Source organism: Pipistrellus kuhlii, unplaced genomic scaffold (assembly GCF_014108245.1).
Source record: "Pipistrellus kuhlii isolate mPipKuh1 unplaced genomic scaffold, mPipKuh1.p scaffold_m20_p_19, whole genome shotgun sequence".
In the NCBI taxonomy this organism is placed as follows: Eukaryota; Metazoa; Chordata; class Mammalia; order Chiroptera; family Vespertilionidae; genus Pipistrellus; species Pipistrellus kuhlii.
In genome coordinates this window covers 8,608,530-8,752,708 of record NW_023425504.1, presented here as the reverse complement: position 1 = coordinate 8,752,708, position 144,179 = coordinate 8,608,530, and the positions used below count along the sequence as shown (strand labels likewise).

General features: G+C 45.0%; 3 protein-coding genes, 1 long non-coding RNA gene and 2 pseudogenes across 13 annotated transcripts in view; 1 reads left to right on the top strand and 5 right to left on the bottom strand.

Moving 5' to 3' along the window:
* Window positions 1-29,449: 29,449 nt before the first annotated feature.
* On the top strand, window positions 29,450-30,216 carry LOC123652578. The gene is made up of 2 exons (XR_006742002.1): window positions 29,450-29,859; window positions 30,100-30,216. It is a non-coding gene; the product is annotated as an uncharacterized LOC123652578 (long non-coding RNA).
* Window positions 30,217-58,744: 28,528 nt separating this feature from the next.
* On the bottom strand, window positions 58,745-63,049 carry LOC118722137 (small integral membrane protein 10-like protein 2A). 2 transcript variants are annotated; one of them, XM_045583500.1, is made up of 3 exons: window positions 62,281-63,049; window positions 61,327-61,483; window positions 58,745-58,754 (listed from the first exon to the last, which is right to left on the bottom strand). In XM_045583500.1, the coding sequence occupies exon 1, from the start codon at window positions 62,861-62,863 to the stop codon at window positions 62,627-62,629; it is 237 nt and encodes a 78-aa protein (XP_045439456.1). In that variant the 5' UTR covers window positions 62,864-63,049; the 3' UTR covers window positions 58,745-58,754; window positions 61,327-61,483; window positions 62,281-62,626. The 2 variants fall into 2 exon arrangements, with proteins under 2 accessions (XP_045439456.1, XP_045439455.1); XM_045583499.1 differs by lacking the exon at window positions 58,745-58,754 and adding an exon at window positions 59,481-60,714.
* A 14,094-nt stretch (window positions 63,050-77,143) lies between these two features.
* Window positions 77,144-93,589, bottom strand: ZNF449 (zinc finger protein 449). 4 transcript variants are annotated; one of them, XM_036443525.2, is made up of 5 exons: window positions 93,475-93,589; window positions 90,715-91,160; window positions 88,629-88,821; window positions 78,666-78,779; window positions 77,144-78,474 (listed from the first exon to the last, which is right to left on the bottom strand). In XM_036443525.2, exons 2-5 carry the CDS (start codon window positions 91,066-91,068, stop codon window positions 77,591-77,593), a joined length of 1,545 nt encoding a protein of 514 aa, XP_036299418.1. In that variant the 5' UTR covers window positions 91,069-91,160; window positions 93,475-93,589; the 3' UTR covers window positions 77,144-77,590. The 4 variants fall into 4 exon arrangements, with proteins under 4 accessions (XP_036299418.1, XP_036299421.1, XP_045439454.1 ...); XM_036443528.2 differs by having other exon boundaries at window positions 93,465-93,567; XM_045583498.1 differs by lacking the exon at window positions 93,475-93,589 and adding an exon at window positions 92,918-93,451.
* Window positions 93,590-96,284: 2,695 nt separating this feature from the next.
* Window positions 96,285-104,830, bottom strand: LOC118721938 (annotated as a pseudogene).
* Window positions 104,831-106,036: 1,206 nt separating this feature from the next.
* Window positions 106,037-109,205, bottom strand: LOC118721937 (annotated as a pseudogene).
* Window positions 109,206-143,773: 34,568 nt separating this feature from the next.
* Window positions 143,774-144,179, bottom strand: part of LOC118722107 (zinc finger protein 75D) — a 17,016-nt gene continuing 16,610 nt past the window's right edge. For all 6 annotated transcript variants that reach the window (XM_036443494.2, XM_036443495.2, XM_036443496.2 and 3 more), the window contains one exon: window positions 143,774-144,179. This exon is cut by the window's right edge and continues 524 nt beyond it. In XM_036443494.2, coding sequence (XP_036299387.1) covers window positions 144,015-144,179 — 165 coding nt within the window. In that variant the 3' untranslated portion in view covers window positions 143,774-144,014.

Sequence of the window (144,179 nt, the reverse complement as noted above, 5' to 3'; positions counted from 1 at the left end):
TCACCCCCTGCTGCCACAGCTTTGTCCAGAAGGACGTCCGGAATGATGTCTGGAAGGTTGTTCATAGATTATATTACTTTCCATATGAACAACTGTAAACCTACTTTTACTTCACCCTATATAATGTAATAATTATAGGAGTGGCATTCTATCACCTTATCCCTATTCTATTTGTTATAAATAAGTCATAGTCCCTATCTACACTGAAGGGCATCATTAGGAGTTTGGGATTATGAGGGCCACTTTAGTCTGTCTGCCATACCACAGTTTGATCCATTCACCCATTGAAGGGCATTTGTTATGTTTAACATTGTTGGCAAGTACAAATAAATCAGCTATAAACATTTATCTATTGTACATATTTTTGTTTGAGCATCTGTTTTCATTTTTCTAGTGTAAATGTCTAGAAGGAGGATTTCTGTGTCACATAGTTCTTTCATTTATTTTTTTAGGGGATGTTTATTAAAGCCTGGACAGAGAAACAAGGAAGGGCTTAGGATAACAGGAGAGGGGCTATTTTGGGAAATGAGCATAGGCTGTGCTGCTTTGGCTTGCTAAGAGGTCAGAGAAAGGGGGGCTTTGGAGACAGGTTCAGGGGGATAGCCCAGGACAAGCTACCACTGCCCATTGCTGCCCTGGTTGCAAACCTTGCAGGATCCCTTAGAGTAGGGGTGTCGAACTCAATCAGAGAAGGGGCCAAAATCTAAAATCCAGCCTAAATCGCGGGCCAAATGGTTTACTGAACAGTCATAAACTGTCATTGTGATGGAAACGCAGCGGAGTGCAGTGATGTCAGCGCGGTGCGGGCCACATTGCAAGGCCTGGCGGGACGGATTTGGCCCGCGGGCCTTGTGTTTGACACATGTGCCTTAGAGTTTAGAAAATGAATTCCTGTGGGGAAAGAAGTGGGGGAGGCATAGGCATGCTTCTGGAAGGCTATATCATATAGTTCTTTAAAAAAAAAACTCTCACCAAATTAGGAATAGAAGGGAACTCCTCCATCTGAAAGAGGTCATTTCCAGATACTTACAGCTAACATCATACTTAAAGGTGAAAGCCAAAATGCTTTCCATCCTAAGATCAAAAACAAGACAGACATGTACACTGTCACCACTTCAGTTTTATATTATATTGGATGTTCCATCCAGTGCAATAAGACAGAAGAAGATAAAGAAAGAAAAGACAAATAAATAAAAGGCATGCAGATTGGCCATAAAAAAAGGGCAAATTCTTGTTATTCACACACTACATGATAATACATATAGAAAACAGTTTCTCTAAGATCATCAACAAAAATAATATAACTAATTAGTGAGTTTAGCAAGGTTTCAGGACACATGGTGAATATAAAAATAATACTAGTATATCTAGTAACAAACAAGAGAACTTCAAAACTGAAAATATTTTAAAAACCATGAATACTTGAAAAGATAGGGTTAAATATGATAATGGAAAAACTTGTATGTTAAAAATTATAGTACATAAGCTAGACGAATTACAGAAATCTGAGTAATGGAGAGATATACGTTCATGTGTTGGAAGACACAATATTGTTAAGATGGCATTTCTCCCCAAATCAATCTATAGATTCAAAGGCCCAGTAAAATTTTTAATAAGTAATGGATTCTAAAAATTTATATGGAAATGCAAAGGACATACAATGTACAAAAATACTTTGAAATAAACCTAACTTATAGGACTAATACTATTTGATTTCAAGATTTATGATAGCCCTAGCCGGTTTGGCTCAGTGGCTAGAGCGTCAGCCTGTGGACTGAGGGGTCGCTGGTTGGATTCCAGTCATAGGCACATGTCCAAGCTGCAGGCTAGATCTCCAGTGGGGGGGCGTGCAGGAGGCAACCAATCAATGATTCTCATCATTGATGTTTCTATCCCTTTCTCCCTCTCTGAAATCAATAAAAAAATATTTTTTTAAATATTTATGATAAAGACAGTAATTAAAACAGTGTAGTGTTGTCATCAAGATACACATATGGACGAATGGAATAAAATATAGAAACCAGTAAAAGGCCCATGCATATATGCATAACTCAGTTTTTACAAAGGTATAAATGCAATCCAGTGAAGAAAGGATAGTCCTTTCAACAAGGAAAAATTAGCTGTCCACTTGCAAAAAAAAAATTCAATCAATAGCTACTACCATGTACAAAAATTAACTCAAAATCATTCATAGATCTACTAGTAAAACATAAAATGATAAAACTCATAGAAGAAAGCAGGAAAAAACACACCTGTTCAACCTGCCCTAGCTGGTTTGGCTTAGTGGATAGAGCATTGGCCTGCAGACCAAAGGGTCCCCTTTTTTTGTTGTTTTTTTTGTTTGTTTGTTTTTTGCAGACTTCTCCCTGGCTGGGGTCCTGATTGGGGCATGTGCAGGAGGCAACCAATTGGAAACATGTTGATATGTTTCTCTGTCTTTCCCTCTCTCTTCCACTCTCTCTAAAAATCATGGGGGAAAAAATCTTTGGGTGAGGATTTTTTTTAAAAGCCTTAAAAAACAAACAAATCACTTGTTTAACCTTTGATTGGGCAAAATTTTAACCTATGACAACAAAAGCATAATTCATAAAAGGAAAATTAAATAAATTGGACTTCAGCCGGCACCGGTTTGGCTCAGTGGAAAGAGCGTCGGCCTGTGGACTGAAAGGTTCCAGGTTCGATTCCGGTCAAGGGCATGTACCTTGGTTGCAGGCACATCCCCGGTAGGGAGTGTGCAGGAGGCAGCTGATCGATGTTTCTCTCTCATTGATGTTTCTAATTCTCTACCCTTCTCCCTTCCTCTCTGTAAAATAAATAAATAAATAGGACTTCAACAAAATAAACAGCTTGTGCTCTTCAAAAAACACTGTGCAAAGACTGAAAATAAATGGGACAAGCTGGGGGGAAATATTTGTAAATCGAATATCTGACTAAGACAAATATATGATATGTATATCAGAAGCTTGACCATGGCCTGGGCACTCACCGCAAAAGAAAAAGTACAAGACTGCCTCCTGACTGGCTGTAGTGACAAAGACCTCTCAGGGTCCCCTCCTCTTACTTCACTTTGTTACTCAGCCTCTAGGGCTCCCCACCTTTCTGTCCTACTGGGACCTGCTGCCATTCCAGGAGCTGGTTCATCAAGGCTGCAGACTCCCTACCTCTTAGTGCCTCTCCTGCAGGGTCTGTGTCCATCAAAGCCTGGCCAATGCGGGTACAGCAGGAGAGTGGGTTTCTGGGCCACTAATGGGTAGTGGCTGGGGCTGTCTTGGCTCCTCCTATCATCGAGAAGGAAACAAATATGGTGGCCAGTGGGCTGGGTTCTGGGCCCTGTGTGTGCTTCAGAGGATAGAGGGGTTTCTCTGTGATGTCCCATGAGAGGATGGGATGTGCAGTTTTTTGAGCAGGGCTGCAACACTAGAAGATGCTGGTCTAGAATTCCATTTTTTTCTGCCTGATGGACAGCATTCTTTGAATGCAAAGTACAGAGACCAGGCAAGGCCTGGTGCAAACACCCTAGAGATACATGCTATGAACAACTGGATGTGTCCCAGGAATGCAAAGTTGGTTTAAAATCTGAAAATCAATTGTTATACTCCATATTGATAGTACAAGGGGGAAGGTGGGAAATATGAGCACTGTAATGAATGGACCCTCCCCACCCCCCAAAAAAAGGGCCTGACTAAATCCAACACGCAACTTCGATAACAATTTCCAACACATTTGCAACAGAAGGGAATTTCCTAAACCCGATAGTGTCTCCATAAACTCACAGTGCACGATACCTACTGGAGGAAGAATGAATGTTCTCCTTAATATTGGCAATAATGCAAGATGTCAACTTTTGCCTATTCATTTCAAAATTGTACTGGAGTGTGTACTGTAGCCAGTGGGACAACCCCCCTCACACACACACACACACACACACACACACACACACACACACACACCATCTCAACAAAATAAAACCATCCTGAGTGGAAAGAAAGAACTAAAACTACCTTTATTTACAGATGACATGGTCCTATGTAGAGAAATTCCTAAGAAATGACAAACTTCTTTTGTTATCTATGCAGTGAAAGGTGGATACAGCCTATCAGTTTCTGTTCACACTCAGTTATATCTCCTTGAAAAGCAGCCTATGTACACCCCAATATCAGAAACACTGCAGCAGGAGGAGGAGGCACTTTGTGTCCCCAGCTTGCCCACACAGTCCCCTATTGGGAAAGCAGACCAATCCCAGCAGCATAAGTGCCCTGTGCCAGTATGGAGAAGCAAGTGTCCTGGGCTGGAGAGAGCTCCTCAAAGAGTAGGGGGCTGGGATGAGGGGAGAAAAGCATTGTGCCCACAGCAGCTCAGTATTCATTGACCCATCTATCTAGTTTTAGGCATTAGCAAAAGGAAAGATGGGGCCATCCCAGCAATCAGAAGACAGAAAAGCAGCAAACAGTGTCTAATGTAACCCCCTGGGAAGCTCAGCTGAGCAAACAAATCATAAACTGGAAGAGCCAGGGCCAGCCTTTTAGAAGAGCATACTTAAGCTCAAGGGACAGAAGTTAGGTCTCCCAGAGGTACCTGTGACACGGGAGCAAGTGGGTCTCCGCTCAGTGTGGAGGGGGCAGGGTAACTGATGCGAGGATACACAGTGACTCCCCAGGCCCCCATCCCACTGCAGCACCGCACACAGGACAGAGCAGATTTTTTGCCTCTGGTGGGACCAGCCCCTCAGAGGCCCCAGCAGGACCCACACAGCTTCTGAAAAGCAGAGCTAAGGATGCCACCTGGATACAAGAGTGACTGAACGCAAAAAGGGGAGCAAAGACAACAAGACAGGGGAGGAGTCTCCATGACTAAACACGTGGCCCCAAAACTGTGAGGGCAGCAGGGCAGCCAAGTGGATATTCAAGAGCAGAGTAGAGAGGAGGATTCCACTATCCACTCCAGAGAAGAGAACAAGGCACTGTGCTCCATATCATCAAGCAGAGAGCAGAGTGGACAGCAGTCCTCTCCAGCTCAGAGAGAAGATCAGCAGCATGAAATAGAAGATTCCAGCTGTGTCTCTTATCCTTTCACGGTACCGCTGTAACAGAGATTAATAGGATGTGCAGAAAGTAGAGCATTATTCTTCATCTTTGATCTGATATTCAGTTAGAGATCTGGATTTTTCTCAGCACCACCGCCAGACACACACCTTTCATCGGGCCAGTTGGAAGACACTGAACTCTCCTGATGGCAATTTTCTGCTGTGGATCAGGCCTTCTTCACAAATATATATACATATATATATGATTTCAGAGAGCAGGGGAGAGGGAGAGGTAGAAACATCAATGATGAGAGAGAACCATTGATCGGCTGCCTCCTGAAAGGCCCACACTGGGCATCCAGCCTGCAACCCCCTGTCCCGGAATTGAACCATGACCTCCTGATTCGTCGATTGATGCTCAACCACTGAGCCATGCCGGCCGGGCCTGACTTAAATTTTTGGTTCACCGGTTGGCCTCTTCCACAGATGGACTTCTCTCCTGGCCTTACAACCCTTGCCCCAACCCTGGGATATTGGAGATCAAAAGGTAGCCCTACCCCCACTCCATTAGTTCCAGAACAAGCCTAGGTCTCAGTTCTTTCCCACGACGCTGGATCAGACAGAGAGCAGGCACCTTTAGTGAATGGTAGGGTCATGTAGGACTGGTCTGCCACTCTCCCAGTGCCTGCTTAGGAGGAAATAGTAGTGACAGCACTCTTTAGGAAAAGAACAGGAGAGCTTTTTGCCCCCCAGCAGGCTTGTTCACGCTACCCTTGGGCTTGACTCTGAGCTCTGACCCTGGAGCCTTCTCTTAGGGTTCTGGACACATCACTGCTACCCCTATATAAATGCCTGCTCCCTCTGGACACAACCCTATACATTCCCAGCAGTCCCAGCAGGCTTCCCCCAGCTCCTCCCAGGAAGAAGGTCAGAATGGGCAAGCAGGACCAAGGCAGTGGAAAGAGAGCCCTGAGGGGACCACAGTCACTCCATGGGACATTCCAGCTACTACCTGGATGTAGAGTAGTGATAGAATCCTTCCAGCAGGGTGATCAGACCCTCAGGAAGCACTGGGTCTGGCCTCTACAGCACAGAGTCCTGCTTAAGTACAGGTTTCACCACCCCAGAGGCTGATGTTTCTGTGAGCAGAAGTGGGTGACACTGGCCTAGTCCTGTCTCCACTGGCTATACACCTAAAAGGGGCCCTTACTTTTGGTTGGCCATGATGCACCAGGCTTTTCCTGGCATCTGGGTGTTTGGCACAGTCTTAGGACCTCAGCCCTCAGGGCCTGCACACCCAAAGGATGCCTAGGTGCTGCTCTCCCTGGCTGTCTCCTGGCCCGGCCCACTTTCAGAGCAGGATCAAGGTCAGTCTCCTCAGACCTTACCACAGCATCTGCACCCATCCATCCTTCTATGAGCAGCCCCAGCCCCCAGAGCAGGCTCCCTCAGCCTCATCCTCTGGACTCAACCTGGCCTCTTCCACTGCCTAACCCCTCCTCCTACCTCCTGCTCTCCTCCCCCATTTCCACAACCCTAAGCTCTGGGCTCACTGAACATCCTAGCATCTAGACCACATGTGTCAAACACAAGGCCCGCGGGCCAAATCCGTCCAGCCAGGCCTTGCAATGTGGCCTGCACCGCGCTGTCCTCACTGCACTCCGCTGCGTTTTTATCACAATGACAGTTTATGACTGTTCAGTAAACCATTCGGCCCGCGATTTAGGCTGGATTTTAGATTTTGGCCCCTTCTCTGATTGAGTTCGACACCCCTAATCTAGACCCAGAGGCAGTCTCTTTCCTCCCATCTAGTGTTTGCGGTGCCTCTAGGCCTCCTGCTTGGCACCCACATTGGTACTGGACTTGAGCTGCTTGTGAGTCTGCGTACTGAACCCCATTCAGCTTCCTGTTGCTTGAGACCTCTTCCCCAGCCCACCATGGAGGCCCATTCAGGCCCCTTGGCCACCCTTCCCACCTGCCCACTCAGGAACAGGATGCCGAAGCAGTGTCTGCCCATAGAGGCCAGCACAACGGGTCCCTCCCTGTCTGGCCAGACAGCCCATGGAGGCCCACGACTGAGCCATTTATTCTCCCCAACAGCAGGCCGCCATGGCCCACAGCCTGCCCAAGGCAGTGAGACTACCAGTCAGAGGTCCGCAGGGCTTGCTGCCCGCCCCCAGCCCACCCCCCACACAGGCATAATGCACCAGACTGACTGCCCGGTTGACAAGGGCAGAAGCCCCTGACCTCACATCAGTCACTGTGGCCATCTCCAGGCTCTGTCCCACCAACGCCACTTGCACCTGGAGCCATGTTGGACCAGGGGGCCTCTCCCACTTCTGCAGAGCAGTCCCCAAGGCCACTCCAGTCCCCTTTCCCTTGTCCTGCCGCCAGCCCTTTCCCAGAAGCCTCCCTCTGTGACCACAAACACAGCCTTCCCTGACTCTGGTCAGCACAGAGTCCAGCTACAAACACCGCTACTGCTCTTCCACCAACAACATTCCTTCCACAGAAACCGGAGGTCCAACCCCTAAACCCCCCTTCCCTCCTCGGCTCCCGCTTCCCCCTGTAGCAGTGCATGCCACAGTCCCTGGGTGGCTCATTACAGTTTAAACGGGATCCATGCTCCCGGGAAAGGCCACCAGGACACCGTACACATAGGCTCACTGTGACAACCACAGGGCCTCAGTGGAGGCAAAGGCCCTGGGCTGTTCACTCGGTAAAATACATTTCTGGACACTTCACCATGTCCGACCCATGGTGGGCCCTGGGCACAGACCCCCCGCCCCAGTGGACCAGTTAGAGAACCCAACAGAGAATATGTGAGTGCTCAGCAGTTTTGAGGACTGTATGAGGGCTCAGCCAGGAGGGATGTATCCCCAAAACCCAGGAAGTAAGCGGGGGTGTGGGTTAACTCAGAACAGCCAAACTGCCCAAACCAACACAGTCAGAAGTGAACTTCACAGTTCCCAGAGACTGGCACTCAGAGAATGTTTTAAACATTGTGTTATTAAAAAAAAAAAAATACTGGAACCGGTTGGGCTCAGTGGATGGACTATCGGCCTGCAGACTGAAGGGTCCCGGGTTCGATTCCAGGCAAGGGCATGTACTTTGGTTGCGGGCACATCTTCAGTGGGGGGTGTGCAGGAGGCAGCTGATCCATGTTTCTCTCTCATCAATGTTTCTGACTTTCTGTCCCTCTCTCTTTATTGAAAAATCAATAAAATATGTTTTAAAAAAATGGGCGTGGGTGTGGGAAATGTGACAAGAATGCCAGTGGATGCACCTGACACAATGGGAAGGTAATCCCATTGAAATTCCTAAAGTGCATTCGGTGCAGTGTTTCTGGAAGGCCTTTGCTAAATACTCCCCAGGTGAGCCCACAGCTGATCTGAGCGCCTTGTAAAGCGCATTTTACTCCAATGTGCTACAAGATCTTGATCCAGAGCCTGAGTGGTGTTTCCATTGGTCACTTGCTACTTCCCTCTATGGCAGGTTCCTTCCCCCAGGAGCGCAGAGGGCAGAGTGCCAGTCTGAGAGGTCCGGCTCCGAGGCTCACCAGCTATGGGGACGTGGGCGTGTCACCGCCATCCTCTGCAGCCGTTTCCCCGTGTGCCCACAGACACAGTGATGCAGGCCCCAGGGCAGTAACGTCACAGTCCAGCCAATGTTTTAAGAGGAGTGGACTCATTTCTCCTCTGTTTCTAGTTTCTCACTTCCTATGACCTCACCATCACAGCAGGTCTCCATATACACATGTCACCTGTGAGTTACTGCAGTTCACACATGTGCTACTGGGCCAGCTTTTCCCCAATGTCAAATTCAATAAATAAAAAATCAGACCATATCACCCCGAGAATGAAATGAAATTGCGAAAGCAGAGGCTCTACAACCACACACTGACTTCACTCCCCCACTCTCTTCCTGAGCCCAAGGACCTTCCTTCTCTTTCCTTTACCAACACCTGCTGTGCCCAGGTGACTGGGCTCTGAGCTGTAGCCTTACCAACACCCACCTGGGCTTTCTGCTGTAGTTCAAGGAAACAGCCAGTAGGTGGCGACGCTCCACTGGCTGAGGCCAGACTGGGGCTGCAGGAAGGGGCATTTCACCCCTCTTAGACAGTCAGCTTCCTGTAATTGATCCAAGCATGAGAAGGAGAGAGACACGTTTTCAAAAGTTAGACGTGCTGCGAACTTTTGAACAAATAAGAGCCTCTGACCTGAGTATGTGTTTCTGATTTCTATGCACATTACAGCAGTGATTTGCAGATACAACCTGGGAGAAGGGCCCATCCATAAGTCAGGGTCCTTTCAGAACACCAGCGATACTGGGAGATTGTCAGTCCCATCTTTCGTCTTGGAAAATGCAGTTTCAGCAGGCTTGGGAGAGGGAAGCCTGGCTCTCCAGGTCACGAGCAGGGTGACTATGGCCAGCTCCCACAGATTGCCTGAGCTTCACTTTCTTCACGTGCAGAGCGGTCAGTACTTGAGAGGCTCTGTGAGAAATTGGTGAAACAGTGCACATCGCTCAGTGAACACTGAGCACGGTGCCTGACCCGTGGGAGGTGTCAGTGAAGGAGGACTAGTCTTTGTTAGCTATTAGCCTCATTCACCATCGGAGCTGTTCAGTCTCAGGGGCATCCAAAGACAGCACCGAGTCCGTGTCAAGGGTCAAGGGCACACACATTGTCCTCAGATACAGCAGCTCTCCCACTTGACAAGGACTGTGGGAACCCCTTGGCCTCTCTGAGCCCCAGCTTCCTGACTGATAAAATTAGCTTGTGCACCACGCACCTCAAGGGACGTCATGGCAATCAAATGCCACTCTGTGTGGAAGTGCTTGGCACTTGGAAGGGCTCCAAAGGTGGCAGCTGCTGAGGCACTCTGCCAAACAGCAACACCAACAGCCCGAGCTCCCCACCCCCTCACCCCCACGCACCCTCACCCACCCCTCACCCACCCTCACCCCATGGAAACAACTCATTCCTTCTGCCTTTGCCTTCTCTGAGCCCTAATAATCTATTTCTCACAAGCTCTCACCCTCAGTTACACTGATCAGGTGGCAGATATGGGGGGTGGGAGGGCAGTGACATAAAACTGGACATTTTTCTCAATTTGGAAAAGACCTCCATGAATCTGATGGTTGTACTACAGCTTAAAGCCACATTGAGCCTCCCCGACGCTCCAGCCTTCCTCTGCTGGCCCCAGCTTTGCTGGAAACACACAGTGTCTTCAGTGTGCCTGAGCCTTTGGCCTCCCGCAGCCACAGAGCAAGCTGCTTGGTACTCACCCTCTAGGATAGGGGTGTCGAACTCAATCAGAGAAGGGGCCAAAATCTAAAATCCAGCCTAAATCGCGGGCCAAATGGTTTACTGAACATTCATAAACTGTCATTGTGATGGAAACGCAGCGGAGTGCAGTGAGGACAGCGCGGTGCAGGCCACATTGCAAGGCCTGGCGGGACTGATTTGGCCCGCGGGCCTTGTGTTTGACACATGTGCTCTAGGAGGTGCCTCTGGGAAGAAAAGTGAAAGGCAGGAGCTGGGCCTCATTCCTGCCCCTCACTCTAGTCTGTCCTCTGCCTCTACCCACCCCTTTCTGTGCTTTACCATCACTTGTGTCTTCCAAGGAGCATAAGGATTTGCTCAGCCTCTCAAGCCACAGAGGGCTTAAACTGCAAAGTCGGCCACATTTTCTCCCCCTCTGGAACCCACGCTAATATGAGTCACCTGGGGCTCCTGAGGTCTTTGTGACTCCACCACCCTGTTAAAATACACCTCTGCTGGGATCCCTTTCCCTTAAGAATACCTTCTGCTTCCTAATCCACATTGGTGGTTTATTTTGACCACTATAGTTGTCAGTCATGAAAGTTGATTGGGACTCTAGTTTGTAGCTCAGGCTCAGGTGAGTTTTCCTCAACTCTTGATTTTGCAAGAATGAGGTTTGTTTTGTTTTGTTTTGTTTTTTGTTTTGTTTTTGTTTTTGTTTTTGTTTCTTTTTTTTATCTTGCAAGGCCAAGGGCTAGCCCTTTAACATGGTAACCAAGCATGTTTCAATCATTGATCTAACTGCCTATGGCACTCTCAGATGTTCAAACTTGAAATGTTACAAGTTGAACTTGCCTTTATTTAAAATAAAAAATACCCTTTTTTTTTCTTCCTTGGATCCCTACCTTGGGTGGAGTCCCCTGCCCTCCCAAAATCAGGAGACCTCTCTGAGACTGCTGTGTCTTCTCTCCCAGGTTGTATCCAGTTAGTAACAGTTCACTTCCTGTGCTTTCTGGAATCCATCTGCCAGCCTAGCCTTGGTTTAGCTACAAATAGTTTCCGTGGGGGATGGGAGTGGAGGGGTTGGGAAGGGGAGGGGGAAATGGAGGGGAAATGGGAGATATCAGTAATACAATAAAATATATATTTAAAAATAATACACACACACACACACACACACACACACACACACAAATGGTTTTCCCCTTGGCTCTCTACAAGATTCCTGTCACTGTCTGTTCCCAGGTTTTCAGCCCCGCCCCCAGCAATGCCAACTTCACCCTCCTCATTGGGATGCTGTGATCTATGGAAAGCATAGATATGGCCAGAACACTCACCCCCCAAACATTTTCCAACAAATCTCAAACTTTATGATTGGGCCACATCTCCAGAGCCTCTGAGCCTTTTTCTCTGAACCCAGTTTCCAAAGCACAGTGTGTACTGTGAGGCTTGTGTTTTCCTGCCCTCCTGAGGATCACAAGATTCTTGCCCTCACGAGAATCACAACGAGGACCTGAATTTGCGGTTGCTCTCCAAGGCAGATTGCATTTCACAAACATCACGGAAACGTTCCAACTCATGGAAACGAATAGATCATGCAGAGACACTACAGGCCCCATCATATATCTACATTGAATATCAACCCATAGTTCAATTGGGCTTGATTTCTGCCCCCTCATCTTTCCTCCAACCACGGAATGATTTAAAAATCAACCCCAGCTGAAACCGGTTTGGCTCAGCGGTAGAGCGTCAGTCTGCGGACTGAAAGGTCCCAGGTTCGATTCCGGTTAAGGGCATGTATAATACATTTGTTGCGGGCACATCCGGGGTGTGCAAGAGGCAGCTGGTCGATGTTTCTCTCTCATCGACGTTTCTAGTTTTCTACCTCTCTATCTCTCTCCCTTCCTCTCGGCTTGTCAAATACTTCAGGCATCCCCAAAGCCAGGACTGGGCTGCTGGGGTGGCTGATGCGGGGATAACGTTTTGCGTTTCCAGGTATGTGAAAGGTATCCAGCCCTATGGGAGAAGAAACCTTTGCAGGTGACTCCAGGTGTGAGGCAAGGGAGTGTACCAGGCAGTGCGATGCTCCACAGCCTATGGCAAGTCACAAGATGAGCCCCTTCCAGATGTATGCTAGTGTGCTAGAGGAAGCTCGTACTCTTCACCTTTTCATCACCTCCCTTGGATATTCAATGCTAGGCCCTGATACTTGGAGACTGGATGCCCCACCAGGAGATACCAGGTCCCCCAAGCTGCCCTCCCCAACTGGTGATTCCTGAGGTTTAACCCTTTGTCAAGGAAAAAAAAGGAATCAGTAAACAAAAACTCCCTATGAGAAGTGACACTTTGTGCCACTACATGAAAGCCCAGATACACCTTTGAGGGTAGGAGGTGTGTTCCTGACCCTGCTAAGGGTAAAGCAGATGTAGGGTGGCTGGTATGGTCTTACAGAAGAGGGCATAAGTCCTGGACCAAAACTGGAAACAGTGGGCACATGGCTAAATCCTGTTTAAGTCTACGTTTCTCATTATATCACTGTGCCCACTTTTATAAAATCTTTGCTGAGGCAGAATCAAAATAGGTACCTCAGCCCTGGCCATGTTGCTCTGTTGTTTGGAGCATCATTTCATATTACCATAAGTTTGTAGGTTCCATCCCCGGTAGGGCACATACCTAAGTTGCCAGGGCCTAAACCAGAGGCAACCAATCCATGTTTCTCTCCCTCCCCCCCCCCTTCTATCTCCCCCCCACCCCAACCAATACACATATCATGGGTGAGGGTAAAAACCAAATAGGTAAGTCACAGGGCTGCTTCCGACACGACAATGAGCAGAGCTTCACAGACCCACTCCTACTCCCCAGTGAAACTGATGAAAATTATTTCAAAATCAGCCATTTAAATCTCTGTAATGACGCTAAGGGAACAAATACAGTAAGTAATCAAAGAAACATTGATTTAAAAAACCCTACTCTGAGGAGCAATTTAAAAAATTTATCGAAATAAAACTCAGCCTTTGTATAACCCCACCCCCACCCCCAAGAAAAAAATGGGGGGGGGGGGGAAGAAAGTCTACTAAAACTCCAGGTCTCCATGGATTTGACCTGATTTGCCTTTGGAGGGCTGTGACTTCGGGTTTGTCTTTGCCTTTTGGTTGTTTTCCTCGTTTACAATGTGTGCATTTGTGCTTACACAAAGGTCTTGGAAACTTACGTGCAGAAAGGTATGAAAACATATATGTCCTGTACTTGTATCCTTCAGGGTGAAGGCAGTAGTCACAGGCTGACTGGTTTGTCCAGCAGGCACCTTTTCTCTGAGAATTTCCCACTGCACTGACACCCATCTCTTGCTTGTGTGACTGAGTCCCCTGCTGTAGCTACTTGGTTTGATACTTGTGGCTTCACCCTACTAGAGCCAATGTTAGTCTTTGTTCTATTAATGTTTGAGTATTGAACTAGACCCCAAGACTGATTGGTTTCCTGCTAAATCTCTTTAAAGCTATTGCTTTTGATAATTTTACTTGAGAGACCTGCTGTTGATTTCACCGTTGTTCCTGCCCTGTGACACATTTGTTGCTTTGGTTTTTAGGATTTTGGAAAGTACTCGTGATCTTCTAATCAAATTTGCTTGTGGGAGAAGCTCCCACTTGTAGATTTTTATTATTTGCCTGTATACAAGTGTAATCAAGGAAGCTGCTGGTTCTGCCATCAAGGGTGAACCAGGGCGGGGCTCTGAACTCTGACATCTGGGGCATTGATGCCAGGTGCATGGTGGCAGGGTGAGTGACCGCCAGGCCTGGATTGAAGATCTTCCCTTGCCAAGGTAAGAAAGGTAGGGGATAGTCTACTACTTTCCTATGTGAAGTGACACTTTTGACCACTACATGAAGATGGCAAATACATACCTGGATATTGTGGTGGGGCATCTTCTGTTCCTGCTGGAGCAAGACCAGCATGATTCTGCAGAACATCGTTCCACACGTCATGAGGAGCAAAACTGAAAGCAGTGAGCATGCAGCTCATTCCTAGTCAAGCCTGCATTAGGATCTTGGTCCCTTCAGTCTGAAGTGTTTCTCATTGTATAATACTTCCTGGTCTTATAAAGCATTAATAAGGGCAGAATCCAGAAAGGCAGGCCAGTGAACAATTATTTGTTGCATTGTCTCTTAAACGTATCAATACAGTAGCCCCCCCCCCCAAAAGAAAAAGATTCTATAAAAACAAAATACAGTAGATCTTATCCACAGGGCACATGTTCCAAGACCCCCAGTGGATGCCTAAAATTATGGATAGTACTGAGATTATATATATATGAATATATATATATATATATATATATATATATATATACACACACACACACACACACACACACACACACACACATATATATATATCTCCACCCACAAACATACATGCACTTTATAACTTCTCTTTGGCATATCCGAATTGCCAGAATCTTGCTCTTTGGGGCCATTATTAGGTAAAACTAAAGTTTCTTGAACACAAGCACTGTGACACCCTGATAACTGAGAGGGCAACTCAGTGACTAATGGTGTGGGGAAGTGTAGCATTTCCAGCATAGATTGGCTGGACAAAGGGATGATTCATATCCTAGGAGGGATGGAGTGGGACATGAATTATTTATTTCTGGAATTTAACATGTTCCATTGAACATGTTCAGACGACAGTTGACCCTGGATAATTGGAATGGCAGAAAGGGAAACCAAAGATAAAGGTGGACTACTGTACATTTTCCACTACTTGTATAAAATTCCCAATTAACTGAAATTGTAGTCCTCTGTACAGCTTAGCATGGTTTGAACACACATCAAATTAGCTTACCATGGTGGTAATGAAAATTCCCCCCAGGAGAAATGAGAAAAATATTGTGATGGTCTGTCCTGCCTGAAGGCGGGCCACGCTGGGTGGTTGGGCATGCGTCTCTGCCTGGGATTTCATGAAGATCCTGGGCTGCGGGTGTCAGCAGCTCTGTGTTGCCATCCAGTTTAGAGGGGCCCAAGTTGAGAGGGTTTCCTCAGTATGCAGAGTTCAAGGAACGTCCTATGGCCCCCCATAGCAGTAGGAACTTTATATATATTTCTATTATTAAGCTCTGTGTGTTAAGCATTAGTCGCCGTTAGGCCACGAGCTACTTCCACCCAGCCATATAGCTCACCCTACCACCCAACCAGTATGCTGTCCCCTCAGCGTGTGTCCCTCTCTCCAGTGATTGTCAGAAATGCTGTTTGGGTGGTGAGCGGTTTGCAAGGGACTGGAGAGTTAGAAGAGCAGACAGTCAGTGACATTTAGAGTATCATTACTAACAGACTGTATTTCAGCACTGGCACAGTCACAGGTGTCAACAGATGGCCTTGCCAAGCTTGTGATTAGAATCCAGTAATGTATCTTTGTCACAACTCAGATGTGACTTGGCTGCCTGGCTCTGTTGGCTGCCCAGCCAAGTGTATGGTGTCTTCCCTCAGCTGTTGTAGATTCTCTGGGCTGTCGCCATCCACAAGCCAGGGAGTACTTGGGGCTGCTTTACCTGCCACCCTAAGGCCCCCAGAGAGATTTTGAGTAGCGGCTTGCATAGAGGGGTCAGGGGAAAGAGACATTACGAGGTTGTGTGTATGTGCGTGGGGGCGGAGGTGAGGGTGGGAAGGGGTCTTAAACACCCTCAAAGGAAAGTAGGACCTGCAGGGCAAGAACTGAGAGAAGTCCTTGGGAGCCTCAGGGGACTCCCATCTGTTTTCTGATTTGGGATCAGCAAGTACAAACAAACCAACACACATATATGTGAGCATACAAACAAGCAAATAAAACAGGGAGGTTAGATGTTGGCTTGTGACAGTAAGCTGAGACAGTCATAGGGGTCACCTCATGTGTGTTTGTTTTCCTTCACTCTTAAGGAAAACTGCCCTGACTGCTTGGTGCCCAATGTGAGAAAACTCTTGTTCCATTTATGTTGAATGTTTTGTTTAACTTGTGAATAATTCATGTAGGTGCACAAGAGCTCTTTTGCACTTGAAAGGTCATGGGAACACCAGGCACTGTTGCAACTCAAGGAAGTGGAGGCAAATTTGCTGTCACCCTATTGGTGTGGGGCAGAAGCTGACTCTGTAGCTCATCTAGCTCTAGCTGCATCTCCTCCATCAGCTTCTCAGATTCTGGAAGAAGCATGTGCACCCCCTGAGGCAGCACCTCCATCCATACCTCCTTTGTGTACCCACAGAGGGGAAATAAGCTTCTTTAAGATGTGGTGTCATTCTATCTCGGACCTGTGTATGCATTTCTGTTTGCAGGAGTCTTCTTTACATTGATAATGTTTTTTTAAAGTGGCTTTACAGTTTCTCAAATATTTATATTTACTTGAATTTCTGAGTTGAGTCATGAACACCATTATCTTACCTAATAATAGAGAAACATATAAATTGAACATACCTCTGCTATGCCCACAGCCAATGAGAGTGAGTAAGCAAATTAACCCAAGAAAGATGTCGGTTAATTTATACACATACCTGGGTCTCAGGAACCTCCTGGCACCCTGGTCACTCCCAGCTGGCCATCGGAGGGACAGGGGGACCCCTTCCCAAGCCTAAAGCCTTGGGAAGGGCTGGAGCCTGCAATCAGAGGGAAGGGGGGAAAATCAAGGGAAACATATCCTCAGTTGAGGATAAAAAGAAAAATAGAAAGAAATGTCATATCCAGTGAAAGATACATCTTGAAAATGCTTAAAGAAAGTTGTTTTTTCATGGTGAAGGGACTGGAATTTGTGTTGATGAAAACACCTTGGCGGCTCTGATGACTGGCAGTGGCAGCAGGAGCAGGGTGATGGGGCTGGTGCCTTCCCCTGATCAGTCTGATCGCCTCTCACAAAGGAAGGCCAGACTGGGGCTTAGGCCCGCTACCAATAGGGAGCAGGCCTAAACCATCAGTAGGACATACCCTGTGGGCTCCCAGGATGTGAGAGGTGGTAGGCTGGGCTGAGGGACCCCTGCCCAGTGATCAAATTTCATGCCCCAGGCCCCTAGTCCATTACAACGGGTTATTTTCTGCATAGGTTAAAGCTTCTGAAGGATATGTATTAATTTTGTACTCAGCCAACAAGTGAATTGAGATATAACCTTTACTAGTTAGATTCCTCTCCTTCAATTGGTCAGTTCCCTAGTTGAACCTTTCCTTTATTCCTCAATATGGAAATGAATACCTATTTTCAGACGTATAAGACGACTCCCTAATTTTACAGTTAAAACATAGGTTTAGGCCTATATTCGCTGTATAAGACTACCCCCTACCTCCAAGGCAACACCAGTTCATTTTTTAATAGCCCGCCTAACTGACTCTGGCTAATCTGAGCAGGCTTTTTACTAGAACAGAGTGTCATCATATACGCCAGAAAATACGGTAGTTGTCAACAAAAATCTGAAAAACTGAGAATCCTGTAGAATCAAGAATTTACTCATTTATTCAATGACAATCATGTCAACATCTTTTGAACATGATCATAACAATCCAATTCCTGAATTTCCTGGTGAATTTCTTGAGACTCCATTTTTTTCAGAATCCGTGGACCAAAACTCTCATGTTTGGCCTAGGGGATTGGGGGGGGAGGGGGAGCTTATTTTCGGGGGAAGCCTCATATTTCACTCAGAAGGAAACCTGCAAGTAGTTCTTATTTTCGGAGGATGTCTTATATTCAGAGAAACGCAGTACTTGCTGATCACTGGGCCCTGAGGGCCAGCTTTCTGCCGCATTCTCCGGGAAAGCCCTTCCTTGAGGACAAGGGACCTTCTTGCTGGCATCCAGTCTGGACCAGGGGAAGATGGGGCTTTTGTGCCCACTGGGGACCCCCGTCCTCATTCACAGGGCCCCATGGCCTTATCCACTGAACCACTTCCGGGTGTTGCCTCTGGCCCCAATCCATTCTTGGCTTGGCCGCTTCTGGCTGATCATTGAGCCAGACCCCCCAAACCCCAGCATCCTTGTTTAGGTCGCTGCTGCCTGGCAGCAGGCCTCAAGGCCAGCAGGCCTTCTCCCCATCCCTGACCCCCTCCCCACCTCCCAGTATCCCTGGCAACCAGCCTTTCTCCTGCTTAGGTCACAATTGCCTGCCCTTCTCCTGGCCCCGCCCCCTTGCTGACATGACTGCCTTCAGCTGTTCACCTGGCCCCGCCCCCTCACTGACTTGACCATCTTCAGGACTAGACCTGGCCTCGCCCCCTTGTTCCAGAAACCCCGCCCCATCATTCATTGGACCAATGAGCGAGCAGCACTGGCCAGGCTGCCCTGCTCCTCAAACCCCATGGGTGGGGGCGGGGGGGAGGGAGAGCTACCCCCCCACCTCTGGAAGTGTTGTTCGCTGCCTAAAAGCAGGCCTCACCACCAGCAGGACTTCCCCCCACCCAAACACCCCTCCCCACCTCTTCGTATCCCAGGCGACCAGCTTTTCTCCTGCTTAGGTCACAATTGCTTACCCTTCATCTGGACCAATGAGCAAGCAGCACTGGCCAGGCTGCCCTGCTCCTCACATGAGCAGGGGGGGAGGCAGGAGTGCTACCACCCCACCTCTGGAAGTGTTGTTCGCTGCATAAAAGCCCCAAGGGCAGATGGCCTTCTGCTCACAGGTTGCCTGCCACCCAGGGCCCAGGTCCACAAGCATAGGGAGGCCAGCCCCCCCGTTTGGACAGCCATGGGCCTCCGTGAGCCTCGGAGGCCCCCACCGCCCACACCCCAGGGCATCTCACAACGCAGTGTCCTGCGACCCCCACGGCCCTGTCTATGGGCTTTGACATCAGAGAGAGAGCCCTGTCAAGTCTCCCAAAATCACTTTCTACACTGGGGGCACTGACCCGCCCCTACTGAGGTACCCTGTTTGCCCGAAAATAAGATATTGTCTCATATTAATTTTTGCTCCAAAAGGTGCGCTAGGTCTTATTTTCAGGGGTTGTCTTATTTTTCCATGAAGAAGAATACGGTACACATTTATTGTTAAATGAAAATTAAGGAAATATATTACATGTGTAGGGTATGGTGGTATGGTACCATATTTTCCGGCGTATAAGACGACCCCCTAATTTTACAGTTAAAACATAGGTTCAGGCCTATATTCGCTGTATAAGACTACCCCCCCACTTCCAAGGCAATACCAGTTCTTTTTTTAATAGACCGCCTCTCTGACTCTGTCCAATCTGAGCAGGCTTTATACTAGAACACAGTGTCGTCTTATACGCCGGAAAATACAGTAGTTGTCAACACAAATCCGAAAATCAGAGTCCTACAGTATCAAGAATTTACTCATTTATTCAATGACCATCATGTCAACATCTTTTGAACATGATCATAAACAATCCAATTCCTGAATTTCCTGGTGAATTTCTTGTGACTCCATTTCTTTCAGAATCAGTGGACCAAAACTCTCATGTTTGGCCTAGAGGGTAGGGGGAGGGCTTATTTTCAGGGTACGCCTCATATTTCACTCAGAAGGAAACCTGCAAGTAGTTCTTATTTTCGGAGGATGTCTTATTTTCAGGGAAACACAGTACTTACTGATCACTGGGCCCTGAGGGCCAGCTTTCTGCCGCATTCTCCGGGAAAGCCCTTCCTTGAGGACAAGGGACCTTCTTGCTGGCATCCAGTCTGGACCAGGGGAAGATGGGGCTTTTGTGCCCACTGGGGACCCCCATCCTCATTCACAGGGCCCCATGGCCTTATCCACTGGACCACTTCCGGGTGTTGCCTCTGGCCCCAATCCATTCTTGGCTTGGCCGCTTCTGGCTGATCATTGAGCCAGCCCCCCAAAACCCCAGCCTCCTTGTTTAGGTCGCTGCTGCCTGGCAGCAGGCCTCAAGGCCAGCAGGCCTTCTCCCCATCCCTGACCCCCTCCCCACCTCCCAGTATCCCTGGCAACCAGCCTTTCTCCTGCTTAGGTCACAATTGCCTGCCCTTCTCCTGGCCCCGCCCCCTTGCTGACATGACCATCTTCAGCACTAGACCTGGCCTCGGCCCCTTGTTCCAGAAACCCCGCCCTCTCATTCATTGGACCAATGAGCGAGCAGCACTGGCCTGGCTGCCCTGTTCCTCACACTGTGGGGGTCGGTGGGGGGGTCGGGGTGGGGGGGAGAGCGCTACCGCCCCACTTCTGGAAGTGTTGTTCAGTGCCTAAAAGCCCCAAGGGCAGATGGCCTTCTGCTCACAGGTTGCCTGCCACCCAGGACCGAAGTCCAAAAGCATGGGGAGGCCAGCCCACCCATTTTGGACAGCCATGGGCCTCCATGAGCCTCAGAGGCCCCCACTGCCCCCACCACGGGGCATCTCACAACGGAGTGTCCTGCGACCCACATGGCCCTGACTATGGGCTTTGACATCGGGGAGAGAGCTGTGTCAAGTCCCCCAAAATCACTTTCCACTCTGGGGGCACTGACCTGCCCCTACTGAGGTACCCTCTTTCCCCGAAAATAAGATATTGTCTTATATTAATTTTTGCTCCAAAAGGTCCGCTAGGTCTTATTTTCAGGGGTTGTCTTATTTTTCCATGAAGAAGAATACGGTACACAATTATTGTTAAATGAAAATTAAGGAAATTTATTACATGTGTGGGATATGGTGGTACTGTACCGTATTTTCCGTCGTATAAGGCGACCCCCTAATTTTACAGTTAAAACATAGGTTTAGGCCTATATTTGCTGTATAAGACTACAGCAATACCAGTTCCAAGGCAACACCAGTTCTTTTTTTAATGGACCGCCTCTCTGACTCTGGTCAATCTGAGCAGGCTTTTTACTAGAACACAGTGTCGTCTTATACGCCGGAAAATACGGTAGTTGTCAACACAAATCTGAAAAACTGAGAATCCTGTACAATCAAGAATTTACTCATTTATTCAATGACAATCATGTCAACATCTTTTGAACATGATCATAACAATCCAATTCCTGAATTTCCTGGTGAATTTCTTGAGACTCCATTTTTTTCAGAATCAGTGGACCAAAACTCTCATGTTTGGCCTATGGGATTGGGGGGGGAGCTTATTTTCGGGGGACGCCTCATATTTCACTCAGAAGGAAACCTGCAAGTAGTTCTTATTTTCGGAGGATGTCTTATTTTCAGGGAAACGCAGTACTTACTGATCGCTGGGCCCTGAGGGCCAGCTTTCTGCCACATTCTGCGGGAAAGCCCTTCCTTGAGGACAAGGGACCTTCTTTCTGGCATCCAGTCTGGACCAGGGGAAGATGGGGCTTTTGTGCCCACTGGGGTCCTCATTCACAGGGCCCCATGGCCTTATCCACTGGACCACTTCCAGGTGTTGCCTCTGGCCCCAATCCATTCTTGGCTTGGCCGCTTCTGGCTGATCATTGAGCCAGACCCCCCAAACCCCAGCATCCTTGTTTAGGTCGCTGCTGCCTGGCAGCAGGCCTCAAGGCCAGCAGGCCTTCCCCCCATCCCTGACCCCCTCCCCACCTCCCAGTATCCCTGGCAACCAGCCTTTCTCCTGCTTAGGTCACAATTGCCTGCCCTTCTCCTGGCCCCGCCCCCTTGCTGACATGACTGCCTTCAGCTGTTCACCTGGCCCCGCCCCCTCACTGACTTGACCATCTTCAGGACTAGACCTGGCCTCGCCCCCTTGTTCCAGAAACCCCGCCCCATCATTCATTGGACCAATGAGCGAGCAGCACTGGCCAGGCTGCCCTGCTCCTCAAACCCCATGGGTGGGGGCGGGGGGGAGGGAGAGCTACCCCCCCACCTCTGGAAGTGTTGTTCGCTGCCTAAAAGCAGGCCTCACCACCAGCAGGACTTCCCCCCACCCAAACACCCCTCCCCACCTCTTCGTATCCCAGGCGACCAGCTTTTCTCCTGCTTAGGTCACAATTGCTTACCCTTCATCTGGACCAATGAGCAAGCAGCACTGGCCAGGCTGCCCTGCTCCTTACATGAGCAGGGGGGGAGGCAGGAGTGCTACCACCCCACCTCTGGAAGTGTTGTTCGCTGCATAAAAGCCCCAAGGGCAGATGGCCTTCTGCTCACAGGTTGCCTGCCACCCAGGGCCCAGGTCCACAAGCATAGGGAGGCCAGCCCCCCCGTTTGGACAGCCATGGGCCTCCGTGAGCCTCGGAGGCCCCCACCGCCCACACCCCAGGGCATCTCACAACGCAGTGTCCTGCGACCCCCACGGCCCTGTCTATGGGCTTTGACATCAGAGAGAGAGCCCTGTCAAGTCTCCCAAAATCACTTTCTACACTGGGGGCACTGACCCGCCCCTACTGAGGTACCCTGTTTGCCCGAAAATAAGATATTGTCTCATATTAATTTTTGCTCCAAAAGGTGCGCTAGGTCTTATTTTCAGGGGTTGTCTTATTTTTCCATGAAGAAGAATACGGTACACATTTATTGTTAAATGAAAATTAAGGAAATATATTACATGTGTAGGGTATGGTGGTATGGTACCATATTTTCCGGCGTATAAGACGACCCCCTAATTTTACAGTTAAAACATAGGTTCAGGCCTATATTCGCTGTATAAGACTACCCCCCACTTCCAAGGCAATACCAGTTCTTTTTTTAATAGACCGCCTCTCTGACTCTGTCCAATCTGAGCAGGCTTTATACTAGAACACAGTGTCGTCTTATACGCCGGAAAATACAGTAGTTGTCAACACAAATCCGAAAAACTGAGACTCCTACAGTATCAAGAATTTACTCATTTATTCAATGACCATCATGTCAACATCTTTTGAACATGATCATAAACAATCCAATTCCTGAATTTCCTGGTGAATTTCTTGTGACTCCATTTCTTTCAGAATCAGTGGACCAAAACTCTCATGTTTGGCCTAGAGGGTAGGGGGAGGGCTTATTTTCAGGGTACGCCTCATATTTCACTCAGAAGGAAACCTGCAAGTAGTTCTTATTTTCGGAGGATGTCTTATTTTCAGGGAAACGCAGTACTTACTGATCACTGGGCCCTGAGGGCCAGCTTTCTGCCGCATTCTGCGGGAAAGCCCTTCCTTGAGGACAAGGGACCTTCTTGCTGGCATCCAGTCTGGACCAGGGGAAGATGGGGCTTTTGTGCCCACTGGGGACCCCCATCCTCATTCACAGGGCCCCATGGCCTTATCCACTGGACCACTTCCGGGTGTTGCCTCTGGCCCCAATCCATTCTTGGCTTGGCCGCTTCTGGCTGATCATTGAGCCAGCCCCCCAAAACCCCAGCCTCCTTGTTTAGGTCGCTGCTGCCTGGCAGCAGGCCTCAAGGCCAGCAGGCCTTCTCCCCATCCCTGACCCCCTCCCCACCTCCCAGTATCCCTGGCAACCAGCCTTTCTCCTGCTTAGGTCACAATTGCCTGCCCTTCTCCTGGCCCCGCCCCCTTGCTGACATGACCATCTTCAGCACTAGACCTGGCCTCGGCCCCTTGTTCCAGAAACCCCGCCCTCTCATTCATTGGACCAATGAGCGAGCAGCACTGGCCTGGCTGCCCTGTTCCTCACACTGTGGGGGTCGGTGTGGGGGTCGGGGTGGGGGGGAGAGCGCTACCGGCCCACCTCTGGAGGTGTTGTTCGCTGCATAAAAGCCCCAAGGGCAGATGGCCTTCTGCTCACAGGTTGCCTGCCACCCAGGGCCTAGGTCCACAAGCATAGGGAGGCCAGCCCCCCCTTTTGGACAGCCATGGGCCTCCGTGAGCCTCGGAGGCCCCCACCGCCCACACCCCAGGGCATCTCACAACGGAGTGTCCTGCGACCCCCACGGCCCTGTCTATGGGCTTTGACATCGGGGAGAGAGCTGTGTCAAGTCCCCCAAAATCACTTTCCACACTGGGGGCACTAACCCGCCCCTACTGAGGTACCCTCTTTCCCCGAAAATAAGATATTGTCTCATATTAATTTTTGCTCCAAAAGGTGCGCTAGGTCTTATTTTCAGGGGTTGTCTTATTTTTCCATGAAGAAGAATACGGTACACATTTATTGTTAAATGAAAATTAAGGAAATATATTACATGTGTAGGGTATGGTGGTATGGTACCATATTTTCCGGCGTATAAGACGACCCCCTAATTTTACAGTTAAAACATAGGTTCAGGCCTATATTCGCTGTATAAGACTACCCCCCACTTCCAAGGCAATACCAGTTCTTTTTTTAATAGACCGCCTCTCTGACTCTGTCCAATCTGAGCAGGCTTTATACTAGAACACAGTGTCGTCTTATACGCCGGAAAATACAGTAGTTGTCAACACAAATCCGAAAAACTGAGACTCCTACAGTATCAAGAATTTACTCATTTATTCAATGACCATCATGTCAACATCTTTTGAACATGATCATAAACAATCCAATTCCTGAATTTCCTGGTGAATTTCTTGTGACTACATTTCTTTCAGAATCAGTGGACCAAAACTCTCATATTTGGCCTAGAGGGTAGGGGGAGGGCTTATTTTCGGGGGACGCCTCATATTTCACTCAGAAGGAAACCTGCAAGTAGTTCTTATTTTCGGAGGATGTCTTATTTTCAGGGAAACGCAGTACTTACTGATCACTGGGCCCTGAGGGCCAGCTTTCTGCCGCATTCTCGGGGAAAGCCCTTCCTTGAGGACAAGGGACCTTCTTGCTGGCATCCAGTCTGGACCAGGGGAAGGTGGGGCTTTTGCGGTCACTGGGGACCCCCATCCTCATTCACAGGGCCCCATGGCCTTATCCACTGGACTACTTCCGGTATTGCCTCTGGCCCCAATCCATTCTTGGCTTGGCCGCATCTGGCTGATCATTGAGCCAGCCTCCCCAAACCCCATCCTCCTTGTTAAGGTCTCTGCTGCCTAGCAGCAGGCCTCACTGCCAGCAGGCCTTCACCCCATCCCTGACCCCCTCCCCACCTCCCAGTATCCCTGGCAACCAGCCTTTCTCCTGCTTAGGTCACAATTGCCTGCCCTTCTCCTGGCCCCGCCCCCTTGCTGACATGACCATCTTCAGCACTAGACCTGGCCTCGGCCCCTTGTTCCAGAAACCCCGCCCTCTCATTCATTGGACCAATGAGCGAGCAGCACTGGCCTGGCTGCCCTGTTCCTCACACTGTGGGGGTCGGTGTGGGGGTCGGGGTGGGGGGGAGAGCGCTACCGGCCCACCTCTGGAGGTGTTGTTCGCTGCATAAAAGCCCCAAGGGCAGATGGCCTTCTGCTCACAGGTTGCCTGCCACCCAGGGCCTAGGTCCACAAGCATAGGGAGGCCAGCCCCCCCTTTTGGACAGCCATGGGCCTCCGTGAGCCTCGGAGGCCCCCACCGCCCACACCCCAGGGCATCTCACAACGGAGTGTCCTGCGACCCCCACGGCCCTGTCTATGGGCTTTGACATCGGGGAGAGAGCTGTGTCAAGTCCCCCAAAATCACTTTCCACACTGGGGGCACTAACCCGCCCCTACTGAGGTACCCTCTTTCCCCGAAAATAAGATATTGTCTCATATTAATTTTTGCTCCAAAAGGTGTGCTAGGTCTTATTTTCAGAGGTTGTCTTATTTTTCCATGAAGAAGAATACGGTACACATTTATTGTTAAATGAAAATTAAGGAAATATATTACATGTGTAGGGTATGGTGGTATGGTACCATATTTTCCGGCGTATAAGACGACCCCCTAATTTTACAGTTAAAACATAGGTTCAGGCCTATATTCGCTGTATAAGACTACCCCCCACTTCCAAGGCAATACCAGTTCTTTTTTTAATAGACCGCCTCTCTGACTCTGTCCAATCTGAGCAGGCTTTATACTAGAACACAGTGTCGTCTTATACGCCGGAAAATACAGTAGTTGTCAACACAAATCCGAAAAACTGAGACTCCTACAGTATCAAGAATTTACTCATTTATTCAATGACCATCATGTCAACATCTTTTGAACATGATCATAAACAATCCAATTCCTGAATTTCCTGGTGAATTTCTTGTGACTCCATTTCTTTCAGAATCAGTGGACCAAAACTCTCATGTTTGGCCTAGAGGGTAGGGGGAGGGCTTATTTTCAGGGTACGCCTCATATTTCACTCAGAAGGAAACCTGCAAGTAGTTCTTATTTTCGGAGGATGTCTTATTTTCAGGGAAACGCAGTACTTACTGATCACTGGGCCCTGAGGGCCAGCTTTCTGCCGCATTCTGCGGGAAAGCCCTTCCTTGAGGACAAGGGACCTTCTTGCTGGCATCCAGTCTGGACCAGGGGAAGATGGGGCTTTTGTGCCCACTGGGGACCCCCATCCTCATTCACAGGGCCCCATGGCCTTATCCACTGGACCACTTCCGGGTGTTGCCTCTGGCCCCAATCCATTCTTGGCTTGGCCGCTTCTGGCTGATCATTGAGCCAGCCCCCCAAAACCCCAGCCTCCTTGTTTAGGTCGCTGCTGCCTGGCAGCAGGCCTTCTCCCCATCCCTGACCCCCTCCCCACCTCCCAGTATCCCTGGCAACCAGCCTTTCTCCTGCTTAGGTCACAATTGCCTGCCCTTCTCCTGGCCCCGCCCCCTTGCTGACATGACCATCTTCAGCACTAGACCTGGCCTCGGCCCCTTGTTCCAGAAACCCCGCCCCCTCATTCATTGGACCAATGAGCGAGCAGCACTGGCCTGGCTGCCCTGTTCCTCACACTGTGGGGGTCGGTGTGGGGGTCGGGGTGGGGGGGAGAGCGCTACCGGCCCACCTCTGGAGGTGTTGTTCGCTGCATAAAAGCCCCAAGGGCAGATGGCCTTCTGCTCACAGGTTGCCTGCCACCCAGGGCCTAGGTCCACAAGCATAGGGAGGCCAGCCCCCCCTTTTGGACAGCCATGGGCCTCCGTGAGCCTCGGAGGCCCCCACCGCCCACACCCCAGGGCATCTCACAACGGAGTGTCCTGCGACCCCCACGGCCCTGTCTATGGGCTTTGACATCGGGGAGAGAGCTGTGTCAAGTCCCCCAAAATCACTTTCCACACTGGGGGCACTAACCCGCCCCTACTGAGGTACCCTCTTTCCCCGAAAATAAGATATTGTCTTATATTAATTTTTGCTCCAAAAGGTCCGCTAGGTCTTATTTTCAGGGGTTGTCTTATTTTTCCATGAAGAAGAATACGGTACACAATTATTGTTAAATGAAAATTAAGGAAATTTATTACATGTGTGGGATATGGTGGTACTGTACCGTATTTTCCGTCGTATAAGGCGACCCCCTAATTTTACAGTTAAAACATAGGTTTAGGCCTATATTTGCTGTATAAGACTACAGCAATACCAGTTCCAAGGCAACACCAGTTCTTTTTTTAATGGACCGCCTCTCTGACTCTGGCCAATCTGAGCAGGCTTTTTACTAGAACACAGTGTCGTCTTATATGCCGGAAAATATGGTAATGTCATGATTGGACAGCATCCAACAACTCTTACTTTTGACTCTTTGTTTCTATACTGATAATCCTGTTGACTCCAAGAAAGAAGATACCACTAAGAAGGGCGCCTGGTGGCTAACTGGGCTCAAAAACAAAAACAAAAACAAAACCAGAGACCACAGCCATTTCTACACAGGGGCTTGTCAGGAAAACTGCACTTCAGGAAGAAACCTACACTGAACTGCCAGCTTGCACTGTGTTCCTGCCATCTTAGCCAACTCGTTTAAAGTAGTTCTGCAATTGTATTTCAACTAATAGGACTGAGACTTTCCCCAGCTAATCCCCAGCTGCCACAGCTATATCCCTCATCAGCATCTTCACCAACCAATCAGTGTTTCCATTAGGACCCATCAGGACAGTGCTTTCTGGACCAATCAAACCGGGAGGACTTGGCATCCTCATGTGCCCAAGGACAGAGTAATCTGGGACCAGGGCTGGGGACTTCTGTCTATATAAGTCAGCTCCCCTCTGCCTGGGAGAGCAAACTTTCCTTTTTGACTGAGCATTTGATGTTTCCCTGGCTGCAGGTGACACACCAAAGAAGGAACACAAAAGACAGAGCAGGGCAGGGCAGAGCAGAGCAGAGCAGTTTAGCTGGAGAGGGGCTTTGCCCCAGGGCCTCCTCATAGCCCTGCAGTTTCCTAATTGAGCTGTAATACTACTGAGCTATTCCACAGCCCTGGTGTTGTCACAGCCATGTTGTATCACAGTTGAGCTGTTTGCACTGAATACATTTTCCTTCTTCCGTGCACCCCAGATTGGGATTCCTGTTGGTGTTGGATTGGTGCCAAGGACCATTGGTTGACAACCCTCTTTTGGCCTCTTAAAAAGTACATTAGGAGATTTCTTATCATTTAACCCTCTTTACATTAATTGTTCGTGGTGCATTATTGTAATATCCTGCTCTGGATTATGTTGGCCAACATTTGGGACTTTTTAATTTTGGTGCAATGCAATACTTCTCTGGCTGAAGGAGACATCCATAGGCAGGGAAATGTGTTCACAGACTGCAAGGTCAGCAAAGGATATGCTGGGGCCCAGGGACTGAAGGGGTGAAAAGGCAGGAAGCCATCCCTCTCCTCCCTTCCCCTGGCCCTGACCAGGCTCACAGCCCAGTTTCTCTGGCCTCCTTGTAGGCGGAGCCCGCGCATGCGCCTCCTGTGACCCGTGCCCGCCCTCCTCGGGCCTGGGCCCGCCTCTGCACAGTGGCGCTGCCCTCCCCTCCTCCCCGCCCACCTCCGCTCAGCCCCGCCTACGTCCGCTCAGGCCCGCCCACGCCCGCTCAGCTCCGCCCACCTCCGCCCAGCCCAACCCACCTCCGCCCAGCCCAGCCCAAACCTGGCGCCAGAGGGAGCCAGCGCGGTGCGATGGAGGGCCGAATGCAGCTGATCAAGGCCCTCCTGGCCTTACCCCTCAGGCACCGGAGGCCTCGCTGGAGGAACCCCATCCCCTTCCCCGAGACGTTTGACGGCGACACCGACCGGCTCCCGGAGTTCATCGTGCAGACGGGCGCCTACATGCTGGTGGACGACACGCTGTTCTGCAGCGATGCCCTGAAGGTGACGTTCCTCATCACCCGCCTCAAGGGGCCGGCCCTGCAGTGGGTGATCCCCTACATCAGGAAGGACAGCCCCCTGCTCAAGGATTACCGGGGCTTCCTGGCCGAGATGAAGCGGGTCTTTGGCTGGGTGGAGGACGAGGACTTCTAGGCCAGGAGACCCTCGCTCGGGCCCGCCCTGGGACAGGTGCTCTCCGGGGAGGCTGGCGGCTGCCGCCCAGATCAGCATGGGCGTCGTCCTCCCACAGCACCTCCCCATCCCTGTGTTCCAGTGGCGGTGATCTCCCCGTGCTCCTGTTCCCTCCCACCTAGTGCTTGCCTTTGTTCCAGGAATAGCGCCCCAGGTTCCTGCTGCAGTTGGGTGGCTCTGGAGTGCGCCACCGCTGGCCGCCCCCTGCTGCGAGCCCGGCCCCTCCCCTGCGGACTTGGACTCTGTCCTGGGCTCCAGCTGCGAGCTGGGCTCCCGCTGCACACTGGACAGACCCCCGCAGACCAGCCTTTGCCAACTTCTCCCTGCCAGGCCAGCGGGCCTGCATAGGTGTGCCCAGGGACCAGCGCTGAGGCTTCCAGCACCATCCACCACCTCCCACCTACAGACTGCAGCCGCCAGTGATCTCTTCTCACCCAGGAGGTATCTGAGCTGGCCACAGCCCTTGGACAGTCATTCCAGCAGCTCGCCAAGCCCTTGGAGGGGCCGGCCAGCCTTTCTCCTTCAGCGGGGCCCATTCCCTCCCTGCTCCCAGAGACACCTTCTATTCCTGCCAGGTGGCTGCCAGGTCCCAGGGGTGCCCAGCAGCCAAGTCGAGCCACTCGTTTACTCCCGTGGACCTGTTCGTTTTGCCCAGCACCCAGTTCTCTTCTGAGTTTGCAGCTGTCTCTCTGGTGTGTGCCTTTTGTTCAACACAGTGACCCCTGCACTCTGCCCTGCTCTTCTACACTACCTAGACAACAGTCTTTTCCTTATTTTCAATAAATGTCAGATGCTATTGAAAAAGAAATTGAGTCTCAATTCATGTGGGGCCTCTCCCTCCCTGGTCCAATACATGGGGTCTGTGTCTTGTTCAGCAGGTATGCCCCTGCCATTCTGTGGCTGGCATTGAGTCTAGCCTTATAACATAGCAATGGCAGTCCCCTGGTGGTCCTGCAGGTGCAGACCCTCTGCTGATCATGCAGTCCCAGAGGCTGACTCTTCCAAACCAGTCAGTCCCGTGCCCCTTAGGAAGTGGGCCTTGATCTTTTTTTGGCCAAGGTGATGTAAGGAGAACTCAGCTAGGAGGCTTTTCAGAGGTCTCTTTCCAAAAGCTGCCTGAAAGCACAACACCTGATTGTTATAAACTGAGAGTCTCACACATTTGTTGGTGAACACCCACCCAGGTGTTATTTGACCCATTTTTCAGGGAACCAAAGGAATGACAGAGGAGCTTAGAAAATGCATTGAGATTTTTGAAGCCATGATCTACTAAGTAAAATTTTATTTAGTATTTCTAATTGTGTTTAGATTTGTTTGGATTTTGTAGGTACACAATCAATATCTTCAAATAATGATTTTTATTTCTTTTCCAATCTTAATATATTTTATTTCATTTTATTTGCTAATTGTGCTAAGACATCTACAACATTGTGAATTAAAATGATGATTGTGGCCCTAGCCAGTTTGTCTCAGTGGAAAGAGCATCGTCCTGTGGACTGAAGTGTCCTGGGTTCAAGTCCAGACAAGGGCACACACCTCAGTTGCAGGCTACTCCCTGGCCCAGGCCCTGGTCAGGGCGCATGCAGGAGACAAATTGATGTGTTTCTTTCACATGGATGTTTCTCTCTGTCTTTCCCTCTCTCTTCCACTCTTTCTAAAAATCAATGGAAAAATATCGTGGGTGAGGATTAAAATATGAATGAATGAATGGATTAATGAATAAATGAATGAATGAAATCGTGATGGTGGACAATTCTGTCTAGTTCATGACCTCAAAGGAAAGCATTTGATATTCAACTACTAAATATTATCATAGTTCTAGTTTTTTTCTAGAAATACTTTATCATTCTCAAGAGCTTAGTGTCAAATTATTCATAAAAATTATATTTACATAGTAATATATGTGTATAAATGTTTATATCTCTCTATATAAAAACCTAAGGGACCAAAAAACGAACCAGTGGACTTGTCGCTATGACACACACTGACCACCAGGGAGCAGATGCTGCGTACAGAAGGTTCCCCCTGGTGGTCAGTGCACTCCCACAGCCAACCCCCTGGGCCAGCCATCATCCTACAGTCCCTCCCCCCATCCGCACGCCTGCCAGCCAATCTCCTGTGGCCCCGATTGCCCTGATTGCTGGCCAAGCTGACGGACCCTACCTGTGCACGAATTCATGCTCTGGGCCGCTAGTGTGTATATAATGATGGATATGACTCAGAAAATATACCTATGAGTAACTTATCAGTAAATAAATAAATAGATAGGAAGAGAAATAGAAAATGTAGTAAAGTATGATGGGAGTTGCATGAGCTATTTTTGTAACTTTTCTGAAATTTAAAATTATTTCTTACATTTTCAAAGGTAGACAAAAACACCCTGGCTGGTATACCTTAATTGGTTGAGCATTGTCCCATGCATTGAAAGATCACCAGTCTGATTACAGGTCAGGGAGTGAACCCTGATTTTGGGTTCGGTTCTGGGTTGGGGTGCATGGATGAGGCAACCAATTGATGTTTCTCTCTCCCTCCCTCTCTCTATCAAATCAATTTAACAAAAGAGGACAAAACAAATGTATATACCCATGTGTATGCATTTTTCTACCGATAATACATAGGTTGTTTCTAATTTTTATTTACTACAAACAGGACTGCTGCTCATGTTCTTCTAGAATCTAGGTTATTCACTTCTGAAGTCGCCCTTTCTAAGCAATTACCCAGGATACAATCCACCCCACCCAGCCCACCAAGCCAAACAATGGAACTGTTTCCATACTTACTGAGGGTTGTTTTTTTTGTTGTTTTTGTTTTGTTTTGTTTTGTTTTGTTTGCATAAAAATACTATCTGCTGCCTGGCTATGCACAGATGAGGCTGCTTTCAAAGGTGTCATACAGTTCAGAGGTTCTAATCAAACACACATTTTTTTTAAATGCTGTAGTTAACTTCCTTATTGAATTTGCTCATTTGTAGGATATGCATGTCATATTGAGGCATTGTCACATTTATTTTTTGTACAATTTCAGTTTTGCTATACACTATCATAAGTAGCATATGAAAGGATAAGGATTTCTCCATATCCATTCTACATTTGATATTGTCATTATTTTTACATTTGCCAATCTAATAGTTTTGAAATAGGATCCCGTTTTTTGTTGTTCTATTTAAAATCCTCTCTGATTACTCATGTGATTATGCATCTCTTCAAAATTTCCTCACTTGAAATTGATTGTTCATATTTCTTTTCTATATCTTTCATGCCCTTTTTAACTACTATCCACTCTCTTCCACCCTGTTCTGTGCCCAGGAGGCTGACCTTTATGGATTGCATAAATGGTGCTCTTGCTCTCTGGCTTCTGGTTGAGTTTGGCAAACCACATCTACCAGATTGAGAAGTGACTGTGACTGAGTTCTTCTAGCAAAGGTTGCAAATCCCGCCGGGACCAGTTTGGCTCAGTGGATAGAGCATCGGCCTGCGGATTGAAAGGTCCCGGGTTCGATTCCGGTCAAGGGCATGTACCTTGGTTGCCGGCACATCCCCAGTAGGGAGTGTGTAAGAGGCAGCTGATCGATGATTCTCTCTCATCGATGTTTCTAACTCTCTGTCCCTCTCTCTTCCTCTCTGTGAAAAATCAATAAAATATATTAAAAAACAAACAAAAACAAACAAAAAAAAAACAAAGGTTGCAAATCCTGTCCAGGTTTCTCTCCTATAGTTCTTATGTTCTAGTAACCATTCCCTTCCCTTACCACTTAAAGTTGTGGTTGGAGTTAACAGATCCCCCCTATTGCCAGCCAAGGATATAAAAAAATCATTTGTTGGTTTCAGTATTATTCCGCTATTGATATCGTAATGCTTCATAAGAAATTTCCCCAAAACTTATAACAGTAATTTTTTTTTCTCCATGCTCACATGCTCTGGGCCATCTGGGTTATTCTGCTTCAGGATACAGTTAGGGTAGGCTTGTCTCTAGGATACAGATTGTGTTTAAATCTGCTCCAGGTAAGTCACTGGGTATTTTAATATGAAGGCTCAACAACTATGTGGGGCATGCTCTTCTCATGACAATCACGGGAGACAAAAGAGACTATCAAAAGCACCCAAGCATATTGACATCTTTTATGCACTTCATGTCTGCTCATATATTCAATTAAACAAAAGTAAGTATATGACCAAGCCTAGATTCAGAGGAACAGGTATGTACACTCCACTCAAAGAGTCAGAGAAATGGGGAGTGAATGACCTTCAATTGCTGAAGAATGAAGCAAAAGTGCTATATCTACACAATGGAATACTATTCAACCATAAAAAGTAATGAAGGATTGACACATGCTACCCCATGATGAACATAGAAAACATAATAGGAAGTGAAAGAAGCCAGGCATAAAGACCACATATTGTATGCTTCTATATGAAGTGTTCAAAATAAGCAAAAATATCAATGCAGAGACTCAATTTGTGGTTGGCAGAGCTTGGGGAAGGGGAGGAAAGGGAGGCACATGTTTTCCTTTGGGAGTAATAAAAATTTTTGTAACGGTATCTTAATTATAGCTTTCAAGTCACTCTGGGTCCCCAGCACACACACAAAAGAAGGTTAATTGGATTTTTATATGTCCCTCTTACATCCATGTTCCTTTTTGTCAGTCTTTATATTTCTTCCTTCTTCTGAGCTAAGGCTTCTTGATTGGGTATTGAGTAGACTGCCAGAATAAGGTGAGGGAAACAAGCCAAACATGACAATCAGAAGGGGTGAGCTTGCAAAATGATGAGAAAGAAACTCCCTTCTCGCTAGCAAATGTCATTCTTTTGTCCCTGTAAGGAGTCTTGATTTCTTTTCCTTTTCTGCCTGAGAAAGTAATAATTGTATGGTCCTGATGTCATCAAACAAGTTTGTACCTCACTTAACCACAGTTCTGTATTCCTTACCCCACTACTTACACAAGCAAGTCTCCAAAGATATTTTCAGCATGAAAGATGAGTTGGTGTGATACAATCAGTGTAGTCCAAGGAACAATCCCTAAGAGAGCCATTCTGGCAGGAGGAAGAAACTCTCAGGGGTATTTTTGTTGAGCCAGGTAGGGTGTTTCCGACATTTTCCAAAGGATACCCATTGTACCAACCTCTAGAGCCACGTGGACAAGGGTCATAGGGAATATTCTGGACCTACTCACTAAGCAAACTTGAAACCACTTTAACAGAATCTATGTTTAAAACCAAACAGTGATCATGCTTAACACGACCATCCCTCCACCTCATCCAGGAAGGCAGACTGCCAGCACGTTCACCTAGAGCAGTGTTTCCCAAACTTTTGACATATGTGTACCCTTTCTATAATTTTCGTAACGCTGAGTACCCCCTGTACTCATGAGAACGTAGAATTAGGCGCAGCTAAGCACGGTGCAGTGCATATCCCCACCAAACTCCGGTGTAGCGTGTACCCCACCAAACTCTTCCCATACCCTCCACACTTTGGGAAACACTGACCTAGAGCAATATACTTAACTGCTTTCAATTGTCTTAAGAAACCTGTGAACCATAATCACCACATTGTATTAACTCAAATGTTTCCTCTGATTTCAAGAAGAGTTTGATCTATTGCATGCCAAATTGTAAGTTAATGTTTTCACTATTTCTGGAAACAAAGCACTGTCAGATACATAACAAAGATAATGCACATCTAGATCCACGTACAGACTTATGAACAACTAAACATGAAGGGCAAAGGTTTACCTGTTCATAAGGAGAGAGGAAAGTCAGTAAAAATCACTGCTGTGGTTGATTTTTCTTTCATATGTTCTGGAAAAATCACCTAAATTAGAAACGAGGCAGAGTTAATTGAGTGTTGTCTTACAAGCCCACCTTTAACTGACTACTGGGATACAAGTTTTCCCAGCCACACATGAGGTAGCAGAGGCTTTTTATCAGCAAGCACTGTGGACATAAGAAGTTAGCATGCAGAGGGTAATGCAGCTTTTTATTTTAAATTTTCTGCCTGTTGGAGAAAGTTATAATATTATGGTCCTGCAGATCATCAACAAGGTTTGTACCTAAATGAAGGGCAGTTCTGCGTTCCTTTCCCCAGTCCTTAGAATAGGGGTGTCGAACTCAATCAGAGAAGGGGCCAAAATCTAAAATCCAGCCTAAATCGCGGGCCGAATGGTTTACTGAACAGTCATAAACTGTCATTGTGATGGAAACGCAGCGGAGTGCAGTGATGACAGCGTGGTGCGGGCCACATTGCAAGGCCTGGCGGGACGGATTTGGCCCGCGGGCCTTGTGTTTGACACATGTGCCTTAGAAGATGAAGGCTCCAAAAATGCCAATGCATTTTCTAAGCACCTCTGTCATTCCTTTGGTTCCCTGAAAAATGGGTCAAATAACACCTGGGTGGGTGTTCACCAACAAATGTGTGGGACTCTCAGTTTATAACAATCAGGTGTTGTGCTTTCAGGCAGCTTTTGGAAAGAGACCTCTGAAAAGCCTCCTAGCTGAGTTCTCCTTACATCACCTTGGCCAAAAAAAGATCAAGGCCCACTTCCTAAGGGGCACGGGACTGACTGGTTTGGAAGAGTCAGCCTCTGGGACTGCATGATCAGCAGAGGGTCTGCACCTGCAGGACCACCAGGGGACTGCCATTGCTATGTTATAAGGCTAGACTCAATGCCAGCCACAGAATGGCAGGGGCATACCTGCTGAACAAGACATAGACCCCATGTATTGGACCAGGGAGGGAGAGGCCCCACATGAATTGAGACTCAATTTCTTTTTCAATAGCATCTGACATTTATTGAAAATAAGGAAAAGACTGTTGTCTAGGTAGTGTAGAAGAGCAGGGCAGAGTGCAGGGGTCACTGTGTTGAACAAAAGGCACACACCAGAGAGACAGCTGCAAACTCAGAAGAGAACTGGGTGCTGGGCAAAACGAACAGGTCCACAGGAGTAAACGAGTGGCTCGACTTGGCTGCTGGGCACCCCTGGGACCTGGCAGCCACCTGGCAGGAATAGAAGGTGTCTCTGGGAGCAGGGAGGGAATGGGCCCCGCTGAAGGAGAAAGGCTGGCCGGCCCCTCCAAGGGCTTGGCGAGCTGCTGGAATGACTGTCCAAGGGCTGTGGCCAGCTCAGATACCTCCTGGGTGAGAAGAGATCACTGGCGGCTGCAGTCTGTAGGTGGGAGGTGGTGGATGGTGCTGGAAGCCTCAGCGCTGGTCCCTGGGCACACCTATGCAGGCCCGCTGGCCTGGCAGGGAGAAGTTGGCAAAGGCTGGTCTGCGGGGGTCTGTCCAGTGTGCAGCGGGAGCCCAGCTCGCAGCTGGAGCCCAGGACAGAGTCCAAGTCCGCAGGGGAGGGGCCGGGCTCGCAGCAGGGGGCGGCCAGCGGTGGCGCACTCCAGAGCCACCCAACTGCAGCAGGAACCTGGGGCGCTATTCCTGGAACAAAGGCAAGCACTAGGTGGGAGGGAACAGGAGCACGGGGAGATCACCGCCACTGGAACACAGGGATGGGGAGGTGCTGTGGGAGGACGACGCCCATGCTGATCTGGGCGGCAGCCGCCAGCCTCCCCGGAGAGCACCTGTCCCAGGGCGGGCCCGAGCGAGGGTCTCCTGGCCTAGAAGTCCTCGTCCTCCACCCAGCCAAAGACCCGCTTCATCTCGGCCAGGAAGCCCCGGTAATCCTTGAGCAGGGGGCTGTCCTTCCTGATGTAGGGGATCACCCACTGCAGGGCCGGCCCCTTGAGGCGGGTGATGAGGAACGTCACCTTCAGGGCATCGCTGCAGAACAGCGTGTCGTCCACCAGCATGTAGGCGCCCGTCTGCACGATGAACTCCGGGAGCCGGTCGGTGTCGCCGTCAAATGTCTCCGGGAAGGGGATGGGGTTCCTCCAGCGAGGCCTCCGGTGCCTGAGGGGTAAGGCCAGGAGGGCCTTGATCAGCTGCATTCGGCCCTCCATCGCACCGCGCTGGCTCCCTCTGGCGCCAGGTTTGGGCTGGGCTGGGCGGAGGTGGGTTGGGCTGGGCGGAGGTGGGCGGAGCTGAGCGGGCGTGGGCGGGGCTGAGCGGACGTAGGCGGGGCTGAGCGGAGGTGGGCGGGGAGGAGGGGAGGGCAGCGCCACTGTGCAGAGGCGGGCCCAGGCCCGAGGAGGGCGGGCACGGGTCACAGGAGGCGCATGCGCGGGCTCCGCCTACAAGGAGGCCAGAGAAACTGGGCTGTGAGCCTGGTCAGGGCCAGGGGAAGGGAGGAGAGGGGATGGCTTCCTGCCTTTTCACCCCTTCAGTCCCTGGGCCCCAGCATATCCTTTGCTGACCTTGCAGTCTGTGAACACATTTCCCTGCCTATGGATGTCTCCTTCAGCCAGAGAAGTATTGCACTGCACCAAAATTAAAAAGTCCCAAATGTTGGCCAACATAATCCAGAGCAGGATATTACAATAATGCACCACGAACAATTAATGTAAAGAGGGTTAAATGATAAGAAATCTCCTAATGTACTTTTTAAGAGGCCAAAAGAGGGTTGTCAACCAATGGTCCTTGGCACCAATCCAACACCAACAGGAATCCCAATCTGGGGTGCACGGAAGAAGGAAAATGTATTCAGTGCAAACAGCTCAACTGTGATACAACATGGCTGTGACAACACCAGGGCTGTGGAATAGCTCAGTAGTATTACAGCTCAATTAGGAAACTGCAGGGCTATGAGGAGGCCCTGGGGCAAAGCCCCTCTCCAGCTAAACTGCTCTGCTCTGCTCTGCCCTGCCCTGCTCTGTCTTTTGTGTTCCTTCTTTGGTGTTTCACCTGCAGCCAGGGAAACATCAAATGCTCAGTCAAAAAGGAAAGTTTGCTCTCCCAGGCAGAGGGGAGCTGACTTATATAGACAGAAGTCCCCAGCCCTGGTCCCAGATTACTCTGTCCTTGGGCACATGAGGATGCCAAGTCCTCCCGGTTTGATTGGTCCAAAAAGCACTGTCCTGATGGGTCCTAATGGAAACACTGATTGGTTGGTGAAGATGCTGATGAGGGATATAGCTGTGGCAGCTGGGGATTAGCTGGGGAAAGTCTCAGTCCTATTAGTTGAAATACAATTGCAGAACTACTTTAAACGAGTTGGCTAAGATGGCAGGAACACAGTGCAAGCTGGCAGTTCAGTGTAGGTTTCTTCCTGAAGTGCAGTTTTCCTGACAGGCCCCTGTGTAGAAATGGCTGTGGTCTCTGGTTTTGTTTTTGTTTTTGTTTTTGAGCCCAGTTAGCCACCAGGCGCCCTTCTTAGTGGTATCTTCTTTCTTGGAGTCAACAGGATTATCAGTATAGAAACAAAGAGTCAAAAGTAAGAGTTGTTGGATGCTGTCCAATCATGACATTACCATATTTTCCGGCATATAAGACGACACTGTGTTCTAGTAAAAAGCCTGCTCAGATTGGCCAGAGTCAGAGAGGCGGTCCATTAAAAAAAGAACTGGTGTTGCCTTGGAACTGGTATTGCTGTAGTCTTATACAGCAAATATAGGCCTAAACCTATGTTTTAACTGTAAAATTAGGGGGTCGCCTTATACGACGGAAAATACGGTACAGTACCACCATATCCCACACATGTAATAAATTTCCTTAATTTTCATTTAACAATAATTGTGTACCGTATTCTTCTTCATGGAAAAATAAGACAACCCCTGAAAATAAGACCTAGCGGACCTTTTGGAGCAAAAATTAATATAAGACAATATCTTATTTTCGGGGAAAGAGGGTACCTCAGTAGGGGCGGGTTAGTGCCCCCAGTGTGGAAAGTGATTTTGGGGGACTTGACACAGCTCTCTCCCCGATGTCAAAGCCCATAGACAGGGCCGTGGGGGTCGCAGGACACTCCGTTGTGAGATGCCCCGTGGTGGGGGTGGTGGGGGCCTCCCAGTCTCATGGAGGCCCATGGCTGTCCAAAAGGGGGGGCTGGCCTCCCTATGCTTGTGGACCTGGGCCCTGGGTGGCAGGCAACCTGTGAGCAGAAGGCCATCTGCCCTTGGGGCTTTTATGCAGCGAACAACACCTCCAGAGGTGGGCCGGTAGCGCTCTCCCCCCCACCCCGACCCCCACACCGACCCCCACAGTGTGAGGAACAGGGCAGCCAGGCCAGTGCTGCTCGCTCATTGGTCCAATGAATGAGAGGGCGGGGTTTCTGGAACAAGGGGCCGAGGCCAGGTCTAGTGCTGAAGATGGTCATGTCAGCAAGGGGGCGGGGCCAGGAGAAGGGCAGGCAATTGTGACCTAAGCAGGAGAAAGGCTGGTTGCCAGGGATACTGGGAGGTGGGGAGGGGGTCAGGGATGGGGAGAAGGCCTGCTGGCCTTGAGGCCTGCTGCCAGGCAGCAGCGACCTAAACAAGGAGGCTGGGGTTTTGGGGGGCTGGCTCAATGATCAGCCAGAAGCGGCCAAGCCAAGAATGGATTGGGGCCAGAGGCAACACCCGGAAGTGGTCCAGTGGATAAGGCCATGGGGCCCTGTGAATGAGGACGGGGGTCCCCAGTGGGCACAAAAGCCCCATCTTCCCCTGGTCCAGACTGGATGCCAGCAAGAAGGTCCCTTGTCCTCAAGGAAGGGCTTTCCCGGAGAATGCGGCAGAAAGCTGGCCCTCAGGGCCCAGTGATCAGCAAGTACTGCGTTTCTCTGAATATAAGACATCCTCCGAAAATAAGAACTACTTGCAGGTTTCCTTCTGAGTGAAATATGAGGCGTCCCCTGAAAATAAGCCCTCCCCTTACCCTCTAGGCCAAACATGAGAGTTTTGGTCCACTGATTCTGAAAGAAATGGAGTCACAAGAAATTCACCAGGAAATTCAGGAATTGGATTGTTATGATCATGTTCAAAAGATGTTGACATGATTGTCATTGAATAAATGAGTAAATTCTTGATTGTACAGGATTCTCAGTTTTTCGGATTTGTGTTGACAACTACCGTATTTTCCGGCGTATAAGACGACACTGTGTTCTAGTAAAAAGCCTGCTCAGATTGGCCAGAGTCAGAGAGGCGGTCTATTAAAAAAAGAACTGGTGTTGCCTTGGAAGTGGGGGGTAGTCTTATACAGCGAATATAGGCCTAAACCTATGTTTTAACTGTAAAATTAGGGGGTCGTCTTATACGCCGGAAAATTCGGTCCCATACAACTGTACCCTACATGTAATAAATTTCCTTAATTTTCATTTAACAATAAATGTGTACCGTATTCTTCTTCATGGAAAAATAAGACAACCCCTGAAAATAAGACCTAGCGCCCCATTTGGAGCAAAAATTAATATAAGACAATATCTTATTTTCGGGGAAAGTGGGTACCTCAGTAGGGGAGGGTCAGTGCCCCCAGTGTGGAAAGTGATTTTGGGAGACTTGCCACGGCTCTCTCTGTGATGTCAAAGCCCATAGACAGGGCCGTGGGGGTCGCAGGACACTGCGTTGTGAGATGCCCTGGGGTGTGGGCGGTGGGGGCCTCCCCGGCTCACGGAGGCCCATGGCTGTCCAAAAGGGGGGGCTGGCCTCCCCATGCTTGTGGACCTGGGCCCTGGGTGGCAGGAAACCTGTGAGGAGAAGGCCATCTGCCCTTGGGGCTTTTAGGCAGCGAACAATACTTCCAGAGGTGGGGTGGTAGCACTCCCGCCCCCCCACCCCCCATGTGAGGAGCAGGGCAGCCTGGCCATTGCTGCTTGCTCATTGGTCCAGGTGAAGGGTAAGCAATTGTGACCTAAGCAGGAGAAAAGCTGGTCGCCTGGGACACGAAGAGGTGGGTAGGGGTGTTTGGGTGGGAGGAAGGCCTGCTGGTGGTGAGGCCTGCTTTTAGGCAGCGAACAACACTTCCAGAGGTGGGGGGGTAGCTCTCCCTCCCCCCACCCACCCATGGGGTTTGAGGAGCAGGGCAGCCTGGCCAGTGCTGCTCGCTCATTGGTCCAATGAATGATGGGGCGGGGTTTCTGGAACAAGGGGGCGAGGCCAGGTCTAGTGCTGAAGATGGTCAAGTCAGTGAGGGGGCGGGGCCAGGTGAACAGCTGAAGGCAGTCATGTCAGCAAGGGGGCGGGGCCAGGAGAAGGGCAGGCAATTGTGACCTAAGCAGGAGAAAGGCTGGTTGCCAGGGATACTGGGAGGTGAGGAGGGGGTCAGGGATGGGGGGAAGGCCTGCTGGCCTTGAGGCCTGCTGCCAGGCAGCAGCGACCTAAACAAGGATGCTGGGGTTTGGGGGGGCTGGCTCAATGATCAGCCAGAAGCGGCGAAGCCAAGAATGGAATGGGGCCAGAGGCAACACCTGGAAGTGGTCCAGTGGATAAGGCCATGGGGCCCTGTGAATGAGAATGGGGGTCCCCAGTGGGCACAAAAGCCCCATCTTCCCCTGGTCCAGACTGGATGCCAGCAAGAAGGTCCCTTGTCCTCAAGGAAGGGCTTTCCCGGAGAATGCGGCAGAAAGCTGGCCCTCAGGGCCCAGCGATCAGTAAGTACTGCGTTTCTCTGAAAATAAGACATCCTCCGAAAATAAGAACTACTTGCAGGTTTCCTTCTGAGTGAAATATGAGGCGTCCCCCGAAAATAAGCCCCCCCCCCCCCCAATCCCATAGGCCAAACATGAGAGTTTTGGTCCACTGATTCTGAAAAAAATGGAGTCTCAAGAAATTCACCAGGAAATTCAGGAATTGGATTGTTATGATCATGTTCAAAAGATGTTGACATGATTGTCATTGAATAAATGAGTAAATTCTTGATTGTACAGGATTCTCAGTTTTTCAGATTTGTGTTGACAACTACCTTATTTTCCGGCGTATAAGACGACACTGTGTTCTAGTAAAAAGCCTGCTCAGATTAGCCAGAGTCAGTGAGGCGGGCTATTAAAAAATGAACTGGTGTTGCCTCGAAAGTGGGGGGTAGTCTTATACAGCGAATATAGGCCTAAACCTATGTTTTAACTGTAAAACTAGGGAGTCGTCTTATACGTCTGAAAATAGGTATTCATTTCCATATTGAGGAATAAAAAAAAGGTTCAACTAGGGAACTGACCAATTGAAGGAGAGGAATCTAACTAGTAAAGGTTATATCTGAATTCACTTGTTGGCTGAGTACAAAATTAATACAAATCCTTCAGAAGCTTTAACCTATGCAGAAAATAACCCGTTGTAATGGACTAGGGGCCTGGGGCATGAAATTTGATCACTGGGCAGGGGTTCCTCAGCCCAGCCTACCACCTCTCACATCCTGGGAGCACACAGGGTATGTCCTACTGATGGTTTAGGCCTGCTCCCTATTGGTAGCGGATCTAAGCCCCAGTCTGGCCTTCCTTTGTGAGAGGCGATCAGACTGATCAGGGGAAGGCACCAGCCCCATCACCCTGCTCCTGCTGCCACTGCCAGTCATCAGAGCCGCCAAGGTGTTTTCATCAACACAAATTCCAGTCCCTTCACCATGAAAAAACAACTTTCTTTAAGCATTTTCAAGATGTATCTTTCACTGGATATGACATTTCTTTCTATTTTTCTTTTTATCCTCAACTGAGGATATGTTTCCCTTGATTTTCCCCCCTTCCCTCTGATTGCAGGCTCCGGCCCTTCCCAAGGCTTTAGGCTTGGGAAGGGGTCCCCCTGTCCCTCCAATGGCCAGCTGGGAGTGACCAGGGTGCCAGGAGGTTCCTGAGACCCAGGTATGTGTATAAATTAACCGACATCTTTCTTGGGTTAATTTGCTTACTCACTCTCATTGGCTGTGGGCATAGCAGAGGTATGTTCAATTTATATGTTTCTCTATTATTAGGTAAGATAATGGTGTTCATGACTCAACTCAGAAATTCAAGTAAATATAAATATTTGAGAAACTGTAAAGCCACTTTAAAAAAACATTATCAATGTAAAGAAGACTCCTGCAAACAGAAATGCATACACAGGTCCGAGATAGAATGACACCACATCTTAAAGAAGCTTATTTCCCCTCTGTGGGTACACAAAGGAGGTATGGATGGAGGTGCTGCCCCAGGGGGTGCACATGCTTCTTCCAGAATCTGAGAAGCTGATGGAGGAGATGCAGCTAGAGCTAGATGAGCTACAGAGTCAGCTTCTGCCCCACACCAATAGGGTGACAGCAAATTTGCCTCCACTTCCTTGAGTTGCAACAGTGCCTGGTGTTTCCATGACCTTTCAAGTGCAAAAGAGCTCTTGTGCACCTACATGAATTATTCACAAGTTAAACAAAACATTCAACATAAATGGAACAAGAGTTTTCTCACATTGGGCACCAAGCAGTCAGGGCAGTTTTCCTTAAGAGTGAAGGAAAACAAACACACATGCGGTGACCCCTATGACTGTCTCAGCTTACTGTCACAAGCCAACATCCAACCTCCCTGTTTTATTTGCTTGTTTGTATGCTCACATATGTGTGTGTTGGTTTGTTTGTACTTGCTGATCCCAAATCAGAAAACAGATGGGAGTCCCCTGAGGCTCCCAAGGACTTCTCTCAGTTCTTGCCCTGCAGGTCCTACTTTCCTTTGAGGGTGTTTAACACCCCTTCCCACCCTCACCCCCGCCCCCACGCACATACACACAACCTCGTAATTTCTCTTTCCCCTGACCCCTCTATGCAAGCCGCTACTCAAAATCTCTCTGGGGGCCTTAGGGTGGCAGGTAAAGCAGCCCCAAGTACTCCCTGGCTTGTGGATGGCGACAGCCCAGAGAATCTACAACAGCTGAGGGAAGACACCATACACTTGGCTGGGCAGCCAACAGAGCCAGGCAGCCAAGTCACATCTGAGTTGTGACAAAGATACATTACTGGATTCTAATCACAAGCTTGGCAAGGCCATCTGTTGACACCTGTGACTGTGCCAGTGCTGAAATACAGTCTGTTAGTAATGATACTCTAAATGTCACTGACTGTCTGCTCTTCTAACTCTCCAGTCCCTTACAAACCGCTCACCACCCAAACAGCATTTCTGACAATCACTGGAGAGAGGGACACACGCTGAGGGGACAGCATACTGGTTGGGTGGTAGGGTGAGCTATATGGCTGGGTGGAAGTAGCTCGTGGCCTAACGGCGACTAATGCTTAACACACAGAGCTTAATAATAGAAATATATATAAAGTTCCTACTGCTATGGGGGGCCATAGGACGTTCCTTGAACTCTGCATACTGAGGAAACCCTCTCAACTTGGGCCCCTCTAAACTGGATGGCAACACAGAGCTGCTGACACCCGCAGCCCAGGATCTTCATGAAATCCCAGGCAGAGACGCATGCCCAACCACCCAGCGTGGCCCGCCTTCAGGCAGGACAGACCATCACAATATTTTTCTCATTTCTCCTGGGGGGGAATTTTCATTACCACCATGGTAAGCTAATTTGATGTGTGTTCAAACCATGCTAAGCTGTACAGAGGACTACAATTTCAGTTAATTGGGAATTTTATACAAGTAGTAGAAAATGTACAATAGTCCACCTTTGTCTTTGGTTTCCCTTTCTGTCATTCCAATTATCCAGGGTCAACTGTCGTCTGAACATGTTCAATGGAACATGTTAAATTCCAGAAATAAATAATTCATGTCCCACTCCATCCCTCCTAGGATATGAATCATCCCTTTGTCCAGCCAATCTATGCTGGAAATGCTACACTTCCCCACACCATTAGTCACTGAGTTGCCCTCTCAGTTATCAGGGTGTCACAGTGCTTGTGTTCAAGAAACTTTAGTTTTACCTAATAATGGCCCCAAAGAGCAAGATTCTGGCAATTCGGATATGCCAAAGAGAAGTTATAAAGTGCATGTATGTTTGTGGGTGGAGATATATATATATATATAATCTCAGTACTATCCATAATTTTAGGCATCCACTGGGGGTCTTGGAACATGTGCCCTGTGGATAAGATCTACTGTATTTTGTTTTTATAGAATCTTTTTTTTTTGGGGGGGGGGCCTACTGTATTGATACGTTTAAGGGACAATGCAACAAATAATTGTTCACTGGCCTGCCTTTCTGGATTCTGCCCTTATTAATGCTTTATAAGACCAGGAAGTGTTATACAATGAGAAACACTTCAGACTGAAGGGACCAAGATCCTAATGCAGGCTTGACTAGGAATGAGCTGCATGCTCACTGCTTTCAGTTTTGCTCCTCATGACGTGTGGAACGATGTTCTGCAGAATCATGCTGGTCTTGCTCCAGGAGGAACAGAAGATGCCCCACCACAATATCCAGGTATGTATTTGCCATCTTCATGTAGTGGTCAAAAGTGTCACTTCACATAGGAAAGTAGTAGACTATCCCCTACCTTTCTTACCTTGGCAAGGGAAGATCTTCAATCCAGGCCTGGCGGTCACTCACCCTGCCTCCAAGCCCCTGGCATCAATGCCCCAGATGTCAGAGTTCAGAGCCCCGCCCTGGTTCACCCTTGATGGCAGAACCAGCAGCTTCCTTGATTACACTTGTATACAGGCAAATAATAAAAATCTACAAGTGGGAGCTTCTCCCACAAGCAAATTTGATTAGAAGATCACGAGTACTTTCCAAAATCCTAAAAACCAAAGCAACAAACGTGTCACAGGGCAGGAACAACGGTGAAATCAACAGCAGGTCTCTCAAGTAAAATTATCAAAAGCAATAGCTTTAAAGAGATTTAGCAGGAAACCAATCAGTCTTGGGGTCTAGTTCAATACTCAAACATTAATAGAACAAAGACTAACATTGGCTCTATTAGGATGAAGCCACAAGTATCAAACCAAGTAGCTACAGCAGGGGACTCAGTCACACAAGCAAGAGATGGGTGTCAGTGCAGTGGGAAATTCTCAGAGAAAAGGTGCCTGCCGGACAAACCTGTCAGCCTGTGACTACTGCCTTCACCCTGAAGGATACAAGTACAGGACATATATGTTTTCATACCTTTCCGCACGTAAGTTTCCAAGACCTTTGTGTAAGCACAAATGCACACATTGTAAACGAGGAAAACAACCAAAAGGCAAAGACAAACCCGAAGTCACAGCCCTCCAAAGGCAAATCAGGTCAAATCCATGGAGACCTGGAGTTTTAGTAGACTTTCTTTCCCCCCCCATTTTTTTCTTGGGGTTTGGGGGGGGGGGGGTTTATACAAAGGCTGAGTTTTATTTCGATAAATTTTTTAAATTGCTCCTCAGAGTAGGGTTTTTTAAATCAATGTTTCTTTGATTACTTACTGTATTTGTTCCCTTAGCGTCATTACAGAGATTTTAAATGGCTGATTTTGAAATAATTTTCATCAGTTTCACTGGGGAGTAGGAGTGGGTCTGTGAAGCTCTGCTCATTGTCGTGTCGGAAGCAGCCCTGTGACTTACCTATTTGGTTTTTACCCTCACCCATGATATGTGTATTGGTTGGGGTGGGGGGGAGAAAGAGGGGGGGGAGGGAGAGAAACATGGATTGGTTGCCTCTGGTTTAGGCCCTGGCAACTTAGGTATGTGCCCTACCGGGGATGGAACCTACAAACTTATGGTAATATGAAATGATGCTACAAACAAACAGAGCAACATGGCCAGGGCTGAGGTACCTATTTTGATTCTGCCTCAGCAAAGATTTTATAAAAGTAGGCACAGTGATATAATGAGAAACGTAGACTTAAACAGGATTTAGCCATGTGCCCACTGTTTCCAGTTTTGGTCCAGGACTTATGCCGTCTTCTGTAAGACCATACCAGCCACCCTACGTCTGCTTTACCCTTAGCAGGGTCAGGAGGTTGCCCTGAACACACTTCCAACCCTCAAAGGTGTATCTGGGCTTTCATGTAGTGGCACAAAGTGTCACTTCTCATAGGGAGTTTTTGTTTACTGATTCCCTTTTTTTCCTTGACAAAGGGTTAAACCTCAGGAATCACCAGTTGGGGAGGGCAGCTTGGGGGACCTGGTATCTCCTGGTGGGGCATCCAGTCTCCAAGTATCAGGGCCTAGCATTGAATATCCAAGGGAGGTGAAGAAAAGGTGAAGAGTACGAGCTTCCTCTAGCACACTAGCATACATCTGGAAGGGGCTCATCTTGTGACTTGCCATAGGCTGTGGAGCATCGCACTGCCTGGTACACTCCCTTGCCTCACACCTGGAATCACCTGCAAAGGTTTCTTCTCCCATAGGGCTGGGTACCTTTCACATACCTGGAAACGCAAAACGTTATCCCCGCATCAGCCACCCCAGCAGCCCAGTCCTGGCTTTGGGGATGCCTGAAGTATTTGACAAGCCGAGAGGAAGGGAGAGAGATAGGGAGGTAGAAAACTAGAAACGTCGATGAGAGAGAAACATCGACCAGCTGCCTCTTGCACACCCCGGATGTGCCCGCAACAAATGTATTATACATGCCCTTAACCGGAATCGAACCTGGGACCTTTCAGTCCGCAGACTGACGCTCTACCGCTGAGCCAAACCGGTTTCAGCTGGGGTTGATTTTTAAATCATTCCGTGGTTGGAGGAAAGATGAGGGGGCAGAAATCAAGCCCAATTGAACTATGGGTTGATATTCAATGTAGATATATGATGGGGCCTGTAGTGTCTCTGCATGATCTATTCATTTCCATGAGTTGGAACGTTTCCGTGATGTTTGTGAAATGCAGTCTGCCTTGGAGAGCAACCGCAAATTCAGGTCCTCGTTGTGATTCTCGTGAGGGCAAGAATCTTGTGATCCTCAGGAGGGCAGGAAAACACAAGCCTCACAGTACACACTGTGCTTTAGAAACTGGGTTCAGAGAAAAAGGCTCAGAGGCTCTGGAGATGTGGCCCAATCATAAAGTTTGAGATTTGTTGGAAAATGTTTGGGGGGTGAGTGTTCTGGCCATATCTATGCTTTCCATAGATCACAGCATCCCAATGAGGAGGGTGAAGTTGGCATTGCTGGGGGCGGGGCTGAAAACCTGGGAACAGACAGTGACAGGAATCTTGTAGAGAGCCAAGGGAAAAACCATTTGTGTGTGTGTGTGTGTGTGTGTGTGTGTGTGTGTATTATTTTTAAATATATATTTTATTGTATTACTGATATCTCCCATTTCCCCTCCATTTCCCCCTCCCCTTCCCAACCCCTCCACTCCCATCCCCCACGGAAACTATTTGTAGCTAAACCAAGGCTAGGCTGGCAGATGGATTCCAGAAAGCACAGGAAGTGAACTGTTACTAACTGGATACAACCTGGGAGAGAAGACACAGCAGTCTCAGAGAGGTCTCCTGATTTTGGGAGGGCAGGGGACTCCACCCAAGGTAGGGATCCAAGGAAGAAAAAAAAAGGGTATTTTTTATTTTAAATAAAGGCAAGTTCAACTTGTAACATTTCAAGTTTAAACATCTGAGAGTGCCATAGGCAGTTAGATCAATGATTGAAACATGCTTGGTTACCATGTTGAAGGGCTAGCCTTCGGCCTTGCAAGATAAAAACAAAAACAAAAACAAAAAAACAAAACTAAAAAACCAAAAACAAAAACAAAAAGAAAAAAACCTCATTCTTGCAAAATCAAGAGTTGAGGAAAACTCACCTGAGCCTGAGCTACAAACTAGAGTGCCAATCACCTTTCATGACTGAGAACTATAGTGGTCAAAATAAACCACCAATGTGGATTAGGAAGCAGAAGGTATTCTTAAGGGAAAGGGATCCCAGCAGAGGTGTATTTTAACAGGGTGGTGGAGTCACAAAGACCTCAGGAGCCCCAGGTGACTCATATTAGCGTGGGTTCCAGAGGGGGAGAAAATGTGGCCGACTTTGCAGTTTAAGCCCTCTGTGGCTTGAGAGGCTGAGCAAATCCTTATGCTCCTTGGAAGACACAAGTGATGGTAAAGCACAGAAAGGGGTGGGTAGAGGCAGAGGACAGACTAGAGTGAGGGGCAGGAATGAGGCCCAGCTCCTGCCTTTCACTTTTCTTCCCAGAGGCACCTCCTAGAGCACATGTGTCAAACACAAGGCCCGCGGGCCAAATCCGTCCCGCCAGGCCTTGCAATGTGGCCTGCACCGCGCTGTCCTCACTGCACTCCGCTGCGTTTCCATCACAATGACAGTTTATGACTGTTCAGTAAACCATTTGGCCCGCGATTTAGGCTGGATTTTAGATTTTGGCCCCTTCTCTGATTGAGTTCGACACCCCTATCCTAGAGGGTGAGTACCAAGCAGCTTGCTCTGTGGCTGCGGGAGGCCAAAGGCTCAGGCACACTGAAGACACTGTGTGTTTCCAGCAAAGCTGGGGCCAGCAGAGGAAGGCTGGAGCGTCGGGGAGGCTCAATGTGGCTTTAAGCTGTAGTACAACCATCAGAGTCATGGAGGTCTTTTCCAAATTGAGAAAAATGTCCTGTTTTATGACACTGCCCTCCCACCCCCCATATCTGCCACCTGATCAGTGTAACTGAGGGTGAGAGCTTGTGAGAAATAGATTATTAGAGCTCAGAGAAGGCAAAGGCAGAAGGAATGAGTTGTTTCCATGGGGTGAGGGTGGGTGAGGGGTGGGTGGGGGTGGGTGGTGGTGAGGGGGTGGGGAGCTCGGGCTGTTGGTGTTGCTGTTTGGCAGAGTGCCTCAGCAGCTGTCACCTTTGGAGCCCTTCCAAGTGCCAAGCACTTCCACACAGAGTGGCATTTGATTGCCATGACGTCCCTTGAGGTGCGTGGTGCACAAGCTAATTTTATCAGTCAGGAAGCTGGGGCTCAGAGAGGCCAAGGGGTTCCCACAGTCCTTGTCAAGTGGGAGAGCTGCTGTATCTGAGGACAATGTGTGTGCCCTTGACCCTTGACACGGACTCGGTGCTGTCTTTGGATGCCCCTGAGACTGAACAGCTCCGATGGTGAATGAGGCTAATAGCTAACAAAGACTAGTCCTCCTTCACTGACACCTCCCACGGGTCAGGCACCGTGCTCAGTGTTCACTGAGCGATGTGCACTGTTTCACCAATTCCTCACAGAGCCTCTCAAGTACTGACCGCTCTGCACGTGAAGAAAGTGAAGCTCAGGCAATCTGTGGGAGCTGGCCATAGTCACCCTGCTCGTGACCTGGAGAGCCAGGCTTCCCTCTCCCAAGCCTGCTGAAACTGCATTTTCCAAGACGAAAGATGGGACTGACAATCTCCCAGTATCGCTGGTGTTCTGAAAGGACCCTGACTTATGGATGGGCCCTTCTCCCAGGTTGTATCTGCAAATCACTGCTGTAATGTGCATAGAAATCAGAAACACATACTCAGGTCAGAGGCTCTTATTTGTTCAAAAGTTCGCAGCACGTCTAACTTTTGAAAACGTGTCTCTCTCCTTCTCATGCTTGGATCAATTACAGGAAGCTGACTGTCTAAGAGGGGTGAAATGCCCCTTCCTGCAGCCCCAGTCTGGCCTCAGCCAGTGGAGCGTCGCCACCTACTGGCTGTTTCCTTGAACTACAGCAGAAAGCCCAGGTGGGTGTTGGTAAGGCTACAGCTCAGAGCCCAGTCACCTGGGCACAGCAGGTGTTGGTAAAGGAAAGAGAAGGAAGGTCCTTGGGCTCAGGAAGAGAGTGGGGGAGTGAAGTCAGTGTGTGGTTGTAGAGCCTCTGCTTTCGCAATTTCATTTCATTCTCGGGGTGATATGGTCTGATTTTTTATTTATTGAATTTGACATTGGGGAAAAGCTGGCCCAGTAGCACATGTGTGAACTGCAGTAACTCACAGGTGACATGTGTATATGGAGACCTGCTGTGATGGTGAGGTCATAGGAAGTGAGAAACTAGAAACAGAGGAGAAATGAGTCCACTCCTCTTAAAACATTGGCTGGACTGTGACGTTACTGCCCTGGGGCCTGCATCACTGTGTCTGTGGGCACACGGGGAAACGGGTGCAGAGGATGGCGGTGACACGCCCACGTCCCCATAGCTGGTGAGCCTCGGAGCTGGACCTCTCAGACTGGCACTCTGCCCTCTGCGCTCCTGGGGGAAGGAACCTGCCATAGAGGGAAGTAGCAAGTGACCAATGGAAACACCACTCAGGCTCTGGATCAAGATCTTGTAGCACATTGGAGTAAAATGTGCTTTACAAGGCGCTTACATCAGCTGTGGGCTCACCTGAGGAGTATTTAGCAAAGGCCTTCCAGAAACACTGCACCGAATGCACTTTAGGAATTTCAATGGGATTACCTTCCCATTGTGTCAGGTGCATCCGCTGGCATTCTTGTCACATTTCCCACACCCACGCCCATTTTTTAAAAACATATTTTATTGATTTTTCAGTAAAGAGAGAGGGACAGAAAGTCAGAAACATTGATGAGAGAGAAACATTGATCAGCTGCCTCCTGCACACCCCCCACTGAAGATGTGCCCGCAACCAAAGTACATGCCCTTGCCTAGAATCGAACCCGGGACCCTTCAGTCTGCAGGCTGATAGTCCATCCACTGAGCCCAACCGGTTCCACTATTTTTTTTTTTTTTTTAATAACACAATGTTTAAAACATTCTCTGAGTGCCAGTCTCTGGGAACTGTGAAGTTCACTTCTGACTGTGTTGGTTTGGGCAGTTTGGCTGTTCTGAGTTAACCCACACCCCCGCTTACTTCCTGGGTTTTGGGGATACATCCCTCCTGGCTGAGCCCTCATACAATCCTCAAAACTGCTGAGCACTCACATATTCTCTGTTGGGTTCCACTGGGGCGGGGGTCTGTGCCCAGGGCCCACCATGGGTCGGACATGGTGAAGTGTCCAGAAATGTATTTTACCGAGTGAACAGCCCAGGGCCTTTGCCTCCACTGAGGCCCTGTGGTTGTCACAGTGAGCCTATGTGTAGGGTGTCCTGGTGGCCTTTCCCGGGAGCATGGATCCCGTTTAAACTGTAATGAGCCACCCAGGGACTGTGGCATGCACTGGTACAGGGGGAAGCGGGAGCCGAGGAGGGAAGGGGGGTTTAGGGGTTGGACCTCCGGTTTCTGTGGAAGGGAGTGTTGTTGGTGGAAGAGCAGTAGCGGTGTTTGTAGCTGGACTCTGTGCCGACCAGGGTCAGGGAAGGCTGTGTTTGTGGTCACAGAGGGAGGCTTCTGGGAAAGGGCTGGCGGCAGGACAAGGGAAAGGGGACTGGAGTGGCCTGGGGACTGCTCTGCAGAAGTGGGAGAGGGCCCCTGGTCCAACATGGCTCCAGGTGCAAGTGGCGTTGGTGGGACAGAGCCTGGAGATGGCCACAGTGACCGGTGTGAGGTCAGGGGCTTCTGCCCTTGTCAACCGGGCAGTCAGTCTGGTGCATTATGCCTGTGTAGGGGGTGGGCTGGGGGCGGGCAGCAAGCCCTGGGGACCTCTGACTGGTAGTCTCACGGCCTTGGGCAGGCTGTGGGCCATGGCGGCCTGCTGTTGGGGAGAATAAATGGCTCAGTAATGGGCCTCCATGGGCTGTCTGGCCAGACAGGGAGGGACCTGTTGTGCTGGCCTCTATGGGCAGACACTGCTTCGGCATCCTGTTCCTGAGTGGGCAGGTGGGAAGGGTGGCCAAGGGGCCTGAATGGGCCTCCATGGTGGGCTGGGGAAGAGGTCTCAGGCAACAGGAAGCTGAATGGGGTTCAGTACGCAGACTCACAAGCAGCTCAAGTCCAGTACCAATGTGGGTGCCAAGCAGGAGGCCTAGAGGCACCGCAAACACTAGATGGGAGGAAAGAGACTGCCTCTGGGTCCAGATGCTAGGATGTTCCGTGAGCCCAGAGCTTAGGGTTGTGGAAATGGGGGAGCAGAGCAGGAGGCAGGAGGAGGGGTTAGGCAGTGGAAGAGGCCAGGTTGAGTCCAGAGGATGAGGCTGAGGGAGGGACAGCAGATGGCAGCCTGCACTGGGGGCTGAGGCTGCTCATAGAAGGATGGATGGGTGCAGATGCTGGGGTAAAGTCTGAGGAGACAGACCTTGATCCTGCTCTGAAGGTGGGCCGGGCCAGGAGACAGCCAGGGAGAGCAGCACCTAGGCATCCTTTGGGTGTGCAGGCCCTGAGGGCTGAGGTCCTAAGACTGTGCCAAACACCCAGATGCCAGGAAAAGCCTGGTGCATCATGGCCAACCAAAAGTAAGGGCCCCTTTTAGGTGTATAGCCAGTGGAGACAGGACTAGGCCAGTATCACCCACTTCTGCTCACAGAAACATCAGCCTCTGGGGTGGTGAAACCTGTACTTAAGCAGGACTCTGTGCTGTAGAGGCCAGACCCAGTGCTTCCTGAGGGTCTGATCACCCTGCTGGAAGGACTCTATCACTACTCTACATCCAGGTAGTAGCTGGAATGTCCCATGGAGTGACTGCGGTCCCCTCAGGGCTCTCTTTCCACTGCCTTGGTCCTGCTTGCCCATTCTGACCTTCTTCCTGGGAGGAGATGGGGGAAGCCTGCTGGGACTGCTGGGAATGTATAGGGTTGTGTCCAGAGGGAGCAGGCATTTATATAGGGGTAGCAGTGATGTGTCCAGAACCCTAGGAGAAGGCTCCAGGGTCAGAGCTCAGAGTCAAGCCCAAGGGTAGCGTGAACAAGCCTGCTGGGGGGCAAAAAGCTCTCCTGTTCTTTTCCTAAAGAGTGCTGTCACTACTATTTCCTCCTAAGCAGGCACTGGGAGAGTGGCAGACCAGTCCTACATGACCCTACCACTCACTAAAGGTGCCTGCTCTCTGTCTGATCCAGCGTCGTGGGAAAGAACTGAGACCTAGGCTTGTTCTGGAACTAATGGAGTGGGGGTAGGCTACTTTTTGATCTCCAATATTCCAGAATTGGGGCAAGGGTTGTAAGGCCAGGAGAGAAGTCCATCTGTGGAAGAGGCCCACCGGTGAACGAAAAATTTAAGTCAGGCCCGGCCGGCATGGCTCAGTGGTTGAGCATCAATCAACGAATCAGGAGGTCATGGTTCAATTCCGGGACAGGGGGTTGCAGGCTGGATGCCCAGTGTGGGCCTTTCAGGAGGCAGCCGTTCAATGGTTCTCTCTCATCATTGATGTTTCTACCTCTCCCTCTCCCCTGCTCTCTGAAATATATATATATATATATATATATATATATATATATATATATATATATATATATATATATATATATATATTTATTTATTTTTTTTTGTGTGAAGAAGGCCTGATCCACAGCAGAAAATTGCCATCAGGAGAGTTCAGTGTCTTCCAACTGGCCCGATGAAAGGTGTGTGTCGGGCGGTGGTGCTGAGAAAAATCCAGATGCAGAGATGAGCACTTGCCCCTGATCTCCAACTGAATATCAGATCAAAGATGAAGAATAATGCTCTACTTTCTGCACATCCTATTAATCTCTGTTACAGCGGTACCGTGAAAGGATAAGAGACACAGCTGGAATCTTCTATTTCATGCTGCTGATCTTCTCTCTGAGCTGGAGAGGACTGCTGTCCACTCTGCTCTCTGCTTGATGATATGGAGCACAGTGCCTTGTTCTCTTCTCTGGAGTGGATAGTGGAATCCTCCTCTCTACTCTGCTCTTGAATATCCACTTGGCTGCCCTGCTGCCCTCACAGTTTTGGGGCCACGTGTTTAGTCATGGAGACTCCTCCCCTGTCTTGTTGTCTTTGCTCCCCTTTTTGTGTTCAGTCACTCTTGTATCCAGGGGGCATCCTTAGCTCTGCTTTTCAGAAGCTGTGTGGGTCCTGCTGGGGCCTCTGAGGGGCTGGTCCCTCCAGAGGGAAAAAATCTGCTCTGTCCTGTGTGTGGTGCTGCAGTGGGATGGGGGCCTGGGGAGTCACTGTGTATCCTCGCATCAGTTATCCTGCCCCCTCCGCACTGAGCGGAGGCCCACTTGCTCCCCTGTCACAGGTACCTCTGGGAGACCTAACTTCTGTCCCTTGAGCTTAAGTATGCACTTCTAAAAGGCTGGCCCTGGCTCTTCCAGTTTATGATTTGTTTGTTCAGCTGGGCTTCCCAGGGGGTTACGTTAGACACTGTTTGCTGCTTTTCTGTCTTCTGATTGCTGGGATGGCCCCATCTTTCCTTTTGCTAATGCCTAAAACTAGATAGATGGGTCAATGAATACTGAGCTGCTGTGGGCACAATGCTTTTCTCCCCTCATCCCAGCCCCCTACTCTTTGAGGAGCTCTCTCCAGCCCAGGACACTTGCTTCTCCATACTGGCACAGGGCACTTATGCTGCTGGGATTGGTCTGCTTTCCCAATAGGGGACTGTGTGGGCAAGCTGGGGACACAAAGTGCCTCCTCCTCCTGCTGCAGTGTTTCTGATATTGGGGAGGACACAGGCTGCTTTCCAAGGAGATATAACAGTCTGAACAGACACTGAGAGGCTGTATCCACCTTTCACTGCATAGATAACAAAAGAAGTTTGTCATTTCTTAGGAATTTCTCCACATAGGACCATGTCATCTGTAAATACAGATAGTTTTAGTTCTTTCTTTCCACTCAGGATGGTTTTATTTTGTTGGGATGGGGTGTGTGTATGTGTGTGTGTGTGAGGGGGGGGGGTTTGACCCTCCAGTACAATTTTGAAATGAATAGGCAAAAGTTGACATCTTGCATTATTGCCAATATTAAAGAAAACATTCATTCTTTCACCAGTAAGTATTATGTGCACTGTGAGTTTATGGAGACACTATCGGGTTTAGGAAATTCCCTTCTGTTCCAAATGTGTTGGAAATTGTTATCATGGACGGGTGTTGGATTTGGAAGGGTTTCTGACAGATACAGAAATAAGGTTTTTGCTTCTAAACAGGATGTTCTCCAACAAGAAAGACCAGGAATCCTTGGAGAAATGGCTGAGTATGATAAATAGCATTTGCAATTTCCAACAAAACAAATCAAATAATCATGCATTAAGCATGCCCATGAGGGGCTGTTTATACTGATAAAATATATCTATTAGAAAGATATATCATCAAAATTTTATGCATCCTCCAACCTCGATGAATATTGAGGACAAGGGGAGAGTGAATAGAGACAGACCAGTCAGATTGGTAGGGGACAGGTTAAATAAGCTAGGGAACGAACATTTGAGGCTTGTTGAGTGATTGTGAGAATCTTAAAGTTTGTATAGATTCCCTAACTCAGTGGTTGGCAAACCATGGCTCACGAGCCACGTGCAACTCTGTGGCCCCTTGAGTGTGGCTCTTCCACAAAATACCACGTGTGGGCACTCACATACAGTGCGATTGAAACTTCGTGGCCCATGGGCAGAAGTCGATTTTCAGCTCTCAAAATAAAGTTCAATCATTGTACAGTGGATATATGGCTCTGTTGATTAATGCGTTTGCTGACCACTGCCCTAACTGGTTCAGTCATTCTGTTGTCCAGATGGTCTCAATACCTTACTCTCTCAAGACTCTGTCTTTGAAACAGCTCTGCCTATGGGAATGGTGGGCAGAATGTCCAATCCAAAGACAAGGATGAGGGTAAAGGGCCTAATTGTCCAGGCCCAGCTCAAGAGTCAACTGGTGGTCACAGCCTCTCAATGACCTCCTCCAGCAGATGGCTATGGAATTCTAATAAAACTAGAGACCTGGTCATGCACCAGTGGGGTTGCTTGGCCTGGCCTGTGGGGATCAGTGGATCTCCACGATGCCATAGCCTAGGGGTGTCGAACTCAATCAGAGAAGGGGCCAAAATCTAAAATCCAGCCTAAATCACGGGCCGAATGGTTTACTGAACAGTCATAAACTGTCATTGTGATGGAAACGCAGCAGAGTGCAGTGATGACAGCGTGGTGCGGACCACATTGCAAGGCCTGGCTGGACGGATTTGGCCCGCGGGCCTTGTGTTTGACACATGTGCCATAGCCTGACACCACAGCCTGGCCTTACCAACTCATCAGGTTCCAGCCAACTGTCTGCATTGATCTTGCACAGCACAAAGTAGTGCATGAAGTGGTAGGTGGCCTGGGAGGAGCCCAAGCCCGGGCTGGGTGCCCCACTGCTCCTGCTCATCCTAGCCCCACTGCACCTGCCATAGAAGCTCAGGCACACAGGGGGAGTGTCCCTGGGAGAGGATCACCAGCAAGTCTGCCCTGTGTCTGGCACCTTTCTGTCAGATGAGTAGCATTCGTGCTGTGTTAGCCCACTGACCACCCTGGGCAGCTCCTGCATTGACCATCTGCCCCCTGGTGTTCAGTATGCATCATAGCTTCCAGCCACTTACCCAGTCACTTAGGCTTTTATATATATAGTCTAGAAGCCTAGTGCACGAAATTCATGCACTCGGGGGCAGTGGTCCTTCAGCCTGGATGCCGCCCTCTGGCAGTCCGGGAGTCCTTGGGGGATGTCCAACTGATGACTTAGGCCCACTCCCTGGGGAGCTAGCCAGCAGTTGGACATCCTTAGTGCTACTGTGGAGGTGGGAAAGGCTCCCAGTATTGCTGCTGCACTTGCCAGCTGTGAGCTCAGCTTCTGACTGAGCAGCACTCCCCCTGAGAGAGTGCACTGACCACCAGGGGGCAGCTCCTACATTGAGCATCTGCCTCCTGGTGGTCAGTGTGTGTCATAGTGATCAGTCATTCCACCTTTTAGTTGATTTGCATATTAGCCTTTTATTATATAAGATGATGGCAGCAAACCACCCATCACAGTGCCAGGGGTTCAGTAGATTCTCATTACATGCCAGTTCCCTTCATCTGTTTTTCTCTCCTCATAGTGGTGATAAGGCCTGAGGACAAATGTTGACTAGACAACATCCCCTTGAATGCCTACACAGGAGGAACTGGGCTCAGATCACAGGTCTCTAAAAAAAAAAAAAAAATATATATATATATATATATATATATATTTTAATCAATTTCAGAGAGGGAGAGGGAGAGGGAGAAATAGTAATGATGAAAGAAAATCATTAATCAGCTGTGTCCTGCACTCCCTCCACTGGGGATTGAGCCTGCAACCTGGGCATGTGTCCTGACTGGGAATCGAACTGTGACCTCCTGGTTCATAGATAGCCATGCCAGCTGGGCCAGGGCACAGGTCTTAACCAGAACAGGGTGTGTCTGGGGAACGGTGGTCCTCCCTCTTCAGAGGGCCTTGGGGCTCTGTTCTGATCCTCTCCCATCTTGGTGTGCCAGGACACATGGTCCTTGGAGTGGGTGTGACACCATCAGCGACTGTACTGGACCATCTGGACAAAGGGTGGGAAGCTCAGGGCACTTGGGTCCTTCCTTCCTGTGGTGGCAGATGTTGAAAGGGTCTGTCCTGTCAGGATGCTTTGACCCCTGGGGAGATCTTGGCGACAGATTTGGAATGCACCCAGGGCCCTTCCCCAGGCTGTGCTCCTCGTCACCACAATCCTGCGTCCTCAAGACAGCTTCCTTCTGCGGCCGGCGGACTTGCTTTTCTCTCTCCTGGCTGCTGTGTTCCTCCCCGGGCCTCCTGCACTCAGCCCTCTGCCCACCTGCCACCTTCTCCCCTGTAGCAGCCTCAGAAGGCAGTACCCTGGCCTGCCTCCTCTGGGGAGGCACTGGGAGCAGAGCTCCAATGGGAGTTGGGATCTAAGGTGGGGGGATGGGAAGCTTCTTTTTCTCTGATTTATCTCCGCCAAAACTCTGCACCCAAAGGGTCGGCAGGGAGGCGATGGGGACCTTGCCACCTGCTGCTGCAGAGGGGCTTCTGGTGAAACTCCACGATTAGCAGAAGGACAATCTCACCTCACTTCCCTCTGCCCACCCTTGGGTTCAATTTATTTATTATTATTATTTTTTTAAAATATATTTTATTGATTTTGTACAGAGAGGAAGGGAGAAAGTTAGAGAGTTAGAAACATCGATGAGAGAGAGTCATCGATCAGCTGCCTCTTGCACACCCCCTACTGGGGATATGCCCGCAACCAAGGCACATGCCCTTGACCGGAATCGAACCCGGGACCCTTCAGTCCCCAAGCCAACGCTCTATCCACTGAGCCAAACCGGTCTTGACCCTTGGGTTCAATTTAATGAAGCGCCTGTAACACCAGGCTCTGAAATGAAGCTGAGACTTAGCTATTAGTGTCTTCACACAAGGCTGTGAGTGGGACAATTGCCACCCGCGGGGCCAGACCCATGCTGCCGCCTTCCCCTGGCAGGGCATTGGTCCAGGGCCAGTGGGGGTCTCAGCGTCTCCTGAGGAGGCCCTCCCACCTGCAGCTCTCCTTCTGGCGGAGATCTCACCACTGGCCCCTCTGTCCTCCCAGGCTATTGCCCCACACCAGACACAGGCGCCCTCCAGTTTTATTTACTTTATTGAACTTGAGAACCTTTTAATAACTTAGACAACAAGTTGTGAACAACACCAGAAACAAGAACATTTCTGACCAGAACAGAGTGAACACACACGGAAAACTGAGACATCTTATTCAAGTTGGTGTCTCTAATTGGCAGAATTTCCGCTGCCTGGAACACAGACGGCTAACAAGTAAAGTGCACTGAGAGCCAGTCAAGCAGCCAGGGCCCAGGAGGGCTGGGGGAGGTGGGAAAGCAGAAACAGCTCACACTACTCAAGGCCAAAATGGTAAGAAAAGCAGCGCAGGAACAGGCTAAGGACTGGCTGGCGGCTGGCCCCTTCCCCAGCCTTTCCCTCTGAGCAGACAGCCAGAGCCAGAGCTGGAGGGCTTCCTGGGTCCCCCCGGATGGGGAGGAGCTTCCTGGCAGGGGAGTGGGTGTATGAGGCCGGGGGACCCTGAGGTCAGAGACATATTTCCCCTGTGGGACACCAGCCCACAGTCAGTGAGGGGCCTCCCTCATGCCAGTCTCAGGTCTGCTTCCTCCCTGGCCAGCCCAGGAAGAGGCTGGAGCTGTGGATCGAGTCGCCCAGAGGGGAGACCTGGGCTTGAAAGGAAGGGGCACATCTGTGCACCATCCCCAAGGAGGCCCCGGGCCCTCCTCCCACCTTACACAGCCCGTGTTGCTCTCCTTTTCCTGAGGCCGTCCCCGGAGATCGGCGGGTGGAGTTGGCAGGCCGGCTGGCAGGCTCCCAGAAGTGGTCCTGGGTGGACAGCGTGGGGGCGGAGGGGCCACCAGGACCAGGGGCTCCCAGGTGACTTGGCACAAGGAAGGGAGCCATCAGGCTCTGTTGGTGGGAAACTGCAGGGGCACGTGGCAGCCGGGGTCCCCAGTCCTGTGGTGAGGCAGGAGGAGCACTTCACCCAGGCCCCAGGCTCCAGCCGGGCAGCTGAGAGGGCAGACGTGGTGAGATCGGGCCACTCCGTCCCTGGGGCTGAGCACACTGCTGTGGTTTTCAGTCTCAGGAACTCTGAGGACTTGGGCTGGCAGCAGCCAGTGTCAGCGCAGGTGGGGGCCGGGGTGGGTGGTGAGGGCCAGGGTCTCTCCGGGCTCCCCTCCGGGCTGCTCCTGGCCATGCCGGTACACCAGTCAGCAGCACAGCTGGGCCTCCAGGACCAATCCAAGCCCATCTGGAGGACAGTCTCCTGTGTGATCCTGGGCGTGGGGGATCCGAGCCTGGGACAGAGAAATGGGTCGTGCATGGTTCCCTGTCTCCCTACCCCCAGCTCATCCCTTACCCTCTGGTCACATCGTGTCCCCAGGAGCTACCTCTCCTCCCTCTCCCAGACTGAGAGGCTTGTAACCAACTGCGGAGGAGCCCCTGGTTAAGCCTGGGGTGGTGGTGGTGGTGGTGGGGGAAGACCTGGCTCTGTGGGTGAGGGCCTTAGCTGCCCAGGGATCCTTGGACACATCTGTCTTCTGCCCATCTCAGCTCAGACTGTCCTCCTGGTGTTTCCTGTGGCCGCCCATCCCCCTCCAAGGAAAGCTAGTTCCCCACCGGGAACCTCTCTCCCTAGCTCCCTGGGAGCCTTGTGGTCCCCTGCCCAGCCCACTGGGCCAGGTCTTCCAGAAGACGGGGTGCGGGTGGGGGAGCAGGCCTTCGGGAAGATTTAGCTCCACCACTTCCTATCTGTGTGACAGGACAAATGTGAGCCCCTCCCAGAACCGTTTCCCATGTCAGCAGGTGGGGAGAACAGAACACCCTCTGGGTGAGCTCGATTTCAGTGCTCCGGTGCCAGTGTCCTGTCCTTCCCATGCCACAACCAGACCTCTGGGCCGCCCCCATACCTCGGGCCTCTGCCGGGCAGGCCCTTGATCTTCTCCTCGGCCAGGCTCTTCACTCAGCTGCTGCCAGGAAGCTCTGGGGACAGGGGGTCCTTGGGCACAGATTTGACTCTCGATGAGGCCAGAGAGGGGGCGAGTCACTGGCTGCAAACACTGGTTCCTGAAAAAGAAATGGAGATGGAGAGTTGCCTCCCTACCCAGAGAGGCCCCAGTTCTCCACGTGTTGTCTTCTCCACAAGCCCCTTCTCCCTCTGTGCTCCCCACCCCAGCCTGAAGCTGCCTCTGCTCAAGGACACCCACGTTTCCCAGGTGCTCTGGGCTCACAGGGCACTCCTGGGCGCTGTCTGGGCCAAAGGACGGCATTCTGTGGCCAGGGGACGGCTGGAGGTGGCAGAAGAGCCAAACTGGGGGGCTGCTAGGGAGGAGGGCATCTTTCCCCTCTTCCTCCAAGAGGAAGGGGGAGCAAAAGGGAGAGCAGGGGCAGGATTCAGGGGGCTGCAGAGAGCCCGAGGCCTGAGTGCTGAGAAGGGGGCAGACCTGGGGTTCCAGGCTGCCTCTCCAGGGGGGTGAAGTGTGGTACAGGGGCCACCCCAGCCCATTCCCCTCCATCACCTTTTTCTCAGGTGACACCTCCTGGGCCTCTGGGGATAGAGCGGGATTGGGGGAAGGGGGGGCGGGGTAGCTGGCTGTGGGCGGGACAGGACACCCAGGTCTCCATGGGTGGAAGGCTGAAGTGCTGAGGTGCAAGATGCCTAAGCCACAGCCACCCTCACCCCCAATTTGGAATCACAGCAAGGGACTCCAGGAGCCTGTGGCTCTGCCTCTGCTCAGCAGCTCTCTGGGCTGGCGTCCTGGGGTCCTTCCATACCCCGCCCCACTCACACACACAACCCCAGGGGCCTGGACGGTTAGATCCACGGCAACCGCCTCCCTCCAACCGCCTCTCTGGCAGCCTACCTTTTTGGTGAGACCGGTCAAAGCAGGGCCCGCAGGAGCATTTCTGTCTGGTTCCCCCTTTGGCCAACGTGAGGTAACAGCTGATTTTCCGGAGCCCAGGGAAGGGTCCGCTTTGTCCGTGTTTGTGCGATGCGCACCAGGCCGACCGGGTCCGGGGTCGGGTGGCCGGGTGGCTCAGTGGCCAGCGTCCTGTCGGGGAGCCCCGGGGGCCAGGGACCCGGGCCACCCGCCCTCCTTCCCGCGCCGCGACCCGGAGACCCGGGCGGCGCGGCCGGCCCCCATGCGGCGGGGGGCGGGGGGCGGGGGGCGGGAGCGGCGCCCTCCTGGGGGGCCCGCGGCCCCGCGCTCACTCGATCCGCACCTGCAGGCGCACGTTGAACATGACGGAGGCCACGATGTAGAAGTAGGGGAAGTTGAGGCGCAGCCGCCAGGCCAGGTCGAAGAAGGTGAGCAGCGTGCGCGTGAGCCCCTTGCAGAAGACGCCGTAGGAGCCGCGGGTCGCCGCCAGGCGCGAGAGCCGCACCGCCACGCCGGACAGGGCCGCGGCCGCCGCCGCCACCGACAGAGCCGCCGTCACCGCCATGGCCGGGCGGCTCGGGCCCCGCGGACCCGCAGGAGCAGCAGCCGAGGGCAGGGGGACCTGAGGCCTGGAGCGACCCGCCAGCCACGGAAGCCCTCCCGCCGGCTCTGCACTCACCTCCCTCCTGGCAGCTCTCTACAAGATGCTGCCGCAGCTCCTCCCCCTCCTCTGAGCCCCGCACATAGCCCCGCCCCTTTGCCGGCTCCCGGGGCGTGGCCATCAGCATAGCCCCGCCCCCAGTTTTATCAGCCTTTCTTGCCCCAGCCGTGGAGCCTCTGTAGGGAATACAGCCCCGCCAATGGCCCCAGCCCTGTTGGCAAGGCCTCCCCAGGACAAGGCTCAGTTGGCAAGCCCGTGCTTTTAAGAGCAGAGCCTGAGGGCTTGAACTAATTAAAAAGCGGTGCTCCCCAGGGATTATTTTTGTGGAAAGCCCTAGAGCAGAGTGGAGGGCAGACGTTCTGAATTGGTATATGGGGTCCTTATGGAAGGCCCACCACTCACTGTCTCCACAGAAAATCTGGCCAACCCAACCCGTCGTACCTTTGTTTAATTCATATTTCTCTGGTACCAATGCACTATGGTGTTCCAACAAACCCTCAAAATCTCCTTTCTGGTACCTTTGCTGGGTCATGTGTGTTTTTCTTTATTCATGAATTGTGTCGTTGCTCTTACCTTTCACTCCATAGTGATTTCTAAGGATTCCTCTTAGTCGCTCTTTGCCCTGGATATTGTAGGTCTTCTCAGATTTTCATTGACCCTTTTCATGACTTTTTCTTGCTGGTGGGCTTAAAAGCCCTTTCATGGCTTCATCTCATCTTTATTCTAAACCAAATCCAACTCACACTCGACCATGTTTTCATGACCATTGAAATGCTCACGCGTCATCATAGTTATAACTTTTAAAAATCTATCGGCAAGAAGTGGATTTAGGAAGAACTCATCCAAGTTTTCAAGAGGAGGGCTGGCCTGAGTATTAAGGGCCTCTCAAAATGTCTGTTCACTGTCACAAGTGAACATCCCTATGGCATCCGTGTAACTATTTACAGTACTCAGCAGATTCATGTATAATGATTGAGCAATTGCCATACTTACATGGTCAGGAAAAAACAACAAGTTTCAGAGACACTGGATTATTGTGTGGCATCATGATTTTATCAATAACATAATATGCAGGGGTATGAATGCATAAAAATACCAGGGCAGATATATCAAATTAGTCAACATTGTTTAACTCTGGTTAAGGCAGTAGGAAGGACGGCCTAACACTTTTTACTGTGTGTATGTATGCATGTCTACATGTATATAAGTATTACTTGTGAAATTAAATGAAAATACTAATTATTTGAAAAAAGGGGCCACAGAATTATAGTCTTGAGCCACATAGAAACCCTTTGTTCAAGACTGGATTCAGCTTAATTCATTTGAATGCCTGTTTTCTCCAATCATTTGTGAAACCTCTCCTTAGCCTCATCTCATTTATTTTTAACATTTGATTTTGAAACAATTAGGGACAGGAAATTGCAAAAATAATACAAATAAGACCTTGTGCCTTTCACCTAGTTTCCCCAATGGTAACATTTCCCATAGATGCAGTATAATATCAAAACCTGGAAATTGACTTTGGTACATTACTGTTAACTAGACCCCAGCCTAATTTAGCATTTGCCATTTTTTCTAGCCTGCATTAATTTGTCTGTGTGCATATGTATTACTCTAGTGATTTTTCTCATGTTAGGATTTGTGTAATCACCACTACAATCAAAATACAAAAATATTTCATCACCACATAAGAACTCCTTTGGGCTCTGTTCTCACCCAGTCACCCTGTACATATTTTGTTGGAGTTATATCTATTTCATTTTCTTTGGAGTGGCTACACAAGACAGTATGTGTCTAATTTTTGTTTTCACATGTCCATTGTTAGTATATAGAACTGCAATTGATTTTTCAAAATATATTTTATTGATTTCAGAGAGGAAAGGAGATGGAGAGAGAGACAGAAACATCAATGACGATAGAGATTCATTGATCGGCTACCTCCTGCATGCCCCACACTGAGGATCAAGCCTGCAACCCAGGCATAGGCCCTGACTGGAAATCGAACCGTGATCTCCCGGTTCATAGGTCAGTGTTCAACCACTGAACCACACTGGCTAGGCTGCAATTGATTTTTTAATTAAACTTTTTATTTTGAGATAATTGTAGGTTGACATGTGGTTGTAAGAAAAAATACAGAGAGACCCCATGTATTTTTTATCCAGTTATCCACAGTGGTAGCATCTTTTAAAACTACAGTACAGTATCAAAATCAGAATATTGACACAACCAATCCATCTTGTCCAGATTTCCCCAATTTATTTGTTTTCATCTGTGTGTATTTAGCTCTATGGAATTTTATCACGTGCATAGGTTCATGCATCTGCCACCTCAGTCAAGATACAGAATAGTTCCATCACCATAAGTATCCCTCATGTTGCTTTTTTTTTTTAACACACCTATTTCCATCTCATTCTCCTTTCTTTTCTTTTTTTAATATATTTTATTGATTTTATACAGAGAGGAAGGGAGATAGAGAGTTAGAAACATCGATGAGTCATCGATCAGCTGCCTCTTGCACACCCCCTACTGGGGATATGCCTGCAACCAAGGTACATGCCCTTGACTGGAATCGAACCCGGGACCCTTCAGTCCCCAAGCCAACGCTCTATCCATTGAGCCAAACCAGTCCCTCATTCTCCTTTCTTAATGCCTGGCAATCACTACTCTGTTGTATATTACTATCAATATAACTATGTCTTTTCAAGATGTTATAGAAATGTAATCATACACTGTATATATATCCTTTTGGGATTGGCTTGTTTTCATTGAGCATTATTCTCTGGAGAGTCATCCAAGTTTTTGGGAATGTCCAATACTAATAGTTAATTTCTTTTAACTGTCATACTCCTTGATATGGTTGTTCCATAATTTTTGTACTATTCATCCATGAAGGACATCAGGATTGTTTCCAGCTTGAGGCTATTAGGGATAAAACTACTGTGAATGTTGGTTTACAGGTTGTTGTATAAACAAAAATTTCCATTTATCTGGGATAAATGCCCAAAAGTATGATTGCTGATTTGTATGGTTTGTTGTTGTTTTTTTAAGACTCTCATAAAGCCCTAGCTGGTTTGGCTCAGTGGACAGAGAGCCAGTCTGTGGACTGAAGGGTCCCAGGTTCAATTCTGGTAAAAAGCACATACCTAGGTTGCAGGCTTGATCCCCAGTAGGGGAACGTGCAAAAGGCAGCCAATCAATGATTCTCTCTCATCATTGATGTTGCTATCTCTCTTTCCCTCTCCTTCTTGGAAATCAATAAAGATATATTTAAAAAAAAAAAGACTCTTATAAACTGTTTTCCAGAGTGGCTGTAACATTTACATTCCCAAGAGCAATTTGTGAATATATCCAGTTTCTCTGCATCCTCCTTAGTATTTGGTGTTTTTAAATTTATTTTAGCCATCTGACAGATATATAGTGATATTAACTTGTTTTAATTTGTATTTCCCTAATGGTACTGATGGTGAAAATTTTTTTATGTGCTTATTTTCTATCTCTATATTCTCTTCAATGAAATGTTTTTTCCCCTCATTTTTTAATTGAACTGTTTTGATTAAGCTTTGCGAATTCTTTATATATTCTAGATACGAGTCCTTTGTCAAATATGTGACTTGCAAATAATTTCCTTCCAGTTTGTAGCTTGTCTCTTCATTCTGTTGGCAAGGGCTTTCTCAGGACAAAAGTTTTTCATTGTGATAAAGTCCAATTTATTTATGGATCGCGGTTTTGGCATTATATGTAAGAATTTTTTTATGAACCCTTAGATTTTTTTCCTATGTTCTTTTTAAAAAGTTTTGAAGATCAATTTCACATTTCAGTCTGTGGTCCGTTTTGAGTTAATTTTTGGTAAGTTTCAGAGGTTAAAGTCCAGGTTCAAATTTTGACTATGAATGTCCAATTGCTAGACCACAATTTGTTATAAAGGCTAGCCTTCCTCCTTTGAATTTATTTTTTATATTTGTCATATTTGGGCATATTGGTGTCCTCTATTATTTTGCATTGACTTAGATATCTATCCTTTCTCCAATACCACACTGTCTTGATTACTGTAGTTATATAGTATATGTAAATATTGAGTAGAATGATTTCTCACATTTGTTTGTTTGTTTGTTTGTTTTTCAACATTTCTGTAGCTGTTCCAGGAATTGTGTTTGTCTGTTTAATTTTGGAATAAGTTTGTCTATGGATACAAAATTCTTGTTTAAAATAGTATTAAACTTACAGACCAATTTGGGGGAGAATTGATATCATTTTTAAAAAATACATTTTATTGATTTTTTACAGAGAGGAAGAGAGAGGGATAGAGTTAGAAACACCCATGAGAGAGAATCATCGATCAGCTGCCTCTTGCACACCCCCACTGGGGATGTGCCCGCAACCAAGGTACATGCTCTTGACCGGAATCGATGGGACCTTTCAGTCCGCAGGCCAACTCTCTATCCACTGAACCAAACCAGTTTCGCCTTGACATCATTTTTATGTTTAGTCTTCCAATGCGTGAACATATACATGTCTTTATTTAGATCTTTTATTTCTTTCGTCAAAATTTGTATAATTTCCTGCATTCAGATCCTGTACATGTTTAATAAATGTATTCCTAAGTACTCATTTTCTTTAAAGCAATTATAAATGATATTGTATTTTTAGTTTGTTTCCACATGCTTGTTACTATTATGTAGAAATTCTATCAATTAATTAGAATTGTGTTGCTTATTTCTCACGTTTGGAAATTTTTCAATCCTCACCCAAGAACATGCTTAGAGAGAGGAAGGGAGAGGGGGTGAGAAATATTGATCAGTTGCCTTCCATATGTGTGCCCAGACAAGGTATAGAACCTGCAACTCAGGTATGTGCCCTGACAGGGAATCAGCAACCTTTTGGTACATAGGATGATACTCAGTCGAGACACTCAGTATGTCTGGAGATTTTCTTATATTTCTACTAGAGGCCCAGTGCATAACATTCATGCACTTGGAGGGTCCCCTTTCATCCTCTCACAGTCCAGGAACCCTCAGGGGATGCCCAATTGAAAGCTTAGGTGGGCAGCTAGCCTAAGCCAGCAGTCAGACATCTTTAGCGCTGCTGTGGAGGTGGGAAAAGCTCCTGCCACTGCCACTGTGCTCACCAGCCATGAGCCTGACTTCTGGCTGAGCAGTGATCCCCCTGTGGGAGTGCAATGACCACCAGGGGGCAACTCCTGCATTGAGGGTCTGCCCCCTGATGGTCAGTGTGCATCATGGCGACTGGTCATTCTGCCATTGGGTTGATTTGCATATTAGCCTTTTATTATATAGGGTTATTAATTTCTAGTTTGATCCCATTGTGTTCAGAAATCAAACTCCGTATGCTTTCTTTTTTAAAATTTTTATATTTCTTATTGATTTCAGATAGGAAGAATAAGGGAGAGAGAGATAGAAACATCAGTGATGAGAGAGAATCATTGATCTGCTGCCTCCTGCATATTCCACACTAGGGATGGAACCCACAACCTGGGCATCAGGAATCAAATCTTGACCTTCTGTTTCATAGGTTGATGCTCAACCACTAAGCCACGCCAGCTGGGCGGTGTGCTTCCCATTCTTTTAGGTATTTTTAGATTTGCTTTATGGCTTTATTCATATGTAATACCAATAAAGAAAAAAACTCAATTTAAAATTGCATGTTAAAAAATTTTTACCAATTGATTTCTATCATCACACACACACACACACACACACACACACACACACAGAGCATTGTGGGTGATGAAAGAACTGGATCCATGCCTTGTGATGAATGTTTGAAATGTTTGTAGTTTAGAGAACAAAAACATAAAAAAGATATGAGATTTCCTTCAAGTACTTGAAAGCCTATTAAGCTGGAGAGGGATTAAACTACCACAGTACTATTCTGTGGTTTGGAATTTAGGCTAGTCGGCTGAAACTGTCTTTGGCCAATTTAAGGAATGGACAACCCTGAGAAGCAATAAGGCTCCTGTCATTTGCAGTATCTTAGCACCACTTGGAAATTATTGGCCAGGGATATTGTTAAATTAAGTTTTCCATGATGGGGTCATTAAACTATTATAGATGGCTTGAAAGAACCTTTACAATTCCAGGCTCTTTTGCTTCCAAGTTCACTAATATTTGTGTTCATTATAAAATTAAGTAATTTTATTTTATAATATATTTGAAAAATGTTTTTTATTTAATCTAATTATTGTTTAAAGTATTACAAATAGTAGTACATGTGTCTCCTTATTCCTCCATTGACCTCCCTTCCCCTCCCCTGGAAAAATGTGATTTTTTTTTTTTTGTGATTTTGTTTTTAATAAGCAGCATAAAACTATGCTTAAAATGACACCCTGGCCAGTGTGGCTCAGTTGATTTCAGCATCATCTCATGCACCAAAAAGTTGTGGGGCTGATTCCTGGTCAGGGCACATACCTAGGTTGCGGGTTCCATCCCTGATCACTACTTAATGTTTCTCACATCGATGTCTCTCTCTCTCTCTCTCTCTCTCTCTCTCTCTCTCTCTCTCTCTCTCTCTCTCTCTCTCTCTCTCTCTCTCTGTCTCTCTTTCTTTTCTTCTCTCCTTTCTTCTCTCTCTACAATCAGTAAAAATATATCCTCCAGTGAGGATGCCCAGAAAGAAACTCTCTACAGACTGATTCATATGCCTTTCAGCATAACGATTATTGCTTGTCTCATTTTTGATTCTTATAAGTATATTTCCAGTAGGACATGATCTCACTCATCTAGGGGAAATGGTGAACAACATAGACTGATGAACAAGAACAGACCCAGAGATAAGGAGCCATGGGTCAGACTGCTGGACCTCAAAGGGAGAGTGGGGATAAAAGGGAGAGATCAACCAAAGGACTTATGTGCACACATATGAGCCTAACTAGTGGTCAAGGACAATAGGGGGGTGGGGGTATGAGTGTGGGGGGGTATTGGAATGGGGGGTTGAGGACAAATATATGATACCTTAATCAATAAAGAAATTTAAAAAACAAAAAACAAAAAAACTGTGTTTAAAATAAATAAATCTTTAAAATCACATTAAAATTTGAAGTGAGGTTCTTGTGGGCAGCATAGAGATGTGTTGTTTTTTAAAAATCTACTCTGCCAATTTCTGTTCTGTTGTTATTATTATTATTATTATTATTATTATTATTTTGGTTAATCCTCATCTGAGGATATTTTTTCCATTGTTTTTTTTTTTTTTTAAGAGAGAGTGGGAGGGGGAGAGACATAGAGAGAAACATCGATGTGATAGAGCCTGTAACTGAGTTGCACGCCCTAGACTGGAATTAAACCCAGGACCTTTTAGTCCACAGGCTGATGCTCTAACCATTGAGCTAAACAGGCTAGGATGATTTTTCTTCTTCTTGTTGCATACCAAACCTAACCTCATTCAGCAGTCAGTTTGATACTTTTTTGTCTCACACTGATAAATTCACTTTGGCATTCATCGTATGCTTGTGTTAAACTGAAGCATAATCTTATTTGAGCAGCCGTGCAATTGCTTGTGTTGTCCAGTGAAACTTAACCTCATTCCAACAGTCATATTCAGGATTGTTTCTCACACTGAGAATAGCCTTATTCCAGCAGTCTTCATGGATGGTGTCTCACACTGAACCACAACCTTTCCCAGTGAAAGTTTCCTGTTTTTGTCTTACACGAACAAGAGGCTGTCTTTGTGCTTGTGGTTTCAAATTGAATCTAAACTTTGATCCAGTGCATTGATTTATGCTTAATCTAAAATTATTCCATAGCCAAAACCGGTTTGGCTCAGTGGATAGAGCATCGGCCTGTGGACAGAAAGGTCCAGGGTTCGATTCCGGTCAAGGGCATGTACCTTGGTTGTGGGCATATCCCCGGTGGGGGCTGTGCAGGAGGCAGCTGGTCAATGTTTCTCTCTCATTAATGTTTCTAGCTCTCTATGCTTCTCTCTTCCTCTCTGTAAAAAAATCAATAAAATATATATTTAAAATTATTCCATAGTCAGATCTACCTGTTTGTTATCAAACATTGAACCCTAACTTTATTCCAAGTGCCATCCATGCTTGTTGTCTCACTCTGAACCTTAATATAATTCATGTAAGTCATTTAAAAAAGTAAAAGTGACTGTTTTTGTTTAGTAGCTAATATTTTAAATAAATTGATCTGTCTGATTGGTATGGTAAAAATTTTTTCCCTTTTAGGGAAAAACTGCAACACAAATGAACTTAGTAGAGAGTAGTAAAAACAGAATTACATTTAAAACATAATTTAGAAAACAAATGTACTTCCTTTAGATTAGTAACTATGATATATTGTATAATTTTTGGTACCAAAAGCCAATAAGAATTCAGACATTTGTGTCTTATCTTGTTTGAATGCATTATAAAGACAACAAAAATAAGTTTTAAACTTTTATAAAACATAAATATGAACATAGAAATAGAAAGAACTGTTCTTTGTTTGTTTTAACCCCAAGTTGTCTTCTATATTCAGTAACAAAATGTTTACTTTTCAAAAGTATATGACAGCTATCACTAAAAATTTCTCACTTTAATAAAAAATTCATTTTTCATTTTATAATACACAAGTTAGGTGTTAATGATACATTTTTAAATGGAACAATTTGGTGCAAAACCTGTGCTGCTTTACTATAAATAGAGAAGACAAAGTTACTACTGTATATCTTACTGCAGCACATACACCATATTGCCCTGTGCTAGTCTGATGTACCATATACTAATCGGTATTGCCATGGTAACAATGTTAGATGGCATTTTTCATTCCTCTGATTTTTCTTCTTCAGTCGTTTTTTTTTTTTTTAATGTTTTATTGGGCCAAGACCGGTTTGGCTCAGTGGATAGAGCGTCAGCCTGCGGACTGGAGGGGCCCGGGTTCGATTCCGGTTAAGGGCATGTACCTTGGTTGTGGGCACATCCCCAGTAGGGAGTGTGCAGGAGGCAGCTGATCGATGATTCTCTCTCATCGATGTTTCTAACTCTCTATCCCTCTCTCTTCCTCTCTGTAAAAAAATTAATAAAATATATTAAGAAAAAAAGAAAGGTAAAGATGGTGGTAGGAGTGTCCAGGAGAGAAGATCATGGATGGAATATGTCATTGCTCTGTTGAAAGAAAATTCTGAGTGCAGCAGTAAGAGGCAAGGTGAAGTCAAAACAGACTACTGATATTGCTTATTTCAAATAAAAATCTGAAGAAATTCTTCAGTGACTCGGTAGTTATATATCTTTTGAATGTAAACTGGTTCTCTAATATAGGAATCAAGTTTCTAGGTAATCCCTTGGTGATAAAACTTTGTTTTTGAAAATCATGTCTGTTGGGAATTGAGGTGGGTTTCACTCACTCAGAAGGAAGATATACAGTTCTGTTTTTTGGTTGTTGTTTTTTTTTTTTTTAACATCTTTGGACTCTTAAAAATGTGAACTTAGGCCTTGCTAGATGTCTGAGATGTCCTTTCTGACAACGCAAGCTGGAAAAGGCTAGATAAAGACTAAACTTTACATCATTCTGGTGAGAAAAGGATCTACCACCACACCCAACCTCAACAGTTAAAATTCCAGTATCGGGGGCTGAGTAAACAGATTACTAATACTGAGGAAAGACTAAGAAATGAGCCTTTCCATCTGTTCTGTATCTGTCAAATGGGACTAGAGAAGCAGGGGCAGCTAAAGTTTTAAGTGTGAGCTTTGGTTCTTTAAAAGAATGTTCAGCCCATACGACTAGGCTAGAAATGAGAGAGGTTATCAGGAACAAAGATCATGTAGCTTCTTGGAAGTGCCCAGAATGTTTCTCTTCAGAATGTCATGATGACTGCAGATGCAAAAGGGCAGAGTGTAATGTCTTTGCTCACAACCTGATGGTGAGCCACCTGGGGGCTGATTCACCTGTATATTTCCTGATTGCCTTGACTTTATCCTAGACCAGTGTTTCCCAACCTTCTCTCATGATGAGAATCACCTGGTGGATTGTTAAAACACAGATTCCCGGATCCCAACTAAGAAGTGCTAAACTAGAATTTTTGGGAACATATAGGTAAAATTGTATACTTAACTAGTGCTCTAAGACAGATTTTATATACAGAGCACTGTTAGGTATGCAATTTTACCTATATGTTCCCAAAAATTCTAGTTTAGCACTTCTTAGTTGGGATCCGGGAATCTGTGTTTTAACAACTCCACCAGGTGATTCTCATCATGAGAGAAGGTTGGGAAACACTGGCCTAGACAACCTCCTCAGCACACTGTGAAACAATCCCTGCTGATTCAGGAGGACCACTGCTGCAGAGTTGCACTATCTCTCTGCTTTCAGGACAAACCACCGTGGAATCTCAATGGAGAACTTCCTCATCGTGGTATGGAGAGGCTAGGTCTCTCTAGGTCCTTTAGCTTCCAGCTTTACCTGCCAGCTTTGAGAGCTGGGAAGCTATTAGTAATTGCTATGAGACATCCATAAAATGGGTCAAAAATATAAAACTCTTAAGAGGGGAATGGAGAATACCAGGATCCTGGTTTTCAGAATGGGGAGTAAGGTCATCTATTCTGTGTCACTATCCCTTCATAAGCACTAGGACACTCCTAAAGACATTAGCTTAATTGAGAGGTCCAATACTGTATTCTGAACCTGTGCCTTACAGATAGAATTCGTATTATCTAGGGTTTTTAGGATACTTACCAAATTTTATCAAATGTCTTTAAAAAACTAAATGAACTTTATTATTTTTATTTTTTAATTTTTTTTAATTTTTATTTTTTTACAGAGAGGGAGAGGGATAGAGTTAGAAACATTGATGAGAGAGAATCATCGATCAGCTGCCTCTTGCACACCCCCTACTGGGGATGTGCCCGCAACCAAGGTACATGCCCTTGACCAGTATCAAACCTGGGACCTTTCAGTCTGCAGGCCGACGCTCTCTCCACTGAGCCAAACCGGTTTTGGCACTAAATGTACTTTAAAAGCAGAAATAGAATGAACCATATTTTCTAATCACAATATAGCAAAACCAAAAATTAAGTGGAAAATGGTAATATTGTATAGCTCTTGGGTAAGAGGGAATATTAATGAATACAGTAATATCAATTTTTAAATTATCAATAACACTGTGATGAATAATCCTATATACCAACTTAACTGGGCTAAGAGAAGCCCAGAGAGCTGGTAAAATATTGCTGGGTGTGTCTGGGAGGGTGCTCCTGAAAGAGATTAATGTTTGATTGAGTAGAGTGAGTACAGAGATCTGCCCTCACCAATGTTGGGGGAGGGGTATCATCCAATCCACTGAGAACCAGAATAGAACAAAAAGACAGAGAAGGGTGAATTCCATCACTTCTTGTGCTGGGAGCTACATCTTTTGTTGCCTTCAGATATCAGAGCTCCTGGTTCTTTGGCTTTCAGATTTCATGATTTATATCCCCCTGCCCAGGTCTCAGGACGTTGGCTGAGTTACACCATCAGATCCCCTGGTTCTCAGGTCTTTAGCCTCTAGACTAGGGGTGTCGAACTCAATCAGAGAAGGGGCCAAAATCTAAAATCCAGCCTAAATCGTGGGCCGAATGGTTTACTGAACAGTCATAAACTGTCATTGTGATGGAAACGCAGCGGAGTGCAGTGATGACAGCGCGGTGCGGGCCACATTGCAAGGCCTGGCGGGACAGATTTGGCCCGCGGGCCTTGTGTTTGACACATGTGCTCTAGACTGAAGGACACCGTTACCTTTCCTTTTTCTTCAGCTTGCAGATGGTAGATTATGGGACTTCTCAATCTTCATAACAAGATAAGTCAATTCCTATAACAAACTTCTTCCTCTCTCTCTATGTTTTTATTGGCTTCTGTTTCTCTGGAGAATCCTGATTAATACAAACATTATATATAAAAACTATGGAATGTGACCAAAGCCATATTGATAGGAAAGTCCTTAGCCTTAAATGCTTTTATCATTAAACAACAAAAAATAAAACACAATATGCTGGATATTCATTGAAAGCTTACCACTATGTAGGGCCTGAACAAAATATATTTCATTTAATCTTCATAGTACTTATAAGGTGGGTACTGTTTTTCCTCTTCATACTGATTACAAGATAGGTGGGTACTGTATTTTTTGTACTGTATTTTGCCCTTACTTTTGTGAAGTAAAATTAGGGACACTCATACAATGTTCTATGATCTCTTTTTCCAATAACTATTTCATGTATTTCTTGATTCAGTGCCTCAAAATAATGAGTGTTCTCTATTCTGTAAAATCCAGTTAGGTGTGTTTATGATACAGATGAGGGGGAGGATATAGCCCACTTTATGACTACAACTAACCCTATTAGCTAAAATTGACTGTATTCAATACAGAGAGTAAAGTGATTCCAGCTTAGGGGCAGGAGTCAATTGTGGTGCCTGTTGCCACTGCTCATGGAAGCAGCTCTAAGTTTTGCAAACAATTAGTTAATGTGATTGAAGCAGAAAGAGCATATATATATTTCCACTTTATTAAAATATTGCATAGATACAGAGCAGTTGGGCACATCCATTCTAAGGCACTATTCTGGTTGGAATGCAATTCCACAAGAGAGAAAAGAGAAGCCATTACATTCAGTGTTTTTCATCTCTACATTCAGACTCCTCCCATGTTACATTGTATTGCTACTAGGATCTCAATTTTTAATCCCACATCTATAGCAGCGTCATACAGGGACTGGGGTGACAATAATTAAAGACACATCCTAGCTTTAGCACTTGATATGATTTGGCACTTAATACAAACTCTCTTGCATTGTTCTCCATTTGTTTCCCAACTCTTGTTTAATTAAAGATATAAACTCTTTATGAACCTGATCCATTAATTAATTTGTTTCCTAGTTTCCATTAAGCCTAGAACAGGACTAGTTAGGCACAAAGTAGATACCCCCAAAATACTTCAGTATGACTTCTAAGATGTTCTGTGGAATAGAAAAAAATATACTTTCCCTAATTCTAGTTTAAGGAAAGGATGACTGGTATCTTCATAAAGGGAAAATACTTGAATGTCCTATTTTTTGTACTTTATAACAAGGAACTAGGCTGAATATTTTCATGTATTAACAGCTTTAACTGATAAAGAATTCTTCCCTTGCTATAGGAGTTTGAGTCATTACTATGAGTATATGAGAACATTTATATAAGTAGCAATGAGGTTGAGAATCACTAAGCAACTTATAAAGTATCTGAGTGAGCCTTACCTCCTTAAAATGTGTGTATGTTTATGTGTGTATTACATAAAAACATGTGTGTAAAGAATTTTTCATAACACCCTTCAAATGACTGGAGATAACTAGGCTTGGGAGTAATAAGACTATATTGATAACTATAGAAATATATGTTAAAGGCATGTGTTCCAAGAGATATTTGCAGAATACTAGTTCTGTGGGTTATTGTTTGGGTGTACACGATAAAGGGTCCTAGGGTAAAAAAATTGAGCCAACAGAGTTGCTTTTTCTGCCTTTACTGAAGGACCTGTCAGAGAGTCTCATATGCTGATGTACACTATGAATCTAGAAAGGGGAAACAGCAGGGATTCCCAACCTTATTTGCAAAATATCTTACAGAACTAAGTGTTCTATGACACACACTTAGGGAGACGTTAAATTAAAGGATGAGTAATGTTTGAATACCAAAGGATAGTAAAAAGCAACGAACACTGCCTGGCTAGCGTAGCTCTGTGACTGAGCATAGACCTATGAATCAGGAGGTCATGGTTCAATTCCTGGTCAGGACACATGCCTGGGTTGCAGGCTCAATCCCCAATGTGGAGTGTGCAGGAGGCAGCCGATCAATGAGTCTCTCTCATCATTTATGTTTCTATCTTTCTCTCCCTTTCCCTTCCTCTCTGAAATCAATAAATATATATATTTTAAAAAGCAATGGACACTGGCTCCTCAGTCAATCTAATTTGAATCAGGTTTTAATTGTATGACCAACTGTCGAATGGATTCTTCCACCTAGAGTTTACTCATTCTCTGAACAAAATAAACCACTAAACTAACAGCTCTAAGCTGCATTTCTTCAAACAACCAAATAAGAAGATTAGCAATTTTGATAAATTCAGAAAGTTAAAATCTTAATTTCTTAAACATAAAAATTTTCTATGGAGATAACCCAGTTCTTATGAGGCAAATGAAATCCTCTTTATCCATATGTTCCTGACACATTTTTATTCTTTGAACATAATACACTGTCTCCTTTCTTGCCACTTGGAACACAAATAAAGCTTTAAACTAATATAACCACCTTTAATAATGACAGAAGAATAATTATGATGCTGCTATATATCAGATAGACATGGTTATCCATTATATTGACCCTACCCTATATGTTTTATGCTTTCATCTATGATACTGTTGGCTTGGGACACAAACATTTTCATTAAAAAGTAAGAGCTGTAAAGATAGAATACATCAAATCTAGGAAAGTTGTATGAGTTGCAAGAGTAGGTGGATACTCTAGAATTCACATGCCTTGGAAGATAGGTTTTTTGATAGTAAAAGAAAGAAAATCTGTTCTTATAAGCTCAAACAAAAAAGATTCTTCCAAGACAGACTGCTTCAAGTTAAGATATTTTTGAGTTAGTGCCAATTTCTGCATGACCTGTTTCCTTTAATAATTATTAAAGAAGTCCTCTAAAGTGAGTGACTTGGTGCATAATAAGGCCTGCTCTCTGTCTGAAACTTTTAGAACAATGACTACATTTGTATGGCTTCTCCCCTGTATGAATTCTTAAATGAATAACAAGGCTTGGTCTCTGTCTAAAGCTTTTCCCACAATAATTACATTTAAAAGGTCTCTCTTCTGTGTGAGTTCTCTGGTGCAAAGTAAGAGCTGTTAGTCTACTAAAACTTTTCCCACAATTGTGACATCTATGAGGTTTTTCACCCGAATGAGTTTTCAGATGTCTTTTAAGACTTGATCCATGGCAAAAGCTTTTCCCACACTCAAGGCATTTATAAGTCTCTTCTTCAGAATGGGTTCTCTGGTGCCCTATAAGGTGTGAGCGCCGAGTGAATCGCTTTTTACACACAGTACATTCATAGGGTCTCTCCCCTGTATGAAGTCGTTGGTGTCTATAAAGGTCTGAACTACGAAGGAATCTTTTTCCACATTCAGGGCATTTATGAGGTTCCTCTCCTGAATGAATTCTCTGGTGCCCTGTAAGTTGTGACTTCCGGGCAAAACATTTTCCACACTGAGAACATTTGTGAGGTTTGTCTCCTGGAATCTTTTTCTTATGGGTTCTAGGGTTGAGAGGTTCTTCCAAGTTAGAGCTCTCAGGTTTCTCTCCTATAGAGGGATTCTGATGATCTATAAGTTTTGTCAAATCTGTCTGTAAATCCTCTGGGGGTTTTTCCCATTGATTTTCTAACTGTACATAATCTTTTTGCAAAATGGGATCATGATTAGCATTATCCTCTAAGGAAACAAGAAATGGGTATATATTTTCCAGTTTTTTCTGCTTTGAAGTATCTTCTTCATTTTCTATCCCAATCTCAAAACCTAGGAGAAGAAAACAGAAACTGCAGATGTCACTGTGTCCCACTGAGAAAAGAACATGAAGAAAATGAAGAGTTATAGTAAACCATCAGTAGAGATACAGAAATTACTAAATAGAAGCCAAAACTCTTTACTCTGATTAAGGATGAATTTTTCTTTTCTTTCTTCTCTAGTATCAATGAACAATTACTTACCTATCTTGGATTCAAGTAATTGTTTAATTTCTTTGGAATCTTGTAGCTCTTTCACCCATGCATCTTCTCTATGCTCCAATGGAAAGCTCACATCAAGCTTTGGTAATGAATATCCTGGCCATTAGAAAGATGAAAAGCATAATTGTTTGTGTTATTAATGGTTTTTCCAGAGTTCAGGCTGATATCTTGGACATATAGCCACTTAATATCTACTTCTACCTTAATTACTATTATTTCACCGGAATCTTGTGAAAGAGTCTTTTAAAAGAAGAAAACAGAGAGAACATCCTTTTTGCTCAATTCAAAACTATTCTCCTCTAGTCTACGGAAGGAGAGGGCATTGATTCTATGCTGAAATCATGTCCTAAATTACTTCTGAATCAATTTGATATAGATTCGTTTAGGTTAGAGCCAAAATATGAAGTAAATCTTCATAAAGTTTTGGCATATTAAAACAAATGCTATTACAGAGTACCAAGTGAAGAGAGGTAAAAGTAGGAGTTAAAAAACTGTTTACTGAAATAATTTTAGTAGAGATTTTCAAATTAAAATGGAAATTGAACCCTAGCCAGTTTGGCTCAGTGATAGAGTGTCGGCCTGTGGACTGAAAGGTCCCGGGTTCGATTCCAGTCAAGGGCACACACCTTGGTTGCAGGCTCCTCTCTGGCCTGAGGCCCTAGTCAGGGCTTGTGTAGGAGGCAACAGATGATGTGTTTCTCTCACATCGATATTTATCTGTCTTTCCCTCTCCCATGCTCTTAAAATCAATGGACAAATATCCTAGAGTAAGGATTTTTTTTTTAAAGGAAATTGAGTGGTTTAACCACCAGCAAAAGCAGATTTTGTTTGTTTCAACTAAAGTCTAGAAATGGATTCTTTTGAAATTAACCCAAATGTCCATCAAATAGTGTTTCTCACTGTCAATCCAAGAACAAGAGATGTTTCTATTATTGTTGTTCCCCTTACATCCTACCACCCTTCTCCTCATTGAGAGCCCCTGTAGCTCAAATCTTCTTTTCTACACCCCTTCTTTGCCTTCTTCAGCTGTCAAAGAATATTGTGTGCAGTAACATGATGTGTAATAACATGTGGGTTAGAAACTGATGATTTGATATCTAAATGCAGAATGATCTTTACATATCAGCACTATTAAAATAACATTAGGAAGCTAGTTAGATGGAGATTTAAATTTTAGAACATTATATCAAAACAAGATTAAATGTTTAATAATTCATATTAAACAACTCAATCAAAAGACAGAGATTTAAAAATCCAACTATATGCTGTCTTTAGGAGACACATTTTATTATTATTTCTTAATATATTTTATTGATTTTTTTACAGAGAGGAAGAAAGAGGGATAGAGAGTTAGAAACATCGATGAGAGAGAATCATCGATCAGCTGCCTCTTGCACACCCCCTATCAGGGATGTGCCCACAACCAAGGTACATGCCCTTGACCGGAATCGAACCTGGGACCTTTCAGTCCGCAAGCCGATGCTCTATGCACTGAGCCAAACCGATTTCGGCAGGAGACACACTTCATATTCAAAGATACAAATAGAATGAAAGTAAAAGACGGACCAGCAATTCCTCTTCTGGGTACTTATCTGAAGATTATGAAAACACTTATTTGGAAATATATAGCCACCCCTTACATTCAGTACAGCATTATTTACAATAGCCAAGATATGGAAAAAAATTTAAGTGTCCATTGACAGATGAGTGGATAAAGAAGTGTGTGTGTGTGTGTGTGTGTGTGTGTGTGTGTATTTCCATTTCATATATACCAACAGCTTTACTTTTTGCTGACAGAGAGTATATTCCAAACTTTAATATAAAATCATTTGACTTATTTCCATTAGTTTGAAATTTATTCTTCCACTTTGCCAGCTGTTCTTTCCACTCAGCCTAAAATTGGATGTGCTTCATGTCATAAATCCATTGTTTTCACTTTTATTAAAAAAGCAGTAAAAGTAGAATTAATGTTTAAATTATGGATTAGGAGATACTGCTGATCCTCACAGCCAATTGGCTTGGAGATCAACGCTTCCCAGTGATATCAACAATAAGCAAGGCTTAACAACAAGACTGCACACACAGCCCACAAAGGGCTACACCAAGACTGTCCACTGCAGGTAACTGGGAAGGCTGTGCTACTGGGCTCTACCAGAACACCTAGCACACAAAGCTATTCTATCAAATCAGGGAAACAACTAAAATGCAGACAAGAAGAAGAACACAAAGGAAGGAGATGGAGGAAAAGAAAAGATTGGACATTGAGTTCAAAACTACAGTTATAAGGTTATTCAACAATATCCTAAAAAAGGCCGATAAAATAAATGAGACCTATGAGGATATGAAAAGGGAGCAACTAGAAATAATAAGGGATCAACAAGAAATGAAGAAAACGTTGTCTGAAATAAAAAATATTATACAAAGTCCTAAAAACAGACTGGAAGATCACAAGAATCAAGACAAAGATTTAGAACACAAAGAGCCAGAGGACACTCCTCTGCAGAAGGGAGAAGATAAGAGAATCCAGAAAGTTGAAGATAGTGTAAGAAACCTCTGGGTTTCAAGCGAACCAACATCAGAATTATGGGGATTCCAGAAGAGAGAGAGCAAGATACCGAAAGAGTACTAGAAGAAATAGTGACAGAAAACTTCCCCCACCTGGGGAAAGAAATAGACTTACAAGTCCAGGAAGCCCGCAGAATCCCAAACAAAAGGAATCCAAGGAGGACCACACCAAGACATATCATAATTAAAATTCCAAGAGCAAAAGACAAAGAGAGAATATTAAAAGCAGCAAGAGAAAAGCAGGTAGTGACCTACAAAAGAGCACCCATAAGATTGTCAGCTGATTTCTCAACAGAAACCATGCAGGCCAGACGGGAATGGCAAGAAATATTCAAGGTGATGAATAACAAGAACCTACAGCCAAAAATAATCTACCCAGCAAAGCTATCACTCAGAATCAAAGGACAGATAAAGAGCTTCACAAATAAAAAAAAGCTAAAAGAGTTCATCACCACCAAACCAGAATTATATGAATTGCTGAAGGAGGTTATTTAGGAAGAGGAAGAAGATAAAGATAAAAATTATGATCAACAAATACGTAGCTATCAACAAGTAAATCTAAAAACCAAGGGAATTTAAAAATCTGATGAACAATGTTAACTGGTGAATATAATAGAATCAGAGGTATGGAAGGGGAGTGGACTGACGATTCTCAGGGAAAAGGGGAGTGGGGGTGCGGGAAGAGACTGAACAAAAACTGTGCACCTATGGATGAGGACAATGGGGGATGAGGAAAGGACAGAAGGTGGGGTGGGAACCTGGTGAAGGGGATCAATTGAGGGGGGGAAGAGGATCACATTTATAATAATCTGAACAATAAAGATTTATTTAAAAAAAATAAATAAATGAAAAAAATAAATAAATTATGGATTAGTAAGTACATCATTTTGAAAAGCATAATATATCACTTTAAGAGTGATGAGAAAGAGGTAGTTTCTTCTACTCTTTATTGGTATATTTTACTTTTTATTTTTTTTTAATTTTTTTATTTATTTCAGAGAGGAAGGGAGAGGAAGAGAGAGATAGAAGCATCAATGATGAGAGGGAATCATTGATTGGCTGCCTCCTGCACATTGGATTGGCTGCCTCCTGCACATTGGACTGAGCCTGCCAGGCATGTGCCCTTGACCAGAATTGAACCTAGGATCCTTGGGTCCGCAGGCCGATGCTCTCTCTCTTCACTGAGCCAAACCAGCTAGGGCAATATTTTACTTTTAAAATTCATTCTATCTTTCCCATGATAAATATACTAGATTTTCCTGTGCTTTGGAAAGTATTAAAATCAAGAGCAGTAGTATTTCTCAGCATTATATGTGATCTTCCTACCTGGCACTGTTGCTAAGCGAATTAACATGGGGAATGGAAATGCATATGCAGAAAGATTTATAATTAGATATACAATTACTAGCTAATATTTGAAGGTATAATGGCTAAAAGTTCCCAGATTTGAAGAAAAGACATGAATATAAACATTTAATTAGTTCAACAGACTCCAAGTAAGATGAACTTAGAGACTCACACCAAGGTATGTTATAATCAAACTCTGAAAAGCCAAAGACAGGGAGAATCTTGAAAGCACCAGAGAGAAGAAACTCATTACATACAATGGAGGCTTAATAAGAAAATATGCAGATTTCTCATCAGAAACTTTGGAGGTCAGAAAGCAGTGGGCTGAAATATTCAAAGTACTAAAATAAATTAACTGTCAACCAAGAATCGTATCCTATATCTAGCATAACTGTCCTTCAATAGTGAAGGAGAAATTAAGGCATTCCCACATAAACAAAAGCTGAGGATGTTCATTACCTCTAGACCTGATGTGAAAAAATGCTCAAGGGAGTCTTGCAGGATGAAATAAAAAGGACACTAGACAGTAACTTGAAGCCACATGAAGAAATGAATATCTCAATTAAGGTAAATAGGTAGACAATTATAAAATCTATTATTATTGTAACAATTATTTATAATTCTACTTTTTGTTTTCTACATAAATTAAATGACTAATATATTTTTAAAAACAAAATTATCTAAGTGTAGTATTATGGTAACTTATTTGTAATTCACATTTTATATTCTATATAATTTAAGAGAAGAATGCATTTAAAATAGTTAATTTGTTTTGGGGCACATATTCTATAAAAATTTAGTTTTGTGACAACTGAGTAAGGATGGAGCTGTAAAAAAGTGGAGTTTGGGGATGTTATTGTAACTAAGATGTTATGAATTCAAATTAGAACATAACTTTAGGATGTTAAGTGTAATCTCCATAGAAACCACTTTGATTACAGATTAAAAGAAAACAGGCATACAATAAATGCAAAAATAAATGATAAAGGAATTTAAGCATTTGATATAAAACAACCAACTAAATCCAAAAGATATGTAGAAAATAAGGAACAAAAAAGCTATAAGACATATAGAAAACAAATAGCAAAATGATAGAACTTCCTCCCCATTGGTAATATACAGGGTGCCCCAAAAAATGTACACACACTTTTACAACTGACAGCTCAATTTAAAAAATAAAATTTATTTTAATTAACACTGCCTTTATAATTATTCAAAGAGTGTATATACATTTTGGGGGATACCCTATATATCTAGGATATAGACTGAGTGGCCAGATTATTATGATCTCTGAATGCATAATAATCTGGCCACTCAGTGTAGATCATATGTTAGAGCACAAATTACTCTCAATTGATTTCAAAAGATAGATATACCACAATAGGATGAAGTTAAAAAACAATAACAGAAAGAAAATGGGGAAATTGACAAATATGTGAAAAATAAATAACACAGTTTTAAACTACCCATGGATCAAAGAAGGAATCACAAGGGAAATTAGAAAATACTTAGAGATAAATGAAAATGAAAACTCAATATATCCAAACTTAAGGGGCACAATGAACACAGTGCTAAGGGAGAAATTTATAGCTATACAGGATGGAGCAAAAACAGGTTTATAGTTCCTATGGGAAATAATTAAAAAATTAATAAATAATAATAGAAGAATAAATTGTTTCATGAACTAACAACTATAAACCTACTTTTGCCCCACCCTGTATATAAATATTTAGATTAATAAACAAGAAAGACCCCAAAACAACATAATTTCACAATTTATGGAATGAAGAAAAGAAAGAAAAGACACAAAAAACTAAACCCAAAGTTGGCAGAAAGAAGGAAACATTAATGACTGAGTAGAGATAAATAAAATAGAGACTAGAAAAAAATCAATGAAACCAAAAGCTGTTTAAAAAAAACAAAAATCAACAAAGTTGACAAACCTGTAGCTAAATGGACTAAGAAAAAAGAGATAAGGCTCAAATCACTAAAATAAATATGAAAGTAGGGGCATTACCAACGATTTTATATAACTAAAAAGAATTATAAGAGAGTACTATGAAAAATAGTATGTCAGCAAGTTTGTTAACCAAATGAAATGGACAATTATAAACACAAAACCTACCAAGACTAAATCATAAAGAAGCAAAAATCTCAATAGACCTAGAATTAGCAAGGAGATTTTTAATCTGTAATAAAAAAAATTTCCTGGAAATTATGAAGACAATTCAATTTATAACAGCATCAAAAAGAATAAAACACTTAGGAACTAATTTGAACAAGTAGATGAAAAATGTACAATGAAAATTACAAAACATTGGTAAAAGAAATTAAAGAATGCATACATGGAAATACATTCTATGTTCATGGATTAGAAGATTTAATATTGTTAAGATGTTAACATTATCCAAAATGGTCTATAGGGTCACTGTAATCTATCAAAATCCAAATGACATATTCTACAGAAAAAGAAAAACCCCTTTTAAAATTCATATGGAGCCTCCAGAAACCTCAAATAGACAAAACAATATTGAAAAGAAAGAACAAAGTTAGAGGACTCACATTTCCTGATTTAAAAAATTTACTATAAAGTTACAGTAATCTAAACAGTTTGGTACTGACATAAAGACAGACATACAGATAAATGTATTAGAATAGAGTGCCCAGAGGGAGACCATCAAATATATGGTCAAATGACTTTTAACGAAGATACCAAGATCATCAAATGGAGAAAAGACAATCTTTCCAAGAAATGATGCTGGAAAAACTGAATACGCACACACACACAAAAATAAATAAATAAAGTTGTACCTTTACCTAACACCATATGCAAAAATTAGCTCACTATGGATCAAAGACCTAAAAGTAAGACCTTAGAAGAAATAGGGCAAAAGTTAAACGGCATTTCATTTGGCAATGTTTACTTGGATATAACAAGAAAAGCGCAGGCAATAAAAGAAAAAGTAGACACAGTACTTCATGAAAAAATTAAACATTTGTTCATCTGAAGACAGTGTCAACAGAGTAAAAAAGCCCACAGAATGCAAAAAGTATTTACAAATCATATCCGATCTAATAAAAGAGTGATATGCAAATTGACTATACCTCCACTACACCCAGAAGTCACGCCCACCAGCCAATCAGGAGCAGTTATGCAAATTAACCCAACCAAAATGGCTGTGGCCACAGAGCAAGCAGGGTGCTTGGGTTTCCCAAGCCAAACTTCCTGCACACCCTGGCCAGTCCAGGCCTCTGGTCAAGGCTACAAAGTTTTAATTATAGAAGATAAATAAATCCCATCAAAAATGGCTGAGGCCACGGAGTGAACAGGAGGCTTGGGTTTCCCCGGCGATGGAGGAAGCCAAGTTCCTGGCCTGCCCTGGCTTCTGCTGAAGACTACAAAGTTTCAATTATAGAAATTAAATCCCAGATACCAGGGCCTCCGCTTGGGTTGCAGGGGGGCTGTTCTGCAAACCACCACAGGCCCCTCGCCCAGGCCACCCCATGCCCCAAGGGAACTCCCACCCTGATCCAGGACACCCTTCAGAGCAAACCAGATGGCCCCCACCCATGCACCAGGCCTCTATCCTATCTAATAAAAGAGTAATATGCAAATTGACCATCACTCCAACACATAAGATGGCTGACCCCATGTGGTCAAAGAAGACTGCCCCCATGTGGACACAAGATGGCCGATACAAGATGGTCAGCAGGGGAGGGCAGTTGGGAGGGACCAGGCCTATAGAGAAGGGTAGTTGGGGGGGACCCAGGCACGCAGGGAAGTGTAGTTAGAGGTGACCACTCCTACGGGGGAGGGCAGTTAGGGGTGACCAGGCCTGCAGGGGAGGGCAGTTAGGGGCAATCAGGCTGGCAGGGGAGCAATTAGGCATCAATTAGGCTGGCAGGGGAATGGTTAGGGGGTGATCAGGCTGGCAGGCAGAAGTGGTGAGGGGCAATCAGGAAGGCAGGCAGGCAAGCAGTTGGGAGCCAGCAGACCTGGATTTTGAGAGGGATGTCCGACTGCCCATTTAGGCCTGATCCCAGTAGACATTGGACATCCCTCAAGGGGTCCCAGATTAGAGAGTGTGCAGGCTGGGCTGAGGGGCACACACACCCGTGCACAAATTTCGTGCTCTGGGCCTCTAGTATTTGATAAGGAATTAATACCCATAATAAGAGAACTTTAAAATTCAACAAAGAAAACCAAACAACCCAATTAAAAAATGTGCAAAGGACTGAATAGACATTCTTAAGTAAAAAACAAAACAAACAAACAAAAAAAAACCACTCAAAAAACTCACAGACACAGACAACAGTATGGTGATTACCAGAAGGAAAGGGGGATGGGGAGAGTAGAAGAGGGTAAAGTCCAGATAAATGGTAATGGAAGGAGACTTGACTTTGGGTTGTGCACACAATATAATGTAAAGATGATGTCTTTTAGAATTGTATACTTGAAACCTATATAATTACATTAACCAATGTCACACCAATAAATTCAATAAAAATGTAAAACAACAAAAACTAAAAAAAAAAAAGATATATTCATGACCAAAAATCACATGAAAAGGTGTTCAATGTCATTAATCATTTAGAAAATGCAAGTCAAAACTACAATTAGCCCTGGCCAGGTGGCTCAGTTGGTTGAAGCATTGTCCCACACACTAAAAGTTTACGGGTTCAATTCCCAGATAGGGCACATACCTAGGTTGTGAGGTAGATACCCGCTCAGGGCATGTAAGAAAGGCAACTGATTGATATTTCTCACATAGATGTTTCTCTCTTTCTCCCTTTCTCTCTCTCTAAAAGTCAATAAAAATACATATCCTCGGGTGAGGATTAAAAAAAAAAAAAAAACTACATTAAGATACCACCTAATACCCATTAGGAATGCTATTATTAAAAAAAAAAACCAACAATCAGAAAATAACAAGTGTTAGCAAGGATGTGGAAAAATTGGAAAGCTTGTGCAGTTAGTGGGAATGTAAAATGGTACATTTACATCCACTGTGGAAAACAGTATGATGGTTCCTCAAAAGTTTAAAAATAGAATAATCATATGATCAAGCAATTCTACTTCTGGTTATATACCCAAAAGAAGTAAAGGCAGGGTCTCAAAGAGATTCACACCCTACTCAGGGAAGCATTACTCATGACAGCTAAAACACAGAAGCAACCTAATACACATTTATGAAAAATGGATATATTAAATATAATATATATGCACAATGGAATATTATCCAACTTTCAAAAGAATAGAAATTCTGACATATACTACAACATGAATGAACCCTGAGGACATTACACTAAGTGAATGAAACAGTCTCTAAAAGACAAACACTAGCCGAAACCGGTTTGGCTCAGTGGTACAGCGTCGGTCTGCGGACTGAAAGGTCCCAGGTTCAATTCCGGTCAGGGGCATGTACGTTGGTTGCAGGCACATCCCCGGTAGGGGGGGTGCAAGAGGCAGCTGGTCGATGTTTCTCTTTCATCAACGTTTCTAGCTCTCTATCTCTCTCCCTTCCTCTCCGTAAAAAATCAATAAAATATATTAAAAAAAATAAAGACAAACACTATATGATTCCATTTATATGAGGTACATAGAGTAGTCTAATTCATAGAGACAAACATTTAAATGGTCATTCAGGGGTTGGGGGAGGTGGAAATGAGCAGTTATTGTGTAAATGGGTACAAAGTTTCAGTTTTACAGATGAAAATAGTTGTAGACATAGGTAGTGGTGATGGTTTTGCAACATTATAAGTATATTCATTACCACTGAAGTGTACATGCAAAAATGGTTAAGAAGTCAATATATTATTATGTTTATTGCACTAAAAAAAGTGAAAAATAAACTTCTTGAATCCCAGTTAATCTAACATGTTTTGTGGCTAGCTATTCTCAGAGAGACGTTTCCACACTTACTCTTTATCCATTTCCATCCCTTACTCTGTGTTTCTAACCAAGCCAAACCCTGGATAGCTCCCGAGTTCTCAAAAAGAAATCAAGGAAAGGAAACAAAATCTTTGGTTTACCAGGGTCCAGAAAGGACTGGCCTTCCCCAGCAGCACCGTAGCTCAGCTCCTGTGGGATCCACGCATCTACGATCGGGGGCTCGGGGACAGGTCCCAGTGCTTGGAGTGGGGGTACGTCCACGTGGATGTTTGGTGATATGTCTGCTATTCCAACTGCTTCGAGGTCTTCCAAGAGTAGTTCCTGCCTATCAATCTGGGGAAAATGCCAGAACCCATCACTCTAATATCTAGACCATCAGTGCCCAGGAGCAATATAATGCAAGCCAACAAAGTCATTTTAAATTTTCCAGTGGTCATATGAAAAAAAAAGAAAAAATAATAATATGCATTAACAAAATATACATATATAAAATAACACAATTTCATAATGTAATCAGTATGAAGAATTATTAATAATATATTTCACCTACTTTATTTTTCACCTTAAGTCTTCTGAATGTGGTGTGCATTTTATACTTACAGCATATCCCAATTTGGACTAGCCAAATTTCTAGTGCTCAAGAACCACCTTTGGCTGGTGCCTATCATACTGGCAATGCAGGATTAGACTGCATGAAGACAAAATTTCATGTGGTAAGCCAAACAAGGAGACACAGAAAGGAAGGGAAACTATAAACTATTCTATCCTAGGGTCAGGAAACTTTGGAAGAATCCTGTTCATGAAGGCTAACTACAGAATCCCATCAACACACAAGACTCCAGTGTCACTAATGCCTAACTAGAAGCACCACCTCCCTTCTCCAAAGATGCTGTCCTGTGCTCAGCTATAGCAAGCCCCAAAAAGGTTTTATTAGGTGGTTCTGAAAGAGGGTAGGGCCACCATCCCCAGGAGTTATTTTAGCTATTGTAGTAGGTGGTGGCTATCAGAATTTAGTGGGCAGAGTTGGTAGTATATAGATAATGTCAGGTAGCCCAGTTAAGAGTGTTGTCCCAATACACCAAGGTTACAGGTTTGATGCCTGGTCAAGGCACATACAAGAATCAACCCAATAGCCCTAGCTGGTTTGGCTCAGTATGTAGAGCACTGGCCTGTGGAATGAAGGGTCCTGAGTTTGATTCCAGTCAAGGGCACATGCCCAGGTTACAAGCTCGATCCCCAGTAGGGGGGCATATAGAAGGCAGCCAATCCATGGTTCTCTCTCATCAATGATGTTAGTTGGCAGAGATGGGAGTGTAATATAATGCACGCAGTGCTGAATTGTTCCAGGTCCTTACCAACTTTGGATTGCCCCCCTCAAATATTCATATAGGTAAATGGAATCTGTCAAGAACCTCACCTTATTGGTCATATAATCACACAATATTTTTGTAAATTTTAGCTTGACTTAACTTTTCTAGGAAAGCAATAATTTGAAAATCAAAGAAGTACTATACTAATTGTTCAGATTAAACAAAGTTGTTTGTCACTTTGGAAAATCACATGACCAGCAGCAACACCATTTATAATGTGTGTTATATTGGTCTGAATTTCTGCTTGTTGCCTTCACAGCAAGTCTGTGCAGTAAGGCAAGCATCTGACAACTTCACGAGGTCTTCTGGTGTGCTCAAGCCCAGACATGTGAATGCTGACATGCCCATTAGTTCATAGGACACTATCTTCCTTTTCTTTTATATTACTTCTAAACCCTACTTGGCTTATGGTTGGCAGAACTTTTTGGAAAGAACCAGATAGTAAATATTTTAGGCTTTCTGGGTTGTGTTGGTCTGTTGCCTATTCTTTAAAAAAAAAAACACACAATACTTTAAAAAGGTAATAACTGTGATTAGCTCATGGGCTGTATAAAAACAGACCTTGGGCTGTTTTTGGCTCACAAGCCACAGAGCACTTATTATATGATGGTTTTGATTTTGTGTATATAAGTAGATTATACTATCTATGGGACAGTAAAAGGGACACAACCAAATATTTAAAGAGTTTGGTTTGGTAATTGAGAATCACGGAGCCATTTGCTGATTCCAACAAAAGGAAAATATATAAATCACTGCAATGAGGTCCTGGGACAAAAGACAAAATGGCTGATCTAGTACCAGATGTGTCTGCTACTTCTTTTAGAATAGTTACCCAGATCCCAAACTCTTTTCTTACCTGTGGCTCTGGTATCTCAAGTTCTCTCTGTAAGTCTTCTATCAGCGATACAACTCTTTCTCTATTATCTGGGCAATGTTCCCTCACCCAGGTCTCTATCTCTGTGGGCAAAATTGTTAGAAATTGCTCCAACACTAGGAGCTCCAGGATTTGCTCCTTGGAACGCAGCTTTGGCTTCAGCCATTGACAGCAAAGCTCCCAAAGTTTGTTGAAAGCTTCATGAGGCCCGGCTGCTTCTTTGTACTGGAACTGCCTAAAGCGCTGACGGAAGACTTCAGAGTCAGTATCATATTCTTGAAACACCGAGCCCTGATTCAAGGAGGCCTGGATTGCACAACCCAGGGCAACAGCCATTGCCCCTTTCCCGAAGTGTCCAATTTATCTGGGCCTAAAGTCTCAGACTCCAATTTGTTTCTTTGTATATTTCTTGGGTGGAGGATCTAAAGCTGAGGAAAGGTCAAATGAGAAAGGAGAAAGAGCAGTGGTTAACAGGGCATTCTCCATCTCCCTTAATTGCTTGCTTTTCAGCAAAGCTCTAAAGTAGCAGGTGGCAATATTTTCAGTGATTCTGAGAAATCTGATGAAAGCAATGGACTCACTTCCTAGAAAAAGACACAGAGCACTTCAAATTCTGCATCCAGTTTCAAAAAGTTCACTAAAACTTCAAGACCATCCATGTACCCTCAAGAATTGTTCTGTCCAATATGGTGGACAATAGTCCCATGTGGCAGTTTAAGCTTAAAGTATTTAAATATAAAAATCAATTTCCTATTTATACTATTCACATTTCAAATGCTCAGTAGACACTGTTGCAGGAAGTTCTACTGTACAGCTCTTTTCTAGAATTCCTGGACCCAGGGCTAAGAATATCTTCCCTTAAATGAACCCATATACCGTACATCTGGTGGCCACTATCTTCACTCTTAGTCTAGTAACAATTTTTTTGTGTTTCTGAATATAGATAAGCCAAAGAAAAAATACCAGGGAGCAGTACTTACAATAGAGGTGAGCAAACCTGAAAGTTAACCTAGCTTTGAGTAACCCTCAGTCATCTTAGGGAGAGCCATGCCTTGCAAAGGCAGCAACTCATCAATGCCTCATTCTCCTCCACTTCAGGTATGTGTACTTCAGCCAACATCACCATGAACCTCATCATGCAATGCATTCCAAGTGGCTTTCTCGTGAGAAAATTACACTGCACAGGGCAGGCCATCAAGAATTTGGTCTGCATTAATAATGAAGGACAGTTATCATCATGTTCAGCATGCTAAGTGCCAGGTGCTGTTCTAAGCCATTTAGCCCTCACCCAATATTAGGAGGTGGGCACTGGTATTATGCCCTGAATACAGATGAGGGCACTGAGGCTTGAGGCTTCAGAGGACTGAATAGCATGTCCCAGGAACCATAGCAAATGTCAGAGAAATGGTGATGAGGTTAGAAACGATCGACTCCTGCAATGCTCATGTCTACAAACATCCAAATGTCCTTAGTGCAAACTCCAAGGTTACATAGGTGGTAACATACATGTCTGCAAAGGTATGAAGACTGGTACCTGCCCGTGTGCTATGGGTCCTCTCTGAATCTACCCACACAGCTCACATACAGGTCTCCTTTCCTGGACTGGATCAAGGGGAAAACAAAACAAACCAACAAACAAAACCCTGAATCTCTTCCTGTCTGGTCATTCAAAAACTTCACTCTGGCTGAAACCGGTTTGGCTCAGTGGATAGAGCATCCGCCTGCGGACTGAAAGGTCCCAGGTTCGATTCTGGTCAAGGGCATGTACCTTGGTTGCGGGCACATCCCCAGTGGGGGGTGTGCAAGAGGCAGCTGATCGATGATTCTCTCTCATTGATGTTTCTAACTCTCTATCCCTCTCTCTTCCACTCTGTAAAAAAATCAATAAAATATATATTTAAAAAACAAAAACAAAAAACCAAAAAACTTCACTCTGTTCCCATTTCATCCCGGGGCTAGTTTCTTAAATGACACCCTGTGCCTCTTTGTAAAATCCTCTTCATAAAATTGTCTTTGACCGATCCAATTGGATAGAAAGGGAACCGCAATATGCCCGGCCAAGAGACAGCTCTGCTCGCGAGAACTCGTTGCTAGAAAGCTTCTAAAGCTTCTATTCCCCCGAGTAGGTACTTAAGGGTCGCTGGAGGGCATCCAGGAACCCTGACGGCTAAATCTGTGGACCCACCTTTCGTGTACTCCAGCCTCACAGCTGGGCAGCTCTTCCCTTACTGATCCAAACCTTACCCCACGTCTCCCACGGAATGGACCCTCCGGGTTTCCTCCCATCGGCCCTTCCGGATGAAAACTTCACTTCCCCTCGGGGCTGATGGCTTCTCTCCAAACCCTCCGGAATGAGCCCGCGCTCACCGGGCCGTGGATAGAGAGATGGGCGGAAAGAGGCACTGGGCGTTGTGAAAAGAGGGCACCAGGGGAAAGGATAGGGGGACACGTCCCTAAATGCCTAAAAGCCGGTTTAAAATCGAATGCTGGTGGCCAAGGGCGCGGCCCCAGCGCTCTTCCAGGCGTAGATGTGTCGCTTCCTGGAGGGGCGACGCCAGCCCCAGAGGACCCCCGGGAAGGCCCAGCCGGGTCTCAAGGAGCGGCAGCGGGGACCCAGGCGGGACAGGGGCCCGCCACCAGGTCAGGCCTGGAGGCTGCAAATTTTTGGAGCCCATAAGGGAAGGGAGCCCCACTCCCCGCGCCCCAGGGACGGCCACGCCCTCCGGACGCACCGGGACTCACCGCCTGGGCGCCCACGGCTCTCCCAGCTCGCTTGGTGCAGTATCCAGTGCGCAGGCGTGGGGCCACGCGGCGGACTGCAACTCCCAGCAGGCCGCAGGCCACCCTTCCCTGCGGGTGGGGGATGTGGATGGAAGATTGCTGACGTTCGAGGGGCTGGAGCTTTTCTTTGGAAAGGATTCCATTTCCGGTCTTCGAGGCCTCTAAGTCCCAGGGGGTTGGGTGGGGCCTGTCATTTTCTTGATCCTAGCCAGGGCTTCTCTCCCTGCAGCTCCAGAATACTAGGAGCGGTTGGGAATGGAAACCAAAATAAATTTTAGACTGTAATAAAGAACAAAATGCTTTTATTTGCCCCCAAGGAGCTGCAGCTCAGGAGACACAGATTTAGGTAGCAACTTCTATTTTCCTCCACTGAGACAAAGGGGAGGCTGTCTTTTATAGTGAAAGTTCTTGCTCAGATTCTCAATTATGTCTGCTTTATGTAACTGAAGTATCCAAATATGAAGTTCTGAATGGACAGGGCAGTTCTCAGTCAAAGGGAGCAAAGAGAAAACCAGTGTTTCCCTGTAGTGGTTGACTGAGATGTCACAAACCAGGCACTGTGCTGGAAGCTCAGAGTTCAGTCTGAATTCCCCTGAGGAAACCCCTGCCAGCAAATAGCTGGCAAACTCTTATTATTTATTAAATTTGGGCCCTGTGTTGACCATGGGGAGTTCATCTCAGCAGATAAAGTCCTTCTTGAAGTCCACATTGCCCTCCTGAAAATCTATTATGATGTGCCCAGTAATTCTCAAACCTCTATATGTAGGATGAATTTCTAGGCACAGTTTGTTTTAAAAATTATATTTCTGCCGAGACCGGTTTGGCTCAGTGGATAGAGCGTGGGTCTGCGGACTGAAAGGTCCCAGGTTCGATTCTGGTCTAAGGCATATATATACATTAGTTGCCGGTACGTCCCCGGTGAGGGGTGTGCAGGAGGCAGCTGGTCGATGATTCTCTCTCATCGATGTTTCTAGCTATCTATCTCTTTCCCTTCCTCTCTGTGAAAAATCAATAAAATATATTAAAAAATAAAAATAAAAAATTATATTTCTGGGACCCATCACAACACTCTGAGGCACTGGATCTTGCCATAGCTCTAGAATTCACAGTACTGGGTGACACTCCAACCAACCGAGGCACACCAGCCAGAGCTAGAATTTCCATTTTAATAAGCTTTCTTTGTGACTCTATTCTTTGATTCACAGCTCATAATGGCCTTGATCTAACTTTGTATTTTCTTCTCTTAAAGACCAGAGCGTCCACCTATCTAACCCTTCTATTTCTCTCACCTTTCAGCTACCATCAGAGGCATCTATGGTTTTGATGTTTGTCCGATGCCCCACCTCTATTGTTTTTCAATTGGTCCTTGATGGTCCCACTCATGGAGTCAGATTTTCCCTTCCGGGTGGTCAGTGGTAAGTTGTAGGGCAGTCAGATGCTATGTTGTCATTTGGTAAAGTTGTCATCACTTTGGCTTGGAGCCAGTACTATTTGTTTTTTGGACATCAGACTTTAGTGCTGATGTGAGAGCAGTATCCAGTCCTGCATGGGTTTAAGACAGAGAGTAGAGATCTATCTGCCATTGTGCCTTTTCATGGACCCTGATGGAAACAATATAAGCAGGTGGGTGCATCACATCTCCAAACCCTCAGAAACCAAAGTATTGGAAACAGCTCTGCCAGGGATAGAGTTGGGTTTATGGGCTGGGACACAAAGCCTCTGCAACACTGACTCCTGCACATGCTGTTTTTTATTGCAAGAGGTGCTAAGGAAAATTTTGCCTGCAGTTGAGGTTGATTTCAAGGCCAAAATAATCCATGAGTCTGACAATGGCCTGACTTGGGCTCCCAGGAGCAAAAAGGGCTCCTGATTGTAAAACTGAAGATATTCCTGCACATGGAGCCAGGAGCTGTCCCTGCTGACCAAAGGGCCAGCATGAAGGCCTTCTGTCTGCACTTCTGTGGGTTCTGCCGTTGGCCCCTGGAGAAACCCTTAGGTGGCTCCTGGAGCTTTGCCATGGTTTGGTGGCTTTGGACCGAGATGCACACCATGAAGCAGATCTTAGAGCTACTGATGCAGGAGCAGTTTCTGACCTTCCTGTCCCAGGAGAGCCATAGCAGGTTGAGAGCTGCAAAGGAGTTGTGACTCTTAGAGTATGTGCACGGAGAGCTTGTGAGACTGAGGGAATAGATGAGGGAAAGAGACTTCACCTGTGGTTGGTTGGTCCCAAAGCCTGTGACATCAAAGACTCTTACTTCCCCACTCAGATTGTATTGATTGACCTAAATAGACCTTACATGGCCAAGTGACATTTTGTAGTTTAGTCTGGAACTTTCATTCTCCAGACTGCCCACCAAGCACACAGAGTGAATAGTGAAGGGTGCCTGTTTCCACAGGGAGGCAGAGTTGCTGCTACAAATAACAGTTAGTGTTAGCGCTGGAGTTAGATCAAAGGGGTTCAAATCCTGTCTCTGCTGGCTGCCCACTAGCTATGTGATTTTTGGCAAGTTACTATTCCTCCTTAGGCCTCAATTTTCCCTTTGGTAAAATGCTTCCAGGATTATTCTGAGGATTAGAGGGAGAGTAGCCTGAATATTTTGATCACACTGCTGGCAGGTAGTGTTTAAAACTGTTAGCTGCTGTTATATTAAGGTCAGCAGTCTGGTCTCATCTGCAGAGCTGGGTCTTAATGGCGGACATGGAAAAACAGTTTGGTACTAAGGCTTTGAGGTCAGTGCCCCCAGATCTCCCCAATTCTGATTTATCCTACAAAACTGTTTACTATTTGCCAGGAGCAATGTCAGAGTAGTCCTTTAGCACTCCAGCCATGTATTCGTTATAAGACTTAAATCATTGTGGGTTTTTTTTTTTTCTTTTCTTTTTTTTTCTTTTCTTTTCTTCTGTGAAGCAGACTTTTTTTCTTTGAATAGGTTACCACTTTCTTTGATCCGGATTCCTGCATGGAAGAAATACTCTGTCTCTTCAGATTCAATTTTCTCCTCCATTGAATCCACAATGACACTCCTCCACAGTTTCTGAAACTCTTCATCCACAGAAAATTGACAGCTTTTATCACTGAAAAAAAGAATTTTCTTCTTATCAGGATGACTTACAGATAATATTTGGTCCCCTAAAGCCTTGACAGCTTTCTGGGAATTTGGCAATCTTTCCTCTACATCTTCTAGAAGAATTCCTCCTAAGCCTCACTGGTCATGCTTATCTGAGAGCCTAAGCAGAGCCTTCTTATCTTTTAAATTGTACTTGGACTTGAAGGCATACTTCCCATCTATTACTTCAACTTTGGGATTATTGACTAATGCCTCAGACATTATCCATTGCTTCTGCTTGAGTTGAATATCTAAATGTTGTGTTTCATCCAAAATTTCTTCTAAAGTTAGAGGATGTGTATCTTCTCACTGATGACATATCAGTCTCTATGTGGTCTCCAACTTTTGGTCCTCTGGTATCAGGGTTCTCTCCTGCGAGTTTTATGTTGATTATTCAGAAAGCTTTTCTGTATTTAGTTGTAATTCCAGTTTGTTCCTGGGAGCATGAACATGCAGCATCCACTTACTCTGCCATAATATTTAATCTCCCTAGTCTCCCCTTTCATTCAAGGGGTTCTAAGTCTGTAAACTGGCTCAAGTCTTGCAAGTTATTGGGGGCCATCTATCTCTGTTTTGGTGATTTAAATTAATCTTCAGTGGACTTGACCTAGGATTCTTCACTTATACCGTTCAAGTAAGAATATATTAGACTGCCCATCTATTTCTCTTCAAGGGACACAATGATTAACTAACCAATGCCATAAGTCTTTTTTAAAAAAAAAAACATTTTATTGATTTTTTACAGAGAGGAAGGGAGAGAGAGCCAGAGACATTGATGAGAGAGAAACATCGACCAGCCACCTCCTGAACACCCCCACCAGCCAAGGCACATGTCCTTGACCGGAATCAAACCTGGGACCCCCTCAGTCCACAGACCCGACGCTCTATCCACTGAGCCAAACTGGTTTTGGCTGCCATAAGTCTTTGTAAGTCAGACTGTTCTCATTACTTCTTTGACTTTGCTGTCTATTACAGTAACCATGCCTACCTTGTTTTTTGTCGATTAAGTGCCCTCACTTGGTGCTTGTCACCCTGGGATCCAGTTATCCTCATTGCATTTAAAGATACTGGTTCAGTGGCTATAAATTCTGATCTTTGGAGAAGAATGATCACAGAGCCCTTCAAAGTTGTTGAGGCTCCCCTCAAAAACGTATTTCTCAGTCATGAAAGGTATGTTCTCCCGGGGTGGGTGAACAGGTCTTACATGATAAATCCACTTTTACATTCCAGTCTCCCTAAGCTTTCAGATACAGTATACCAAAGGAGTTCTAGCATTTTAAATTTGTATAGTGTAGATCACCTTTTGGTCCATGTTTCAACCAACCAACAAAAGTGATAGCACCTTTTCTAACCCATTGAGCTGCATGTTTGAGTTCAGAATCTCTGCTTGCTGGGCCCATATTCATATATTCAGCCCAATCCAACTTTATGTTACTCACATTGTCTCATACTCTTAATATTAGTTTCCACACAAATTCCCCATATTTTTTTCTGTATAAATTGAAAAAAATCACACAGTTCTTTTGATGTGTAGTGTACCTTCTCATGGATCATACTTTGTACTTCACATTTTGGAGCCTGCTAGGATTCAAACTAGTCAAGAAGCAAAGACAAATGTTGGGTAGATTATGAGGACAATCAGCAATGTTTGGAAGTAAACTACCTCAGAGGAAGCCATTAAAGGTTTTTAGGCACTGCAGGTTTAACCTCTTCAGACAGGGGTGGAAGGGGTGCATCAATTGGCAGAGAAGGCTCAGCAGAATTTAGGGGTTCACTGCCCCTAGCTTGACTGGGATCTGTCCATATGTCCCCATTCCAACATTCAGGATCTCATGTCTTTCCAATGTCCTTACTTTAACAGAAGACACCCTGTGAAGTTTGGGATTTAATTGCATTGTACTAGTAATTTGGCCACTGGCAGGATGATAGTCTGGGTTTAGTTTTCAGAAATTTCTGTACTATGGCTACCCCATAGTTTCTATATTTCTCAGTTATATGATTCTCCTTCAGTTCTTTTTAATAAATTCTATTTGTTTTCTGAGATTTTGTATTTCTTCCCCCAAGAGAATTTGTAATTATTTTTATGATGGCTGCTTTAAAATTCTTGTCAGAGAATTCTGATATCTGAATTACTGTATCTCAGAGCTAGGGCCAGTCTGTTGTCATTTCTCATTTGAGTTGTGACCTTCCTGGTTCTTTGTGTAATTTGTATTGTATCCTGTGTATTTTGTGTATTATTAGGAGACACTTGGTTCTTTTTTTTTTCTTTTCTTTTCTTTAACAGACAGTCCCCCATTTTAGGTTTGGCATGCAGCCGTGACCTACTATTGTGTACTATGGTTATGACAGTATGATTTTCAGAGATTATGTGGTGCTCTATTGGTATGCTTGGTTTATAGCATGTCTTCCCTGCTGATGCTGCTTGAGGGGGTGAAAGTAGCTTTCCTAAACCTGGCCATCTAGTGGTGGAGGAAGGGATTCTGTTAACTTTTGCAAGAATGTTTCCTGTGTTGGGAGCTGCTGGAGGCAGGAATCCTGCTATTAGGGGGTGGGGAACATTGTCTGGGCCTGGAACTTGTGGCCTGATTTCCTTTCCTGGAGCCTCCCAGCAGCAAAGTGACTCTGGGTGGTGGAGAGCATTCTCAGGGTCAATGGTTAAGGAGAGATTTCCTGAACCAGGCACCCTTCTGAGACACCAGCCCAGGAAGGGACAGAAGAGCCCAGCTTCCTAGGGTCTGCCTTACCATCACTTTGTGGTTCTTGTACCCATCAATCCTTCTCTTATCTTCCCTCTCTTTAGCAGGGAGGAGTGGACATGGCAAAGCTCTTTTTCTTTTGTTGGTCCTTGAATATAGGACCATTCTTAAGTGTTCTTGACCTTGTGGAAGAATTTCAGTTGTGAATCTACTGTGCCTTACACACCAAGACCTACCTAATCACCACAAAAAGTTGCAGTGGGCAAATATTTAGAGATGTGAAACCAAGAATTTTATTTCCCAAAATCACTTTTGCTGTTCATGACCCCTTCCCTATTGAAGCTGAGGAATCCCCTTCAATAGAAGAATGACAAAAAGCAGCATCCAATAGACCTTAGTCTTTAAAGCTAATGTTTTCATTTACAAGAGCAGGGTTTTGTTAAAAGAAATAAGTATATGCAGACCCTCAGATAATTAAAGGTTAGCGCTCAGAGCCTAGATATATGCATTTTTAGCCACAGATAAGTAGGATCTAGGATAGGATAAAGTGTTTGCTTCTCTCCCAGAAGAGGGAATAGGGCACTTTAGAACTAGGGATGGGGCTGGACACAATATCAGTATGTGCTGCTAGGCATGCTGTGCACTGAGCAACTCCAAGGTGCATCACATGTGAATGGGTTCACTTTAATTACAGGCTGCACAACCTGTGTAACTGTATGAAATGACCCTGGAAAGAGGCTTGGAAAGGAATGAGAGAGTATTGAGACAGGAAATGTGAAAGATTGGGAATCCCAGAGCAGAATTGAACCTGGCCCTACGTTCTACCTGGAGTTCTGAGAGAGACACACCCTATCAGTGCCCCGCACCAACAGGAGAAGTCAAGAGGAGGTTAGAAATTGAGCTCTTACTCTTTGAGACAGCATGGAGGGACGAGGAGAGTATTTTGCTAAGCAAAATAAGCCAGTAAGAGAAAGACTAGTATCACATGATCCCACTCAAATGTGGAATGTAGTGAACAAAATAAACTGATGAACAAAATAGATACAGATTCATACTATAGAAGCATGGAACAGATTGATGAATCTCAGAAGGAATGTGGAGGTGGATGGGTGGGTGGGAAGAGATCAACCAAAGAACTTGTATGTATATATGCATAATCATGCACACAGACCATAGGGTAATGAAAGTCTGGGATTGGGGGGTGGAAGCAGTTTAAAAGAGGTCAATGGGAGGATAAAGGGGACACATGTAATGCTTTCAACAATAAAGATTTATAAATAAAAATGAACAAACAAACAAACAAACAAACAAATAAATAAATATGAGCCTGGCATTTAGGGAGGAGAGATCCTGAGACAGTACCCTTGAGCTCCTGGGGGCTTATGAATAGCATGAGTGAGTTTCAACTATAGGCTCAGAAAGAGACACCATGGAAATGCTAGTAGGCCTAGTAACAAGGAAAGGCCTGTAACTTGAAATAAGATGGCACAGAGTGTACAACTATACTGATTGGAGGCCATGGCAGCAGCCATCAGCACTGACAGCAGATGCTAGTGTGTGCCAAAGGCCAGGAAGGATCAGTTATACCCATCCACCAAATAGACAAGAGGTAGGGATCACAAACACTCAAAGACTAAGAGAGGTGAGAGAGAAAAGGAGTCATGTTGTAGTCATCTGTAGCTAAATGATTTCTTGGGGAAGGGGAAGATGGGAAAGAAGAGTGAGAAGCAGAAGAGGAGAGGGAGGCAGAGAAAGTAATGATTGGGTAGGGAGAAAAGAGAAGGGGAGGAAAAGGAGGAGAAAAGCAAGGGGAGAAGTGGAGGAGGTGTGAGCAAGAGGGGAATGAGGACTAGAAGGAGGGGGAAAAGCAAAAAGGGGACAGGGACATGGGGGAGTCTATATAAGAGGAGAAAGCAGCCCTTATAAGGATATTGCATTTTAAATTTACACAATTGAAATGCAGAACTAAATAAGTAATTAATTGCACAAGGGAGATTAAGTTTTAATCTAGAAGAGACTGAGTCACCTTCAAGAGACAACATTCAATAATTTCTTCCATCAGTAGAAATGGGGGTTCGTGAGCAGGTTGACCTAAGATATCCTATCTAATAAAGAGGGAATATGCAAATTGACTGTCACACTGTCACAAAGATGGCTGCACTCACAGTGGAGGCTGAATTCCTATAATGAGCTTTAATAAGCAATCAGCAGGGACCTGAAGCTGCATGGGGCTGGGCCCCCTTCCCAATGGGGCTTGACAGGGGACTTAAGGATGTGTCCCCCGCCTCGGTGCCAGGCTGGGGGACCTCAGGCCATGTCCCCAGCTCAGCAGGGCTTGACATTAGACCTCAGGCCACACCCCCTGCCCAACAAGGCTTGACAGGGGACCTCAAGGTGCACACCGTGCCCCAGCCCAGGCTGGTGGACCTCAGGCCGTGCCCATCAGTACCCAGGCAAGGCTTGACAAGGGTGGGGCCAGCTGGGTCTGGGTCTCATGCAATTTTGTGGTGCCGCAGGTGGGCAGGGACTTGACTCTGGATCCCAAGGTGCATCCCAGACTCTGACAGGTGGAAGGTTTTCATATACATTTTACTAATTTTCTTTAATCTCTGACACTTCTATTATAGAGAAAGGGCAAATAGCAATATTAAAATATTTCCTCTAATCCCCTTTTCATGTGGACGAATTTCATGCACCAGACCAGTAGTAGGGATATAAAGTAAGTTACATTTCTGAATGGCTGAGTTACTTGAAATTACAAATCTGCTAGAAACTGCCAATATCCTGAAGACCTCTAAGTGGTATCAAAATGCTTGCATGTCCATTGGGAAGTTTCTCTTATTCTATAGCTGAACTTCATGAAACAGTTGTCTGCTATTATATGAATCAAAGCTCTCCATGCTAGAATAATAATAATAATAATAATAATAATAATAATAATAATAAAACAGTAAGAAAACCTGAGTTAAATAAAAACATGTATTTGCAGAATTTGGGGGAATCTTTGGTACTGATGGGTACTGACTCTACCCACTGACACAGCCTCCAGGTGGAAAATGCCCTCAAGCTGCTCCATATGCTGAGAGTCCACACTACTCCAGACCTCAGTAACAATTCTGAATTTATCTGTCTTATGCAAGAGAACACAGCAGGAAGGGAAAGGAACATTCTCTCACGGAGCAACAACTCCATTTGGCACACCTTTCCACAAATACTCCCAGTTCCAAATGGAATAACTACTTGCTCCTTCCTTTGTTCATTCTGTCCTTGATCCTGCCTGATCCACTTGTTCTGGGTCTTGCCACATCAATGATTCTCCTTCTTCTTGCAAAAACTCATTTACTCAGATACATTCTTTTCTCGGGTTGGGAAATAAAAACATGAAGGGTTGCCCTATCCAGTCTGGCTCAGTAGATAGAGCATTGGCCTGTGGACTGAAGGGTCCCAGGTTCGATTCCAGTCGAGGGCATGTATCTTGGTTGTGGGCACATCCCCAGTAGAAGGTATGCAAGAGGCAGCTGATCAATGATTCTCTCTCATTGATGTTTCTAACTCTCAATCCCTCTCCCTTCCTTTCTGTAAAAATTAACTATATGTATTTAAAAACCAAGTGTTCTTGTGTCAGTTTAGTACAGGGGATTTGTTGACTTACTGTGGGGTCAAAAAAGAGGTTAAGGGGTAAAGCAGATTCAGGCTGAGTATGGAGAAGGTGCTATCACTACCAAGAGGGCTAAGAGTAGCAGAGAATAGGGAAGATGAGGAGTTCTGTTCTGGGCTCCCAGCCTTCTCTGCATCTAGTTCTCCTTCATAACCATAGTCCTGTGACTATATGTGAGATTAAAGAGAAAGTGTTTCAGCCACTGAATATCCTTGTATCACACACATAATACACAGGCAGTGTGTGCATGTACATTAAGCACAGCTCCAGGATTCCACTGGAGGGTCTCTGGTCATTACCCAGAACACAGGCCCCTCCACACATATCAGTGAGCCCCTTTCTCTTCTTTTATCCTCCAAGCTGGCATTAACTTAGAGTGGAATACGGGGAGTAAAGCAGCCAATAAAAAAAAAAAGGGAGGGAGAGGAAGCAATATCTTCCTGGTTTCAAATCCACTTCTTGTTTCTATTCCTGTCCCCAGCCCAGAAAGATCAAAGAGGGATGGGCATTGTGACCCTATCTTTCAGAGCATTTGGGAGTGATTGAAGATCTTTCTGAAACACTTGACATTGGTACTCCAGGTACTGGACAGTGGATGTGAGCCAAATACTATAGGAAGAAAGAGTCATATAAAAGGATCACTGTGTGCCTCTACACAAACCAAAGGGCAGAAGGTTACTAAGGAGGATGGGTGTGGATATGGCTGGTCCCTTGCAGCACTCCCTGGTTTCTGGTCAATCTTCCTTTCTCTCTGTCTCTCTGGCTGTCATTTCCCTTTTGAATATCTTATTTGTGATTCTGACTTCTGGAGAGACAGATCAAGCCCTCTGAGTGGACATTTTGCTCATCATCGCCATAAGTGAAGGGCATTTTCTTCCCATGAACTCAGCACACTACTGAGCTTCTATGGAGGGGGCCTCTCTGGTCTTCAGCCTACCCAGACTCTCCCATAGGAGTTCACACCCTTCCTTTGCTGAGTGGTCAGAGTTCATATGATCTGTGTGAGACTGCCTTCATTATCAGTACTCCATCAATACCAATTTTTGGGGAAATCACACAAGTTTGAGGTAATATAGAGTACAACCTGGACCTCCTGCCCCACTGGTATGGACATTTTTACTATGTTCCTATACTAGTATATCCAAGACTGTCTGGCATGTGCTAGTCACCATTGCTAAATTTCTCTGTGCTGCTGGTTTTGTCTCTCAACAGGATGATTGTGAGCTTTATCCACGTTGGTTCATGGAGCTCTATGTTGTAAGTATTGTGTTTTCCCTTAGATGCCAGTGGACTGGCCATAATGGGTCCCTGATCTCTAGTTTGTCTCCTCCTCCCTCTACCAAACTCCCTGGTTTACTCCTCCTCGCTCTATCCTCAGATCTTCACCTCAACTCTTCATGTTCCCCCATGTCACTGCCTTTATTTGCTCACAAGTAGGAGGTTAACAGTCATAGTTCAGCTCAGATACCCTCCCCTCCATCCCACAGCCATACCTGGCCCTCTTGAGGAGAGACTGGCTATACTCTGACAAAGCCAATTCATAGCATGCACAAGTGAAGGGGGTATGAACAAGGAGGGATGTTCAAAGGACATGGAGAGGTTAAATTGTCTGCATAATAAAGATCTGGGAGAAACTGGGCAAAGGAGACAGAATGACAGTCCCTGAACTGTAAGTGGGGGAGAAGGACAAGAGGGTGTTGTGGAAATGGTTTACAAGTTGTAAGGGGAGAGCAGAGAGGGTAAGGGAAAGGCGGCTCATAGCTTACTTTTGGATTTCACTTTACAGGAGAGTCATGCCTGGAATATGTGATGGTATGAACTTTTTGTCGTTATTTTAAGGTAAACTTACTGGTCATTTTGGCTTGCCCATATCCACCTCTTAGCTCTCCCTATCTTCTCTTCAGCTTAGCTCTCACTTCTGAATGCCCAATTTGCCACTTAACGCCCAGTTCCAAGTATTTTTTTTTTTTTTGGTTTTTTTTTTTTTTTTTAATCCTCACTGGTGGATATTTTTCCCCATTGATTTTTAGAGAGAGAGAGTGGAAGGGAGAGGGAGAGACAGAGAGTAACATCAACGTGAGAGTGACACATTGACTTGTTGCCTCTCACACATGCCCTGACTGGGGCCCGGGATTGAGCTGGCAACTGAGGTACATGCCCTTGACAGGAATTGAACCTGTGATCCTTCAGTCCATGGGTGATGCTTTACCAACTGAGCCAAGCTGGCAAGAGCCCATTTCCAAGTTCTTGAGTGAGTATCTGCCTTTCCCAGAAATTCCTTTGGGAAACTTTTTTTCTGAAAGCCCTTGCACTACTGGTCTTTATGACCTATAGGCTGGCTTCACTTCAGTTAAATGAATTCTCTTCTGTCAATAGTGGCCTGAACAGGTTTACTTAACATGGCAAAATAAAGGGACCTGGGTGGCGGGGGGGGTTCCACTCTTTGGGGACAATGAGAATAACAATGACCTTTAGAAGGCCATTAAGGTTTGATATTTTCATATTAAAATGCCTGTGATCTATTTTTTATATTTAGTAGAATAAATGAAGAAACACAGCTGTAGTTTCTAAATGATGTTTTCAAAGCATCAGAGTAGTTTCCTAACCTCCCCACCCAGCTCATTGCCTGTTCTTAATGTCTTCTCATCAGGGTAAGCAACTAGGTTTCAGAGGTGAATATATGGCTGTCTCTCCACAATGCCCAGGGGAGAAGAGTCCTGGGTTCTGGAGTGACCTGGTGCTACATCACTATTTCCTTGCTTTTTCACATTAAAGGTGGAAGAACTCTGACATCCAGCATGATCTCGCCATCCCCAGTATTTGAGAGCTGTGCTTAGTATGTGAGAATGAATGGACTCCCCATCCGTGTAAATCAAGAAAGTTATATGGCATAAAAACATCAAATAAAAAGGAGTGAAAATGCAGTTTTATTTTAAAAGCTGTCAAAAGGAGGAATCTGTTATCCTAAATCACTTTTTCCTTTCATTTTCAAAAGTCACAGGCAGGCATAAGCAGGCAAGTCACATGAATTTTTTCAAAGGTCAACTCTACTCTGGTGTGGCTTATGTCAGCATCCACAGCCACTTTGACAGATCCACATCATTTCTCAGAATCCCCAGCTACCTACCAAGTAAGAAGATCAGCACGTTTTTGGAGGCCATGTTGGGTTTTATATATGTATCTTCCCTTCTCCTGAGGATTACTGAGGGCTTGCTGGGAATGACTTCAGACTGTTCAACACCACAGAAGAGTACAAAACCTAAAAAGTGTGGAAAAGATTATGAAACCCAGTTAATCCAGGGAACCTAGGAACCTTTTCCCTCAGCCTCCTCCCCAGCACACACACACACACACACACACACACACACACACATACTCACTTACTTGGTTCCAGAATGAATCATAAGAGATAGCTTTGGGGCATCATCTGACTTCAAATGCCGATCTTATCATGTATTTCATTTTTTTTTTAATGTTCATGTGACTGTATCTAGAATCTGTGTTCCTTTACACTGACATATTATCAATTTCTATTTTAACTGCTAAATCTACAGTGCAGATATTCATATATTGTAGAGAAAGCTCAATACCATGGGTACTCCCACATGTGTTCTCTTCAAGTTTACTGAATAATCAGTTCTTTCATGGCAAAATCTTGTTGAGAGTCATGACTGTGCTTGCACTGAGTGCATAGATTCATTTTAGGAAGAACTGATAACAATAATTATTTTTCATATCTTGCAAGAAATGGTATTTTTAGTGTAAAACAGGAAACACACAAAATGTTTCATGCAAATTTCCCACTATGTAAAAAATTATATTCACATATGTTTTGTGGCCAACTGAACTGGCTATAGTATTTCTTTACTTTCATACTTTATATTTAGAGGAATGTATAATGCCTCCTAAAGTGCATGCAATCTTTTTGTAAGCTATCTGAATAATTGACTTGGTTATTCTGAAGAGTCAGTCACATAAGAAGCCATAGGCAATTTTCCAATTTCTGTATGTAAAGAAATTATAGCATATCAATAATCTCTATATATAAAAGGCTAATTAATATACTAAGTGTCTGACTGTCCATCCAGTGGCTATGATGCACACTGAGCACAAGGGGGCAGATGCTCAACGCAGGAGCTTCTGAGCTGCAGTAACTTGAGAGTGGTGGTTCTCGGGTGACTCACCCCAAAGTCAGGGAGGAGGGAGCCTAGTTCCTCGTAGGGCCATGCAATTCCACTTTTGGCCGTGGGTTATGTTGTTGCCCTAAATATGGTTTACTGCACACTTACATTTGCATTCCCCACCCTGTACCACAGCAACTTTGCACAGTGCCCTCTCACACTCTGGGACCCCTAGGGGGATGTTGGAGAGTGGATTTTGGCCTGATCCCTGCAGGCCAGGCCAAGGGATTCTACTTGCCAGAGAGATCTGGCTCATTCCACAGACACTGGGAGAGGGATCATCGGAGGCTGGCCCCAGGGCATATCTGGTCCATATTGCCTAGTCCCACCCCACCAACCACCTTCTAAATAATTTCCTTTCAATGTGCATGAATGTGTGAACTGGGTCACTAGTATGATATAAAATGTAGCTATTGAAAAAGATGAAGGAGTCCTCTGTGTACTGACATGGGCAGGATCTCCAAGAAATGGTAATTGAAGAAAGAACCTTGAAAAACAATGGGTGTCTCCTTATTCCATTTGTCTTTCTTCACAGAGTCATCCATATGGCAAAAAGTAAATGCAAAGAATAAGATCTGAAAAATGTACAGCAAACTGCTAATCGCAGTTCTTTTGGTAGAGGAGGGTAAGATGGTGGGGTATAGGAAAGGAGCCAGACAGGGATTACATTTGTAACGATCTGTGTCTTTGACAGATTTTAATTTGGGAGGCAAAGAAGAGGTGAACACACCCATCCTCCAGTCTCTGAGACTCCTCCCTGTTTTACCACGAATACAGTAACGAGAGTCACAACCAGCATTACCAGACCTCTGCTCAGGATGTCTGCCTGCCAGGTACTTCTCTAAGGGATGTACATACAGTAGCTCATTTAACTAACAGCTTTGGTGGGCAGGCACAAGAAAGGTATGTAACAGGCCCAAAGTCACATAGCTGCATGTGGCAGAACTAGGACGTGAACCCTCTTGTCTGGCTACAGAGCCCCAGGCTTCCACCCCTTCAGAATGCTTGTGGGAGGCCAGGAAACCATTCTCCACCTTCTATTTGTTTTGCTTTTACATGTTTCTATATGGGATGGAAAGAAATCTGGAGAACTGAGCCTTCCCTGCTACTCAAGAAAAGGTAATGTATGGTCTGGGTCCCTCTTACAGGCATCTGTGCCTCAACTTCCTCAGTTATGTGAGACTGAGTGGCGTAGCAAGTCACATCTCATAATCTGTTTTAGTTCTTCAGAGAACAGCACTAAAAAAGCCACAAAGCCCCCTCCTCACCATTAGTCCTCTCACATCTTATAAAAATCCATGTCTTACCCCAACACAATACCTACATAGGTCACATTCTGTTGTTAAGCATATGGTTGCTCTGTATCAGAGACTCGCTAGGTAATATGGCATGAGAAGTGTGACTATTCACAGGCATATTTTCTACAACTAAACACCCCATTTATTTGAATTGGCATTTTTAAAAAGCAGTAATTTAAGAGTCATGACTGAGGTTGAATCCAGACTGAGAAAGAATAGAGCCCTAACCGGTTTGGCTCAGTGGATAGAGCATAGGCCTGCGGACTGAAAGGTCCCTGGTTGATTTCGGTCAAGGGCATGTACCTTGGTTTCAGGCACATTCACAGTAGGAGGTGTGCAGGAGGCAACTGATCGATGTTTCTCTCTCATCCATGTTTCTAACTCTCGATCCCTCTCCCTTCCTCTCTGTTAAAAAGCAATAAAATATATTTTTTTAAAAAAAGAAAGAATAGAAAATTCTACCTGAGACTGAGTACTTCTGTAATTTTCTCTTTGTAGTTGGATCTTGAAGCCAGTGTTGCTGACCACTGCCCAGTAGATCTTTTGAAACACAATGAACACTGTTCGGACATTTTGGTAACTCCTCCCTCAGGATATTTAAGTAGAGAGATTTTGCTCAAGCCAAGAAAGAGCTCTGAGACCATGATAACCAATGTCCAGGGAACAGATAAGTAAGCAGTTGGTACCCAAATCAAGGTAATATCTTCTCTCTCCTCCAGCACTGCTCACTCACCATATTCAGCCATGTTCATGCTGTAACCCAAGTAGTGGTGGTCAGTGCTTGGACCTTGTAAAAGGTTGTGGTTACTAGGTTCTAAAGATCATTGTGAGTTGTAATGACACCTCTTGGTGTCTAACCAATCAGAACCTGGGACTCAGGGAAAGAGTGGGGGGAGGGGCAAGGGAACTTCTTTCTCTTCTTGCCTTCCATTCCTGATCAATTGTTGTTTCTGCAGGACATGGAGCTACTCAGTGGTCTGGGAAATAAAACATCCAGATACACCAAGATAATGTGGCATCTTAATCTTCCATCAACAAACTAATTGAAATGATGAACTCCAGCCCTGGTGTGTAATGGCAGGATGAGGACTGTCATTTCTAAGTTAGTAAAAATACATTATATTCAGAAGAGGAAGGTGGTCTGATTTACCAGTTCTGTGTGTGCTTGGGCAAATCTCTTAAATTCTCATCCTTAGGTTCTCCCTTGGTGAAGTAGAGATGACAATAGAAACCCCACTTGTAGAATTTTGTGAGGATTAAATGAGATGAGAGTGTAGTATCCCCAGAACTTTTATGTGGTTTGGCTCTCACTGGTTTCAGTTACCCTCCGTCAGTTGCAGTCTGGAAATATTAAATGGAGAATTTCAGAAATAACCAATATATATATATATATATATATATATATATATATATATATATATATATATATATATTAAATCTCTCCCCTCTCCCAGTCACTCATGTATCCATCCTTGAACCAGAAATAACTCAGGTGCTGGTGGCTGGTGTTTGGAACTTGCCATTGATTCTGGTAACAATGTTCTGAGAGCCATTGTAGGGTTATCACGATTCCTCTAGGTCAAGCATGTCAAACTTTCGGCCCTCAGGCCTCATGTGGCCCACAATGAATATTTTTGCAACCCAGCCAATATAATGGTATGTAAAAACGTTTTAATAAAAATGTCATAACTTAATTTTTACAATATCTTGTTATACATAATCTATAATAATAAAAGGGTAATATACTAATTAGACCAGACATCATTCTGGACTTCCGTTCTGACCAAGCTGGGGCAAAGGGAAGCCAGCCCATGTCCTGGGACCTGGGTGCCTGGAGGAGGGAAGCCTGGGTCCCAGGTGCCAGAGGGAATCCAGTGCAGGAAGCCGGATGAAGGAAGGCTTACTCTTGCACAAATTTTATGCATCAGGCCTCTGGTTATTAATAATGAACTACTAAGTTTGCTAAGGACTGATTACTATAATTGTGTTGCTTTCATTTCTTTTACGAGCCTTACACTTAGGTGCACCATTTCTCTCCACTAACACTAGCACTGAATATTTTAGCAACCAATCGCCATTTCATTACTCTTGTACTGACTTGTTTGGTGTGCGCAACAGGAAATATCGAATATTTCACTTTCAGAGAACAAGAAAAATAGGTTTATTTGCCTTATGCTTACTAATTTGTGCAGTTATTCAGTGTCTGGTAAGTTAATGTTCAAGAAAAAATATTAAGTTTTATTAAAATGTTCTATTATTTTATGTTAACAATTATTTATTTCAACCCTTTGTTTTCAGCATGTCTCTATTGAAATCTACGTTTCTATGAAAATTGAAGCTTTTGTTTTTTTATGGCCCACATAAACTTAAACCTTCCTTGTTTATTTGGCCCCTGTTAGCCTTTGAATTTGACATGCTTGCTCTAGGTGCTTAACCAAACAGACCCTGTGGCTTACAGAAAGGCAGTGGAATAAAAGGAATTTTTCCTCCCTTCAGACCAATTGTTACTCTTGTGGGAAATGTGGCTGCTCAAAATAACTCCTGTGATCTGGATAAAACAATTAATTAATTTAGCATTTTATCTGTTATCTACTAAATGAATTGATTTATGAACTCAAACCCTGATGGGTAACAACTATGTGGAGGACTAGTATTTGCCCATAATAGTAGAATGATGTTGCATACAGAAGTGGTTAGGAGCACAAGCTCAAGAGACAGGCTACTTGTTTTCCAATCCCTGTTCTGCGTGACGATGGACAAGTCTTTAAGCTCGCTGATACACACGTTTCCCTTTTGTAAAGTGGGATGACAACAATTCCTTCCTTACGTGTTTGTAAGGTCTTAGACTATGCAATTACACAAGAGAGAACATTCCATTTGTATCCATGAAAGTTCTGCCAGCATCAGCTGCTGAGAGCCTTATCTGGAATAACTCAGCATGCACTATAACCCCAGAGAGCTAGGACAACTTCCCTTGAAGCCATGCATAAGCTCAATTCCAGTTCTCACTGAGACTGGCGAGCCCAGGACCCATTTTGGAGCCCAGATGGGTGTCAGTCTGGGCATCTAGGCTTGAAGCACTGCTACTGATGGTATTTATGCTACTCAGAGAGGTCCCCAGGCCGACGCTCTATCCACTGAGCCAAACCCACTTGGGCTGCTGTTGTTTAGTTTTTCCACATTTTTTCACCCAGGCCCCCAACTCCCCTCCCCTCTAACAGTTATCAGTCTGTTCTCTGTATCTATGAGTCTGTTTCTATTTTGAAAAGAGCATGAGTCATTTTCCAGAGTTCATAGCCCAGTGTAGAGCCAAGGTGGTCCCAAAGCTAGCAGGAAGTTATATGCGGGATGAACTCACTTCTCACCTTATCTGTTTTCTGCATGCCCTGGTTTCCCCTCCAACTTTTCGTTTTAAAGCTTTCAAACCTACAGAAAAGTTGAGATAATAGTACAATGAACACCCATAAAACATTTACCTAGATTAAAGAATTTTTAAAACTTTACTATACTTGGTCATTCTCTCTCTCTCTCTCTCTCTCTCTCTCTCTCTCTCTCTCTCTCTCTCTCTCTCTCTCTTTCTCTCATAGTTTTTAGAATTAGCATTCTACTATCAGTCCATAAAAATCCTCAATTAACCCAATGTCATTCTTTGTACCTTGTTTCTAATCAAAGATTATACATTTACTTTTCATGTTTCCATAGTCTAATTTTATTTAGAATATATCCACACATTTCTTGTTTGTTTGTTTTCTTACAAAAGGGTAATGTTTTTGAAAAGTTCATTTCAAGCAGAATGTCTCTATATTTAATTTGTCCAAGTTTTCTTCATTATTAGACTGAAGTTAAACATTAAAGTGTCTCAAGATTTCTCTATTGTAATTAATGGAGAATTTTCTCTTTATAATAAATAAATAATCTTAGAATGTGTAAATGCTGCCAAGACTGGTTTGGCTCAGTGGACAGAGTGTCGGCCTGCGGACTGAAGGGACCCAGGTTCGATTCTGGTCAAGGGCATGTACCGTGGTTGCGGGCACATCCCCAGGGGGTGTGCAGGAGGCAGCTGATTGATGTTTCTCTCTCATCGATGTTTCTAACTCTCTATCCTTCTCTCTTCCTCTCTGTAAAAAATCAATAAAATATATTTTTTGAAAAGAATGTGTAAATGCCTTATTTTCCTACATTCTTTCACCCAATGATTTTTGCATCCAGCAATACTTTTGCTTAAATAAATTATTATAAGGATGGTTAACAATGATGATAGATTATGATGTCACTCTGTTAAAAATGGCAAGACAGCCTGGATCCCTAGAGGACTAGACTGTCTCAGTTTGATTCTGTAAAAAAAGTGACTTCTATTCAAAAGTAAGTAAATAGTATAAATTAAGACAAACAAAAAAACCCCCACAGCATCTCTAAGCTGAATGGTTCAGGAGAAGTGCAGAAAGTTTGAACCATGATGAAAAAATGATGCCAAATAACAGAGAAGAAAAAGACCTCCTTATAATAAATAATAAGTACATTTCTACATTTTTCCTTAGCTTACACCTAAAAATATAGTTCTTACAGGCATAGTACACAGAACATCTTGATTGACAGAGGAGAGAATGACCCAAATTACTGGTACATGCTAACCAATATATTAGTGAACCAGATCATAGCTAGATAAGGATTGGTGAACATATTGATAGAACAAATAGTAGATATGTGCAAATCTCAGGTTGAGCAAGAAAGATACTGGGCTCTCACCATGACCAGCAGGCACTGTAAGGACCCTGAAGGCAGCTGTCTCACAGTCAATTTCTGGTATCTGAGACAAAGGAATATATGGACTAATGATGGGACCATGTCTCAAAAGTTACACACAGAAAACTGTGGGCTCCTGGAGCTGCTGACTTCCTAATATCAGGCCAGGGAAGTCTTCAGAGTAGAGTCAAAAGCACCTACAAGTTAATCTGCGATGATCAAGAGGAAAGCAGAGTTTTCTAGTCAAACCAGTAATATGTTGACAATTGAATCAAAAAGAGTAAATTACCCAGGGATGGGACCAACTGGGTCTGGGTCTCACAGGATTTTGAGGTGTGCACAGGTAGGCAGGGACTTGACTCTGTGTCCCTCAGCTCTCCCCAGACTCTGACAGGAGAAACATTTTAATATATATTTTACTAATTTTCTTTCATCTCTCACTCTTCTGTTATAGAGAAAGGGCAAGTAGTAATATTAAAATATTTTCTCTAATTAATTCCCTTTTAATGTGCATGAATTTTGTGCATTGGGCCACTCATTAGTTAATAATGAATCCACAAAACAACATCTTTTTATCTAGGATAAGTACATTACATTCAAAACCAATAAATGTAATACTCAAACTTTATTTCTACTATCTCTCAGATCAATTTTGAAAACAATATTTTGGAAAGAATTTTGAAGCTTATGAAGAAGCATCTTTGTCCCCTATAATCTCTTAATAAAAAGATTTTTTGAATGATAAAAAAAGACACTAATTCAAAAAGATAAATGTACTTTTATGTTCATTGCAGAATTATTTACAACGGCCAATATATGGAAACAGACTAGGTATCCATCAAAGAAAATGCAACACACACACACACACACAAACAAACACACACACAGGAATATTTTGCAGCAACAAAAAAGAATGAAATCTTGCCATTAGCAACAACACAGACAGACCTGGAGGGCACTGTGCTAAGTGAAATAAGCTTGGCAGGCAAAGACAAATACCTTATGGTTCCACTTACATGTGGAATCTAAAAAACTAAAACAAGCAAAGAAAATAAAACAAAAACAGACTCATAGAAAAACAGACCAAAGAATGGCAACCAGAAGCGAGGAGATGCGGGGAAGGGTGGAAAGAGGTAGGGGAATAAAGTCTATAATATTTTTATTAGTGTACAGAGTGACAGATGATTACTAGAACTCGTGGGGTGATGACATTGTAAGGTATAAATATATGTTGATGCACTATATTGTACACCTGAACTAATACAACCAATATAAGATTGTATAGCAACTATAGTTAGAAAAAATAAAACTAAACAAATTTTAAACAGGATATGTTGAAACAGCGGAGGTACTTTTAGAAAGAGGGCCAACTAATCTCCAGGTGATTTAATATATTTATTGCGAGAAAAATAAACATACCATAAATATCGCTATAGCTCTCTAAAATGTAAAATTTTGTGATTTTAGTATATTCATAAAGCTCAGCAACCATGTACCATCACTACCTATTTCAGAAGAAAAGATGCCTCTCAGCGATCATCACTATCATCCCCACACCACGAGCCCTGGCAACCGCAAATCTCAGTTTTGGCTCAATGGGTTTGCTTATTTCGTACATTTCCCACACATGGAGTCCTGCAGTGTATAGCTTTGTGACTGGCTTCTTTCAGTTAGCACACTGTTTTCAAAATATCTGTGGCAGAAGGCGTCACTACTTCATTCTTTTACACGGCTGAATAATCCCCCATTGCACGGATATACCACTTTGTTTATCCAATAATCAATGGATGGATATTCGTGTTGTTTCCCCTGGTGTGTGCACGCGCGGGCGCGGGCGCGGGCGCGCTTGCGTGCGTGCGTGCGTGCGTGTGTGTGTGTATGTGTGTGTGTGTGTGTGTGTGTGTGTGTGTGTGTGTTAATCCTCACTACTAATTTTTTTTTGAGAGAGAGTGCGGGGGGGGGCGGGGAGTGTGGGGAAAGACAGAAAGAGAAACTTTGATATGAGAGAGGCACATGGATTGGTTGCCTGCTGCTGGCGACCAGGGGTCGAGCCTGCAATGGAGGTACTTGCCCTTGACCAGGATCGAACCAAAGACCCTTCATTCCTCGGGCTGACACTCTAACTTCTGAGCCAAACCGACTAGGGCTCTGTTTGGCTCTTATTAATAAAGTTGACATGCATATTTGTGCACGATTGCTTGCGTGGACATGTTTGAATTGTCTTGGATATACAGTCTATGTACTAGGGAGTGAAATTGCTGATTCACCTGGTCACTACATTTTTTTTTGAGACATTTAAACATTTTTAATAATTTAGTAATCCTACCTGGTTCATTATTTCTCTCAAGTTTGAGGACTCCTGTGTTTCATAAACTCCAAAGGGTCAACACGCACATTTTAGAACGACAACTGGCCAGTCAAATCGGAGGAACACTTATTAAAATGTCCGTAATGTGACTGTCAGGAGCTCAGGGTTTGGGGGTACATGCGGGTGAGAAATCTGAGTTGTTCTTAAAATATTCTTATTGGTTTCAGAGAAGAAAGGGGAGGGGGAGAGAGATAGCAACATTCATGATGAGAGAGAACCACTGATTGGCTGCCTCCTGCACGCCCCCTACTGGGGCCAAAGCCCAGAACCCCGGCAGGTGCCTGGACCAGAATCGAACCCTGTACCCTTCGGTTCTGAGGCCCGTGCTCTGGGTCAGAAACCCGAGTTTTACACCAGCTCTGGGAATCTCCTGCATCGGAGGGTAGGAATCCGGCCTGAGCCACAGGAAGCTGACAAGGATCCCACCAGGACCTACTGCTCCCTGGGGACCGCGCCCAGCCCGCCAGGGGCAGCCTCAGAGACCCCGCAGGCCGCGCCCCCGCCACTGAGGAGAGCTCCGTCTGCCTGCAGGGGGCGCCGCTCTGACTGCAGGGGGCGCTGGTCTGCCTGCAGGGGGCGCCGGTCTGCCTGCAGGTGGCACGCAGTCGGTGGTGGCGAAGCCCAGCTGGACGGACCCTAGCACCTAGGACGGCAGCACCAGAACCTGCCGGGAGCACAGCGGCCGGCGTGGGCAGCAGTGAGTCCTTAGGGTCGGGGCGGGGTGGGGGTAGGAGCCGGGGTGGGGACGACTCCATGGTGTGGGGAGCGGGCTCGTTGGGTTGGGACGCTCCCGCTCCCATAGCTCTGTCGCGGGGAGCGCCTTCCTGGCCGCCGGGCGGGAAGAGGCGAGGGCGCGCTCCTCAGGATCGTGGGAAAGTCAGTGGCGCTCTGTGTGGTCCCGCAGCGCGGGCGCGGGAATGGCAGAAGCGGCGGGCGCCCATCCCGTCCAGTTCTTCCTCCGACGGCCAGGAACGGAGGGGGCGGCGAGCCAATGGGCTCGGGCGCCTTTCAAAGTCTGGGCGTGTGAAGGGGGACAAGTGAAGGAGGTGCGGGTGGTGCGGCCCCAGTTACTGTCTCCTCACGGGCAGGGGATTGCCTTCCCGTCACGGGCAGGAGATGACGGTCCCTTCACGGGCGGTGGGGCCAGAATTACAGACCCTTCAGGGGCTGGGCGGCCCCAGTTACCGTCCTGTCACGGACAGGGGATTGCCCTCCCATCAGGGGCGGGGGATGAGGAAAGAGGGACGGCACACGTCCTGGACCCTAACCAGGAGCTGGAGGTGAAGGAGGGTGTCCGGGACACCGGGTTCGGGCCGCTCACAGAGACGACGGGGTGCGGGACGCAGCGGCGGCCCACGCCCACCTCCATTCCCACCTCCATTCCCTCCTCCATTCCCTCCTCCATTCCCTCCTCCATTCCCACCTTCATCTAAAGGGGCTGGAAATGGGGGGGCGGGGGCGCCGTCCCTTAAACAGAGGCTGGAAATGACGACGGGGGCGCCGTGCCTTCCCAGGTGGGGGATGTGGACAGAGACGGCACATGCCCCAGACCACCACCCGGAGCGGGATGGATGGGAAGGAGGGGGCACACCAGACCCTTCCCGCCCGTAAAAGAGAAGATGGAAGGAGCCGCAGGCCCACGCCCCCTCACCCTGAACTGGAGCTGACACCAAGGAGGGGGCTGGAGGCATGGGCTCAGGTCCCTCATGGGTTTAGATCCCTCGCGGGCGGGATGCGAAGGACGGGGCTGGAGGCAAGGGTTGAGGTCCCTCACGGGCGGGGGAGGGGCGGATCTGGAGACATGGCGGGAGCCCCCTGCCACCCCTCCCCCCCAAACACACACACACCCCTTAACCCGGGTGGGAAATGGGGGAGCTGCTGGAGCCCAAGCCGATTTGGCTCAGAGAATAGAGCATTGGCCTGTGAACTGAAAGGACTCGTTTTTAATTTGGTCAAGGGCACCTACATTGCAGGCTTCTCCCTGGCAAGGCCCCCTCCCTGATGATCAGAGAAAATGGATCCGAGACAAAATGGAGGGAGCAGCGCCTCCTTCGCACCCAGAAGTCCACGTGGTGCTGGAGCCGGACTAGAGAGGGCGGCGGGTCCCGAAATCTCTTTAGCCAGAGGCTGCCCGCCGCCCCCCCCCAGGGCTCCAGGCGGCCCCCCCAGGGCTCCCCAGGGCTCCCCAGGGCTCGAGGCGCACCCCCCTCCCCCGGAAGCCAGACATCTTTGCTGCCAGAGAGAGCACTATGCTGGGCGCTTGCCACAGGCGTCCCACTTTATTTGTTTGTTTGTTTGTTTTACTTTATGTTTTAAATACTTTATTGTTAGAGGGAGGAAGGGAGAGGGATAGAGATCCATGTGCCAGCTGGCCACCAATCGGCTGCCTCCCGCGCGCCCCCTAGTGGGGAATTGAGCCAGCAGAGCCAGAATGGAACTGGCGACCATTTGGTGCAAGGGAGGTCCCCAAGCACCTGAGCCACACCGCCAGGGGCTGGCCTCACATTTTAAACCGGCTTTTCGAATGTTTGGGTCTCGTCCCCCTATCCTTTCCCCTAGGGTTCTCTTTTCAAGACTCCCAGAGCCTCTCTCCTCCTCCTCCTTCTCCTCCTCCTTCTTCTCATTGATTTTTAGAGAGTGGAAGAGACTGAAAGTAAGAGAGAAATATTGATGTGAGAGAAACACATGGATTGGTTATCTCCTTCAGGCACCAGGATCCCGGCCCTAGCTAGGGAGAAGCCTGCAGTGGAGGTGCCCTTGACCAAATTAAGAACGGGTCCTTTCAGTCCACAGGCCAATGCTCTATTCTCTGAGCCAAACCCGCTAGGGCTCCGCACACTAATCACTGGACTGTGAGCACGGGCTCATTCCGGAGGGTTTGGAGAAAAGGCATCAGGCCTGTGGGGAAGTGAAGTTTTCATCTGGAAGGGCCAAAGGAGGGAAACCCAGAGGGTCAATTCCGTGGGAGACCTGGTATAAGGTTTGGGTCAATAAGGGAAGAGCTGCCCAGCTGTGAGGCTGGTGTACATGAAAGGTGGATCCCCAGACTAAATAGTTAGGGTTCCCCTTAGGTGTCTAGACTGGCAGGGTGGGGAATAGAAGCTTTCTAACAAGTAGTTCTCTGGACAAGAGCTGTCTCTGTGCCAGGCATACTGTTGTTCACTTTTCAAGAAATTGGATACTCCAAAAGCCTTTTTGAAAGCAGATGTTACAAAGAGAGTTACTGGGTGTCATTTAAGAAACTAGCACAGGGATGAGATGGGAACAGAGTGAAGTTTTTTATGACTGGGCAGGAAGAGAGTTGTGAGTATTTTTCTTTTTCTTGATCTCGAGCTGTGTGGGCAAATACAAAGGTACTGCAACTGCCTATGCTACCTCAGAGATTTCACTACGAACATTTGGATGTTTTTATTTTATTTTTAAAATTTTTTTATTATTTTACTTGATAATTTTATTTCACTTTTTGTATCCTGCTACTTTTCCAAATTCATTTATTAGATCTAGTATGCATATTTTTATTTTTTAAAATTTAAAAAAAATATATTTTTTTGATATTTTTACAGAGAGGAAAGGAGAGAGATAGAGAGCTAGAAACATCGATGAGAGAGAAACATCAACCAGCTGCCTCCTGCACACCCCCTACCGGGGATGTGCCCGCAACCAACGTACATGCCTCTGACCAGAATCGAACCTAGGACCTTTCAGTCCACAGATCAATGCTCTACCACTGAGCCAAACCGGTTTCGGCAAGTATGCATATTTTTAGACATGAGCACTGCAGGAGGCTAAATTTCTACCCTCATCACCATTTCCTTCTGGCATTTGCTATGGGTTCAGGGACATGTTATTCAGTTCTCCGAAGCCTCAAGCCTCAGTGCCCTAATCTGTATTCAGGACATAAAACTAGTACTCACTTTCTAACATTAGGTGAGGGCTAAATGAACTAATACATATACTAGTGACCCTGTGCACGAAATTCATGCACATTAAAAAGGGATTAATTAGAAGAAATAATTTTAACATTGCTATTTGCTCTTAGAATAAAAGTGTCAGAGATGAAAGAAAATTAGTTAAATGTATATTTAACTCCTGTCAGAGTCTGGGGCACAACATGGGACCCAGAGTCAAGTACCTGCTCACCCACATGCACCTCAAAATTGCATGAGACCCAGACCCAGCCGGATCCCCCGCCCCCATTGGGCTAGATCCATACCTGGCCAGTCCCACCTTTGTCAAGCCCTGCTGGGCAGGGGGCGTAGCCTTAGGTTCCCCAGCCCAGACCAGGGCGGGGGCATGCCTTCATCAAGCCCTGCCAGGTGGGGGACACAGCCTAAGATCCTTGTCAAGCCCTGCTGGGTGGGATGCATGGCCTGAGGTCCCCCATCAAGCCCTGCCAGTCTGGGGGAGAGGGAAGGATGCATAGCCTCAGGTCCCCTGGTCCAGCATCGGGAAAGGGTGAAGCCTCAAGTCCCCCATCAAGCCCTGCCAGGTGGAGGGCGGGCCTTAGGTCCCCTGGCCTGGCACTGGGGCGGGGGGGTGAGGCCTGAGGTCCCCCAGCCTGACGCCAGGGTCAGGGGCTCAGCCTGAGGTCCCCTGTCAAGCCCCATGGGAGACAGGGGGCCTGCTGATTGCTCATTAAGGCTCCTTATGGGAACTTGGCCTCAGCTGTTGGTGCAGCCATCTTTGTGATGGAGTGGTGGTCAATTAGCATATTCTCTCTTTATTAGATAGGATATATGTGTGTGGTACTTAGTGTGCTGAACATGATAACTGTCCTTCATTATTAATGCAGACCAGATCCTGATGGCCTGCTCTGGGCAGTGTGTTTTTGTCATGAGAAAAACCCTGGGAATGCATATGAGGTTCCTAATGATGTTGGCTCAACTATACATAACTGAAATAAAGAAAAATGAGAGATTGATAAATTGCTGTCTTTGCAGAGCATGCTTCTTGCTAAGATGTACATAACTGCAGGTGACTGAGGGTTAATAAAAGCTATGTGAACTTTTAGGTTTACTCACTACCGTGTTTCCCCGAAAATAAGACATCCTCCAAAAATAAGACCTAGGGCATGGAAAGATAAGAAATCCCCTGAAAATAAGACCTAGGGCAACTTTGGGATAAAAAATTAATATAAGACACTGTTTTATTTTCGGGGAAACAGGGTAGTATAATAAGTATTACTCCTGCAATGTAGCTAGGGATGATATGCTATTTTATTTTATCTAAATATATTTTTTATTATTGATTTCAGAGAGGAAGGAAGAGGGAGATAGAAATATTAGTGATGAGAAATAATCATTGATCCCACAGTGGGGATTGAGTCCGTAACTCAGGTATATATATGCTCGAACCAGGAATCAAAGCATGACCTCCTGGTTCATAGGTTGATGTTCAACCACTGAGCTACGCCAGCCAGGCAATGTGATATTTTAATAAATTTCAATGAAAATATCCACTGGCTCTAGTGCCTGCCATATTGGATAGCAGTTTTATGGATCAGTTTGGACATTTTATAAACTTTTTGGAAATTGGATTCAGAATTGGAAATGTGTGAGTAATTTTCTGGCAAGTAAGTCCATTGCTTTAATCAGATTTTCTTGTTGTTGCTTTATATTTTAAGATGTCTCACAACTTGTCAAAACTTTTCCTACATATAAATAAGTATATTTCTGTCAATGTGAGTGATTTTTAAACAATTTGTCTAACATTTTCATCCAAATAGATCACTTTTATTCAAATCATTGCATTTGCATTTTTAACATAGGTTCATTTTCCTTTTTACAGTTTGCATTCAACATAGTTTTGTATTTCTTTCCATTGCAGAGCATAGTAATTAGACAATCACATATTTTAGAAAGTGTCCCTTCCCCAAATTTCCAGTACCCATTTAGTACCATACATAGTTATTGAAATATTATTGACTATATTTCTTATGCTGTAGTTCAATCTCTGTGATTATTTTGTAACTACCATCTGTACTTCTTAATCCCTTCACATTTTTCACCCAGCCCCACAAACTGCCTCCTGTCTGGAAAACATGAGTCTGTTCTCTGTTTCTACGAGTTTGTATTTTGTTTGTTTATATTGTTCTTTTGATGTTCACATAAGTAAAATCATATGGTATTTGTTTTTCTCTTACAGACTTATTTCACTTAGCATAATACCCTCTAGGTCCACCCATGCAAATGGTAACATTTTCTTCATTTTATGGCTGAATAATATTCAATTATACATATGTACCACCACTTTTTTTAAAGAATAGTTCACTGATTTTTTTTTCCTTTTAGAGAGAGAAAGGAAGGGAGAAGATAGGGACGTGGGTGGGAGTGCACAACATTGATCGGCTGCCTCATGCACACCCCCTAACCTGGTCTCAAGCCCACAACCCTAGCATGTGCCCTGATGTGGAATTGAACAAGCAACCTTTCATATGCAGGATGACACCCTACCAATTGAGCCACAGCAGCCAGAGTGAACCACCAAATTTTGTACCCATTATTCTATTGATGTGCACATGGGTGTCTTCTATATCTTGACAATTATATATAATGCTGCAATGAACATAGTAGTGCATATAGTCTTTCAAATGAGTGTTTTGGATTTCTTCGGATATATACCTGTATGTGGAACTGCTGTATCATAAGGCAATTCCATTTTTAACTTTTTCAGAAATTCCCATACTGTTTTCCATAATGTGTGCACCAATCTGCATTTGCACCAACAGTGCACAAGGCTTCCCTTCTCTCTGTAGCCTCACCAACATGCATTGTTTGTTGATTTATTGATATTAGCCATTCTGACAGGTATAAGGTGATATCTCATTGATGTTTTAATTTGCATTTCTCTGATGATTTATGACGTTGAGCACTTTTTCTGTTAATAATCTGTATGTCCTCTTTGAAGAAGTCTCTATTAAGGTCCTCCGTATATTTTTAATTGGATGATTTGTGTTTTTTTTTTGGTGTTGAGTTGTATGTGTTTTTAACATAAATTTTGAGTATTAACCCTTTATCAAATATATCACTGGGGAATATCTTTCCACATTCAGTAGACTGTCTTTTCTTTTTTTGTTGAAGGTTTTCCTTGCTGTGTAAATACTTCTTAGTTTGATGTAGTTCCATTTGTTTATTTTTTCTTTGGGTTTCCCTCTCCTAGGAACTATATCAGAAAATATATTCCTAAGAGAAATGTCCAAGATTTTACTATGCTTTCTTGTCGTAGTTTTAAGATTTTGAGTCTTACATTTAAATGTTTAATCCATTTGGAATTTATTCTTATATATGGTGTAATAACGTGGTCTAGCTTCATTTTTATTGCGTGTATCTCTCCAATTTCACCAACATCAAGCCCACAATCTGGGCATGTGCCCCGACTGGGAATTGAACCATGACCTCCTGGTTCATAAGTGGACACTCAGTCACTGAGCCACTTCAACCACTGAGCCACTCCAAGGGGGCCTTTTAACACTTTTGTCAGATTCTTAAAATTACCCAAAAGAATATAATCTACTACTTTAGGGCTTTGCTAAAAAGCAAGCATTTAAGGAAGATAAGGATCCCATTTGATAAGCAATGCTGCTTCTCTCATTTGCACTTTCCTCAGCAGTAGGTGTTTACCCCCAGGAAACACACAAAGAAACACATTGGAGCCTGAGACTTCAGACAGCAGGTAAATTGTACATTGTGGGAAGGCAACAATGATGACTGTCTTGGGTTCTGCAATCCATGCCTCCTTGAATCCTAGAGTATGATAAAGACATTGAATTCTTCCTTCAGCGCTTTCAGCAGTTCCAGTACAAAGAAACAGCCAGACCTCCTGATGTTTTCAACAAACTCCTGGAGCTTTGTTCTGAATGGCTGAAGCCAAATATGTGTTCTAAGGAACAAATGGTGAAGCTTCTAACTTTGGAACAATATTTTCTAGTTATGCCCCAGGAGCTAGATACCCGGGTGACAGAACGATGCCGCGAGAGTACAGAAAGAATTCTGTCACTCCTAGAAGAAATACAGATGGAACCTGAGACAACAGAGGCAAAGGTGAGAAAAGACTTTGGGATCTGGGGAACTAGACCAAAAAGGTATCAGAGGCAGGTGGGATTGGATCTGTCATTTGTCTCTGTGTCATTCTTCTGCCCCAAACTTCTGCACAGTCCTTTTCATGTCTCTTCTGGTGGAGAAAACATATGGATAAGTGGTTTCAAAACTCATCTTAGCCACTTCCCCTCTGTAACAAATATTTTCTAATGTCCCAGTAAATATACTTAAATGAAATTCATAGATAACATAACCTACTTAACAGTCATTCATCAAAAACACTGGTGCTATGCTTTCGGACCTAGAGACCAGATCCACTCACAGCATGTTTTGTATACTCCTAAGCTAATAATGGATATGACCAGTTAAAGCACTATTAAAAAAAAAAAAAGAGGAAGAAGGAATGTGGTACACAAAACCTAAAATATTTACTATATGATCATATTTACAGTATGATCTTTGCAAACCAAGTTGGCCAAATCTGAGTCAAGTGGCATCAAGAAGAAATAGAAAGGAATAGGTAGGTAGTTTATTATAAACTAAAAAACTTTTCAGTGCCTACATGTCTGGGCTTCAGCACATCAGAATATCTGATGAAGTAGTCAGATGCTTGCCTCTCTGTACAGACTCACTGTGAAGATGACTGGCAATTAATAAAGTGAATCCAGCTTAAACACAATGAACAGTGCTCCTCGTTATTGTATGATTTTTCCAAAGGGGGAAAATTGATGAATCTGACTAAATAGTAGTATAGTCTTGTTTTTAAAAAATTTATTTTATGTAAATTATATTTATTGAATGACTTGTCAATAGGGTCATATAGGTTTCAAGTGTACATATCTATGATACATGCATGGTAAGTATATTGCATTGTGTACCCATCACCCAAAGTCAAATTTTGTTTTCAATATTGTTTTGTATTAGTTTCAGATGTAGAGCATAATGGTTAGATAACCATGTACTTTACAAAGTGTTCCCATTTATATTGCCAGTACCCAGATGGCACAATACATAGTTATTACAATATTATGGACTATATTTTCTTTGCTGTACTTTACATCACCATGACTTTGGTTTCCAAAAGAGTGTTTTCCCAGAAAATGCAAGTCATGCTAACATTTGCAAAAATGTGTTGTGATTATATGACCAACAGTGTGAGGTTCTTGACAGATTCTTTTTACCTACAGGAATATTTGAAGGTAGGTGGGACACAGTAGCAATTCTGCACTGTGCATTATCTATACTTCCGTCTCTGCCCACAAATTCTGTGAGCCACCACCTGCCATCATTTCCAAAACATCTCCTGGGAACGGTGACCCTGTCCTGTGAACAGAACCAGCCAGTAAAACGTTTTGGGGACATATGATAGCTGAGCAAAGGGCAGAATCTTTGGAGATGGGAGGAAGTACTTCTTGTTGGGCATTAGGGGCACTGGAGTCTTGGGTATAGATGGGGCTCTGCAGTTAACCTGTATGAAAGACTCTTCCAAAGTTTCCTGCCTGCAGGATGGAATGCGTTTATGGTTTCCCTTCCTTTCTGTGTCTCCTTGTCTGGCTTTCTACAAGAGACTATTTTCTTTCTGTGGTCTGCCTAGGGTGGATCTTGAGCACTAGAAATGTGGCTGGTCCAAATTGGGATATGCTGTAAGTATAAAATGCACACCCAATTCAGAAGACTTAGGGTGGACAATAAAGTAGGTGAAGTGCCTCATTAATAATTCCTTATACTGATTACATTATGAAATTATGATATTTTAGGTCTCACAAATTGGTTTAAATAATGCATATTATTAAGATTGATGTTATCTACTTATTTTATTTTTCATATGACCACAGGAAAATTTTTAATAACTTGGGTGGCTTGCATTATATTGCTACTGGGCACTGCTGGTCTAAATAGATTTTAGAGTGATGGGTTCTGGCATTTCCTCCAGATTGATAGTCAGGAAAAGCCCTTGGAAGATCCAGCAGTAGTCGGAATAGCGGACATGATACCAAATATCCACCTGGAGATCCCCCCATTCCAAGCAATGGGAACTGTTCCAGAAAACTCACTGGAAGATTTGTGGATCCCAGAGGAGCTATGCCTCGGTGCTGGTGGAGAAGACCCGCTACTTCTGGACCCTCTTGGTAAGGCAAAGATTTTATTTCTTTTCCTTGATTTCTCTTTTGAGAGCCCAGGAGCTCTCCAGGGGTGGGGTTGGTTAGAAACACTGAATAATGGATGAAAATTGATAGCTCTTATAAATAGTAGTAGGAAGCATCTCTCGGGGAATAGCTGCCCACAATGCCCATTGTTAGAGGAACAGGATTCAAAATCTCTTAAGATAATGAGCCCACCCAGGAAGCAGTGTTTGACCAAGAATATTATCAAGGAAATTGAGGGGAGTATGTGTGATATGAATAAAGATTAATTTCCCCAGTCAATTTTTATCAGTGGAGTCTGTGGTGTTTTGGGTCCCATGGGCCTCAGTTATAATTATGGCATAAGAGCCCCATTCAAACATGATACTTTTTAATATACTCACATCAGATCCTTTAAGAGGATTTAATTGTTGCTGCAGTAAAAGGAATACGTATCTTACCCATAAAAACCTAGACCAGTGTTTCTCCAGGAATGGTAAGCGGATCCTCCATATCAGGATCACCTTCTGTGCATTTAAAAATATATATATATATATATTATTGATTTTTTTACAGAGAAAAAGGGAGAGGGATAGAGTTAGAAATATTGATGAGAGAGAAACATCCACCAGCTGCCTCTTGCACACCCCCACTGGGGATGTGTCCGCAACCAAGGTACATGCCCTTGACCTGAATCAAACCTGGGACCATTGAGTCTGGAGACGAACCTTCTATCCACTGAGCCAAACATGCTTCAGCTCCTTCGGTGCATTTTTAACAGGAGCTCCAGGTGTGTGCTGTACATACTACCTTTTGAGAGCCACTGCTCCAGACAATACAATACAAAGAGTTAGTTCAGAGTGAAGAAGTCCAGGGGAAGAAAGGCTCATAGAACTTCATGGATGTCTGGAGGGTGATCGAGGTCTTTCCAGGACTTGATAGAGTAATAAAGCACAAGGTTCTCTGGGCAGACCCTGGGAGATATCATATTAGAAAACATAGTTATGTAGGAATTTGAAAATCTGTTAAACTTGCAGTTACCTTTCCTGTGTTCCTTGCTTTCCCATGTCCTAAGTTCATGAGAATGGATATCCTTGACACTTGAACCCATTTGCTCTTGAAGGCAATAGAAATTCTAGCTGTATGCTTGCCTATGGTTTTCCTTCTCTCTTGTGATTTCCATTCCAAGTGCCATCTCTCTGCTCTGAGTGTCTGGCAGGCAATGGGGAAGGACACATGTGAGACTCTGCCCGCTCCTTGGAAAGGATGGCTTGGTCTATTCCAGGCCTAAGAGTAGGACCACATGTGATGTGTGCACTGCCACCACCAGCATAGAATTCAACTCATAACGTCACAGTGTGGTTTAGTCATGAATTTGTCTCATTTTCTGCACTTATTCAGTTTGTCCAGGTTCCAAATTTTGTAGCTGGCTCTAGTAAGTGCTGGTGATGTAGAGACAAGAACTGTGTCTTCTTTTCCTTAGAGGTGACCAGGAGGAAAAAGCCCAAAGGATATACAGATATTAAGGTCAAAGCCAGACTATATAAAGTATTGCCATTTATATTCCAGTCTTTACCTTACCTACATCTCTGATCTGTTAACAAGTTTTTTAAAGCATCTGTATTTCTGTGTGTATGCCTGTAATAAGTGGCAGAGCCTAGCAAGTGGTGTTGAGTTATACAGATGAGTTACCATTACATGTGTGAATTTTCTTCTCTTGGCAACAGTGTCAGATGTCACATATGATGCTGAGAAGTACTATTGCTCTTTATTTGCATACTTCAGTCTCCAAAGTATAGGAAATTCCAGTACTAGTATACCAAACAAGGAAGAAAAAGAATGCTATAACAAGTAAAATATATCCATTAGGAGGAAAGGAAAGTACCCCTTTCTCATCACTGTTTAAAGTGCTATAATATGCTTTGTCCTGTGGACTGGGAGGTCTCCATTTGTATCTCCTGGTCACCAAAGTCTCATCCTCCTTAACACTTGTACAGGGCCCAAGGGATCTGAGGGCTGATGTAGGAAGACAATATGACCAGGAGGTGGCAGTAGCACACACAAGCTTTGTTGGGCAACTCTGTCAGGTGTGCATGTGGAGGAAGTCAGGGGCCTAAAGGAGAGGAAAACAAGGGAACTTTCCAGGCAGTAAGAGCTCAGAGGGCTGGCTTGCCTGTCTTGGTGAGGTCATAGCCCAGAAGCACACTGGGAGTCTATGGGTCTGGGAGTTGCAAAGGGCAGCAGCATTTGGGGGCCCCATAACTACAAGGCTAACATCTTTTCAGTGGCTAGCAGTTGGGGGGTGATATTTTCTGAACTATGCATAGAAGGCTGGCTCTAAGTGGCTAAACATCTGTTTCTGGGGGCTAATCAATGCTAAAAGAAAAAGCCTCGGGGGTGATCAGGTCAGCAGGGGAGGGCAGTTGGGGGCAATCAAGCCAGCAAGGGAATAGTTCGGGGTCAATCAGGCTGGCAGGGGATCAGTTAGGGGGCATTCAGGAAGGTGAGTGGATATGAGCCAGTGGTCCAGGATTGTGAGAGGGATGGTCGATTGCCAGTTTAGGCCCATTACTTGGGCCTAAATCAGCAGTCAGACATCCACCAACAGATCCCAGATTGGAGAGGGTGCAGAACGGGCTGAGGGAAACCCCTTCCCGTGCACAAATTTTATGCACTGGGCCACTAGTTTTTAAATAATTGGGTGTGTGAGAATTTTAGTTTGACACCTGCAGGCTTTTGAGTACTGAGTCCCAGGTGGGAGTGAAGAAATGAACAACCCAGGGCCCAAAGCCTAGAGTGCTCCTTCACAACTTCTGGGGTGGTTACTGTGGTCTTTGAGGGTAGAGAGGAGCCCTGCCAGCAGAAGTAGGCATCAAAGCATGACTTCTGACTGATAGTCACTCTTGGCCAAAATGCCCTGGGGACAAGCTCTCAAACACTCAGCATCTTTCCATGGGCATGTGTCAGCAGAACAAATATCTAGATCAGGTATGATTGATTAGGGGGCATATCCATCTAAAACTTTAACAGATATGGTCAAATGTCCTCCAAAATTATTGTACCAATTTACCCTCTGACCACAGCATATGACTACTAATGTCTGCTCACCTTCACTCACAGACTTGCCTTTTGATGAGTGCCATGGCTATTTCTATGTGTTGGCATACAGAAGGAGGGCTGATGTCTGTGAAAGTCTTTTGAATCAGTGTCCAGTTCATTCAGCATTTGTGACAGTATTGTATTGAATGTATAAGTAAAGATGGGAACTGAGGTCGGAAGGGCATGACATGGATGAAAGGGGGATGGCTAGTGCCCCTAGCTTGCATGGCCTGTGAGGATAGGTTGGGGAATGTAAACTAGTGCTGGGAGCAGGGCTTTGAGAGTCTGGACAGTGGAGGTTGAGGGCACCTGTTCCTCAAAGATCTGAATGTTACAGGGGAGGGGAGGGAATGGGGTGAGGTTGGTAGACAGTGACAAAGTGAATGAAGTTAACAACTACCAAGGAGCTCAATTTGGGCCAGCCTCTTTGAAAGCTGTCCCCAGGGAGTACTATGCTAGGAGAGGAAGTAAGGTGACAGCTCTCAGTCCTCTTTCTGAACTGGCTTCAAGTCTCTGTTACTGGGTATATTCTGGGCCTCCAAGTTTCTGGCACCCTAAGGCTGTGCTGCTGTCCACCCCCACTTTTCAGACCGCTCGCACTCTCACTTGACAGCATCTCTTCTCTGATGCACGACCTCCAGTTTTATTTGACCTGTGCTCCTATCTTCCCATTCTGTGCTTACCTTTGAGATGCAAGCATGAACAAAAGGAAGAGCTGCATTTTAAATTATTTTCACTGTGAAAGTAGAAATAAGGTATTTTAGTCAATGTCCTATGCTTTGATACAATGTCAAATTCACATTAGCCAAACTAACTTGCTCATGCCATGTTACCAACCCTAATATTGAAATACTAGAGGCCTGGTACACGAAATGTATGCACTCCAGCGGGGAGGAGCCTCCTCAGCCAGACCTGTGGCCACTCAGTCCCGGAACCCTCGTAGGATGTCCAACTGTCTGCTTAGGCTGGCTCCCCATTGCCTAAGCCAGCAGTCACTAAAGAGGTGGGAGAGGCTCCTGCCACAGCACTGCACTCCCCACCTTGAGGCCAGCTGGGTGATGCTGCCCATGTGGGAGCGCACTGACCACCAGGGGGCAGCTCCTGTGTTGAGCATCTGCCACTTGGTGCTCAGTATGCATCATAGCGATGGCTTGTTCTGCCCTTTGGTCAATTTGCGTATTAGCCTTTTATTATATAGGATATCCTTGTATTTCAATCTGAAATGAACCATTTTCAACCTTGGAAGTTTATTGTAGATCAGTAAACTTGAGCAGAGCCGAGGAAGGTGTGTGGAAAGAGGCATGAGCCACAACAGCTCTCACTGAGGGGGACAGTGGTAAGACCCAGGAGAAGAGTGAGTGTAGAAACATCTTCTGGTTGTCCTTAGATTGACAGTGAGAAGCACTTTTTTGATGATTATTTTGGTTAGTTTCCAGAGAATTGACTTCTAGACTTGTACTTAAACAAACATATACAGATTATTTTTGCTGTTGCTGACCTACTTCAGTTGCCATTTTAATTTGAATTTCTCTTACTAAAATTACTCCAGGTACCATTCCTTACCCCCACACTTTGGCCTGTCTCTCTTTTTGCTTGGCAGTCAATAAGACAGTGCTTGTCAGTTTTAATAGGGTAACTCTTTAGAAAGATTGAATTCATGTTCTGGCCCTCACCTACATAATTCCATTCTCAAAACAGATGTGGAACTCACTCAGTGCATTGACTTCACACCAGAATTGACTCACTTTCCTTCCATAGACTGGAGGAAAATATCTTGGAACTGAGCACAATGGAATCCCTCTCCCCCCACCCGCACCCTGACATTTGGGTCTTGTTCTTACTGGCATCCTGAAAAAGGAAAAAGCACAACAAACACAAAGGGCTTGTCAGAGGCTCCTGGTGAAGCAATGCTGAGAAGGAAGTAGGCAGATCTTGAGAGGCTCTGTGTCTGAGAACAGACCTGGACTCTGGAGAAACCTGTGTTGATTCAAACTATCCTTCCTCCCATCTCTCCTATGGATAGAATACCTGTCGCCAAAGCCTGTACTCCAAGAGCCTTGTGAGCAAGAACTACAGGACTGCAAGGAAGTAGAAAAAAGGGAATTTTTTGACTTCAATCTAGGTAAGTGAGGGTTCATGCAATGCTCGGGAAGAATCTAAAGAAAAATTAATCTTCATTCCCAGGGCAACACGGTTTGGGATGGCACTTGGAAGTTTGTATCTTCCCAGCAGCATTGAGTATAACTCTCCTCAGTCACTAGCTGTCCATTCCTCTAGGAACATGGTGACATCTGCGATTTCTGTTCACAATCTTCATTTTGATATTGGGAGAGAAAATGTGTCAGAGTGGAAAAGACTGGAGAGTATATATCTATTTTCTGTTTCTTCAGACAGAAATGTGCTTCTTGATGCCAATTTTCCAGAAGATGTCGAAGAGCTATACTTCCTACTGGGAAATCCCGCTGAGCAGCTACTCGGAGACCACACACAGCCTCTCTGTGATCAGAATCCTTCTCCAGGAGAGAGCGCTGAGGGGTCCAACCAGGAAGAACCTCTCAATCCCAGTGGCCATGCACAAAACAGTGACAGTGCCCCAAAGAAAGCATACCAATGTATTCAGTGTGGGAAAGATTTTCTTTCCGAAAAGGTCTTTAAGGGGCACCTGAAAATTCACTCAGGAAAGCTCCCTCATGAGTGCGCTGACTGTGGGAAAAGATTCCTTCGTAGGTCAAACCTGCGAAGGCATCTTCGAGTTCACACAAGAGAGGCACCCTATAAATGCAGCGTGTGTGAGAAGCGCTTCACTCAGTTGGCACACCTCACAGAACACCAGAGAACCTCTGCTAGCCAGGGAGTATCCACTTGCCCCGAGTGCAAGTTGCAATTTTGTCATAGAAAACAATTTATACAACACCTCAAAATCCACACAAATGGAAAACCCCATAAATGCCAGAGTTGTGGGAAAACATTTAGACGCCAAAGAGATCTTAATTTGCACTCTACATCACACTCTGCAGAGAGACCATTTACCTGTGAGCATTGTGGGAAAAGCTATAGGCGGAGATGCAGCCTTGTTTTTCATTCAAGAAAACATTCCAGGGAGTAGCCATAGTAGTGCCCCAATTGTCCTACAAGCATCATAAAGAAAGCACACTTTAATATGCACTTTAGAGAAGAATTCTTTGAGAATTTGTTGAGGGAAACAGTTCCTAAGCAAAGTGACACAAATCTACCAAAGCTTTACTTGCACTAGGCTGTCTTGGAAGAACAGTTTTGTTTGAGCTTATGCATTAGAACAGCTTTGTATTTTGCTGTGTTTAAAACCCACCTTCCAAGGCACATACATTCTAGAGTATTCACTGACTCTTGCCACTGTTCCAGACATGACTGTTTTCTGTCTAGGCAAGTTATGTTTAATCTTTATGATGACAATGTCTTTGTGCCCAGCCAACCACCATATCAGTTTTAGTGAGGAGCATATCAATGCTGGCATTCCTTTTCGTTTTGGGTCAGCATTCCAGTAGATGGGGAAGTGCCCAATTGACCTGTATCTGTGCAATATTTCAGTCACATGGAAATGGCTATGCTGTTCCTGTTTGATTGCCATTGACTTGTAGTTGGAGCACCATGTGGAAGCTTTCCTGACAGGGCCTACAAGCACTTGCCTTGACTCCCACTCACACTACATGTCAGAATCCCCTGTGCCCCCACTGCTATGTTTATGCATCATTTGAGCCTTGAACACAGCCCATTTCTGAAATGTGGAGCACTTCCAAAGGATAGGGACAAGGGAAGATGTCCAAATCATAAAGCACTGGGAAGGGCAGAGAACAGTACCCACCACACAAGTACTAGGAATATTGAGCGGCTTATAGAAGGGTGGAGACCCTACTCCAAACGAACTTCCTGTAAATTCTGTGTTTTCTTTCTTTGCTCTCTGGAATGATGAAAGCATTGAACGCTACAAACTTTAAGCCTAGCTTGGATCACATGCCACAAAACGTGTTCAATGTTCTGTTTGTGATTTTATAACTATTTGTTATTACACTTTTCATTTTATTTCCTTTTTGCCCCAAGAGTTGAACATTGTTGATAATTTCCTGTGAATTTTTGGTTACAATGCAAATTTATTAATAAATTTGGTCCATTCTATGTCTGCTTTAAAGTTTATTTAGATCTTCTTGAAGACATGTCTGATGACTGTGGAGGCTACGGGTTCCATTTGTAGGTACTCCCTAGGACTCTAGAAGACGAATGGTTGTGCCATCGGTTTATACTGGTAGCTGTTCACCTTCTTCAAATACTGATGAAATGTACCAGAAATATCTCTTCCCACTCCTTGGCTTCTGGTTTCACTCACTTATTGCTGTCCTTTGATGAAGATAATAGCCCAAGTGTTGCATAGTTCAACTCATCACTTCCCCCTTTATTATTAGTGCTGTTTGAATTCTGGTGAAGAAACGTTCTGTCTACCCCAAGATCATGAACCTATTTCTACATTTTCATTTTTAAAATTTTATTTTATTTTATTGATTTTTTTACAGAGAGGAAGAGAGAGGGACAGAGAGTTAGAAACATCGATGAGAGTGAATCATCGATCAGGTGCCTCCTGCACACCCCCCACCGGAGATATGCCTGCAACCAAGGTACATGCCCTTGACTGGAATTGAACATGGGACCCTTCAGTCCACAGACCGACGCTCTATCCACTGAGCCAAACTGGTTTTGTCTCTACATTTTCATTTTTAAAGTTTTATTTATTTATTTATTTATTTATTACCTTACACATTGAGATAGCATTTTACCTGGAGTTGGTTTCTTTTACAAATGATGTGAGGTAAGGTTCAAGATAACTTGAGAATGGAAGGTCCTTTCCACTTCAGATTTTGTCCTCAGCCTCTGAGTCTTACAAAAATTGAGATGCTAAGAGGGTGCTTTTACCAGCCTATACATGGATTTGAGCAAGTTATGGACAGCATCCCAGGTGAAGGGATGTCTCCTATAAAGACCTGATGAGAAGAGCACAGGCTGGCTAGAGGGAAAGCTAGAGTGCCAGGCAGAAGCCAGGTGATGGAGGGTCTAGTAATCTACCTGATGGAGTTGGGACGTCATCCGGCACTCCAAAAAAAATCCTAGACTCCAGTTGAGAAGTACTGGTGAGGCATTTTAGAAAGCTTACTCTGGCTCCTGGGTGGGAATTAGGACAGACAAGATGGGAGATGGGAAGATTAGTGAAAAGGCTACTGCAGATGAGAAAGTGGGCTGAGCTAAGGACAGTGGTGTGCAGATGAAACAGAAGATAAGAATTCGGGAGGAATTAAGGGGCTCAATCCACAGTCTCAGATGACTGACTATATGTGGGTTGGGGAGGTGTGTGACAGCCAGCTCTGTGTCCTGAGCATCTGGAGTTGGGAGACTAGAGGAATAGCTCAGGAAAAGGGAATGAGGGCCCTCTTAGCCTATAAGCCCATGGTCACCCATTTAAACTCATGGACGTTTCAATCCTGTCACCCTGTTTGCTCCCTTGTAGACTGTCTCCCACCCACAGTGATTCATTCCTTTGATAGTCTTTGGGTGGCCATTATGTTCTAGGTAGCATCATAGGTGCTGAGGATGGCAGGGTCTCAGGCTTCAGGAGAGTCACGGGTTAGGAAGACAAGACTAAAAGTTAAGCAGAAAATTCTTCATCATATTAGTAAGTCCATTAACAAACTAATATGTATAAGTTAGTATTGGAGGAAGGTACAAACGTCCAGTTGTAAGATAAATAAGCACTAGGGAGGTAATGTATAACATGATGGCCATAGTTAACACTGCTGTGTGCTGTATAGAAAAGTTGTTTAAAAAGTATATATAATTGTTAAAAGAGTTGTCATAGTCACACTTTAGAACCAAGGTAGAATGGTAGTTACTAAGGGAGGGGTAAATGGGGAATTGTTACTCTGTGGGATTAAGTTTTCAATTATGCAAGTGGAATCAGTTCTGGAGATCTGCTCTACACACTGGGCTTATCTGAATAATATTGCTCTCTGGACTTAACATTTTTAGGAGAGTAGAACATGTTCAGTGTTCCAAACATAACTTTTTGTTAACCCTCACCTGAGGTTATTTTCCCCATTGATTTTAGGGAGAGTGAAACGAAGAGGTGTGTGTGTGTGTGTGTGTGAGAGAGAGAGAGAGAGAGAGAGAGAGAGAGAGAGAGAGAGAGAGAGAGACTGAGAGAGGGAGAGAAAAATTGGTGTGAGAGAGACACATTGATTGGTTGCCTCTGAACATGCCCATACTAGTGTAGGGCATCAAACCTGCAACACAGGCCTATCCCCTGGACCTGGAATCAAACCTTCTGTGAGCATCACCAGCCAGGGCAATCATACTTTTTAAAAAATAGAAAAGAAAATTACCAATACTCACATTTATTGAAATAAAATGACACCAAACACGCAATCATTCTACAAAATAACATGTCAAACTGTGTTTAAGGAGCGTGGTTGACTGGCTCTTTAATTTTTTTCATTTTTAATGTGTAATTTTTAAGAATGTCATTCTTCATGTGTAATCATATCTTCAAATAACTTTAAGGCACCAAAGAAATAATTACAGAACACAGAGGATTTTCAGGGCTGAAAGGTCCCAGGTTCGATTCCGGTCAAGAGAATATACATTGGTTTTGGGCACATTCCCAGTTGGGGGTGTGCAGGAGGCAGCTGGTCAATGTTTCTCTCTCATCGATGTTTCTATCTCTCTATCCCTCTCCCTTCCTCTTTGTAAAAAATCAATAAAAATATTTTTAAATAATTTTTCTTATTTTAAATTGTGCAGGATCACAACAAATTATACTTTCCCAACTCCCTCTATAAAGCTGAAAGAAAAGTAATTCCAAAAACTGACAAAATAAGCATAAAGAGAGACAACTGAAGACTAATTCCACTTTTGAAAATGAAAAAAAAAAATATCTGAATAAAAAATAAACAAATTCAGCCGAAACCGGTTTGGCTCAATGGATAGAGCGTTGGCTTGGGGACTGAAGGGTCCCGGGTTCGATTCCGGTCAAGGGCATGTACCTTGGTTTCGGGCATATCCCCAGTAGGGGGTGTGCAAGAGTCAGCTGATCGATGACTCTCTCTCATGGATGTTTCTAACTATCTCTCTCCCTTCCTCTCTGTACAAAATCAATAAAATATATTTTAAAAAATAAATAAATAAACAAATCCAGCAGTATATTAGAAGAATTATGCATTACTTCCTCAAAGTAGTAATAGCTCAATATTAAGAAATCAATTTATATTTTCTCCATATTCACAATTCAAAGGCATAAAACGATATGAGAATCTTGAGGGTGGTGAGAAAAAAAAAACAACCCTGAAAAATCTATCATACCTTAATTTGGAAAATCATTCCTTTACCAATCAGGTATTTTAAAACAAATATCAGGGTCAGACATTCCCAATAAAATAAGGACCAAATAAGGACTACAAGTCTTTTTATACTTTTAAGATGCTCATTTTTTTTTTTACATTTTAACATTTATTAAATAAAAATGATAAGCAGGCATGCTTGAGATTTTCATTATTAAATTAATGGTGTGCACTAAAGTTGATGTTAGTCTTGGAATTGAAGAGATTTTGTTCTGAAAGTGTCAATTAGTGTGAGATCTGCAGAAATACTGTGTTTTGTGGATTTTAAAATCTGCTTTTAAGATTCTGAAATACACCTGTCAAAATTGACCAAAAAGAAGTTGTGGTACATATATGCAATGGAATATTACCCAGCCACAAAAATGAATGAAATCTTGCCATTTGCATCAGCATGCATAAACCCAGAACATATAATGCTAAATGAAATGAGTCAGTCAATGAAAGACAAATACTATATGATTTCACTTATATGTGGGATCTAAAGAATAAAATAAATGAACCAAAAGTTGAAATAGACTCATAGAAATAGAGATCAGACTGATGGTTGCCAGCAGGGAGAGAAGTTTTTGGGCTGGGTGAAAGGGGTGAGGGGACTAACAAGTCCAATTCAATAGTCATGGGAATGTAAAGTACAGCATAAGTAATACAGTCAATAATATTATAACTATGTACAGTGCCATGTCGGTACTTGAAGTATACTAGAGGGCCGGTATATGGACTGGAGGCAGTCTGGGACCCTTCACTCCTTACTGCCCACCTGCTCACTGCTCCTTACCACTCAGCTCGCTGCTCCTCAGCACTGCCATGGAGGCAGGAGAGGCTCCCACCACTGCCACTGCGCTCGCCAGCTGTGAGCCCTATCTTTCTGTGTAGTTGTTTGTATGCCAACTGCTCTCTTCCTTCTCACTTAGGGCGAGTGGCATGTGAGGGTAGAGTGCACTGTCATGGAACACAGAGGGCTGATCAGAGCTGAGGGGACTGGACAGGCCCACAGGGTGAGAGGTGAACACAGAGACGCTATCTCACCCAATTGTGGGGCGGGCTGGCCAGCCTTCATCTGCCTGACCCCATCCAGGGAGGGACCAAGCAGGGTATCTGCCTCTCCATTCTCCATCCTTCCATCTGTGACACCTGTCACCCTTGCCAGGCCTCCCCCAAAGTGAGTTCAGCTCAATCCCTGAATGTAAAAGGGCACGGGGGGAGAGGGGTTCCACTCCAGTGCCCCCTGATTCCCAGCGACAGGACCTGGTCAACAGGACCTGATCTCAGGACAGTGCCCACAGCTGCAGAACATATTGTAGATCTGTTTTAAGAAAAGTTGGAAATGCAGACTTTCCTATGAGCCCCTATTGCAAAAGGTGGCAGTTTATTCACATTGTGGCAAAGACACCTTCAAGAGTAACATAAGTGGGTAAAGTCAGGGCCAAACCAGGCCATTTCCTCATCCAATCTCTCTGAGGCATGCGGACAGAACCAAGTCTCAGCTGACACTTCTGGGTGTTTTTTGTTTTGTTTTGTTTCGTTTTAAGCCTAAAGGACAGTAGTCTATCTCCATTCTTGTTCTTTGGGATTTTTTCATCATCGGATAAGAGGATGCGTACATTAGGGCAATCCTCTTGAGATACAATATTCAAGTTGCACCCATATGATGACAGCACCCCTCAGAGGGAGGGAGCTGACAGATGGGGAGCAGGGAATTCTAAAAACCAAAGCAATGACAGAGATGCTAAGCCTTTCCTTCAGGCGTCTGACACCCCTCTTCAGGCAGCCTGCAGGCCGGGTGTCTGCTGGACCTTTACCACTTGATGTCCTGACAGGAGCCCTGCTAGGCGGTGTGCAGTGCCACCTGGGCCCAGGGGGAGTCACTCCCTCCACCCCAACCACTCCTGGTACAGCTCCTGCATATTCACATGACAACTGCATGAGGTAAGTTCCAAAGGCATCTGGGGAAATTCAGGAGTGACTGTATGGCCTCTCATGGGCTTTTTCTGTTTATACCATCACTATTTTGGACAAGAGCATTCAGAAGTCAGTCAATGCAGGCCCAGCTCTTAGGTACCCAGTGAAGACGGTGCTGTCAGCCAACCCTTCCCTTTGTTGACCCAGAGAAAGAAGATGCCTGTCAGGAAGGGCTCCTGCTGCTAAGTGTGCTTAAATTTAAAAGCATATCATAGCAGCCATTTCCAACCCAGCACCTCTCACACAAGCTGTGCTTCAGGGAGATGCCTGCACTAAGCTGCCTGTCCTCCTGCACTGAATGAGCTGCCTGCGGTTATGTTCCTGCCATCTGAGCCAGCCCTTTCAAAGGAGTTCTTGGAATCATATTTCAACCAATAGGAATAAGACTTTCCCTGTAAAATAGGAGCTGTGCAACTGTAGTACATTAGTATCTTCACCAACCAATCAGAGTGGCTTCTGTGAACAATCAGAACAGTGTTTTCTGGATTAATAAAATGTGAGGGTTTGGAGTCCACATTTGAGACAGACCAATCAGGGATCAGGGACTTCTCTCTATATAAGTCAGCTTTCCTTTATATAAGCATGCTCAGTGGCCAGAACCTGGTGACCAGCCAAGTGGAAATACCAGCCTTCTATTTCTCCTTTCATTCCAGAAACACTCCCCAAAGGAGAGGTAAAGACCTGTAATAGAGGGGTTGGTTGACAGATAGGAAGGAGGTCTGGGTTGTGTGTGTGGCTTAAAGAGCTAGCTTCTTTTCCTGGGCTTCTGCTCTTTGTAAGCTGTGATTCTGTTTGCCTTTTATTTCTACTTTTGGGGCAGTCATTTGCCCCGTGGCATCAATTCTCTGATATATTTTAAGAGTTGTTAATTTTCAGTTTAATTTTTTTGTCTTATTGTGAGGGTAAGAATAATGAATTCCAAGCTTTTTACCTGATGGGCAGGAAATTTGGTTTTATTTTTATGTAGGATAATGTTCTGATTTTAGGTCATATATGCTGGAAATTTTAGTAATAAAGTGACATGAGGTTGGGAAGTATCTATGGAAAGATTCAGTACAATGTTCAGGGCAATATGTTAATGTTTGTTGAGTCTAGATGATGAATATTTGGGTGTTCATGATACTATTCTTTCCATTTATCTGTGTATTTAAATTTCTAGATGCTGAGAACGACTCTGGCACCACAGTAGTCCCCCTTATCTGCAGGGGATACATTCCAAGATGCCCAGTGGACACCTGAAACTGTGGCTAGTACTTAACTCTAATAAATTCCTTTAGCCTGCTGGAAATATGGCAACAACATCTTCATTGGCAGAGCATCCTGTCCAGTAATTTTAATAATTTTTAGTCTAAACCTAATCCTGAATTTGTGTAACCATCCCTTACTTGCAGTAAATGGCTTAGTGTCGCTCATTTCAGAGGGTCCCTTGCTGAAGTTTTTGTATAGGCTCAATCTTTTCTGGCACAACACGTTGCCATCGATTGAAACACATATTCTCTTCATATCATCCACCCACAAATTTGATTTCCATCTAAACTAAGCACTCATCACACACTGTGTCTATAACTTCTGCAGTTGGAGTTGCCACAGCAAAATTAGCAAGGATTTCTTTTACCTTTATCACAATTTCAGATAGAAGATTAATTCTTATCAAATAGTTAGCAACCTCAGCATGCAATGCAATTTTTTTATTTCCTTATTAAGTAAAAAGCATTTACCTCTCACTTTAAGGAAGAAGCAGTTGATGGCTTGTCTTGTTTATCTAAATTTCCAGCATCATTACTCTTAACATAAAAACCATTGAAACCTGTAAAGAATTTTTGTGAGTTTATTTGAGCCAAACTGTCAACATGCTGAGAAGCAGAACTGAGATATTTTTCCAAAGATTGGCGGGTTACATTTGTATTTATACATTGCAATCAAAGGAAAGGGACATAGGTGGGTTACAGGAAATCTATTGGTGATAGACTAGAGAGGCGGGAGAAACCCCTGGGATTGGATAAAAAGTAAAATGATGGACACATAACTTAGGTGGATGCAGGAACAATTAACTTGATAATGAAGGAATTTGTGGTATCTGTTCTGGCACCTGGTGCCCCAAGGGGTCTGGAAAAAGGGAAGTCACAAGTTACTTAGACCAATGTGGTGTGCCATAGGTGCAGACAAGACAAGAATTTTATAATTTTTCACTATTTTGTTTACTTAATATTTCATAATAAAGTAATTATAAAATACTTTCTTTGTGTTTATTTGATTCCTATTCAAGAGAATTACTTTATATATAGTCAATATAGGCACAGAGTTAAATTTTTTAACATTTTCTAATGGTGGTGTGCCTCGTGATTTTTTTCATGAAACAAGTGTGCCTTTGCCCAAAAAAGGTTGAAAAACACTGACTTAGACATTTCAAAAGGTATGTTATTATAGATGCAAAAAGACAAACAGGCTCAGTTAAGGTAAAGGTTGACCTTATCAATGAAGATACCAGCCTAGGAGGTGACTACCCACCATAACTGCTTTTAGTCAAAGTTTAATTTTAGACCTTCCTTTGTGGTTACTCTAGGTCTCTGAGTCTGCAAGACTGCCATGCAGGCCTCCCCTGAGCCTGTCAGGTTAGCATGTGGCCCCTTTCATACACACTCTTATACTTTGAGGCCATTAATAAGTAATAGTAAAATAAGGGTCCCTTGAACAGAAACACTGTGATAGTGTGACAGTCAATGTGATAAGCAAGTCTGTGCTTAACTAATGGGCAGGGAGAGTCTAAAGTGTGGAGACCCTGGACAAAGGGATGAGTCATATTCCAGGTGTGATGGAGCAGGATGGCGCAAGCTTTCATCACATAACTAAAACACACAACTAAAAATTCAAGAATTGCAATATAGTTTGAACTTGGAACCAAGAATCCTCAATTCTCTTCCTGTTTCTGCCCATTCATATCTAAAGGCCTTCCTGACACTTACCTTAACTGATTTCTGTAACAGGACCCATTACCCTGTTTTTTTGTTGTTGTTTTTTACCTCTCCTGGGAATGCTAGATGAGAATCTGCCAAATGAGCTTTCAAGCTAACAGGTGTTGTAACAGGGACTGGCAGTTATGTGAAAATGGAGTGCCCTTTTGCTGACCTGTTGTTAGGAACTTTGCTGAATCTCCCGAGTGGACAGTAACTGCTGGCTCTGTTCTACTGTAAATGTTACACGAATAGTGATGATAGCAGCTATCCAGGGTGCTGCTAAACATGGATTCATGCAAAGACAGTACTCTCTGCAAGAACTTTAATGCCCCCTTAGTTCCAAGGACACAATCTCATTAAATTCTGGGAAGGATGGTGGGGCAGTCAGTCTCCCAAGTTTTAGGAATATAGTGGGATCTTTTCCTTCCAGGCAACTTCTTCCTCCAGGCTTAGCAGTTTCATTCTTTTTAGTTACCATTGTACACTCACCTTTTCCTTCTTTCATTAGTTTGTGGATGCACCTAACAGTGTAAATAGTATCCATAAAAATTCCAATCCAGCCATCACCTCCTGCTTCCTTTTCCAGGCATCTAGTATATTTTAGTTGTCACTCATTAAAAGTGTAACTAGCTGAATAGGGACATTAGCTAATTGTTTAATAGCCTAGAGCAGTGATCGGCAAACTCATTAGTCAACTGAGCCAAATATCAACAGTACAACGATTGAAATTTCTTTTGAGAGCCAAATTTTTTTAACTTAAACTTCTCCTAATGCCACTTCTTCAAATTAGACTCGCCCAGGCTGTGCTATTTTGTGGAAGAGGCTGTGCTATTTTGTGGAAGAGCCACACTCAAGGGGTCAAAGAGCCGAGTGTGGTTCAAGAGCCGCAGTTTCCCTGACCTCGGGCCTAAAGAGAAGCACCTCAGAAAATGTTATACCAGAAGGCTACCATTCAGAACATCACAAACAGGCTTTAAAATCCCATTAATTAGGGATGCTTAAAATATGGACAACTAGATAAAGCAGATTAAAAAAAAAATAACTAGTGCCCTGGCTAAGTGGCTGTTGGTTGGAACAGTGTCTCATATACCAAAAAGTTGCATGTTCTATTCCTAGTCAGGGCACATACCTACACTTCGGGTTTAATCCCTGCATGGATGTTTCTTTCTCTTTCTTTCACTCCCTTCCTCTCTAGAAAAAACAAACAAAAACCACACACCATATACTCAGGTGAGGAATAAAATACCCAAAATGAATACAAAATAATATTGAATGTAAACTGAAATTGAAGAAAAAAAATCATAAATACAATGCTTAAAAAAAAAAAACTAGGTGAAAGATGAAGGAAGAATGCTCCAAATGTTTATGGAATAGTTATGTGGCCCATCGGTGTCAGGCATACTCACATGTTTCATTTAATCCTCATAGCAGCCCTGAGAAGGAATTATCTCCATTTTACAAAACTGAAAACAGGATTAAATAAGTCTCTTTATGGAAAAAAATATAGCTGTATATATTTCAAAAAAAATGAACATTGGCCATCTCTACATAATTTGGTAACAATGTTTTGTTTAATGTTCAAACAATATGAAACAACATGCCACTTTCATAAAAAGGTACAATTTTATGAATCAATATATAGATGCCTTGGTCAACATCATAAACTAGGATTGGACGAAGATATAAATCCATGTCTTGACATCACATTGCTTTTCAGAAGATAATCACTGAGGCCAACGGGGAAAGAGAAACCACCAATGTCAAAAACCAGTTTCCATCTGACCAAGCTCTCATTGAGGCCATCATTCTAAGCCACAGGCCTTACTTTGCTCTGACATTTCTGGATGTTTCCTCCCGATAAGTGCATTGAGGTTAGGTCACAGGGCTCTCCTTGCATTTCACAGTCAAGTAGTTCACAAAGTCTCCAGATCTTCTGCAGAGCATTCAGGTATATGGGTTTGTGTTGAACAGCTATAATAATGGGCCTTCCTTTAGGCCCTGGAGCAGTGTGGCACCAATTTGAGTCTCCAGTCCACAAAGTTAAAGTCAAAAAAGACCAATAACCACTGCTCTGTGCTTTTGAAGATATGGGAATGAGGGCCAAGACTACCTCCTTCACCATTACACTCCATATACCTCAGTGTTGAAAGGATCAGCAGGAAGGGATATATCAAGTGCTTACAAGGTCCCAAGGTCTGTGTTGATATTAGGCCTTCACATGTGGCTTGGAATTCCTTGATAGAAAACATTGCAGTAGTATTCATGGGAGGAGCAACTAGAATGGGTGTACTTCTTTCAGGGCAGTGAATCCTCTCTTACTATTCCAGAATAAAGTTCCCTGAGCCATGGGATTTGTTGTTCATCCACAAATAATAATAGCCCTAGAAAGTCTAACTTAGTAATACTCTCTGAGCTCCCTTCAGAGAACCTGAATATTCTTGCTTTCCACTTCTCCTGAGAATGAGAGTAGGACTAATGGCCATCATACATTAGCTGAGGACCTGATACCTACCTGAAGAATTTAAATCACATAGGGTTGGGAAGGTAATAATATAGATAGATAGATAGATAGATAGATAGATAGGTAGATAGGTAGATAGATAGACTATAGACATATGATTGGTATATTTTCATTCTTTTATAATATTTATAAAGTACCCATTATGTTATCAGTCTTATGCTGGGCATTGAAGATACAATACTGAATAAGAGACAAGTTAGATTCCTTTATGTGAAGCATGACATGTACCCCTCTCAAATTTTCTGTTGATGACATAATCCTAGGTGCCTCATGATTTTGTATTCTTTTGCCTCTAGAGTCAAGCCCCATATGGTGACTTTCTTCAGACTGGAGATTCTGGACATTATTCCTTTCTCACATGGAGCTTTTGGTGTCTAAGAAGGCTTGACCGCCTGCTGAAGTTTCTCCTACATATGCTACAGGAATAAGGCTGCTCACCTGTGTGGGTTCTTTGGTGTTTAATAAGGTGCGAGTTCTGAATGAATCTTTTTCCACATTCATGACATTT

Bases quoted from the DNA above. Each gene is read 5' to 3' on its own strand.
- ZNF449 (XM_036443525.2), bottom strand. From the start codon at position 91,068: ATGGCTGTTGCCCTGGGTTGTGCAATCCAGGCCTCCTTGAATCAGGGC. The intron at 88,822-90,714 runs GTAAGAAAAGAG...CATTTTCCCCAG, and splicing joins TTGAGATACCAGAGCCACAG to ATTGATAGGCAGGAACTACT. The intron at 78,780-88,628 runs GTAAACCAAAGA...TCTAATGGCCAG, and splicing joins CCAGTCCTTTCTGGACCCTG to GATATTCATTACCAAAGCTT.
- LOC118722137 (XM_045583500.1), bottom strand. From the start codon at position 62,863: ATGGCGGTGACGGCGGCTCTGTCGGTGGCGGCGGCGGCCGCGGCCCTG.